Here is a 144,179-nt window from a genome sequence, read left to right as displayed (position 1 = left end):
AGAGCTTGGGGGTAACAGTGAGGCAGCGGGAGGTGGCAGGGAAGGAGCATCGCCCTGGAGCAGGAATGTTAGCCAGCCCGCGGTGGGGCAGCGCTGCCTCAGGGGCCCACCCGGGGCCCCCAGCTCAGTGGGCCTTCTAGCTTCCACAGGGCTGATGAAAAACACCTCAAGACTCCTTAGAAGAAAAGCAAAGAGTGAATATGGAGGAAGGACTGCAAAAGAAGGACCAGGATCAATAGTCCTGGGCGTGGAATTATTTAGTCCAGAAAAAAAAGTGGAGGGGAGGAGTGTGGGATTTGGTCAGATTGACCAATACTGTGAGCCAAGCCTATTTAGATGTGAGGGAACAAGGGGGAACACTCTGGGTCTCTGCCCACATGTGGGTCCCTCGAGGATGCAGGAGTGGCTCTAGACATCTGAATCTCATAGTCTAGAAGGGTCTACAACACAAAAGCAAAAGGTTGGGCACTGCCCTTCAGTTGCCAACTTGCTCTTTTTGTCAGGAAGACATTAAAACATCCAGACGCCCCTTCTCCACTCACCACCCTTTTAGAGAATAGGGATCTTTCCAGCACCCCGAAAGCTGGAAGGACCCACCCCGGAACGGAGGCTGGCGCTTCACACCGGACACGTTTTGCCCGGTAGCGGCACGTGCCTCTACTTCTTTTCTGTTTGCTTCAAACCAATGCAGACTTCGCCCCTGTGACAGATGCCTCAGCCCATGGTGACGTCGGCTCAGGGCTCCAGAGCCCCGCCTTCAATGGGGCAATTAACCCAAAGGCCCGATGCTCCTCACCTGTGAGCTCTGTCCCCCTGGAGAGCCCTGGCTTTCTAATTAATGGGGACAGGGACGCCTCTGTCCTGTGCTAACAAAGGGCCTGAGGTGATTGGAGTCAGGTGACTCCTGGACTTAATGTGATGTGATTTGTGACCTTTACTCCCTATTTTAAGCCAAAGAATGAACAACTGTAATTGTGTACTGTGTTATTTTTTCCTGTATTTAACCTTCGACATTAGCTCTAGGCGAATGACTGCTCTTCCCCGGTTCCCAGGAGAGGGCTCCTTGTTTACTCATTTAATTCTCAGTTGTTCCTTCCCTCCCCGAGCTGACATTTTCAGCTAGAATGGAAAAGGGAGAAAAGTGTAGGTAAATCTTTAAGGTTCTTCTATTTCCCAGAATCAGAGATGCCCGGCTAGAACTAATTCAGAATTCTGGCCCGTATCCTTCAAGCGAATGTTAGGGGTACGTTTGGGTTGCCTCTCCCAACCCTCCCCCACCGCCACACAGCAGCAAGCAGTGTCGGGGTCTGACTCAGATCGAAGCAAAGACCGCTGAGGCTGGAGTGTTTCTCTGGAAATTCCTGAGAAAGTCCTTCCCCACTCGTAGAGGGCCAGGATTTCTTTTTCCCTCTGAACAGAAACAAAGGAGTCTGTTGCTATGAATGCTACAGTCAGCTATCTTTCTTTTTTCTTTCTCAGTGAGAAGAGGTGAGATACAGAGACAGACACCCACATGCACCCCAACTGGGATCCTGGCGGCCCCCATCAGGGGCTGATGTTCTGCCCATCTGGGGCCGATGCTCATGATGGAGCCACTTTTAGTGTCTGAAGCAGAGGCTCCACAGAGCCATCTTCAGTTCCCTGGGGCTGATGTGCTGAAATCAACTGAGCCATGCCTGTGGGAGGGGAAGAGAGAGAGAGAGAGAGAGAGAGAGAGAGAGAAAGAGAAGGAGGGAGAAGCAGATGGTCACTTCTCCTGTGTGCCCTGACCGGGAAGCCAACCCAGGACACCTACATGCTGGGCTGAGGCTCTACCACTGTGCCAACCGGCCACAGCCTACAGTCAGCTGTCTTATTACCAGGACCAAACCAGCTGAGGATGAAGCTAACAATGCAGATGATAGCAACAGAGCAATGGGAGGACTCTGGATTTTGGTGTCCTGTGAGCCAATGATTTCCTTCAGTGTTTTGTTTCTTGCAGCCAAAACCTCCTAACTTTCCCACCTTTACTTTCCACACCCACCTTTACTTTCCCCCTTTATTTAACCTTAATAGGCATTCCTTTGCATCTCAAGAATTCCTCCTCACCCCTTCCTGCATTCCTTGGGGACTTGTGTGTTTGTGCCCAGGACCGCTGAAAAACTGATGAGTGAACTGTCCCTTCTCCTTCTTGTGTCTCCCAACTTCTTCCTCTCGCCTACTCGGGTTGTCTGAGCTCCATATTCTTCAAGACCTAGTTCAGATGTCATCTTCTCTGAGGAACCTTCCTGATTCCGTGTGTGTGGGGGTGCTCACCCCCTTCTATTTGCCTCCAGTGTACACTGATTAAGGGGGGGGGCAACCAGGCATCTTCTAAGCCTAGAATCTAAGGGATCATCAGCATTATTAGGATATGGTTTCACTTGTGTGTGACAAAGACCTAATACCAGTGGCTTAACCAAGACGGGCATCTAGCTCTCATTTATGTGAAACTGAGCAGGATATGGTTCTGCTCCATGTTCTCAGGGTACAAGCTCCTTCTTGTATCCTAGCTTACAGCTCCACAGTCTCTAGCGTGTGCCCGTGTTTGCCTGGCCCGAATGACTGGCCCATGTCCTCATTCTGACCAGCAGTAGGGGGCAAAGGGAAAGAGGAGGGACTGTCCCTTTCATTTAAGATAGGCTGACACTTCTGCTCAGATCCCATTGACTAGAATAAATTAAATAGCCTCAGCTAGCTGCAAAGGCATCTGGGAAATGTAGTTTGTATAGTCTCAGTGGTTGTGTGTCCATCGAAAAGTTTGATAAGATGGAGAGAGGAGGGACTAGGTATTTATTGGGGCAAAATACTGGTTTCTGCAAAAATATTTTTAACATCCATCCCAGACTGGTGCTAGTTAACGCAGGTTTCCACAGAGGACTTCTTACCCCCCAGCAGATACACAACTTGGTTCCATTCCCACCAAAGGAGAGAGGCAGTGCGGTGGGACATCCCTCGCCAGTGTCAGCCCACTGAGCATCCTGCCCCTGGCACCAGCAAGGCCTAGAGCAACCTCAGGCACACCCTCTGGCTTTAGACCCATCAGCAACAGTGCTCTGGGCCGGGCGGTCTCAGGACACCCACATTCTGAAAGCGAACCGGGGCACGGTGGAGTTCTATGCACCGTGATGGAGAGAGCTCTTTCCTTCTCTGCACCTTACGCAGCCTGAGGTGGACCCCACTGCCACGCAATTCTCTCCTGGTGTGACAAATCATGGAATGAAACAGAAATGAAAATACACATCCCAGCAACAGAAGAAGTGTCCTGTTGGCAGCCAGGCCTGAACGAGAACTCTCCAGTGCGTTGAGAGAGAGACCGTGTTGCTATCTTCAGGCAGATGGCTCCAACCTCGTCCCCACGAGGGGCTGACGCCCTGCAGTCCAGGGTCTTGTAGATCTGCTGAGGGTAAGACTGTGCCCCTCGGCTGTGGCATCATGCTCAGTACCTGCCTAAGCCGTTATGTCACTTATTTCAATCATTTAGAAAGGCCATGCCGTTCTTATTAATAGAAAGAGAATTTCTTCTATCCCTCTGTGAAACAAATATTTTATAATGTCCTGCTTTGAAGGAGGGGCCGAGTAATTAGCCTGCTCCCAGTTGAGCCATGCGTCTTTGCTGGATCCTGATAGACTCTATATTTTCATTACTTGTTAATAAGTCTCCCCTCCCATCTCCGAATTCTGAGATCCGTGGGGTCAAGAATGTGCTTAAAATCACAATTATCCCCAGATACTGGAAGCTGCTTGTGAACCCAGAGTTGGCAGAGCACGGGGCCAGGAGGGTCAGTGTTAGGGTCTAGATGACATTTTCAGTGGTCAAGTCAATTGGGGAATGGCTGCCCATGACCCTCAGCCTTTGGAAGTTCATAGCCTGCCTCTGAACTCGAGACCCCGAGAAGGACCGCTGTGAATAACTCAACCACACTTTGCTTACTGCAGGGTGCCCAAACTTATACAACTGCCCTTTTGGGGGATTATTGTTTGGTTTCCCTAAAAAAGTATTACTGCGATGTATTTTATTTCAAGGATGCAGACAGTAGAGAGGTGAGCGCAGTAAGTCCCCATGCCCTATCACCTTCTTCACCTCTTGTCAAATTATTTCAGATTTTTAAAACCTTCAGCATACTCACTGAGATTGTGAAGAGCGCATGGTGGGAAATGCTGGTCTACTAAGAGGCCTTGGCCATCAGACCTGGCCCCACAGTCACGCTCCACACTGCTGCTCATCAGCCCTCCCCAAGCATCGCCATGGCAACACCACCTTCCCTCTCAACACCTTCCCTGGTTCCCCGCTGCTCCCCGAGGAATGCCTCCAATTCTCTTTCACTCACCCGGGGTCCTCATGCTCTGACCTCAAGAGGGAACCAGGGGACCTCCTCACGACAGCACACGCTGCTGCTCAGAAGCACACGGTCCTCAGCACTCCCTTTGCCCCTCCCTGGCCCTTCCCTTGTGCCTCTGGGCAGCGTGCCCTCTAGCCAAGGTGCTGCTCAAATGCCACCTCCCTCATGACGCTTTTACCGATCATCTCAGCTCCTGTAGACACTTCTGGGTTTTGTCACAGCTGCATTCAGGCTCCTGGGGGGGGGGGCAGGGACTCTGTTTCCTACAATTTCATGTTCGTAGCTCTCGGCACAGGGGCAGCTTTGGGAGAGAGGGGCCAGTGCACGGATGGGTGAACGGGTGGTCACAATAGGCTCTGCCTTTGGATGCTCTAGGGCAGTGGTCCCCAACGTTTTTTGGGCCACGGACTGGTTTAATGTCAGAAAATATTTTCACAAACAGGCCTTTAGGGTGGGACGGATACATGTATCAAGTGACCGAGACAAGTGTCAAGAGTGAGTCTTATATGGATGTAACAGAGGGAATCTGGTTATTTTTAAAAAATAAAACATTGTTCAGACTTAAATATAAATAAAACGGAAATAATGTAAGTTATTTATTCTTTCTCTGCGGACTGGTACCAAATGGCCCACGGACCAGTACCAGTCCACAGCCTGGGGGTTGGGGACCACTGGTCTAGAGCACTGGGGTTTGGAGAACGAGGTGGAAAAAAAACCCGGCATGACCACAGAGGTGGTGTTTTAGTAAGACTTGGCTCTGCAAGGGTTTTTACCTAGGAAGCTGGAGGAATGGCGGCCCCCGCCTGCAAGGGGACCCCCGCCGGAGGGTGCAGGGCTGGGCACGGCAGCAAGGCACGCTCTGGGCCTGTCGGTCTGACGTGACAACGAGGTGGCCACCAGAAGTGGAGATGTCCACCACATCTACCAAGCCAGACCCAAGTGGCCAGATTAGGGCCTCAAAAGAGCCTCTCGGGGCTCTTCTAAAGTTCAGTGTAGAATTGCCGCAGGTCTCTGCAATTCCGCTCCTGAGTGTGTGCCCCAAAGAAATGAGAGGTTTCAGAGCAGCACTGTCACCACGGGCACAGGGCAGAAACAATTCAAACGCCCACTGCCGGATGACTAAAGAGCATGTTGTCTGTTCCTGTGATTTAACATTACTCCTCCCTAAGGACCAAAGCCCTGACCAGGGGACGTGGGTGGGCCTTGAACACACGACGCCAAGTGAGGGAGTCCAGACACCAAGACCCCTAGTGCGTGACCCACGCATATGAGATGTCCAGGACTGGTGAATCCATGGAGACAGGAAGCCCATTCCCGGTTGCTGGGGACGAGAGAGAGGGCGGGGGACGGGGGGCTGCTTATGGAGAATGGAGCCTCCTTTGGGGACGACGAGAGTGTTCCGGAACGGGGCAGCAGCGGTGGCCGCACAGCACTGGCAGTGTGCGAAATGCCACTGAACTGCACACTTCAAAGCGGTTCCTTTTGTGTTGTGTAAATCTCACCTAAATAAAAATAAATAAATTTAAAAGGGGCGAAGTTTGAAAAACCTGGCTTGGGGGTCACAATGATGACTCCCGTCAAGAGAACACTGAGGACAGACGTGACCAGGGATCTGGACGTGACAGGGGCTCCAGAATGGGAAGCCCAGATGGCCACAGGGAGTGGAAGACCCAGAGCTTCAGGCCAGGAGCTGGGGAGGGAGGCAGGAGAGAGAAGCGGGCGGCCCCCAGTGCTCAGCGTGGTGGGGCAGCTGGACAGACAGAAGCCGTGGAAGGGTCACTCGGTTTAATGACCCAACACGTCGCCACTGACCTCCCGATATGCTGGGCTCCACACTGCTTATAGGAATCTCAGTGTTTTTTTTGGGGGGGGGGGATGGCTCTAGTGGATTGCTGGGGAGGAAGCCGGGCCTTAGGGGCTTCAGGTGAGGGTGTGTGGAAAGGAAGTGTGTAGGCAGAGGGACAGGAGCTGGAGGCGGGACTCGACAGGGTCACAGGGTCGGTGTGAACGTCCAGGCGGAGGTGGTGGACTGAGACGATCACTGAAGACAAGGGGAAGGACTCCAAACAGAGGAGGGTGAGAAGGAGCCCGAGGGAGAAGGGTTCATTCCGAGGGGGCGCCTTGCAGGAGGTAACAAGCAGAGCTTCCGAGCCCACCCACTGGGGGCCAGTGGGCCCACCTTGGGTTTGCCTTGTGGGGGAGGGCAGTAGCTGGCAGCCATGGCTTCACTGACTTCTGGCCCACAGAGGAGGTGGCCCTGAAGGGTGTCTTGGGCATCGCATGCTGTCCACTGCTCTGAGCTCCTTGGGGCTGTCCCACTCCTGTCTGTCAATCATGTGTCCTCTCCCCAAATTATCCAAACCAAGGGGCACCCAGCAACTGGTAACCATGTCTATCAGATCGCTGAGACCCTAATTAAGCCCAAAGGTTTGAAGAATGTCACGACAGTTTTAATGTCTTCTGCCACCACACTGCTGGCCAGCAGGCACTGGCATATGCAACTCCATTCTGTCCCAAACTAATTCAGTGCTTATGAATCCGAGCACTTTCCAAAGACCATCTGTTTACTCTTCTGCTTAAGGAACTCCGCACTCCCTTGGCCTCCCAGGATCGAATTCAATAAATCCTGACACGGAGGGATGTTTTTTTGGCAGGACCAGAAATGGAATGTTTTCCAAATGGTACATTATTGATATTAAAACTGATTTGTGCACAGCCAGCCATCAAAGAAATGTACTAAATAATATCTCCAGAACTGAAAAGGAAATGGAAGAGCCTGTCTCCACGTATTTATCCGCAAAACATCGGCCTCGGCGGGAAAACCCAGCGAGAGAGGAATCTGGATCCCGTGCACAGACCAAAGCTTCTCCGGCACATTCAGACTTGAATCTCCCCAAATCCTCCTAGAAACACTTGCCATAAAGGGAGCTGTCCCCGGCAGCTCTGGCTGCTTTCCTGTCCCAGCGTGCAGCCACCCCAAGTGGAGGACCCAGGAGTGAGGGGGGCTGGGGCTGGAATCCTGATCACCCCCTCCCTCCTCCCCACACAGGAGATGTCTGTCAACCTACAGGAGTGACTCCCTCTCCAAAGCCTCTGTTCCCTCCTCAACACCCTTCTCACAAGATTGGGGCGAATCCTAAATGACATGCGGCACAGGGCAGGTCGGGACAGCTTCCTTTCCTGTCCTTATCTATCTCCTGCTCTGTAGCCCCCAGCACCTTGTGTGGGCACTGAGGAGCCAGCCAGTCAGAGCTGGAGCCTTCGCTGGGGTTCGCTCGCTTCCTGTCTGCAGCTTCAGGTAATGTGATTTCCTAACACAGAACACTAAACGGAGGAGTGGATAGTTAATCAACATTTGTTGAACGCACAAAGATCGCATACAATATAATTCAGTGAGTAACTTAAGTAAAGCAACGGCATAAATATTTCAGGACTCATTGAGGATGCAGCCGTAATCTGTATTGATCGCTGCTGTGCGCTCTACAGAACGTTATAAATTTCTGTACACATCTATCACAGAGAGGGCGGGTCTCCCCACGACCTGGAGGCAGGCACCATCTCCTCTGGTTGTGGAGATTGGAAGTCTATCAGCGGCCTTGCCACCAATGGGGGTCAGTCCATCCAGGGGCATTTGGTGGTTTTTTCAAGGGTGCATGACTACAGATTTCTCCTGAATCTTATCAAATCACTTAAATATCAGGACAGTAGTTTTCAAGCCTACATCACCAGTTGTCGGTTACATGTTTAACTAATTTTTACCTTAGAATATGTGAGTGACAAGTTTTTTAGGACTGACTGTAATTGAAAAACAAACAAACAAACCCATCGTGTCCATTAACTGTGTTCCGGTCCAATTTTAACCTGGTGGGGACAGCAGTTCGGTTACACAGGCTGATCCTGGAATGAGGCTCTCCATGTCATCCCTGTGCAGAGGCAGAAACGTCCGATAGATCACTTTCCATGGGAGAGCGGGACCTTAGAGCCCACTCAGTCTCTGGTAGTGTATTTTAAAAATCTTTCTCCCTCCTATAATTGCCTGGCTGAATATACCATTTATTTTAATTATCCATTTTAGAGGGTTTGGGAAGACATAAAAAACCCAAAAAACAAACTGGCATGCGCCAGGACATTAACAACCTATGGAGCAGTACTTGTCTGAAACTGAAGGCCCAGAGGACGAATTCATCAAGTTTATATCACAAGTATGATTTCTTGAACGTGTTTGTTTCTGCCCCATTTCAAGTATCCCCATTGTCAAAACTGATGGATTTTTTTTTATCTTAATCAGTCTTAAATTCCAGGAGACTGATCTTAATGTAGAAGAAGATGTTAGCCGTTGACCAATAACAGAGCGCGTGCCCAGCCTTGGCGGAGGCGAACCACAGAATCAATGGCCTCTGGAGATGTTGTTTTACCAAATCAAGGCCAATGAAACATCACGCTTTGGTCAGAAATAATAAAAGTCTCACACTTTCTTAAAAAGTGCTTTAAAAAAATTTTTTTAAACATGGAAAAGGATGCAAGTCAAATAAAAAAAATGAAAACAATGAGGGAAGACCAACCTTAACTTTCCACTTACAACGGACATCGGAATCCCAGCAAGTTATTTTGTGGCCAAGAACACACTGATTCTAAAGTTTACCCACGGGGCCAATGACCCACCACAGCCAACACAACCCTGAAGGGGAAAAGTCAGAGGGTGACACGACATAACTTCAAGACTCCCTCTAAAGCTACAGTAATCAAGACAGCGTGGTATTATCGGTGAAGGAACAGACAAATGGTGGAATAGAGTAGAGAGAGAGAAATAGTCAACTGATCTCTCACAAAGGAGCAAAGGCAACACAATGGAGGAAAGATGACCTTTTTAACAAATGGTGCTGGAGCAACTGGACATCTGCATGCAAAAAAAGAGAGAGAGAGAGAGAGAGAAGAAAATCTAGACGTTTGCAATGGACAGAACCAGTTCCTTAGATGTTAGGAGGGGAAATGCTGAATGCGCAGCCACAGCAGGGCCACCAGAGGGAAGAGGGCATCTTTCCTGAAAACCCTAAGAATAAGACATCCTGTCTAATTATGGACAGCCTGCTCGGTGGCTGGAACTCCACAGCACTGTCCAGCCTGTATCGAGACTGCTGCCTCTGCTGCCCTTTCTTTATCACGTCCATGGTGACGTAGAGCCATCAAAGGTGCCCAGTCTTGTTACAGCCACCCAGGGGCTCCCACTTCAAGCAAACAGGCGTGCAGAATAAGGACTCGTTGGCTTTGTCCAGCCTTATCTAAACAGGCTCTTTAATGGCCGCTTCCAAAGAAATATGTATCTCGCCTCTTTGAGGAGAGGAAAATCAATAATGATATTAGGTTGATGTGAGGGTCACTGGGTTCAGCACTTAGCTTCTCTGGTCCTCGGGTTGGAAAGGGAGCTCTGAAGGAGCATTATTTCTGACGGTCCTGCATGGGAAATATCTTGACTGAAATTCTTGGACATAATAAAAGATTTATGGTGAAAATTCTGCAAGTAATATCTTGTTAAAATAACTTCTGTGCAAACCTCAAGTGACAAGTGATTGCTCAGACTTGTTCCCGGGGCTCCTGGGCCTTCTCTTTAATCTTTTATTGGTTCTGTTCTCCAGACTTGAAGTACAAGGGATGACAATTGTTTTAGTCCATTATCTTTGATATGAGTGTCTCTTGGCTGTATTCTGAGATGTGTTTTCTTTTCTGAATTACAAATGAAGTAAATGTCACCATTTGATGGTAATGGATGGCATTTAAATACACACTGAATGCCACATTGCTTAAAAGTCAAGACCCTTGTAAACAATATTAAGTGATGGGCAGGGGGTGTTTCCTGGTATAGAGAAGACAGCGAGAAGAGTTCATAGCTCTGGTGGTGACAGTCAGCTCCTGTCCTTGACTCTCCAGGAAATCTGTTGTACCAGGATTCCATTGTTATAAAATGAAAATAAAAGTGCACGCACACGCACGCACACACGCGTGCACGTATGACTGGCTATCTCAGAGAGGAACGGAAGCCAGAATCATCTAAAATCTGGTGACTGTGGGCAGCTGATCTTGATTGTCTATGGTTATGGAAGGAGTTGTGCCCCCACCAAACCCCTATGTTGAAGCTCTAACCTCCAACGTGACCATATTTTGAGAGAAGGTTTTTTTTTTTTGGGGGGGGGGGTTGTTTTTGTTTTTGTTTTTTTACAGAGACAGAGTCAGAGAGAGGGATAGATAGGGACAGACAGACAGGAACGAAGAGAGATGAGAAGCTCAATCATTAGTTTTTCACTGCAACACCTTAGTTGTTCATTGATTGCTTTCTCATATGTGCCTTGACCGCGGGCCTTCAGCAGAGCGAGTAACCCCTTGATCGAGACAGCAACCTTGGGTCCAAGCTGGTAAGCTTTGCTCAAAGCAGATGAGCCTGCGCTCAAGCTGGCGACCTCGGGGTCTCGAACCTGGGTCCTCCACATCCCAGTCCGACGCTCTATCCACTGCGCCACCGCCTGGTCAGACAAGAGAGAAGGTTTTTGTGATAGGGTAATTAGGATTAAATGAGAGGACAGGGTCCTAATCCAATATGTGTGGCGTCCCTGTAAGAAGAAGAGGCGATACCAGGAGTGCGCATGCAGAGGAAAGGTCGTGTGAGGACACAGTGAGGTGGCCATCCGCCACCAGGAAGACAGCCTCATAGAAACCAACACTGCTGGCACCCTGATGTTGGACTTCCAGCCACTGGAGCTGTGAAAAAATAATTCTGTTGCTTAAGCCCCCAGGAGGTGGTATTTTGTTCTGGCTGCCCTAGCTGATGGACCTATGTCCTCATCTTAGATCCCAGCTGATCCTCTGCAGCCCAGGCACGGACATGTGACCCAATCCTAGCCCACAAGAGGTAAAGGGAAGCCTACTGGGGGCTTCTGGAAAAGCCCTTCCCCCCACTACGAGGTGGGGGGAGAGGGGCACCTTTCTTTTCTTGCTTTCCAATGTGAGGACGGAGACCTGGAGCTGCTCGCGGCATCTTAAGACCCTTTGGGGAAGGTCAAGAGAACTGCCAGGCAGTGGCCCAGAGCCCTGATGCTTTGGAGTCAGCAGACAACCCTGACACTGGTCGCTCCTGCACTCTTGGGTATGTGAGAAAAATAAACCCATATCTAAGCCACTTTTTCCTGAATATACCTGCTTGGGTTGATAATAGGATAAGTGATTAAATAGATTTAAAAAAACAAAGTCCATAGGATAGACTGTCATTATACTAAGTGAAATAAGTAAATCAGAAAAAGCTAAGAACTATGTGTTTTCACACATAGGTGGGATATAAAAATGAGACTCATGGATGTAGATAAAAATGAAGTGGTTACCAAGGGGGAGGCAGGAGGGGGGAGAGAAGTAAAGAGGGACAAATATATGGTGATGGAAAATGATTTGACTTTGAGTGATGGGCACACAATGCAATCAACAGTTCAAAGACTATAGAAATGTTTACCTATGCACCCTTTATTGATCAATGTCACCCCATTAAATTTAATTTCTAAATAAAAAAACAAGTTCTGCAGGGTTGCAGAATATAAGATTAATATACAGAAAAAAGCTGTATTTCTATATATGAGAACGAACAATCTGTAAATAAAAATGAAACAATTCCACTTACAACAGGACTAAAAGAAAATATAAAGTAAAAAAAAAAAAAAAAAAAAAAAAAAAGACTATCATTCCACATGACACCACACCAGATAGAGAAGTTGTCTCCTTCTGGATAATTCTAACGAACTCAGGCCATCGAAACATTGAATCTTCTCACTGCCAACATTATCTGTTGACGATGAGCAATTATGACTTTGTGCGATTCTGACATAATTGGGATGAACTGACACTCAATAGTCTCCAGTTGTACTGAAATATTCTCCCGGAAGATCATCGGAATTGGCCCCCTTTCCCTCATTTTTGCTATGAGCACCACAATCCATCATCCTGCTCCCGTGCAGTTCCCATGGCTTCTCTCCAGATGGATGTCCCTTACTCGTTTATCTTTCCCTTAAAAATTTTCAAATCAAAGTAACAGGCACTTGGTTAGAAAACAATGCTGTACAGAGGGATTCATAACGAGTCTCTTCCATCACCAGCCCCTGCCCACCCTGCTCCTCAGAGACAAGCACTTTAACCATTAAGTCATTACTTATTAACTTTACACTCCCCACTCACTCAAGTATCATTGTATCATTATTTTTAGTTTTCTAAAAAGTTTCTTTCTTTCTACACACACACACACACACACACACACACACACACACACGCACGCACACACACACACACATGCACGCACATTTAATAATCTGCCGTTTGGCAGTTTCTTAAGATGTTAACCATAAATTTATCATGTGTCCCGGTGGTTCACTCCTAGGTATCTACCCAAGAGAAGCAAGCACATGTGTCCACACAAGGACTCGCACGAGAATATTCTCAGCAGCATTATTCGCAGTCACCAAAAGGAGGAAACAGCGCACTTGTGTTTCATCTTATGAATGGATAAATAAAATGTGCTGGGTCCAAACAAAAAATGCTATTCACCAATAAAAAGGAGTGAGTTATAGATATACACTACCTCATGAATGTGCCTTGAAAACATTATGTCAGGTGAAAGAAGCCAAATCACACACAAAAGAAACACACACTGTATGATTCCATGTATGCAAAACATCCAGAAGAGGCAAATCTATAGAGACAGAAACATCAGTGGTTGCCAGGAGCCGAGAGTGAGCACCAGGAGTAACTGTAAATGGGCATGAAGGCTTTTACTGGGGTGGGAGAAATGTTGATTCCACTTTGTCAAGTTACTAATGACCATTGAATTATACACTGAAAGAGTGAACTTTATGGTATGTAAATTATACTTCAAGAAAGCCATTAATATATAAAAAACATAATTCTCCATCTTTTCTTCCATCAACTACAGACAGAACTGAGACCGTTAGTGTCCACCTCCGATTCCCTCCCCCCACTGTCCAATTTCTCGAGTTGTATTGTTCCTTTTGTTTTGCAAAGAATGCCAACATTTTATTCTGTTTATCCACAAATAAACAGTATTTATATTAACATGGTTATTGCAAATCTTTCCCACAAAAGAACCAAGTCTTGTCCTATGGTTGTATTTCCTTCTTTAAAGTTCCAATGTCTTTTTCCCCAGACCACTCAAAAAGGGACATCCAAATGGATTCTTCATGTTTGCATTCCATTGATTCCTTAAAGTCATGTCACATTTCATTTTTCTTCACATTTGGGCAATGCCTTTTGTACACATTTGCACTCTTGCCCTCTTGGATTTTAAAAAAAACCTTTCTGTTTTAGATTTACAGAAACATTGAGAAGATAATACAGAGAGTTTATATATCCTGTCCCCAGTTTCTGCTGTTATTAACATTTTATATTAGTTTAGTACATTTGTCACCATTAATGAACAACTAATGATACATTGCTATTAACTAATAACCATACTTTATTCAGATTTCCTTGGTTTTAATACGACGTCCTTTGTCTGATTTCATTCTGGAAACTACAAGAACTTGACTCATCATGTGCCCTCAGGCTCCTCTTGACTGTGACAGGTCTTCAGACTTTCTTTGTTTTTGATGACTTGGACTGTTTTTAGAAGGACTGGTCAGGTATTTTGTGGGGTGCCCCCCACTGGAATTTGATGGTTTTTCTCTGATGAGACTGGAATGATGGGTTTTTAGGAGGTAGTCATTCTACTTACATCATATCAAAGGTATATACTATCAATAAGACTTATCCCTGCTGATGTGAACCTTGACCACCTAGCTGAGTCATGGTGTCAGGTTTCTCCACTGTAATGTGACTTCCCCACTTCCCTGCTGTCCACGCTGGAAGGAAGTCACCATGGGCAACCCAAACTTAACCAGAGGCGGTTAGGCCCCACCTCAGTAAAAGTGGGTATCTACAGGAGTTATCTGGAATTCTTCTCATAGGAACTTTGTCTAAGCTCTTCCACTTACATATTTATTATTCAAGTATTCATTTTTATTCATATGGACCCATGAATACAGCATGGCTTTTCAGGTTCTTTAAATCTATGTAAAAATGGAAAGTAAACTATATAGCAAAATCTCAAATCCATGAACAATGCTTAAAACAAAAATAAGGAAGACTGTCTCTCTCTCTCTCTACCTACCCCACCCCCAAATAGTTGATGGGCAAAACAGCAAGCACCACAACGCTTTCATGCCATCAGCGTCTGCGCTGGAAGGAGGAGGAGGAGGAGAGGGAGTGGAACTGAATGAATCTAAGTCCAGGAGAACCCCAAACACCAGGAGACACTCGTTGGAAAGAGGTGGGAAACCGGGGAGCAGCGGGAGCCAGGAGGGGTTTGCCCTTTGTATATAAGAGACCCCTCGTAAAAACTGAAGGGATACCACGTGGAAGAGAACATGCTGAAACTATGATAAAATCTGACAAAGATAAGGACCAGGAAAGGAAGGAAAGAGAAGAACCAGGTCAACATGGGGCAGAGAAACAGAGGTAGGAAATCCCAGAAGACAAAACACAGTACTTTGGGGGCACCACAGAAACCACAGAAGAGGAGTTCTGTGAAGTCAGGAAAGCTTTCTGGAACCCTTACTCATTCTAAAAGTTCAGGAGAACTCACTTCCCATAAAAATGAGTAACAGAAAAGTACTATCAAGGCCAAATTTCATGCAGAATTATTACTTAAAGAGAAGAAAGAACAGAATAACAGACTGACCAATACCTACAAGAAAGGCATGACCATGCAACAGATCAAAACTGCAACCCAAGCAAAGAAAATGTGAGCCAAGTGTTTTATACCCAGAAAAACTAACTTTTTCAAGCACAAGGGTCACAAACAAACAGTATGATTGATTCCATGAGCCCTTCCTGAGGAACATACTAGAGAGCAAGCCTCAGACACCTCAAAAGACTAGACAGTAACCAACTGGTAAGCATAAAACATATAGTTATCCACAAAACAGACTAACTGAGGGGTAAGAGGGAACAGGTCTAGTGTGCAATGGCTACATACTTTGACAAGGAAGTAAAACTATCATTAGCAGGGAGGAGTGGAAGAACATAGAAAACTATATTTAATATTTTTAGTAAACATTGTGGTAGTATTAATATTATTCTGGGTTTGTTGTAGGTACAACATGAGATAAAACAAATGATTAATTTTAGGGCATTCTAATTCTATCCTCCCTTTTGACTTCGAAAACCAGCAATTTCAGTGAGGGAGAAAGGAGATAGAGAGGTAATAGAGAAGAGGAAGTAGGGATATAAATTCACAAGGTAGTTTCCTTTCATATGTGTGTGAGGCGTTTGCTTAATTATTTTCTAGCTCTGGCTGCTAAAAAGGCCAGGAACAATGATCAACTGTCTTAGTCTGCTAACAAAACATCACAGACTAGGTCAGGAGTCCCCAAATTATGGCCCGCAGGCCACATGCAGCCCCCTGAGGCCATTTATCCGGCCCTCGCAGCACTTCCAGAAGGAGCACTTCTTTCATTGGTGGTCAGTGAGAGGAGCATAGTTCCCATTGAAATACTGGTCAGTTTGTTGATTTAAATTTACTTGTTCTTTATTTTAAATATTGTATTTGTTCCCGTTTTGTTTTTTACTTTAAAATAAGATATGTGCAGTGTGCATAGGGATTTGTTCAGTTTTTTTTATAGTCCAGCCCTCCAACGGTCTGAGGGACAGTGAACTGGCCCCCTGTGTAAAAAGTTTGGGGACCCCTGGACTAGGTGGTTTAAACAAGAGAAATTTATTTTCTCACATAGAGTATAGAAGTTGAAGATCAAGGAGTTGAAAGGGTTGGATCCTCCTGCGGTCTCTCTCCCTGACTTGTAGTTAGCTGACTTCTCCTCCTGTGTCTTCACGTGATCTTTCCTCTCCTTGTATTCAAGTCTCTTCTTAGAAGGGCACAAGTTAGACTGGATTAGGGTCCACTCGTTATGACCTCATTTTAATTTAATTACCTCTTTAAAGACCTTATCTCCAAACACAGGTACATTTTGAGGTACTGGGGGTTAGACCTCAACATATGGCTTTTTGGGGTACATAATTCAGCCCATAACCCAAACCTAGTCCAATAGTAATGGGTTCCTCTACTGCCCAGTGTCTGGTGCTCTACACTAAAAGAAACAAGGGCCTGGCCCTAGTCAGTTGGTTCAGTGGTAAAGTGGCGGCCTGGTGTGGGGATGTCCTGGGTTTGATTCCTGGTCAGGGCACACAGGGGAAGCAACCATCTGCTTCTCAACCCTTCCTTCTCTCCTTTCTCTCTATTTCTCTCTTTGCCTCCTGCAGCCAAGGCTCCATTGGAGCAAAGTTGGTCCAGGCACTGAGGATGGCTCCCTGGCCTCCGCCTCAGGCACTAGAATGGCTCCAGTTGCAACAGAGCATCACTCCCTAGTGGGCATGCCAGGTGGATCCTGGTTGGGCATGCAAGAGTCTGTTTTTCTGCCTCCCTGCTTCTCACTTCAGGAAAATACAAAAGAAGGAAGGGAAGGGAAGAAAAAAAAGAGAAAGAAAAGAAAGAGAAAGAAAAGAAAGAGAAAGAGAAGAAAATAAGGGAGGGAGGATGGGACGGAGGGAGAGAAGGAAGGAAGAAAAGAAAGAAACAAGGCCCTTTGGAGAGGCTTTTGGGGTGGCAGCAAAGTTCTACTCCTTGACCTGGGTGGTGGTTACAAGGGTGCTTACGTTATAATAATTCACTAAATCACACATTTATTTTATGTGTTTCATTTTACAATAAGGCTATAGATTGACTTTTTTGTGTTCCCCAAAATTGATAAGGAGAAGTCTTAACCCTAAGGTAATGACAGTAGAAGGCAGGGCCTTTGAGAAGTGATTAGGTCATGAGGGTGAAGCCACCATGATTAATATGTGTGCCCTTGTAAAGAGTCCCTGAGAGCTCCCTCATCCTCTGCCCTGTGCAGACAGCGAGGTGATGCCGTCTTGGGTTCTGGAAGCAGAGCTTTGCCAGGTGCCTTGACCTGGAACTTGAACTTCCCAGACTCCAGACACATGGTTTGTAAATATTTTCTCCCATTCTGTAGGTTGCCTTTTCATTTGGCTGGTTTCCTTTGCTGTACAGAGCCTTTTAGTTTGATGTAATCCCACTTGTTATTTTTGCTTTTGTTGCTTATGTTTTTGGTATCATCCATGAAATCACTGCCAAGACCAATGTCAAGGGGCTTCCATGTTTTCTTCCAGGATTTTCTGATCTTACAGTTAAACAAGAGAGAGGAAGCGGGAAAGGAGAAAGAAATATGGATTTTCTGTTCCCCCTTTTACGTATTCATTGGTTGATTCTTGCATGTACCCTGACTAGGGATTGAACATGCAACCTTGACACATTGGGACGATGCTCTAACCAACTGAGCAACCCGGCCAGGGATGAATTCTTATCTTCTATGCTATTCAATAACATATCACAGCTTTATTACAGAACTAAACACAAGAAGCAAAACCTAGCAAACTCTATGTGTAATTTAGGACTGGGGAGACTTTTGTTATGGGGCTGACAATTCCAAAGCTTTAAAAGAAAAGATAGGCATATTTGAATCCATAAAAAGTAAAAGCCTTTGTATGCTGAATGGTATTGTAAACAGTTGACAAATAACAGATTTGAAAAGATGTTTAATAGAGATGACAAAGGTTATTCCTATCTATTATATACAAAGAGTTCTTATAAATTGACAATAAAAAGCTGAAAGAACCCAATAGAAAAATGGATTTAAAAAAACATGAGTAGGAAGTTCATGAAAAGTGCAAATTGGAAAGGCCAGCAAACATTGGAAAAGAATCCTAAAGCTACCAGTAGTGATGAAACGGCAAATTCAGATAACAATGTGATTTCAATGAAACCCATGGAAGTATGTCAAACAGTGTATGTGTATATGTGGAAACGTGAACATACCTACACACATGCACATCTGCATGTGAGTTTATGGGCGCGGAGAATTAAGAAAAGCTCCATTCTTGATTGCTAACATAGGTTCCTTGTGTTGGTGTTGGAGGATAGATACGAGGTGGGAAGGAAAAGTGAGTCAAATAAGAAAGGAAAACAAACAAAAAAGACTTAAAAAGCGTTGTTGCTATGAGTCTATTTACACATGTATGTAAATTATATATGTGAGTGTACACCTATGTAGACATTTTTACAAAGAAAACACTTCCCTCAGACTCTTGAAGTCACTCGTCTATTGCTACTTATCCCATTTTATTATGTTTAAAAACATATAAAAAATGGAAATAATATTGCAACAAACACCTGGCTTTTCTTTTCCCTAGACTCAGTGGTTGATAACAGGTTGATATACTTGCTTTATCTCTAGGCGTGTGTGCCTGTGCGTATCCATATTTACGCACACGTGTGTTTTCTGAACTACTGAAGGTAAGCTGCAGGCAGAGTGGCATGCTATTCCTAAATACTTCAGTACGTATCCCCTAAAAGTATGGACATTTTTTCCAAGTTAACCACGATGCCATTACTATGCCTAAGAAAGCTAACGCAAATTCCATCATGTCATCTAATATCCATTCCACATTCAGTTCTCCTCGTGGTTCCAATGTTGTCTCTTATATTATATATAGATGCCCATTGTTTTTTTTTATTTTTTGAACTAGGATCCAATCAAGTGTCATGCATTGCACGGTACTGTTACTTCTTTTCAGGTTCCAGATTTCCCCCGTGACACTGACCTGTGGTAGAGTCTTGGTTGGCTGTTTTACTTAATGCCTCTGTCCAGCATGGGTTAATTCTTCCTCCTGTCGTTCAACCACACATTTATCTCCAGAGCCGCCTGGAGCAGAACACTGACCCATGGTCAAAGCTACGGGCTGCACTCAATTCCCTGTTGTTGTTTTGTTTCTGTGCCTATTCTCTGTCCCTTTCTCCATCACACAGTGTTGCTTTTCTTGGGCACGGAGGGTCTGGGGCGGGGGGTAGACACCCTCCTCCCCCAGGGCTCTCACTACACCCCCCCGCTGAGCTCTCTGTGGCAGCTCTCTCAGCTGAGCCCCACCGTGCCATCTGTCCCCTCTCCTCTATAAAGTGTGTCCCAGTCTGGGCTACAAAGAGGCCCGGCCAATGAGCTAGCACTGTACTAGGAAGGGCAGTGCCAGGTACAGGATATGACACTGGGGAGGGGGTAGGGGAGGGGTGGGTCAACACACGACGCGTTGGCCATGAAGGGCAGCAGACTGCCAGTCTCATGGGATCGCATTGTGAGCAGACCGATGGCCCCCGTCTCCCGTTAGCCAAAGGGTTACCCCACGGGGAATTAACACCCGCACACTTCCAGGTTCCCCGGGGCTGGGAGCTGGGGGCCCTGCAGGATGTCATACCTCAGCGTCAGAAGGGAAACCAGACCAGGAGGCAAGACTTGGGCTGGCGCTGCCTGCGGAGAGCCGGTCACACTCCCGCAGCCCTGCAGCACCGGCCGGCACAGCTGTGGCTGCGACCATGGGCGAAGCTGGGTGGACAGGGGAGGGTCCCGTGCACAATTCCTGCTGACGGTCGGCCTTTCATCCTCTTTGTCGCTCATCGACATACACCGTTTCTTTTTGCTCACAGTGAATCAGAACGGTGACACGAGAGAGGCTCAGAGTCACACCGCTGAGCCTTCCCCGCGCATGGCCAGCGTCCCCTCCACTTGCATTACACGCTCCCTGTAATGTGAGGATGGTAACTGTGCAGTGTGCCAGGGAGCGCTGAACACCTGAATCTCTGGGACAGAGCCCTCCCTTGTGGCACTGGCTGATTTCTGTGGTGTAAATACCGCACCATGCCAGGTTCAGGGTCCCAGTGCAATGTCACCAAATGCAGAGTTGCGGAGAGACACATACATGGAGCACCTGTGAGCTGGTGGGAGCCGGCACCAGCACACCCCTGTGCAAGCTGAACAAGTAATGAGGCCAAAGGAAGTGTGGGAGGGCAGCTCCACGGCCACGCTGTGAGCAGCAGAAATAGTAACACACAAACAGGATCGCAAGAGCTGTCTTCCATTAGCGCACCCTTTGTAGACCACAAATAACCAACATGCAGATGAAATATTGGAGAACAGCTTGTTCCTAAGATGGGACATGCTTCTATGTCTCAGCTCTGCCTGACTTTCTCTGGGTTATTTCCAAATCCAAATAAAAGATCACTGACAGCAACAAAAACAATAACAAAATAGAGGTAGTTTGAGTCCCCAGGGTTCACAATCAAACAGACCGAGGACTGGATCTCCACTGCCATCCAAACGACCACAGGGATTCCAGAGGACCCGCCCTCCCAGGAACACCCGACGCAGTGTGCCCAGGCCCACGCACGCAATTCCCATAACCCACTTCACAGCAAGGGGATTTTCTTCCGTGAAACACCATCCCTCTTACCGGTTAAGCTTTGCCCAGTCCCTGTTCTAGACAAATTAAGTACAAATTTCCACGTGACTCAACTCTCTGCCCGGACTGGTGTACAAACACAAACTGATGTCATAGTCACGGAGGGGTCATGCCCCTTGGTGTGTCCTCAAGAGGCATCACTGCAAAACCAGAGCGCATCTGCCTAAGAAGCTGCTTCTAATGGGTTTGGTTGTCACTAGAAGCCCCTCGAGGAAATGGCTTTGAGGTTGATCCATGTCTCTATACACACAAGTCCTGAGTGTCCCTGAGTAGTGGCCTAAGGACCATGGGCCGGCACGGGCCCACCTGACTGCGGCTCCCGGAAGGTAGACGGGCGTGGGCCGGGTGCTCACAGAACAGCGGGCAGAGGAGCTCTGTACTCTTCTAAGTTCTGGCTGGATGGGAGTGGTCACATGTCCTGAGAGGTCTCCGGGACTCAGTGAGGCATGTCTCCAGGGCTCGGGCAGCCGCAAGCGCTCTGCCCGTTCACAGGCTGTGTTTGCCGCCTCAGTGTTTCCGGCCTCTTGCCCAAGTCCACCCTGACCTTATCAGTGACACTTTCCTTCATGGAGTTTGATCACATTGACTCTTGATTCTGGCCTTTCTAGACATCACAGAGGCCCACCACGAGCCCTGTCCTCCTTGGCTGCCCTGGCCGGCAGGAATCACTTCTGTGGCCCTTCTGCGGTGACCTACCGTATTTCCTCATGTAGAAGACGTACACTTTTCCGAAAAATTTAGCATCTAAAACCTGGGTGCATCTTATACAGTAGTTGTAGGTTTTTCTACTTGCATTTCTTGCTTGTTTTTGCGCTCATTGTTGAAGACAGCGATTCATCATCAGACACAGATGAGGACAAGCCCATGGAGGGGAGTTTTGACAGTGATGAAGAGTTGTATAAATTTTATGATGAATACAACTTGTGGTCAATAAGTTTATGTAATACATTTATTTTTCAAATTTTGGGCCCCCAAATTAAGGAGCGTCTTATACATGGGGAAACAGTAGTCTGGGTCCCAGAAGCAGAGCTTCGCAAATACGGCCAGTCTAATTTTGTTCCTAACGTCAATCGGGTGTGGCGAGTGTGAAGTAACAGAGAACCCTGCTAGGAGTGACTCAGACAAAAGGATACTCAGTGCCTCCTGTTTCAGGAATTCTGGAGGCAGGCTGGTTCAGGCTGGTTCAGAGAAGCAGCTCAGATATGACCAGGTGCCTGCGGCCCTTCCACTCTGTCCTCTGTCACAACCCTCACATTACCCACTGCTGCCAGGTTTGTCCTGGGACGTCACAGACAGGTGCTCTCCCCGCCCCCCACTCCTTGAATGGACGGACGCACTGACGTGATCAGCCAGTGTCTTTTCTTGTGTATTTCCTTTCATCAGCAAAGGAAGTCCGACACTGGAGCTTTCTACAAATCCCCCTAACACCTCCCGGGTGAGACTTTCATCCTATGCCCTGTGTCTGGCCAGTGGGAAAGAGAATGCATTTACCCTGAACGGGGTAGAGGGATGTTTGACCTCCTCAGCCGCCTGCCCGAAGCTCATTGCCAGAGCCATCTTATATCAAAGAGCGTGGGCGTTTGACAGCAAAGCGCATGGTGAGAAGTGGTTGTCAGGCAGGCAACCCAGCTGTGCAGTGGCCCCCACGTCCTGACCCCCGTTTCTGCTTGTGTCTGCTACCGACTCCGTGAAGTTTCCTGGGCGGATCTTCTAGGCCAGGCGTCAGCAGACCGCAGACCGCAGCCCACGGGCCGTATCTGGTCCATTGTATGGCTCATGAGTTACGAATGGATTTCACATTTTTTAAGTGGTGGAGAAAAACAGTATTTCAGGGAAGGTAAAAATGAAAAGGAATTCAGATTCCCATGTTCACTGATAAAATGTCATGGACGCACAGCCTTGCCCGCCCACTTACTGTTGTCTCTGGTTGCTTCAGGCTACAAGGGTGGAGTGTACAAGCTGTGACCGAGACGTGTGGCTCTCGGGATCTGACATGTTAAGTTCTCTTCAGAAAGGCGTAAGAGCCAGTTGTTCTAATTACAGCACTCGCTGTAATCTTTTCAATTTTAGTAATTTTGGTAGGTATGTGTTAGTAATCATTGTGATTTCAATCTATGTTTCCCTCAGAATGAATGAGTTTGGAAAAGTTTGGGCAAAGGTAGAAACAGGTGATCCATTGGGAGGTGAGGTGCCATGTTGCCACCTGTCACTTAAATAGGACAATGACACTAAAGGTGGTAATATGTGACCAGATTCTAGAAATGCATATTTATTTTCAATATGTTATAAGCATTTTTAAAAATTAAAAAAACTTAGCCTTTTTAAAGTAGTCTCGTCTCTTGAAAAATTGCTCACATTTCCCTGTTTCTTGGTATGTTGAGTAATTCTGGATTGTATTGTAAATGATACATTGTAGAGACACTGGGTTCCATTGTATTTTTTGAAGAGTGCTTTCACTTTTCCAACCTTTCTCTCTCATTTTCTATCAGATATCATTGCCTTGAACTCTCCCAGTTCTTCAAACCAGAAAGACTGACAATTTTCTATTAGGCTTTTAACTGCCCAGCATGGTGAACATGTGAGCCTTCCCTGGAATAACAGCCATCAAAAGTGGGAGGGTCACCCAGTGCCCTTCCCCTCCCTCCCGGGGTTCACAATCTGTCTGCTCTGGGTTGCTCTCCAGTTCCACAAACTTTATATCTTATATAAAAGTTTATATTTTATTATCTTCACAAGGATGTATTTGATTGGAATGTCTCAGCAATAACTATTACTGGATATAATTTGAAGTTAGAATATGGGGCTTGAGAGAAATTTGGTTTTCCTTTAAGGAGTTAACTGGAAATTAAAAAAAAAAAAGCGAGTTCCAGTTGAGTCAGGGAATTCTGGGGATGGTGCTGCATTTGGGGGGAAGATCAGAAGTTTGGTTCGGACATATGAGTGTGAGATGTTTGCTGAGTATATGTAAGTACTGAGCCCGAGAGATACAGCTGGGCTGGAAACGACACATTTTTGGAGTTGTCAGCACACACGTTTTATTGAAGTCATGAGCCCGGGTGAGGTTATTGAGTTACTGTGGACACTGAGGAGAAGAGCACGGACTGAGGCCTGGGTAAACCACACGCAGCTGGGAAAAGAACCAGCAGAAGGCCGAGAAGAAGGCATGAACTTGGGAGGGAACACACAGGAGAATGGCTTCCTGGCTGCCACATGAAGACAATGTGTTGAGGAGGAGAAAGGGCTGACAGTAGGTCAAGTAAGACGGGACCAAGGACATGGTTGGCAGCGTAGAGGTCACAGGTAATCCTGACGAGAACATTTTTAATGGAGTGCAGACTAGCAGATTAGAAGTGGGATTACGAGAGAATGGGGGTTAGAATTGGGGGCCTTGAGGGGTTTGTTTAGAAGTAGTTCACCAGCAAGCATGGTGTAAGGATAAGGATGAAGGTGTCATCAGATTGGTAGTTCATTGTCTATGATGCCTAGAATGATCAGGCGTGGAAGGGAAGCTGGGAAGACACCCATAGTAAAAGCTCAGTTGGCCCCAGAGCTCCTGACTCTTCAGGAACCGCTGAGATGGGGTGAAGGTGTGAGAAGGTCAGGAGCCTGCAAGGAGCTGACTGCGGTCAGAGAACGGTACCCTGGCGTCTGGCATTCCCGCACAGGAGCAGCTCAGCGAGAGGAAGCCCAGGACGCAGCCGTGGTGCAAAGGGCTACAAGAAGGGACGAGGCCCGGGCTGGATGGAGCGCCATGCAGCATGGTGGGGAAGTCTGAGGTGGAGAGAAAGCAGGGCCCACAAGTTCCAGGGGGCAGCGCTGGCTGAACGTGAGGAAGTCAGCGGGAGAGGAGAAGACAGCCAGGACACCAGGTAGAGGCTGGTCCAGCTGGGTCGTAACTGCCTCTGAGGGGGGGTGACTTGAAGGTAAAGGGGTGATGGTTTTGAAGTATCTCCTTCACCATCCTTGTCCCTGCGGGGTTGACACAGGGGAATGAACATTCCCGGGAGATCAGGGCTTTGGGAAGAGCAAAGCTTCCACTTTATTCCTCCTAAAAACATTAGGGGGATCACTTCTGCTCCACCATTCAAGCCTTCAATAAAAATGGTCAATATCAAATACTTGTCCGTCCCAGAGCTGTTACTGCTTGGCACTGTGCTCATAATGTAGTTGCACATTGATTGTTTAGTGTTTTGTGTTTTACTTAACATTACAGGGTGAGTGACAAGCCAGTGAACAGATGTGTTCCTGGCTTGTCACTTTGTTCCTCCACAACAAAGCCCTCTCCTGCTCCTTGGTTCCAAGCCTGACTACCTCCCCTCCTCCCTTGGCCCATCTCCCCTGGCACTCAGCTCCCCTGGGTCCTAAACCTGCCAGGGGTCAGGCCTCAGCCTAATGCCTAGATGACCCCACTCCCCTCCTTAACCTGCTCTTTGTTTCAGCACCCTCTTCTCTTCCTTCGTAGATCTTACTCCAATTCATCATTAATTGACTTATGTCTCCCCTTCGAACACTCCACTTCTCCTCCAACCTCACTGAGCAGCGTCGTCTGCCTTGTTGTCCTTCATGGGCCCAGTACCCACCATAGAGCCTGGCACATAGCGGGCATTTGACAGATATCTGCTAGGCAGGTGTTAGCACCCCCATTTGACAAATGACACAAAGGAAACTCAGAGAAAGTGGCGATGCCGGGACGCCAGCCCAGGGCAGCCAGCCTCTCCGTTTCCGTAATCCTTCTTGGAATTAGGGGACCATTTGTTCTCTCAGTCTCCACGGTGGATTAAAATGGCCACAAACTCCTTGTCACGTTCTCTGTTGGGAGGTGGTGAGAATTGCCCGTTTCTCAGCTCTGAGCAGGTCCCGAGACTGAACTGACCAAAGAGGACGCGGGATCGAACCTGTGTCAGCTCCAGGCTCGGCCTCGTAGGGGCCTGGGAGGATCCCCGAACTGCCCCCAGAGAGACCACAGGTGACACCCTGCGGAGAGGGAGAGTGGCCCGGCTGCCGCAGCGTCACAGGACCTCCACTCAGCGGCAACACGGGGTCCCAGGTGAGGCCGGTGGAGGCGCCCAGCTGAGACTGCAAACCCACAGCACCGTGAGGGACATTAGAATGTCTAGCTGAGGTCTGGCCACCGAGAGTCAACTGGGAGCCTGACGGGCCCCCTATCCGGGGGCCTGGGGAGAATGTCTGTGGCGGTTCCTTCTCCCAGCCTCTCCCCCCTCATGCAGGGATTGTGAACTTAGGGTCTCATAGCAGGCAGGTGCCATAAACACAGGTGCAGCAGAGGGCGAGCCTGTGACCAAGGAGGACCCCAGCTCCCTGTGAGGGGGACACGACGCAGCAGACGCTGTCTGTGGGAAACACAGGCCGTGTCCTGCGTGGTCAGGTCTTAACATGAGAAGAAGGACATCTGGATTTTCCCTTGAAATTGGCAGAAAAATGTGATGGAGGAAACAATACACGTCTGTGGCCGCCGTTGGGTGGACGGTAGGGGATGTGGGCGGTCCTGATGTCTTCTCACGGTCAAGGGCCACCGAAGCGAAGACTATACCCTTACACATCAGGTGGGTGCAAAGCTCTAAGAGCCAGACCTCCTTGAAGAAGTCCAGGGCCCAGAAGGATGCCGGGTCTGTCAGGAAGCCATCAGAGGGTCAGAAGGGAGCTCACGGTCTGGTTCATCTGTGGATGTGGAGCGACAGGTGATCTGCCCAAACATATCCAATCCAGGTGACTGCATGGCATCTGTACTTTCTCCTCTGTTCCTCTCCCTGAGCCAATGAAGTCGGCCCTCCCAGGGCAGGACTCCAAAGATGTTAAAGATCCCAGTCCATACAGAGTCACAGAATTTTAAATTGAAGGGTCCTTAGGAGAAAGAACAATTGGTGAAAGAGACTAACTACTCTGTGCTACCCCTTCTTCTGAGACCTTTGTCTCTCAGCTCACTTCCCTCGGTTCTCAGATTAAATTGGGCATTATTATGCCACTCTACCAAGGAGAGAATGAAGGCTCAGGTGAGGAAGAAAACTGCCCCAAGATCATACAACTTGTAAATTGTAGAGCCAGGACTCGAACACAGAATTGCCCGGCTCCCAAGTCGCCCTTCCTCCTGTGGGGAATCTAGTCTCCCAGTTCCCCCCCCTTCACTGGGGAGGGGAAAACGTGGCCCGTGGAGCTCAACAGCTTTGCCACGGTCAAGAGTGAGCATGTGGAGCAGCTGGGGCTGCCCCTGCCCGCGTGTTTTCTAAGTTGGGGTGTGGACAACTGGAGTCCTCTGGCGAGGCGTCCAACTCTGAGTGACACCGGGCTGGTGGAGGCCAGTCCCCAAGCCCCAGCCACAGAAACCCCTGTGGCACTGCTTCCTCTTCATGGTATCCTCAACCCCAAGAGTCACTTTGATATGCACCAAGGCATAGTCACCTTCCAAAAGAAGCCACCGGGATGGTCATCAAAGGCCACCTTGAATGTGATCTGACACAGGAGCTTGCAGGCAGCGGTCCCCATATAGAACAGAACCCTCTCCCTGCCCCGTGGCGCCTGGTCATGTCTCACCTGGAGTGCTGGCTCTCCCGTGACTAGCAGGCTTGTGCCCCAGGGACGTCACTCAGGGCCACACCAGGGCATCAGCGAGAGAGTGACCCAGTTCCTTGCTGCAGCTCTCCCACCTTCGCCATACACCGTGGCCTGTGCAGTTCTGGGAGCTTCCCAGTCCCCAGCAGCCAGCCGTCCTCGGACTCATTTCAGCCTGGTCAGTCCTCCTGCTGCTAAGCCCTGTATGCCAACACCTCCCACACCAGATGGCCGCCCCTCCCGCCCCTCCGTGGCAGTCCAGCCAAGCCCGGGCCCGGCATGGACAACAGAGGACCCGAGTGGCTGCGGCCAAGGTCAAAGTGTCCATCTGGACACAGGTATCCACAGAGCCGAGGCACTGCCATGGAAACGGCCTTGGCACGGTGTGGGGGTGGGGGAGTTCTCCCAGGCCCGGCTCTTTGTTCCCGACAGTCTTGCTTCAGTCGAAAGTGGGGCTCAGAGACACCACTGCTCTGGCAGGTGGGCAGGGGCTGCAGTCAGGGCGGCTTTGCTTCCTGTAACTCCCGAGGGCAAAGCACCCCATTTCTTTGCCAGAGAGAAGCCTGGCCACTTGGTCCGACTCTGCTTGTTCGGGGCCCACGGGGCCTGGAGCTCAAAGTCCACCCCCTCAGCGCCCTTCCTCCCAGGACAGTCTTGAACTCGGAACTTCTTCAGTGTCGACCCTCCTAGAGACTTCACTTCCTTTGTCGATCTGACCACACACTGTGATTCGGTCAAACGCGGGGCAATAGCGTTGTACCAGATTGTTTCCAAAACAGAAAACTGAAAAGGAAACGATGCTTGGTTTTCCAAGCAGGGAAAACCCAAACCGGCCCAGTTCTTCCCAGTTCTTCCCGCTGCTCTGATCCTCCCTCATGCGCATCAGAAGCCAGGGCAGGACGCTTGTTTCCAGTTTGAACCAGATCTCCCCTTCTTCCTCTTCTTTCTCTTCCTTCTTCTTATCCTCCTCCTCCTTCTTCTTTCTCCTTCCTCCTCCTCCTCCTCCTCCTCCTCCTTTTTCTTCATTTATTTGATTTTACAGAGAAGAAGGGAGAGAGCAGAAAGAGACAGGAACATCTGTTCCTGTATATGCTCTGACTGGGTATCGAACTGGCAACCTCTGTGCTTCAGGATGATGCTCCAAGCAACCTAGTCACCCGGCTAGGGCAGCCTGTCACTTATTCCAAGAGAGTGAATAAACATTTGTTTGTAGGACCAAGATGTCAGTGCTAAAGAAAGGCATTTTAGAAAGGAAAATGGAAACCCAACATCCAAGCTGGGGCTAGGATGACCCCACATGTGTACTGGTCATTGCAAAGTGTCCAGGCTTCTTCCTTACATTCTTTATATGTTTCCAAAGTGGAAGCATTAGGAAGGCATCTTTGTGGTCATTCCTGCATGGTCCACATTCAGTTCTGTTTCATGATGGCACCAGGAACATCTCGCTGCCCCAGTAGCTGGTATAATGGAACCCACAAGACCGACCACTTCTTTCTGGCGGGAGACAGGTTTGCGCTGGGCAGCCTTACTTCTCTTGAGCCAGGCTGGCCGTGGGAGGTGGGTTTGGCATAGTGAAGTCAATGCTGGACGTCGGTTTGTGGGGCTTTGGACACGTAGCGTTGTCCGCTGGACGCCGGTTTGCTGGCCCTCCTCAAGTCACTGCTGCTCTCTCAGCCTCCCTACTCCAGTAATCTTTCCTACCTGCTTCTTTCTGGATGGGCCCGTCACCTGACGGCAGCCTCCTGGGCGAGCTGGCCTCGCAGCTTTGCCATTCTCACCGGGCGGTCAGCTGACGCCATGGTGTGCAGACTCGTTAGCCTAGTACCAAAGCCAGGGCAGGGGTCAGATCTCACGTGAGCACCGTTTCCTCTGCTGCTTCACACACAGCAATGGGTGCATGGCTCTCTACACTGCATAAGTACTTAGCTGTCATGTCGACTCTTCCTAGCACCTACTATGACACACAGCCCACAGGCCACCCCCCACAGCACCAGAAAAACCTCTTTGTGGCCCTCATTCTCCGAAGGCTGTCAGAAACAGAAGGCTATGCAATGAACCAAGATGAGCAGAGGTTACAATAAAGTCGCCTCAGATTACCCAGTCTGTCTGGACTCTTTCATGTATTCTGAAAGTGTGTGCTGAGAAGGGCTGGGTGGGACGCGTCTTCTATCTTCCCATTTTGGGCTCCTCCAAATTAAATGTATCAATATTACTACTGCAGCACTTGGTGACATGAAGAAGCTTCCACAAACAAGTTGTGCTTACAAAGATGCCTGTATTCATTGCAGGTAGGCAGAACCACAATTCATGTAGTGTAACAGATGTGTCCAGCCCCACCCCCCCTCCCGCCCCCAGCACATAAATTGATCAGGTAGTTACTGGAATCCTCAAGGACAAGTCATTTCACCTGAATGAAGGTTCACCAGGAGAAATGAACAAAGTGCTGTGTCAGCAAAACCTTGCTTCCCACAAGTGGGGCCTGGGTCATTCATTTCGGTTAGATGATCCCAGGTGCGAATGACTTACTGTTGGTGTCCATGCAGTCAATGAGCATAAATGGGCCATTTTATAGGTGCAAAGAGCCTTATCTCTGTGTGTGTACAATTTTAGTCTGAATGATGTCTACGGTTGTTTCGGTGGGCTTTGTGGAGTGACTTGCCCTGCAGTATTGGAGCTTAGAGGCAGAGGCAAACTCAGGCAAGTTGAGAATGTGTATGGCAAATACCACAGACTTGGGGGTGAGGGGAGCTCAAACAACATTTATTTCTCTCAGTTCTGGAGGCTGAAAGTCCAATATGCGGGTGTTCGCGTGGCCTGGTTCTGGTGAGGGTCCTCAACCTTCTTGTATCCTGACATGGAAAGAGAGTTTATTTCTTTCCTACTCTTCTTATAAGGGCACTAATCCATCATAGGGGCTCTACCCTCATGACCTACTTACCTCCCAAAAGCTCTGTCTCAGATTTACTATCAGATTGAAAGTTATTGCTTCTGCCTACAAATTTGAGGGGGATTTGAACTGTCAGTCCATAGCAGAGTGATAACTATAGATGTCCTTTCATCAGGGAGGCCAAGATGACTGAGGACAGACCAGCAGGGACACGAGGAGTGTAGCCACTCCCATGGGCCTTGGGGGCGCAGAGCCAATGAGAAGTTTCTCCCATCTCATCCTGCAGCAATGAGGGGCCTTCTGAACGGCCCGCACACCGGGTCCCACCTTGCCAGTGTTATGCACTGTCACCACCATCCATCTCCAGATCTCTTTGCATCTCGCCATACTGCAACTCTCTACCCATTAAACAACTCCCCCTTCCCGCCTCCCTGTCACCATCATTCTACTTTCTGTCCCTACAAATGTGATGACTCTAGGGGTCACACAGTATTTATCATGCTGACTGCCTGATTTCACTTAGCACAATGTCCTTAAGATTGCTCCGTGTTTTAGCATGTCAGAATCTCCTTTTTTTTAAGACTGAATAATATTCCATTGTGTGTATGTCACACATGTTGTTTATCCATTCACCCATCCATGCCATCTGAGTGGTTTCCACCTTTTAGCTATTGTGAACAATGCTGCTCTGGATGTGGTTGTACAAATACTGTTGATTGTTAAGAGGGCTGCTGTGCAAGAGACCCTGGACACACAACCCCCAAATGGAAGTATCTGTGTGTGTTTCCCATTGCATTGGGATAAAATCATAATCATCATCACATTGTCACGTCCCCCACCTATTACCCCAGTGTACAGAGTTTACTCCACGTACTTCTTCTAGGTCCACGATCCTCCCCCATGCGGTGGCTTGAAGAGAGGTTAAGCTTAGAGAGACGGCAAGAGGAAAGACTCATAAAAAAAGCACAAGCTGCATAATCAGGAAACGAGATTCACGTGTGGCTCACGGGATAGGAAAAGAAGAAGAAAAGTATGAAGTGACAGGGAGCCAGATGACTGGAAACTCGCTACCTGCCCAAAAGACATTGTAGAACTATTTTGTTTTCATTGACTCTGCTGAGTGCTGACTAGGTAGACACAGCCCTAGAATGATTATCTCTAATTGAGTAACGTGAATGCAAATTCTCCTAACCGATGAGACAGGCTGACATTGTAAATTTCATGCTGGGGAGTGGAGGAGGAGAGAAATCTGTCTGAAGCTCTGGGGCTAAGATAAGACAGAATATCAGATAACGATTTCACTATTAAAATGATAGAGCTCATTTCCCTTTTTATTTGTCATGGAAGGGAACAAGGTAGATGTTGTTGGGTTGTTGGCACTTTATTTCTCCAGTGTATATATTACCCCTGAACATGAACATTAGGTTGTTTATTCATCTGTTAATGACAGCTGATTATCAAGCCATAAATATACATGTTCGGGCTAATGGTTTGTGAATGCTAAGCCTCAGACAGGAACATTTGCGTGTATTTAGAGAAGTCTATAGCTTCATCCCAATCACTATTTAGCCTGTCAGTTTGCTGTAGAATTATCTGATTCTCCGTGCTGTCAGCTGAATCGTGTATTAGGCAGAAAGCAGCTTTTCCCTCCATTATTGCTTTTTTTTTCTCTTCCTGTCAGTAAACAGATTTTTTTAAAAAAAGAAAAAAAGAAAAGAAAGAAAGAAACACAACTCTCTTGCGTAATTCAGGCTACAGAGATCATCATATTTTTTCTCTGTCTTTTGGAAAAGAGCAAATGTGATTCCTTAAGGCTTCTGATTTTCAAATCATTTCAGGAACGTTAGCGGGTATGTACGCATGCAGTATTTTCGTGCCATTCGGTGCAGAAAGCAGCAGCCATGAAGATGCTGAAGTTCAAATGGAAGGGCCTTCATCATCCAGCCCTCAAGCCCCTTGGTACTTATTTAAAATTTGAAAACAGTTGTCCACTAGCAGTTTGCTCCCTGAATGCCAAGACGCACTTTATTTTCTGAGCCAAACCAGAGTAGCCTGGCGTTTGAGCTTTGATAGCGTGCTGATGTGTGCCAGAGAAGGACACATAATTCCCCAGGGTGCAGCGGGAGCCCCGGAGAACTTCCCTCACACTGTCTTCAGTTCTTCCAGTCACCCAGAAAACGGTGATTAAGCACTGCCTAGTGCCAGGTCTGCACTCTCTCTGGGGAAACAGGAAGTGTCTCTGCCGGGAGTTCTCAAGGCCGGTGGAATGGAAGACAGCACGACTGAGCAGAAAGAGCCTGGTCCGAATCCCAGTGCTCCGACCTGTGGAGGGCGTGGCTCGCACCTCCCCAAGCCCTCCTCCTCGTCAGGGATGGAGGCACCTACTGCCCTTAGGAGTGGGGACCTACCCGGTGGACCTGTGGATGAGCAGCCCTGCAGCCCTCAGACAGCCCCGTTCATTTCCACTGCTTCTGCCTCCCTTGGCCCCTTCCTATTTGATTTCTTTTCCACACACTCTACCAACAATGCCTTCTTGTCTTCCTTCAATTTTCCTGCTGCGTTGGACCCTACGGGCCCTCACGCCCTTCCTCCCCTTTCCCTCTTCTCTCTCTAGATCAGCGTTTCTTAAATGCTAGGGAGCATCAGAAGCAGCTGGAGGATTTAAGACAGGTTTCTGGGCTCCACCATGGAGTTCCTACTTCAGCAGGTGCAGGTGGGCTGGAGAATTGCCTTTCTAACCAGTTCTCGGGTGCTGTGTGTGGGTGCCACTGAGCTAGACAGAGATCACTCCCTAAGAGCATCGGTGCATCTCCCTTGCCAGCAGAGATGTGCGATTAGTTCCCAGACCTGTTCATGTCAGCGGTACTAGCTATTGTGACCAGGTAACTTAATTAAATATTGAATGAACTGATGGACTCTGAGGGAGCAAGGGAAAGTAATTGTGTCTATACAATACAAGTTGAATGCTATTAAAAAGCCTCCCTACAGACGAGTCATTGACAAATTGGCTATAGAATGAGGGGTGGTCGAGACAAATGTAAAAAGTCACACTGGCTGAACATGGAGAAGCCACATTGATCTTGAAGATTATTGGTGAATGTCTTTGGGTTCTTTCTCCACTATAAAGTATCTCAAAAATAAAAATGGATGCCAATGTAATAATGAGGTAATAACCTATGTGAAAAGTACATCTGAAATGCCACACTCAAAAATAAGAGGTCGTGCACCTATACCAGAATATTGTTCAATGCAGACAAATACATTTGTTTTAATGTAAATATAAAGTTTAAGCTATTTATAATTTTTAAAAACTGATTCCCTGCTTGAACTACATATTTTGATCAGCTGACCTGATGTGATCCAACTGAATGAGAGAAGTTCTGTGGCCTCCACTACTGAACCTTTCCGTCCTGAAGGTTCAGTCAGAAACTAGGATGAAGTCAGAAACTAGGAGTTCCAATGAGGACCCCTCAATGTCCCAGATGGCATTTTGTTATTAAAGAATGTCAACTTAGTGTTTTAAATTGTACAAAATTATACATTTTATGCATCACTGCCCATGTGTTTGAATCATTACTCTGTCCCCAAGTATGCACAGAATAAAGTCTGAATCCTTGGTTGGCATTCAGGGCTCTCTCTGATCTGGTCACCGTCTGCCTCTCAGTCTCTGTCACGTCTCACTTCTTCCCTCATATACCTTGAACCACACATGAATTACCATTTTCTGATTATGCAGCTTATGCCTTTTTTATGAGTCTTTCCTCCGGTCATCCCTCTATAGAACTCCTATTTATCCTTCAAAGCCCATCCCAATGGTCCATCTCTGAGAAGCCTTCCCCAAGTCCCTCCTTCACTCTAACTGCTCCTTGTGCATGGTCTTTATGGTATGTGTCAGACTGCTCTGGATTCCTCCACCCCCTTTGGTTCAGTGGAACCTTTAGGATCTTAGCTTTCAAAGTAGAATCTTAGATTTTTCAACCTACTAAATTAGAAACTCTAGGGGTAGAGACCAAAGAGCATTTATAATATTTTACCACATTTGACTTTACTACCTGACCTGAGCTTTGCTGTAGTCCTGACTTGTAGGGGGCTCAGTAACATTGATGAAAATATATGAACAAAGGGACACTCGTGACCTCTTACATATTTAATCCTTCTTATTCAACCACCTGTAGATATTAAAACACACTGTTATTTAAATGACAGCTGAAGTACAATCTCTATTGTCTTGGATGGTTCCCATCACTCACCCTTTTGATGCTTAGCAATTTCTTTGCGGATTCATGAATAAAGCACGCCCTTGTTCTAAAAACACAGGTGCAAAGCTCAATGACTGAGTAGATACAGAGCTTTATTAAACACGACAGTTTCAGCCTTTTACAAAATCCATCAGTGAAAACTCCTCAACTGAGAGGACGTGAGGGTCCTCAGCTGCCAGGCGGGGCCACAGACGGACTGACATCTCGGAGGCACGGCACAGGGAGTATTCAGACAGACTGTGCACGGAACGATCTCGAGACAGCAGGGGCCCCGGACAGTAACTGCCTTCATGTAACTGTGGGCTTAACTGACTACACTTCGTTAAGTTGGGTTACAAATAGGAACCATATAGCTATGGAGACAGAGCTAACTAACCACATGCATTACTCCTAAGACCCAGCAATCTTTCTCCTAGGTATTCACCCCATAGAAAGATCACACAGGGGCACCAGGAGACAGGGCGAGATGTTGACAGCGCCAGTACCCATAGGAGTCCCAAACTGGAAACAAGCCAAACATCTGTGTTAGAATGGAAAAACACCGGTGTCACAGTCACATATGGGAACACCCCACAGTGACAGAACAAATGAAGAACTGAAACGTGACAGTTATGGCCGAACCTCCAGCACAACGCAAGAGAACAAGTCAGACGCAAAAGTCTGAGCAGTGCGTTCAACTGGCGTGGATGACAGCAAGCAGACTGACCTGCGGGCAGCCTGGGTGAGGGGCTCCCGCTCGGGCTGGACGCCGGGTTGGGCCGGGGGATGTGAAGGAGCTCTGGGATGCTTGCTGTGATGTTCTAGGTCTTGAGTCAGGGTGGTTATCCGAGGGGGGTTCACTTTGTAAAACTTCATAACGCTATTTACGATCTGTGTGCTTTTCTGTTTGGAGCTTCAATAAAAAGCTTAATTGAAACAGACAAAAGACAAAGCTGGCTGGGTGACTGGAAGGATGGAATTGATACACGTGACAGCAGGGAATTCCTGGTGTCTGAACGTGTCGCCGGGAAGCAGGTGAGAGATGGCACCGAGGACACGCCCTCCAGTCTCCAGAAACAGAACACTGACAGCCAGCGCTCGTTTCCTCCCTGAGTGAAACGGCAGAAAGGCCTGACACCTGGTGGGGCAGGAGAGGGGCCATCTGGAAGGACAACATACCGTGAGCACTGTGCGTCAGGACGGACCCTGAAGAAATCGAAGATGTGTGTATGTGTGAAACAGAAAACTGTAAGTTTCCTGCAAGAGAAAGGGGAGCATTCCTTCTCAGTCTCAGAGGGAAGGAGATCTTTTCCAATGGTGACACGAGAGTAGGACAACTCTGATAAGTGTGACTACACAATAAATAACAGAAGCCTCTTGTTGGCAAGACAAGCTGCACACAAAAAAAGACAGTAAACAAAATCCTATAAAACACGGCTAAAAGACCAAGGAAAACCAAACCAGCTACCCTGTACTTCATATCATAGTAAAAGGATGAAGTTTCCTAATATGTATAGAGCGCCTGCAAATTGATAACAAAACCGAATTTTAAAAATCGTCAATGACACGAATAACTTGTTTACAGAAAAGGAAATGCATATTGCTTTTGCGCATGTAAAAAGAGGGTGCGCCCCGCTCAGGATGCGATCAAGGCAGACAAATGTGGAATCTCTGTTTTTCACTTACTGGATTGGAAGAAAAGCATGCCCAATAACCCTCTGCTGGTGGCGCTATGGGGAAGCAGGCGTGTTTCGACACTGTTGTCAGTTGTGTGAATCCGTGCAACCCTTCTGGAGGCTGTGTAGCCGTATCCCTAATTCCAGTTCTGGAAATTTGTCCTACGATGTACTAGCCTCCATGTGAAAATGGTGTAGACACCGGGTTATTCATGGCAACACCGCTATGGGAAAAGCCTAGAGTCAGCCAACTCCATCAACAGATGGCTGGTTAAATGGACGGTGCATCCGCATGACTCTATTTAGATAACAATCTCCAAGACACAGACAGACACCATGATGGGGGGGGGGGGAAAGCAAGAAAGAACAGTGTGCATAATATGTTACCTTTTCCATAAAGGTGTGTGTGCGTGGTGGGTGGGGATGACAGAGAATCTATATTCATATTTGCTTGATTTGCGTAAAGAAGCTTGGAGGAATACATTAAGCATCTCGGAACAGTGGTTATTTACCTGAGTTGAGAGGGGAAGATGGATACAAATTGAGTGGGTAGCAGACTTTTCCCTTTCCTATTAAAAGATGTTTGATCTTTGTGACTGTGTTAGCTATTCAAACAATTTAAAACAAACGAATGATCACATCTTAGCCCGGCACTGGTAGAATGCCCTGCCCCCATCCTAAGCTGGTGATTTGGCAAAGTACGATTAGAAAGAGAGAGAGAGAGAGAGAGAGAGAGAGAGAAAGACAGAGAGAGAATTTGTGTTCTTTCGTGGTTTTAGCCTTTTCGTTAATAAAAGAGCAAGCAGGAGTCATGCACTGCTCCCGATTCCGTGTTCTTTCCATGGCTTTTAGTGAAATGAAGGGGCTTAAATGTGTTGCCCAACCTACTCTTCAGACTCCTCCTCAAGGACCACGAGTCGAGAGTCTGGGGCTGGGCAGAGAGGCACTGCCACCAAGGGAAGTGGTGTGGACTCACCCACAGGGAGCTTTGAAGGAAGAGACGAAGGTCGGACAAGCTGAGGTGGCTAGCTGCAGGGCTCTGTGAAAAATGTAGGGAACTCCAATTTTGCTCAATTTTCTGGCTATCTCAAAACAGAAGTAGCTTTTGGGTAAACATAATTCTGGACAAATTATTTTTTAAATTTTATTTTATGCAACTCAACAGAGATGTCGGGCTCCATGTCCACGGCCCATCCGTGTCTAAACTGTATAGGTTCTCTCTTTAGAGCAGGGGCGCTGTGTCTCTCTGGAGGTCAGTAATGGAATGAAACAGTTCGTTGTGTCTCTACCATTTGGGCAGACCTCGCCCCACACTGCCAGCAGGGCAGGAAGGGGATTAGCATGCACGGTGCCCGTGGCCGTGGGCCAGCGCTGTGAGTGGCTCTCCATTGATTAAAGGGAACGTGGGGTGAAGCTGGTGCCTGCAAGTTACAGACTTTGAGAAATTGTCTCAATAAAGGAGAACTTCATTTGGCCTTAGGTAAAAGCCAATCAATAAATGAGTTGGCCGAGGACAGAGACGTGAAGGGAGAAGGAATCAGGAGTGAGGCAGGCGGTCTGTGTACAAACAGGACGGCCAGTGAGGAGGCAACGGGGGGAGGGGCGCACAGAGATTTATAAAGGATAACAAAATAAAATGAAATGGAAAGCCGCCCCCAACCCTGCGTGCCCGTTTCCCTGTGATGTATAAACTAGCTGATCTTCGTTAGCATGGTTACCCTTGGCAGCCCGGTACAGGGTGAAGGGGGGCCGATGGTTACAGCCCGGCCCCCACCCCCAGTCATCCACTTCCCCAGTGTGATGGGCTCCATTAGGACCAAGGGGAGAGGCACCCTAAAGCCACATTACCGAGATGTCCTGAGCCATGTGATTCTGCTCAGAGCTGCTGCTAACATGGTTCTGAGGGGCTGAGGGTGGGGTGGGGGTGGGGAGGCACTGAGCCCAGGGGTGCTCTGTCACCTGGATTTTGGGGGGGGGTGATGCCATGGGCTCCTGACTGGCCTTGTAGAACTTGAGTTATGGTGACAGGATTCTTTACATCATGGCTCATGCTGCACCTTCCCAGCTACCTTAAGTTATTTAGCATCTTTCTGCCGTCTGTAAAGCACCTCACTGTCATTTGTTTGTTCTTTATCACTCTCCTGAGGTTCTCTGCTCTCCTTCTCTGCCCTGGGGCGGGGGCGGGTGTGTGTGGGGGGGTACAGAGAGAGAGAGAGGAAGGGAGAGAGAGAGGACTCTGCCCCAGGCTGCTGTTGGCAGCAGCTTCCTCACAGGGTCCCCTGTGCAGGTGCCTGGCTGCCCTCTGAAGGGCCCCCCTCTGTGGTAGCACCTGTCAGGTGAGCCCATCAGGGCTGCAAACAGGGGCCTGACACCCGTCCTCCTATCCCCATTGTTCCATTTCATGATGACAGGCAAATCTTTCTGTCTCTTTTATGTGTCCCAAGCTATAAAACAGACAAATTCTGGTGGCTCCTTCTTCCCCCCCCCAGTGATGCCATGCCGGATGTTTTGTTTCTCCCTAATGTAACAAGTCCAACAGACCAAATACAATCATCAAGAAGAAACTTCACCAAGTTCTGAAGAAAGGCAGGTCTCTACACTCTGCTGCTCACCTGCCTCCTCTGGGGAGGGGCCTCCTCTTTCTCCCCCCATCCACTTCTGAGTTCATTTCATGTCATGTCCCTCCTCTGTTCAAACCCCTCCCAATGGCCCCCGCTTGACTTGGAGTCAAAGTGGGTCCCCAGAGGAGCACTCCATGATTTGCTCTCTTCTTGTCCCTTATGGCTTGACCTCCTCTCCCAATCCTGCCCACCTGGCTCCAGCCACTCACACCTCCTTGCTGCCCTTCGGTACACACCTGCACAGGTGCCTCTGACTCTCAGCACCGCTAGTTCACAAAGCTGCACGGCTGGTCCTCCATCTCCTGGGCCCAGCACTGATGCCCCTTCCCATGGAGGGTTTCCCTGACCATCCTTGGCACCCCGCCTTATTCCCCAACATTTATCACCAGCCGACACGCTCGGCACTCTACCTGTGGGTTTGCTTGTGTCTGTCTTTCTAGACCAGACCACAAGCCCCTTGAGGGCAGGGGTTTTGCTGTTTTGTTTCCTTGTCTCTTCTGTAGCTTCATCTGGGCCTGGCACTGGGCAGACAATAAATATGTACTGTGCATGTAGCCCTCTAACATGGAACGAGATAGAACGGAACCCTGAAGACAATCAAAGACCTAGGGGTGAGAAGTAGAGAGGAAAGAGGGGAGGGTCCTCTAGAGTGGGTGTCATTTCCAAGAGACCCCAAAGGGAGACCATGGGAGGTGGCTGGAGAGCCCGGAGTGAAGGACCAGTGTCTGAACGGGAGCTGGAGGCCAGAGGAGTTGTAGACAGCCCCTTGCAAGCCCCAAACCTTGAGCAGAATGTAGCCTCCTGCCTCACTCTCCCTGTGCGGACCGGGCTGATGATGAAGATGTGTGCTGACAGGCTCTTCTACCCCTTCCCCCCAAGAGAACAGCAGTGCAAGTTTTCCCCCCCAAAAGATCAAAATAATTGGAAATAACCAGTGTTCAACAATGGGGACAGGTTTAATTTGCTCAGTAAAATATTATTGAGGCTCTAAAAATGATAATTATGAAGATAATGATGGACATGGGAAATGTTTGAGCACATCTACATGTTAAAATGAATAAAAACGGTCTCTACGTCATGCTTACAGCGACGTAAAATGAATGCCTGTTGATACAAACTAGAAGGAAGATGTAAATCACAAAACAAGGTTGGGGTTATGGTGATTGTATTAGTTAAGATAACACAGGTAACTAAAAAATAGAACTCCGAAATCTCAAATGGCTTAATATGCTAGAAGTGAATTTTTTGCTCACAGGAAGTCTAACACAGGTATTCAGGGCACCTTTGAGCTCATGGGGATCACCCCTTTAGGGCTGTGCAATAAAAAGCCATGTCCTAACTCACTTTGGCCTGGAGGGGGCAGTGTGGTCTCATAGTTAATTGGCCCACGGGAGTCACATGGCTCCCTCTGGATACAAGGAGTGCTGGAAAACGCAGTCCCAGCTGGGCTGCTGCTTTCCAATCACAAGTCCACATTATGGAAGCGAGCACAACACTTCTGTACACTTTAAATACTTTGGTACTCTACATACTTGAATATGTTAGTATTTAGTCATCTGCATCTGCCCCTGTGATACTCTTTTTTAAAAGTTTTTATTTTTAGTTTAATTAAATGTGCTTATTTAAAATAAAGACAATTAAAAGACTCCTGTGTTTTCTACTTTAATTGTTTCTATGTGTAAGCACATAGTAGGTGCTTACACAACTACACAACTGTTGAATTCACTGTGTTTTCTACTTTAGGAAAGTGAAATAAGGGCACATAAACTCAAGGTGGCAGAAACCAGTAGACAGCACAAAAAGCAGAAATTAAAGTGCACATCAGTATTCTTTCTTATTTCCAAACTTTTGATGAAATATTGCCTTTTATGGGCTGAACTGTGTCCTCCCCAAAATTCAAATGTTGAAGCGTTTACTCTCAATGTGACCATATTTGAAGACAGAGACTTTAAAGATGTAACTAAGGTTAAGTGAGGTCATAGGGACAGGACATTAATCCAAAAGGACTGGTATCCCTTTAAGAAGAATGTTGTTAAAAAAAAAAGGAGGAGGAGGAGGAGGAAGAAGAAGAAGAATGTTGTAATTATGAGAAAGAACCAAAAAGAAATTCTGGATTCAAATAAAAAAAAAATTTGCTAGAGGGGCTCAATCACAGATTTGAGTAGGCAGAGAAAAAAAAATTAGAAAACTTGAAGTTAGGTCAATCAAGATCTGACAATCTGGGAACAAAAAGAAATAAGGAAGAAAAATGAACAGAGATCTATGAGACTCCATGAAACATACCTACACACACCTACTGGGAGTCCCAAAAAGAGAAGAGAGACAGAGAACGGGGCAGAATGAATATTTAAAGAAATAATGATCAAAATCTCAACGAATTTCAAACAGAATAAACTCAGAGAATCACTCCTTCACCAAAGTGTTGAAAGAGAAATTTAAAGAGAGAATCTTAAAAGCAGCAAGAAAGAAGCAACTCATTGTGTACAGGGGATACCAAATAAGATTGACCCTTGAATTCTCACCAGAAACTATGGCGGCCAGAAGAGAGGGGGTGACACATTCTCAGTGCCAACGGAGAAGGACGGTCCAACAAGAATTCAATCCAGGAAATTATCCTTTGAAGTTTACTTTACTTTCTCCTCTTTTCTCTTCATAAATTTCTTATGCTTCTGGTATAATTTTTACAAAGATTATTATTACTCATATTGTTATGAACTATATACTTTTTCTTCTAAACTAGCTTATTAACTCCAGAGGAGGGGCTTATTTTTGACCATCTTTATGCTTACTACAAGGTCATGTGCATAGCAGTTGTGTAGATTTGCTTTTATTTATGTATTTATTTTTTTTGAGAGAGAGAGAGGAAGGGAGAGAGATGAGAAGCATCAATTCATAGTTGTGGCACTTTAATTGTTCATTGATTGCTTCTCATATGTGCCTTGACCAAGGGACTCCAGTTGAGCCAGTGACCCCCTGCTCAAGCCAGCAACCTTGGGCTTCAAGCCAGTGACCTTTGGGCTCAACCCAGTGACTATGGATCATGTTGATGATCCCACGTTCAAGCCAGCAACCCTGTGCTCAAACTGGGGAGCCTGTGCTCAGGCTGGATGAGTCCACGTGTAAGCCGGCCACCTCGGGGTTTTGAACCTGGGACTTCAGTGTCCCAGCTTAATGCTCTATCCACTGTGCCACCACTGGTCACGCTCGATTTGCTTTTTAAAAATATGTGGTTAGGACATATTAGAACTGGTAAGCTAAATGAAACAATGTGCTTTTGCGTTTATTTGTGAAGTCATTTAGAAATGTAATAATCTAGCAACAATGCATTAGATACAATGTTTGCCACCGTGGACACATCTTGGGCACTGCAGAATACAGTAACATCTAGCAACATAGCACCAAGCACATAGTAGGTGCTTACACAACTACACAACTGTTGAATTCACTGAATGATGGCTGAAATACAGGCTCATTGTTATTGATGAGAGAACAAAGAAAAACACAGAACCTGTTTAAGACATGAAATATGTTAGTGTCAGATAAGTGATGAATTCTTACCTGTACCAAATGTGCAAAACAGATGTTGGAAACAAAAACGAAAGGTTATTTTGGAGGCAATCAATTTTGTTTCATTTTAACACATTTGTGCCAAGTGATTAGCATTTTCTCATAAGCTTAGCAACTGTAATATGGCTAAAATATTTGGCAAAATGCTGATTTTAGGAGTCAGATGTTGTACTAACCTTGCTAAATGATCTAGATATGATTTTTAAGCCACCCAACCACTTCCTGATTGTTTAAATGGTCCATAATAGCTTTTCATCAACAGAACGATCTTTTGCTTGATGGAAAGGAAGATATTTCAAATACTGAGATAATGTTGGCTTTTCGAGAAAAGGGAACACATCGGGGATGTTTGAAAGGTAGAGATATTGGATGCTAACGAGAAATCACTCCCTGGAGGAATCTGTCACTGTGGTTTTCACCAGGTGAAGAACAACAGGAAGGTCCCGGGGTGCTGCTCGCCTTTTGGGGCCATGCTCTGCGGAGGTGCAGGGAAAAGGATGTCTGCGCTGCCTACCCTGAAATGCACTTGTATTTCTGACTTTGCCTTTTCATGTCAATTAGAGAGCCTTTGTTAAAATGATTATATACTTTTTGCAGAACCGTGTTACTGCAGGCTGGAGGACGGAAAGCCTCTTAAATGTGACTAATGTGCTCACACGTTCCTGCTCAGAGCATCGTTTCTGATGGGGCCTTCCGCAGCCCATTCTTTTAAAGCAGAACAGGCAGAGACTGTACATGCCCGAGAGACACAGGGAGGCTTACAGTTGAGCTGGGGATAAACTCCTTGTTCAAACAGCCGACCGAGGTGGCAGGGACTAAAGCGTCCTTTGCTTTGGGACTCATCTCCACGCTCGGTCCCTGCCTTGTGATAAGGTGATGTTGAACGAGGCTGGCATCCTTCAAGGTTACTGTTCCAGAAAATATTTGCAAATAATTTGACGTGCTGTCAGCTAGCAGGCTGCAGTGAATTCTTATAATTCACACACTAATGTGGGTTTTTTTTAAATGCCTTAAGCCGTAAGTTGGATATGCAAACGTTTCTATAATGTTTATTTAAGAACATTAAAAAAAATAAATCTTGAACATTCCATGGGGCTCCAATGGGAATCTTCCACGCTGACGGTTGTCTGTGACCTCAGGCAGTTTCTTCCTTCGTCTCATCTAGTATCACTAAAGAGACACGCCGCTCCTCTTCTCAGGCTTTTGGACAGAGCTCTGATGCTTCTGCCTACACGCTCCCCATCTAAGTCTCTGCCTGTTACACGACTGAACTCAATTCCAGTTGAATAATCCCAGCAGGAAGGCATATCCACAGACGCAGGGCCTTGGGCTGGGGCCACAGAAAGATGCGGTGGGCACCCCCAGACCTGTACCCCTGGTTCATAAAAGACCGATATCACAAGACCACAGGCCCTTGACTTTAAGAGAATGCATATGGCTCAGTTTGTGGAGGAGGTGGCCCAAGTGAGACCTGCGAAGATGGACATAAGATTATACCAGACAGAGGCGCAGAAGCCAGGTTGCAGGCAGAACCAGGTACAAGCACAAAGGTAGAGGAGCAGAAAGAATGGGACTCATTAAAGGAAGACAAATGGAACAGCAATTTTTCTACTGCTAAGTTTCTAGAATGAGATCATTCAAACCATAGATCATCCAGCATGTATCTGCATATACACACCCCGCCCCGGGTGTGCCTTGCAGCGGACCTCTAGGAACTTCGTGAAGCTGGGTGTCATCAAGGGCGCCAGGGTAGGTATTAGCAGATGACAGGATCCTGGGGGATTGAAAGGCATCTGTCTGAGTGGGGGAGCCCGACTGAGAGCCTGTGGCTACGCGCCCTTCTCCTGGGGTTGCTGTCACTGGTCCTAAGTGAGCCTGGCACTGATCATGAGAGGCAACTAATGCGTGATCATGCCTAACCAACACGGGCATGTCCTGCACGCCCAACGCTCCTGTGAGGCTGGGGTGGGGGCTGCAGAGTGGCAGGACCGGGGGTGGGGGGCAACAATTTGGTGGCTTCACGTTGTCCCCAGAGCTGTTCCTAGAGCCGGGCAAGCCCTGCCTTTGGGAAATTTAGCTAAGCACACAGAAGTGGCCAGTGCTCAGGGGACAGCTAGGGAAGTCCCCATGTCTAGTTTGAAAAAAATTTTATTGAAATATAATTCACATACTGCACAATTTGCCCATTTAAAACATACCATTCAATGGGTTTGAATTCCCAGAGTTGTGTATCTACAACCATAATCAATCTTAGAACATTTTCATTACCCTCCAAAGAAACTCCATACCAGTCATTCCACCCCCCCATCTCTTCCACCCCCCCCCCCCCCCCGGCCTAGGCAGCCACTAACCTACTTTCTGTCTTCATAGATTTGCTTATTCTGGACGCTTCATATGCATGCAGTCCTAACACGTGGTCCTTCATGCTGGCTTCTTTCACTTAGCGTGATGTTTCCTCGGTTTGTCTGTGTTATGGCTGGACTGTAAACTCCTCTAAGTAGCTAGCACACAGTAGGTACTAAAATACAGGTGCTGAATGAAATGACAGGTGAATTACAGCAGCTGTGGGGGGCCATGGCCCTGGACTTGCCATCTGAAGACCCGGGTTCCTTCCCTGCCCAGCGCAGCCATATGCTGCCCTGTGGCCCCGGCCCCTTTCCTGCTGCCCTCCGTTCTCAGTTCTCATCCGTACCGCCAGGAAAACGGTCTCTGGTTCGTGGATACTTGAACAACCCAGAGATCGTAAACAAGTTTTGTCAATCTTAATGTGGTATCTACATTTAAGGAGATACTATAAGCAGAGCCGTCTAAGAACACAAAACTTTCAGCCTCTGGGGTAGAGCAAGCTCGACAATCACCAAGATCTCAGTGGAACAGGTAACGATTTTCTGAAGACTTGTTTTCCCCTCCCTCCCCTCTCCCACAATAAAAATACACAGGTAAAGCAAAGGTTAAGTCAGGCTTGCAAATACTTTTGTTGCCTCTCAAGCGTACAAAATTTGGGGGGAAAGAATTTAATTATCACAGTTATACTCTATCAAGCAGAAATATATCTGCGCCTAAGATTTCTTTTATATTTTAAATAAGTAGACTAGCTTTCCCTCCACCTCCCCCCTCAAAGCCATAATTGTATTTATTTTAAATTTATATCCTGTCTGCTTCAAAAAGGAATTTGAGGCAGCCAGGAAAATCATAAGCTATAAAATGAGCCAGCTCCATTTTGCACTAATAAAATAAAAGTTAGGATCTCATCAGCGAAACAACTTCTCTTTGTGCTGTGCTGTGTGCAAATATTTGGATTACTAAAGTGAATTTATGAAGCAATTACTTTTAATGCTATAAGAGGAAATTAAGTACTCATTGATTCTTGATTTATACGCTAGAGCTAAAGATCATGAAAAAGCAAATATAACTTAATTAAATGTCCCTTGGCTTTGCTACCATTGAGGTCTTCACTCATAAAGTTCGTATAACAGACCATTCTTAGAACATAAATGTATATTGGTTCTTCCAGTTGGGAAGGCAAATAATTTACTGGTTAAATATATTTAGCAAAGTTAACCCAAGTGAGAGATTTTTCCCACTGTCCTCTGGGGCTTAAAGAGATAAAAGCTTTTGTTGTGGTTTTAAGAAAATCAGTGTCCTGGGAATGATAGGTACTAAAAGGGAGTAAACAAAAGGGTATCTCTCTCCTTTTTTTTCCTATTAGAAAATATATTTTAATATGCTCACAAAATAGACTACAGATCTGTGAAAGAAATAGAGCTTTATAGCCTATTCATTGGCTATTCACTTGTGATTATTCATTGCTGACAGTGAGCACATTAACCTGGGCTAATTTAATTGAATCTCCTAGTAATGTTGCTATTTTTCTACTCTGAAGTGCAAATGATTTTTAAAAATTGGGTTTTAAAACGTAACACTTCAAGGGATGTACACAGCAAATCAGGGAGCCAGTGGAAGTCTCCTTTTGTGCTCCATGAGTTATTGATTAGAAAAGGAAGAATAAAGAAAGGAGAGAGGAAGGCAAGGAGAAACACAGCAGCGAAGCGTGCCACCGTAAGTAAGACGCACAGGACCCGAGTGCTCGCCTGGAGAGCACCCCTCCGCCCGCCTCCGCCACCCCTGCAGGGTCGGCCTTTGTGGAGGTGGATGGGGTCATGACTGCGTTCCTCACCCAGACTGGTAAAGGGAGGGTTTATTCACGGACATTCAGAGTTTCCAAGTTCCTCAGGGGAAATAGAGGTTTTGAGAAATTCTCCTCTCCGCCATTGGGAGAGACTGGCATAGCGTCCTCACAGCACATAAGCCCATTTGAGGAGGGAGGCAGCAAGAGACTGGGCCTTTCAGATCAGCCAGGAAGTGTTAGGGGCACAGTGATCGTAGCGGGACACACTGACTTCAGGACAGCGGAACCCCCATCAGCAGGGCTTGGACCGCAAGGGTATGTTTTTTAGGAAGGACTGATGGGCGAGCGGACTTCCTCTTGGCTTGGCCTTGTGGTTAGGCAGACAGTTTTGTCTGGTGGCTGCTTGGAGTGAGCGGAGTTCTGCAGGGATGGAGATGTGTTGTCCCCCCCTGCTTTCCACACTATGACTGAGTCCATGGCCTTGGCCTCATTGGCAATAAATTCTAATCGCAGGTACTAAGTGGTCCTATCTGCATACAGGGTATACTGAGTACGCTAAGGACATATAAGAAAGTCAGGGTGAAAAGGTGTAATAGTTTGCTAGGGTTGCCATACCAAATACCGTAGACTGGTGGCTTGAACAACTGGAATTTATTTCTCACAGGTCTGGAGGCTGGAAGTCAGTGGTCAAGGTGTCAGCAGGGTTGGGTTCTTCAGAAACTTCTGTCCTCAACTTGTAGATGGCTGTCGTCTCCCTGTGTCGTCACCTGGTCTTCACATGTGTGTCTGTGTCTCAATTTTCTTTTCTTATAAGGACACCAGTGATAATGGATTAGGTCCCACCTCAATGACCTCATTTGAACTTAATCACCTCTTTAAAGACCGTGTCCAAATATGGTCACCTTGTGAAATACAGAGGTTAGGATTACAATGTATGAATTTTTGTGGGGATACGACTCAGCCCGAGCAGAAGAGAAAGCTGAGGCAGATGTACACAGTTGAGTCAATAGCAAAGGAACCAAATGAGCAAGACTTGTCTTTCTTGCTGTCTGTTTTTCATCCATTTCTATCAGCAATGTGTTGCTGAATGTTGGCCAACCAGCTACCCACACTGTTGCGTTTGCTGATTCCCCTGGTGTAAATGTGCCCAGCATGGCCTACTTCAACCTCCCCGTGAGACTTCACGGAATGTGTGTGTGGGGGGACCTGCACAACCCGCTGCAGGCGCAGGTGTGAGCTGGCTTGGGGACGCCACTGGTTCCAACCATCAAGGCAGGAAAGTGGGGGGGGGGGGGGGCTGAAGCTCCGTTTTGGTCATTTTAAAGCTATGCCTGCAAGACTTGATAATGGAAGGAGGTTCAAAACTGTCGATTACAATAAATAATCTATAATTTTGTCATTTTGCTCCTATTAAAAGTAAGAACTTAACAGAAGTATAGAGAATAAGGACTGGGTGAGAAGAGATCATGATGTAAAAAAATACTAGAAGAGCTAACATTCCCAGTCATGTGGCAGACTGGGAACTCTGACACACACACGCACACACACACACACTCACATGCTTTACCAGTGTTGCTGAGCTAGTAAGTTAGTAAGAAATACTCACAAGCCAACTCTAAGACAGAGCAGAAATCCAGACAAGAACTGGAGCACTGAGGGAGGCTGGTTTCCCTGCGAGCAGGTGATGAACAGGATGCCCCTGAACTCTGGGTTTCACAGCTCCGTGGGAACAGGAGACAAAGCTCAAATTCTAGAGAGGAGAGAGGACGGAGCCTAACAGAAGAGCTCCTGCTGGCGCCCCAAAGCAGTTCTTTTTTAACTACGGGGTGGGATTTTGCCTACCCTGCCACATGGGGCAATGTCTAGAGGCATTTTTGAGTGTCATGACTAGAGAGTTGCTCCTGGCAGCTACTGGATAGAGGCCAGGGTTTCTACTAAACACCCTGAAATGCTCAGGACAAACCTCTCACAGCAAAGAATTATCTGGCCCAAAATGTCAATAATAGTGATGATGTGGAAAAACCCTACTCCAAACAGTTGCAACAACAGTATAAGAGTGAACTAAAAATCAGACCATTTTTTCCCCATTCCCTAAAATGTAAGCAAAATTGTGTTTGAACCATGGTGGTGGGGGTGAGGAATGTCCCTCCAATAGAATTCAAAAGCACAAGCACCTCAGATTCATTCTAACTGAGGTGAACTGAGCTCCTTAATCTCAGGCTCTTTTTAAGTGGTTCCAGGCCCGCTGTCATCCTAGCTGCTCGCAGAAGCAAGTCACCTTTCTACTCTGGGAAAATTCACCTTTAACCCGGGTCTCAAATAATCCACACATACAGACTTCCTAGAAACACACACATAGTAAATGTCACAAGAAAATAATGTATCAAGAATGGAAGCCAGCAGAGAGGAGAATCAAATCCCCACATACTCCAGCTATAAAATGAACACATAGAGGATACAAAATAAGGAGAGTTAAATGTTTAAAGAAGCAAAATGATTGAATAAAAATATGATGGAAGAATACAAGATTAGAATTTATGACTGAGCAGATTTGAAAAACAAACAAAATAGAACTTTAACCCTTTGAGTAGTGAGTTTTTTCATGCTCACTGCCCCCCAGGAGTTAGTTTTTTTTTCAAAAAATAAAATTAGTTACAGTTACAGTTTTATTAACTTAAAATCATGTTTGTCTGATAACCAATTTATGGAAACAAGAGGAACATACATTCGCTTTTTAACAAGTGAACTTGACTCGAAGAAACAGCTGAGCTAAAGCCAGCTGGCATTTGCCTTTTTTTAACATTGCCTTACACATTTTTAAAATAAATTGATAGTCCTCTGGATAGTCAGGAGGCACGAGGACATACATGAACATCTGTACTACTCAGAGGGTTAAAAATGAAAAACAGGATGGTTAATATTAAAGACTCAGTGGAAATCAACTAGACACAGAGAGTGAGAGTTAGTAAACTCAAAAGGTCTGAAAATGTTCCTACAATGAAGCACAGAGAAATTAAGATGTGGAGAAGAGGAAAGAGGGACGACGAGTTGGGGAGGATAGACCACGAAGGTCCAACATAGAGCTCGTCAGAGTTTCTGAACAAGAAGAGAGAGAAGCTGTGCGGAGGCAGTATCTGGAGAGGGAGAGAATCCCAGTCATTTCCAACAACTCGTGAAACATGCCAATTCACAGACTGAGAAACCCCAGTGCTCCCAAGCAAGACGGGTAAATAAGAGCAAGTCCTACACATGCACCCATCACAGTGAAATGAAAGACCTCAGGAACAGAGACAATCTAAAGAAAAAAAAAAGGGAGTTAAATTACCTTCAAAAGACGGACAATTAGACTGACCACTGACTGTTCCATAAGAACAACAGAAGCCCAAGCACAGTGAAATGGTGTCTTCATCATCCTACAAGAAAGTAACTATCAACCTAGAGTAACGTATCCAATAAAAAGTCTTTCCAGAAAACCGAGACTTTGCTATCAGGAGACCGCTGAGTAAAGGAAATTCTGAGAGATAGACTTTGGGCAGAAGGAATGAGATCCAGACGGAAGGATGGAGCTGCTAGAAGCGTGTGCAGCTAAACCAACACGGACTGAATAGAACAACGCGGACAGTCCCCTGGGCTGATGAAAGATAAATGAGGACATGCACTAGCACTCATGTCTGGAGATGAGGACGGGAATTCATGCTGTATGGTCTTGTTGTCTGGAAGGAGAGTCAAGATAGTCGTTAGTTACACATTTTTGGTAAATTAAGTGTGTGTGTTAAAATCTCTAGGGTAACTATTAAAATAATGAGAATCAGATGCACAATTTCTAAAGTAATGGAGGGGAAAGAGAAGGACCTGTGTATAAAAACTTTAAAAAACAAAGTAAACTAGAATATACATTGTTTAGGGATACGAACACATGGTGACATGATAAAGAAAAACAAGAATGATAAACAGAATTCAGGATGGTGGTAACTCGGCAGGGAGTGGAAGGAATCCTGAGATCAGGGAGGGACACAGAGGGCATTGACTTCAAATATGTTTGAAAAAAATGTTTTCTTAAACCAGGGCATGGGGACATGATTGTTGAATTGCCATTATTCACACCTTAAATGTAATTCACTATCTTTTGTATCTCCTCAACATTTGATTACCAAAATAACCAAGTCTCAAAAGGAAAGGGAAAGAAGTATTCCCATCAAACACTTTCCATTTCCTGTAAAGCCGGAAGTCAGAGAGATTTATGCAAATGGCTCAACTCCCTCTCCTTCAAAGCCCTCTGTGGGCTGACACTATGCTTGCCCATCCTGTCTCTATCTGCACCTCACCCAGCACTTTGGACAGAGGCGTTCAACACACGCTGGGGTGTTTAACTGACTGTAAAAAAGAAGGTGGGACAGTCTCAGTGGGACAACTGTCCTTAGAAATGAAAGAAACATTTTTCATTATTCATCAAATAATTTAAACAAAGTGGTTTTTATTATGGCAAAGCTTTAAATAGTGCCTTTCATCTTGCTAGAGGGCTGTCCTGATTTGGATTCCCCTGGAAGTAGATCCTTAGATGAGGACTTGGGAAGAAGCAGATTATTTGGGTGGTGATCCCAGGAAACACCGGCAGAGCTGTGGGGAAGGGAGACAGGAAGGGAAGCAAGCCAGAATTATGGAGCCAGTCACTGGGGCAGGCTCAGCCCCTCGGGGGTCTCTAACGGAAAGTGAGGAGCATGCCTCAGAGTTGACTCAACCACAGTGAATATCTGTCCCCATGTCCCCTGGCATTGGTGAACAGCCCCCTGGGCATTTCCTTCAAACTGTCTGGCTTGCCCTGTGCCCAGCCCAGCCCTCCTCCGGGCTGGAGATGAAGCCCACGAGTGGAAGTCCACGTGTGGAAGTCCATGAGTGGAAGTCTACGGGTGGAGAGTCGCAGTGTTTGCATCGCTGCCCTCAGCTTGTAGAGGTGAGAACTGGGGCGCTGGGGGAGAGCCCGTGCCGGGCACCCACAGCACCTGCGGGAGCACTGGGCGCCTCCGGGGTGGACAGCTGAGATACGTGAGCACGGGCCAGCCAGGTGGAATTGAGCGTTGAGGGGATGAGTGAGAAAAGGGGGATTTGAGGTCGTAAAAGGGGTTGGAAACAGAAGGGCAACTGCAGTGAGTATAGTGGTCTCAGTGGCAGTAAGTGGTCAGAGCTGCATGGACACACAGACAGGACAGTGACAGCTGTGACAGTCATTGGGGCTTGTCTGAACATGGAGGTGCAGACTTCGGGGCATTAGAAATGCAAGCATTCTACATAGGGCAAGGGGAAAAAGACAACAGTGAGTGGGGTAGTTAGCATGGAAAATGGTTTGCTTTTCATGCAGGGCGGCTGTGTAGAGAGAGTTTAGACACATCTTTCCTTAAGGGTGAGTGAGTGGATGGGGTTTCATTTCTAATGGAAATAAATAGATAAATATGTTGAATCACTTAGTAAGTTATATAATGTCCAACTACTGAGTTATACACCTGAAACTAATATGGTCTTGTATGTCATCTGTAATTGAAACACAAAAAAATTATTTAAAAAGAAACATACTATAGAGAATAGGCAAAGGTATGGCAAGCTGAATGGACAAAAATAAAGCAAGTCACAGTATGAAAATCAAATATAGAAAAATTCAAGGGAAAAGGCATTAAATGGAGCAAATATTACGAAGGTAGTGAATGGACATTTGTTGGTTGTGTTTCCAGAACCTATTCCCCCAGTATTATTCTGACTCCCTCTTGAGGAATTTACCATTTTCCCATTAGCTCTGTGTCTTAATGTGGTAATGACCCACTTTCAGCTTTGGGATGGGTACCAAAATAATACGGATACCCCAAAAGACAGAGTGAAAAGAGGGAGAGAAACCAAGATCTCAGTGGCATCTGCCAGGGTTCCTGGATCACCCAAGACTTGTTTGTTAGTTACAAGAACCAGCGCATTCCATCTATTGTTTCACCTAGTTTGAGCTGGGCTTTCTATTGCTTGTGAGGTAAGGAGTTTTTACTAATACAAAGGTACCTAGTTTATTAATTAAATAAAATGTATCATTGAGACACATAAAGAAAAACTCAAGAAATGCAGAAGAAAATATATAGAAATAAAATTGTAATGGAAAACTTTAAAACTTCCTCAGGGGCCAAACAGGAAACAAAAGTGACATGGGGAAATCTGAATAATATAATTAACAAGGTGGATCTAATGGATTCATCAACTTTGCACAGTACAACTTTCCAAGTGCCAGCTGATACACTGACACAATTTCACAATTAAACTGCAACCAAAACTTGATGTGCTCCCTGAAGAAAGAAAAGTACTACAATCTCTGTGGAATATTCTAGGCGCTAATAACAAAGGAGAACAAGACACAAACCCCCAAAGCTCCAAACCAAACAAAAACCTTTCTTTCTAACCCACTTTTTGAGTCAAAAAGGAAATAAAACATAATTATAAATAGAATATCTAGAAAATAACTACAATAAAAATACAACTTTAAAACCTTTGAGATACTGCTGAAGTTGGACTCTAAGGGCATTTTCTATTAAGCACTTTATTAAAAAACACAAAAAAACTACATAACTCAAATTCCAATTCAAGTAATAATAAAAAAATAACTGTACTTTTTTGCTCAATTTTGCTGTCAACTTGAAACTGCTCCAAAAAAAATAAAGTCTTTAAAAAAAAGTGTTCACAAATCTTAGAAAAACAGAAGGAAAAAAACAGACACAAAATTAAATATTAATAAATGAGAAAGTGGTATAACATACATAAACACAAGAGATAGATTATTCTTTGGAGGACGGGTGGAAATCAATGCACTGTATTAATTTACTAACTAGCTAAGTCAAGAATTAAGAGAGGAAGCCAAAATATACAAAACTAGGATTCACACAGGGAAACTAAGCATGGACACTGATACAATTTGAAGGATTCTAAGATAGCACTTAGCTTCATTTTATACTAATTAACTTCAATAGAAAATTGAAATAAATGATTTCCAAGGAAAATACCCAAGACCATGTCAATGTAAAAATAACTAGAGAATCTAAATGACGATTGGAAAGGGCCAAGGAAGTGGCTTAAGAAGTCTTAGCCTGCAGGGTCCAGACCCAGAGGGTTTCAGGGGCAATTCATTCAAATCTTCAAGGAGTAGATAATTCCTATGCTTCGTTAGCACCTTCAGAATCCAGGGAAACAAGAAGAGCCTCTGAAAACCCTGTTAGAGAGCCAGAATTTGTAAGCGAGAGCATGCAACACCCCCACCAGCCTCCTGAGAAACAGGATCATCTCACTCAATGCCCAGGTAAAAATTGGAATCCTCTGTTGAAATATAGTCTAGTGCAGGCGTGGCCAACAGTTTTTGGCCCCGGGGAAAGAAAACTTTTTTCACAGGCTGGATGAAATATTAAAATTTAAAAATGTTAAATACAAAAATGATTCGTTTAAGTAAACAAAATTTTTTTATGTAATTTGTTTATGACTAAATGTAAGTAATTTAGTACAACAAATAAACAAAAAAACTAATGTGACGTGTTGAGGCACTTTGCATCGCCTATTATTTTTTTAATATCTGGCTCTACACTTGTAGTAGCTATTCTTAACACAGCCTCCAAATGTAAATCATTCGATCTTGATCTTGTTGTACTTTTATTTAGATTCATTAAAGAAAAAGTTTGTTTACAAATATATATAAGTTGAGCTGAAGATTACTAAATATTCCTTGGCAAGTTTTTTAAAATTTCCATATTTTCCATTATTCAATTGCTTATAAAAATTGCACAGACGAGTACAAAAGTTGTAAATCTTTATAATGGTATTTTTTTTAAAAATCAAGAAGTATTGCAAATCTGTTCGACCAATTATTGGAAATTAACCTTAGATTAGTCACACATGGAATTCTTTTCCACATATCACTATCTTCTTAAATATCTCGATTTCCAATAATCAAAGACGCTTCCACTTCTGAGTAGCTGAGATTTTAACTTTCATTGTTGTACAATGGTTAGATATTGTAGTTTATGTATAACGATTTAAAAGTACCACTTATTTCATTTCCACAGTGTGTCATGCGGAGAATATTAAAAATTTAATCGAGGGCTGCATAAACTCATTACATGGGCCAGATCCGGCCTGCGGGCCGTATGTTGGCCATGGCTGGTCTAGGGGATGGTAAAGGAATTATGACCAAGAGGAGTTCTTAGGACAGGTAAAGATGATTTAATGTTAAGAAATCTATTAATATATTTCACCATCTACCATTAATAGATACCAAATTCATTAAATAAGTTTCAATATTCTAGTTTTTAAAAAGTCCATTTTAGGCCCTGGCCGGTTGGCTCAGCGGTAGAGCGTCGGCCTGGCGTGCAGGGGACCCGGGTTCGATTCCCGGCCAGGGTACATAGGGGAAGCGCCCATTTGCTTCTCCACCACCCCCCTCCTTCCTCTCTGTCTCTCTCTTCCCCTCCCGCAGCCAAGGCTCCATTGGAGCAAAGATGGCCCGGGCGCTGGGGATGGCTCCTTGGCCTCTGCCCCAGGCGCTAGAGTGGTTCTGGTCGCGGCAGAGTGACGCCCCAGAGGGGCAGAGCATCGCCCCCTGGTGGGCAGAGCGTCGCCCCTGGTGGGCGTGCCAGGTGGATCCCGGTCGGGCGCATGCGGGAGTCTGTCTGACTGTCTCTCCCTGTTTCCAGCTTCAGAAAAATACAAAAAAAAAAAAAAGTCCATTTTATTAATAAAATGGATACTGTCCAGGTATAATTTTATACATGTATGTTGTTATGTATGTGTAATTTATCACATAAAACAATAGCCATTGTCATGCTAAATAACAAAACACTAGAAGTAATGTCCATTTAAGTCAATAAAAGAGTACTGGTTATTATTACTACTTAGTATAATTTGATAGTTATCACCGAATTCCCATGCAAGAAGGTTTCATCGGATTATACTTACACCAACTGAATATGAACATGCCTGTTAACCGACACTTGTGTCTATACTTTGTATTATCACCCTTTTATATCTCTGTCAACTTGATATAGAAGATATTTTACAGTTGTTTTAATTATCAGTTCCTAAAGTGTTAGTGAGCCAAATTTTTACCTGTTTAAAGCCATTTGTACTTTCGTGAATAATCTATTTAAGCCCTTTGCTCAATTTCCTGTAGGACAGTCTTTGATGTGTTGTATTTGTACATTAATGATATTAACTCTCTGTCATATAGCTCATGCATATTTTTCTCATATTGTCTTTACTCTTGCTGATGGCATCTCTCAACATGAAGAAAAAGTTTAAGTGTTTTTATATAATAAAATATTCAGGCCCAGGCCGATTGGCTCAGTATTAGAGCGTCGGTCCGGCGTGTGGAAGTCCTGGGTTTGATTCTAGTCAGGGCACACGAGAAGCGCCCATCTGCTTCTCCACCCCTTTCCCTCTCCCTTCTCTCTCTTTCTCTCTTCTCCTCCCGCAGCGAAGGTTTCACTGGAGCAAAGTTGGCCCTGGTACTGAGGATGGCTCCATGGCCTCTGCCTCAGGTGCTAGAATGGCTCCAGTTGCAATGGAGCAACACCCCAGATGGGTAGAGCATCGACCCCTGGTGGGCATGCCGAGTAGATCCTGGTTGGGTGCATGTGGGAGTCTGTCTGACTGCTTCCCTGATTCCAACTTCGGAGAAATATAATAAAAAGAAAAATTTATATATATATTTTCAATCGTATCTCTCAAGGTTTCTGGCTGAGGTGTTTATATCTCAATAGGGCTCTATTCCAAGAGTTTAAAAATATCCCCCACTGTTTCATTCCAGCAGTTTTGTATTTATAGTTATAGTTACAGCTTTCTTTGAACCCCCGGATGCACCTATAATTTCTTTTGCTGTGAGGACTGAGGGATACAAGTCACCATCCAGCTTTCCAGTGTCCCTTTGCCAAGTAATCCCTCTTTCCCTAATGGATTCCAGCACCCTCTGCAAACACTGTTTCCTTCTATAACCTCAGTACACTCTGCTCCATTTCGCTGGTTTGATTACTGCAGTGCTGGTCACATTGTTTTAAAAACCTGCATTATCAGGTCTAACATTTGCCAGGGCAAGTGCTTCATTATTCTTCTATTTCAGGTCTCTTCTTATTATTCTTACAGGTTAGTTCTTCCACATGAGCTCTAGAATTATTCTGTCAAGTTTCCAAAAAAAATTCTCTTGGTGTTACGGTTGTGACTCTACTGAATTCTAGTTCAATTTAGAAAGAAATACTGAGTATTTCTATCTGAGAATAAAACACGTTTCGCTCTCTTAAAAATCATTTTTTATGTCTCTCGGTGGAGTTCTGTAATTTTATTCTTGTGCATCCCATGCATTATTCACTAACTTTATTTTTAGGTGTGTTATATTTTTGGCACTACTATACATTTTTCATTATAGTCTTCAAATCATATTTTGAAACTGGTGACTGACTATATTCTAAAAGCTATCTGTATATTAATTTTAATCGATCACCTATATGGCAGTATAAATAACAATAGTATAAAAAATAACTATGTTCTAAAATGATTCCAGTAAATAGAGTGGTATTGTTTTACACATCTCTTTAATGTCTGGGTTAATGTAAGATAGCTTGATTCCCTTATCTGCTTCTGTATTTAATCTACTGTATTATCACATATCATGTAGCTTCTGGAAAACTGTTCTATATGCTAAGGAAAGAATGATAGTGGGGAAAAAATCAAATATATGTTTATATTTTCATAATATTCTCAAGGACCTCCAGGGATTCCCAACACACACTTTGACAACCACTGATCATACCACTATTATTAACATTATTTAAACAGGCTATAAAATAAAACAATTAAAAAAAGAACTCTGCTCCCTGACTGGTTGTGGCGCAGTGGATAGAGCATTGACCTGCGACCCTGAGGTCTCAGGTTTGAATCCCTGAGGTTGCCAGCTTGAGCATGGGATCATCAACATGAACTCAAGGTCACTGGCTTGATCCCCAGGTGGCTGGCTTGAGCAAGGGGTCACTGGCTCAGCTTGAGCCCCCTACACCATCAAGGCACATGAGAAGCAATCAATGCACAACTAAAGTGATGTAAATATGAATTGATGGGTTTCATCTCTCTCCCTTCCTGTCCCTTTCTCTCTCTCTCTCTCTCTGCAAAAAGAAAAAACTTTACTGTTTATTGAATGCCTACTCTGTGCTGGATCCTCCATTTAAGTCTTCAGAACAACACCTCAGCGTAAGCACTGTTACCTCCTGCCTCCCCTCCCTCCTCCCGGGTTAGAGAAGAGCACACTGAGACAGGGAGACTCGACCACTCCCCCAAAGTCACCCCCTGGATAATGGCACAGAATTCAAACTCAACTGTATCTAACATCAAAGCTCAAACTCTTTCCATTATCCTTGCCTCTCAACATTTTTCATTACAAACACTCTACGAAGGTGAGTTAACTGATAGCAATTTCTCTGACCTCCTTACTGAGTGCGCTGTTTAAATGCATCGTGCCATTAGGGTCCTTTGTGTGACCAGCCTACACTGACCTAAGCCCTTGCCTGGCCACTGTCTGTGCAGGACACCCAACGTTCCTCCACCTGCTAGGGTGCCATTAATCCTGATGAATGGCTCAGACCACGCTTTTAACATATTGCATCAGACACTTTGGTGTAAGGATGGTTATCCTGCAATAAATGAAGGGCTCTCACATCCTCTCACGAAGAATAGGCAGAAATGTAGATCAATTTTTAAAAAAGACTTTCCTCTTTATTACTGTCAAGGGGTTAGATCTAGGATTGTGTAGCATACAGATAATAAAGGTGAAATACAGGATACTTTGCAGATAACTACTATCCACTTTCTTTATTCTGACAGTTATGGAGGGAAAGGAAAACCACAGATGTCTGATAAGAACCAGAGACATCCTCTCAGTAAGTGTCTTAAGAGATAGGAACAAGTGAGAGTAGCAAGGAAAGAGGTATAAGAAAAAATTAATAGGGTAAAGAAAAAAAACCTCTGAAAAGTCCTGGATTATATGGGTGGTTTGTGATGCATGCACATCTGTGGAGAATATTTGAGATTTATTTCTTCTCTCTGGGGATTCCTAGCAGGGCTGACGTTGATGTCTGGAGCTATGTATGGCTTCTGTGCAAGGACCCCTTGGCAAATCAATTCCATGTTTTTTGTCTTCATTCATAATGCCTCTCTGCAAATAATCACTGGAATTCAGAGTAGGAAGCAACAGTACAGTTCTCACTATGGGTCTAAACAAAATTAGAGCATCTGCCTATTCATCCCTGACCCCTTTCTCTTCAACATGAGACTACTCTTTTCCCATCGAAATGCTTCTTCCTCTCTGGTGGATTAGCAACAATAAAGACGGAAAACAAAGGTACTATAGCACAATTTCTCAGAAGAAGTCTTTTTTGCTAACATTGTCCATATAAAAGTAGGGGGAAAATCACCATAAAAATTTTAAAGAAAAGCAGAAAAAAACCCCAAATAACAAAACTACTCTGCACTCTGCACTCCCTGCCCACACTGGTCCAGCCCTGAGAACACAGTACTAGTCCTTTATAAGTGACTGCCAAGTAACTGAGGACAGATTCAACTTTTTGACAAAAATATTTCAAGGTTGAACCGTAAGGTTCTATAAACACAGTTCCAAATCTCAAAGCACTCCAAAAGACCTTCTCCCCGGTCAAGCAGGAGAACTAAGACATCCTTCATTGCACTCACTAAGACAGAGAAGTCCACTGTGCTAAAATAACGAAGGTTCAAGCTGGTCATGATGGATGAACCACCTAGCTTCGGTCAGTTTGAAGATCTGGGAATTATCTAGACTCACTTTAAGTTCAGGTAAAAATTTGCTATTTTTCTGTGTTTATTTGTAAAAGATCAGTATACTGTTTGAAAGAAAGATGATAGTATAGATTACAAATGAATTATAAGACAGAGCACATGAAAATAAATATATGTAAATATAACCAATAAATATTATTCCCTCCTAAAAAACAAGTGTTTAGAGTTATACATTTTCCTCTAACTATACTGCTTTAACTCCGACCCCCAAAGTTCAACATGTTGTAGCTTCATTATTCTTCAGTCTGAAATACTTTCTAATTCCTCCTGTGGTTATTTTTTGTTTCAAGTCATGTTTAATTTCAAACTATTTAAACATTTTAAAGGTATTAATTATATTGGTTTTTAATATCATTCAATAAAGGTCAGAGAATTATGTGTAATTTCAAATTCAGAAAGACTTGTTTTGGTGAAATGTCCCATGTCCACTTGTATTTTGAAGTTGTTGAATGAAGTTTGTCATAAATATTCATTAAGTTCATTAACACTATTCCCTATATGTATAACTTTTTATCTATTGGTCCATCAATTACTGAAAGTGTAATCTTTTTTTAAAATTATTTATTTGGAGAAAGAGAGATAGAAACATTAACTTGTCCACTTATTTATGCATTCATTGGCTGATTCTCGTTTGTGCCCTGACAGGAGATCGAACCTGCAACCTTGGCATACTGGGCTGATGCTCCAACCAACTGAGCTATCCAGCCAGGGCGGGAATCTTAAAATCATTAACTATACTTTTCCCCTTAATGTCTGACTATAGTTACTTTATATTTTAATGCTGTGATGGCGAACCTTTTTAGAAAAACCGCCCACTTTTGCAGTGCTGGTCAACCTGGTCCCTCCCGCCCACTAATGGGCATTCCAGCTTTCATGGTGGGCCAATCGCGGTGCCGTTTGGTTGCTCCACTACTGCCCAACATGGAATACCCATTAGTGGGCGGGAGGGACCAGGTTGACCAGCACTGCAAAAGTGGGCGGTTTTTCTAAAAAGGTTCGCCATCACGGTTTTAATGTGTTCTTACGCTCTGTGACTGGGTATAAATACATTTAGGATTGCTTTGTCCTCTTGGCTAGTGGCCTCTTTTATCATTAAAAACCTCCGTCTTGACCTCCTGTAGTCCCTCCTTGTCTTTACCTCTATGTCTGACATTAACAGAGCCGCAGTAGTGTTCACGTAATCTGTAATATATATACTACTAGTTAAGATTGGTATATCTTCTTCCATCCTTTGAGTTTTAATCCACCAATGCCTGTAGAGGGTTAATGTCCAAGGTAAAACTCTTGTGAAGAGTCAACAGTTAGGTCTTGCTGTTGTTGCTGCTGTTTTAATCCAGTGGAATTAGGCTAAAAAAGAGAATCAACTCAGCGTAGAAAACACATTACACCAAGATGGGCTCGGGAAACTGGTACAAAAGTGGGAATTGTTTTAGTAACCTAGAAGGAAGGACATTTAGTCCCCAATTGGAAGGAAAACCATTTTAAATCCAATTACCCAGATGGCTTAAATTTACTAAGCTGTTACTTGACCTCCAGCCCTACCATTTCTTGACAGTCCTGATTCAAGAATATATTACAGGCCCTGGCCACTTGGCTCAGTGGTAGTGCGTCGGCCTGGCGTGCAGAAGTCCCGGGTTCGATTCCCGGCCAGGGCACACAGGAGAAGCGCCCATCTGCTTCTCCACCTTTCCCCCTCTCCTTCCTCTCTGTCTCTCTCTTCCCCTCCCGCAGCGAGGCTCCATTGGAGCAAAGATGGCCGGGCGCTGGGGATGGCTCCTTGGCCTCTGCCCCAGGCGCTGGAGTGGCTCTGGTTGCAACAGAGCCACGCCCCGGAGGGGCAGAGTGTCGCCCCCTGGTGGGCATGCCGGGTGGATCCCGGTCGGGCGCATGCAGGAGTCTGTCTGACTGTCTCTCCCCGTTTCCAGCTTCAGAAAAATACAAAAAAAAAAAAGAATATATTACACAAGGAGGAAGGTACTTAATTTCAACTTCTTGTGTCTGTGGGGGGGAGGGGGCAATTAAAAAATCAAACCAGAAATTTTTGATTGTTCCTTTTTAGAACGCTGTCCATTACTGAAGATGTGCTCACTGGGTAATCAAGGACCCTGGTGATAATCAGGGGTATCCAATACTGGAATGGGAAAGGTGAGATTCCATTATTTTCCAATAACCTGTAGTCTTTAGGCTGTGGCGCTCCTCAGATCAATATTTTAATCTCTGCGAGGACAGAGTGCATTCAGGTTGTTACACATCTTGTGTTTCCAAAGAGGCTGTTGTTCACACAAACAGAGTTGGCCAGATACTGTTACTGTAATGCATTCTCCTCCAAGAGGCATAAAGTATTTGGAAAATTGCAAACTCCTGTTTGCAACCAGCATAATCTCCAGCAGTTATAATAAATGTTTTCTTTTTAAAAGCAAAAAACCTCACCCTGAAGACAGTTATGTTTATCATTCTCTTGCAAAACAGTAGAGACCTGAGTACTCTTTGGATAATCAATTTCCATGAATAACTAATGGCAGTTGCATGTGTCCAGTCTCAACAGCTCAACAGTTGTGTGTAAACTATAATTTGCATTTAAAATAGGCACCTCATGACACGAATCCTAACACCATACTACCTGCTAACTCTTGTGCAAGAGCTATGATTTGACATACTGTATACAATGTGTGCTATCCTATAAAGAACATAATTGAACCAGTAAGCCTGTCACAGAATTCTTATACATCAAACATTTTAATTTAACCTGGAAATTTAGTTTCTCAGCTCTCAATCTCATGTGGAAATCATGTGTTGTGTTTTTTTTTTAATTTTTGTGGTGGTAACTTAGGCCAGGAGATCGACCTTTTTGAAGGAGTTTGCTAAATGACTAGAAGAATACACATTTTAAAACTCAGGCTTCAAGAAACATATTGGGTCATAAATTGAAGTGCTGTTTACAAAAGTCCCTGAACGATGTTAAGGTTTTCTGCATGAAATAGGTTCTCGGCCATGATTTCTTTGAAATGTGGAAGAGGAAGATATAATGGTTGTTTTGTTGTCTTCTAAGGACATGTTTCTACTCCCCTGACTGCTGTTCACTCCGCTCTGTGAATGTGAGCGAGGGAAGGCATATTCATGTGACACCTATAGGATGCTGGCCGAGGTCCCTCTTGGTAGCTGAAAATCTGGATCGTGAATCTTGATGGAGAAAGATGTGCTTCCATAAACATGGGAGATGTCCTCAAGCTGCAAGCTCCATCCTGCTGTCCTTACTTGTCTGTCAGGTGCTGTGAAGCAAAGCCTTTCTCCTGAGACTCTGGGGGTCCCAGCCTCGGCCCCCTCTGGACAGAAGGTTTCCGCAGGAAGTCGGCCCTAGGACTGTTCTCTTTCTGGTTGTGCAGCCAAAAGAACATCCAGCAAAAATGAAAGCAAAGAGACACGGTTCCACTTGTACTGAGGGACCCCAGCCACAGGTACCACCTGCAACCCTAGTCTCTTCAATGGGGCAGACCAAGAAGCCTGAGTAGGAAGTAGGTGTAGATCGGTGTTTGGTTCAGGAGCAAATCACACTTTATTTCTACTCTGTAAAATTTCACAGCTTGCTCTTAGATAGGAGTACAAGTCAGGGGCAGAGCTGGAAGTGGGGGCTCAGAATAATTTCTCCGCTGGTCCAATGGAATGCCTGCCTCTCAAACATTTAAGCACTTTGAGAGAACATGCACAAAATGTGCGCACAAAGGTTTAAAGCACACCTTCCCTAGGAAAATGATCGCGCATTGTACTAAGTAACTACTATTTATGGTTCTCTGGGAAAACAGGAGGAATCAGATTATTCATGAAGTCAGATTTCACATGGTTATCAACGGGCTGTCACAGACCTACTGATAAGTAAAAATGGTACTGCCAAGATAATGCATCCTTAAGTTTCCTTATACAAACTCTGGACACACTGCCTTTGAGTCTGTCTTGTAAACTCTAAACAGAAAGGAATTTTCAGTGTCCACAGCTTAGTAAAACGTAGGGAAATGATATTCTTTGCCACAATTTGCTTTCGTGAATGTGTAGGAGAATATTTATCAGGGAGATGGAGATGGGCTAAAGGGAACCTCCTGGAAAAATAAATTATAGAGAAAAAAAGTATATAGTTACACACACACACACACACACACACACACACACACACAGGCAAATCAGTCATCTATATTCTGAAGAAAAATCTCTATTTTGCTTTTCATTAATAAATGTTGGCCATAACACTTGTTGTCCAGATAAATCTTCAACCAGTTCTTTTGTTGTTGGTTAACGTCAAGGTCCTAGAACTTTAGTGCAGAAGCTGTGAAGCTCAATACTCCCCCCTCCCAAGGCAGCAGCGACTCCCACAAGCAGTCCTGCAGGTGCCATGCGAACCTTCGGGGAGGGGGACCAGCCCCTCTTGCCCTCAGAGGCAGCCTGCACGACTCTCCCTGGTAGGAAACTCTTCCTTGTTGGGAAAGTAAGCGCCATCTCAGGGACAGACATTCCTCGACCTGACCATATCCTCTTAACGACAGAGAGCAGCTTTTAAGGGATGACCCTTCAGTTCTGCAAGAGTTCATGGGATGACCCGTCAGCCTTGGGAGGGGAAAGGTCAGAGCCTTCACGCCCCCTTTCTCCAAGATGAGGAGTGCTTCGCACCCTTCCCTTCGTATTCCAAAGTGAGCCAAAGGGTTCTTAACCTTCTCTGGGTCATTGTCCCCTTGGAAAACGAGATGCAAACCAGCTATCCATTTTCCTTCTTGCAGAGAACAGAGATTTGCAGGATGTGGCTTGAGAACTGCTGGGTCTCATGGGCACTCCTGTCCTCGGGGGCACAGCAGAGGCCGAAGACCAGCACTGGGCACGGAGATGTAAGAGGGAGTGAGCAGCGGAGGGAGCCCTGGGCACAGGGAGTCATGGGGACCTTGGTTTTCATTTTGATTTTTTCCAGTGAAGTAATTGACACCAGTGTGCTCGTTTGAAAAGCCAGATGCAAACGAGTTCTGGTCAGCTAGGGGCTGTGGGTGTGCCGGGGTCTGCATTGTGGGATCATGTTCATGCCAGTGTCCCACTGTCCTGGAGAACAAGCACACGGCCAACATCACACGTTAACCTGGCAGGAGACCCCAACAACGGCAGCTCTCTCCTTCCCGTAACCACCTGTCACACAGTCATCTCCATCAGAATGATCAGCTACCCATCTCTCAATGTGCCATCTTAAACATTAGAATAAACTGTAATGGTGTTGGAGAATCCCAATAATTAGTGAAAGAGCAACTTCATTTTTATTTTATAGTTGGGGAAACCAAGACTCAGAAAATTAATGACTTATTCAGGGTCACAGGGATGGCTGTGTCCAGGACCCAGCTGTGCACTCCCTGTTAGCCTACTTCCTAAGCCAGTGGCCTGAGCAGTAATCTCACTAAAATGAAAGAAGAGTCAGTCACATCGCAGGCTTCCCTAATGCTCCTTGTTTTTTCTTTGTATTTTTCCGAAGCTGGAAATGGGGAGAGAAAGTCAGACAGACTCCCGCATGCACCCGACCGGGATCCACCCGGCACGCCCACCAGGGGGCGACGCTCTGCCCACCAGGGGGCGATGCTCTGCTCCTCCGGGGCATCGCTCTGTCGCGACCAGAGCCACTCTAGCGCCTGGGGCAGAGGCCAAGGAGCCATCCCCAGTGCCCGGGCCATCTTTGCTCCAATGGAGCCTCGGCTGCGGGAGGGGAAGAGAGAGACAGAGAGGAAGGAGAGGGGGAGGGGTGGAGAAACAGATGGGCGCTTCCCCTATGTGCCCTGGCCGGGAATCGAACCCAGGACCCCTTGCACGCCAGGCCAACGCTCTACCACTGAGCCAAACGGCCAGGGCCAAAAGTACCCCATCTTTAACTCACAGCATATACAAGAATTAACATAAAATAGATCATATATGTAAATGTCCTTTGTATTTCCGTGTGAATTTTAGAATCAGTTTTCAATTTCAACTTGTCTCTCTGCGTGACGATGGGCCCAGGTGTTGCTGGCTTCCTCGGGCACCTTGGAAAAAGGGTCTGCACACCCCCTGCCGCATACAACAAGGGGCAGGGAAGACATCGCGTGTCTTTCTGTCTCTCTCTTTCCCTGCCCCCCTCAATATCTTTGGTTATTCAAGGAATGCTTCTGGCAATTACAATTCTTGCTCTATAGTCGTAGTCTACGCCAAGCGTGTCTTCACATTCGACTCTCTCTCTCTGGGAGCCAGCAGCCAGGCTTGGCAGTGCGGGCGAAGACGCAGAGCACTCCTGCAGGCATCCCCAAACTACGGCCCGTGGGCCGCATGAGGCCCCCTGAGGCCATTTATCCGGCCCCCCGCTGCACTTCCGGAAGGGGCACCTCTTTCATTGGTGGTCAGTGAGAGGAGCACTGTATGTGGCGGCCCTCCAACGGTCTGAGGGACAGTGAACTGGCCCTCTGTGTAAAAAGTTTGGGGACCCCTGATTAGAGACCCCTGGGTGCTCGGAGTAAACTGCTACAGTTATGTGGAGCTGGACTAACGTCTGTTTTACCAATAAGACCCAGATGGTAGCACGTTGTCTGCAAAGAATAACAACAGCAGAGGATCCATGACACCCCGGCTGTGTTAGGCAGTGGTGTTGTCCTTACTATTTAATCTTTTCCTCTGAGGTATAGGGAAAGGACATTATATGACTGGGTCCAAGAGAGCCTTGTCTCATAGCTTAGAGCAGCTAAACGTGGAAGCCAACCTGACTGCCCAGACGGGACCCAGGGCTGGGTCTAGGGTCACAATGTGAGGTGTCTAAAACACAAAATTTAACAGCTAGTGGACCTCCCTGGGCATGACTGTCACATGAAGGCTTCACCCTGGGCACCTCACTCTCCTCACCCTGTCCTGACCCTGCAGGACTGGGAATGTTTTGAAACCTGCAATGCACCTTTGTCAAGGAGGACTCTCATGTTCAGGCTAGTGGTATGAATTTCCTATTCTGCCCCCATTTCCCAGAAAAGAAAATCAAGGCTTACAGAGGCTAGGATACTTGGCTGAGGTCTGACAGCAAATTAAGTGTAAAAGCCAGGACTGGAACTCAGGCAGTGGGAGCCCAAACATTAGCAGAAAATTTCTTTTGTTTGTTAAACGGACTCAGGTTAAACGTTGAGTGCAACTGTGTCATCTCTTTTTATTTGAAATGTTTCAAGACTTCAGTTTGTGCTGGAAAGGGGAGTTCCATGCGCCTGTACTTTCCATTCTGAAGAACGCCGGCATTGAGCGTCGTAAAGCTTCAGTTCTCCCGCGGGGATGTGGTCAGGGCCCCAGCACTGCCCTCCAGCCCTCACTGGTACTCACGGAGCTAAACAAGACTTCACCCACCACAGTAACCCCCACCAGTCATCTGTGCTGCGGCATAAACAACGGGACTGTTACTATGCACTCAGAACCCACGAAGCCATTGCCATGGGAACTCTGTTTTCATGTCATATCTTTAATGAACAGGTAATGAAAGAACGCTGCATTTACAACTTCATTGTTCATGTTAAAAGAAACAACTAAAAGCACTCTCTCTCTCTCTCTCTCTCTCTCTCTCACACACACACACACACACACACACACACACATACATACACACACACACACATACCCAGCCATAAACTTGAATTACAGTCGCCGTCTCGTTTTAGAACGTGGTTCACCTGAACATCACAGAGGAACCTGCCCAGGCTGTCATTTTGGATTGAATGAATGGAGGGAAGAAAAAAAAATCACCAAACCCTAGTACCATGCCAACAACTTGGAGTATCAGTCTCTCTGCGTATCTCGTGTGATTTTAATAATTCTGGCACCAACGGCCTCCCCACCCTTAGAAACAGCATGTCTGGGAGCAGAGAACTCCTCTTCTCCTTCAGGGAACCCCCAGGCGACCTGCCTCTTTTGTTGAGAAGCCATGTTAATGAATGGTTGTTGGTTAAATTGAATTTTCTGAAGTAAAAAAAAATGATTGTTTTCTTCAAGACTTTCTTATCACGAGAAGGTTGACGAGATAGGGGTCTGGTGAGCTGCTGTTAAAAGATTGCTTTGAGGCAACAAAGACAGTGTCTCGTCAAGGCCTCTAATCCCTGAGGGGAATTAATTCTGCAGCATCAGGGCAAGAATCTGAGAAAGGACTTTCACACAAATTATTAACAGAGAACCATGGAGCCTCCGTCCTGATGATCCGATCAAAGCAAAGGAACAGGTCTGAAGGGACGGCGACAGAATCACAGAGCAACAGGGAAGAGGAAGGCGCTGTGACCCCCCCTCCCGCCTACAGAATGTCCCCCTGCAAACAAGCGGACTGGTCACTCCCTGCCAGGGAAGGACTGTACAGAGCGGGTCAAGAATCTTGGTGGCCGTTCGATGGGCAGAGAACACTGTTTAAAACCACATTCCTGTTCCATCAGTCCGTCCTGACTCCCACCCTCACCCAGGTTAAGTGTCCGCCTGCATAGTAACGTCCCTGTGCCCCTGTGCAGTGACTTCCAGCCTGATCCTGGGGCAGCAGATATGCACCCTGTGATAGTCTGAAGGAAAACTGGGCTTGAAGCTCACCTTTGTCCCTTCCTGGGGAGGCTGGGCTAAGGAGATCCTCAGGGAAAAAACAGGATCAGAGAAGATGGTAGATTACTTTCAAGTGCCTTGGGGGAAAAAGGTCCATTTGTCTATCTAGGAAACATAACTTAACTATTCAGAACATTCTTTCTCTAAGAGCTTTGGACGGGCAATATTTTTTTTTCCAGTACAACTCTTAAGTACTTAAAAATACATAATAGAACTCCATTTCCTTAATAATATGCTATTGATGAGAGGCATCATGCTACAATAGAGGAAACCATTGTCTGGGGTCCTTACTAACTTGCTGTGTGGCCTTGGGGAATTCCTTTCTCTGGGACTTGGTTTCCTTCTTCAGACTCAAAATGAGTCAAGATGACCTCGGGGACGTCTTCCAGCTACTTGGTGAATTCACACACTTTCCACCAAACCCCAGCCTGATCCCCACCCCATTCTCTGTAGGAGTGATATTTCCGCTGGGGTCTGACCTGCAAGATCAAGATGGGAACAACCATGAGCCTGTCTATGGGGAGAGCACTCCTGGCAAAGGAAAGAGACAGTGCAAAGGCCCTGAGGTGGAACAAGACTGGCGTGTTTGAAGAGTAGATAGGCATACAGTGGGCTGAGGGCACAGTAATGAGAGAAGGTTGGAAAGAAAATCATAGTCAGGCTCTGAGGCCTGCTAAAGAAGAAAACTTGGCCAGGAGGCTGAGAGGAGGACAGAAGACGGACCCTGGCGAGTGTGACGCATAGGGACCCAGGTGGGGGGGGGGGCACTCAGCCAGGCGTGCAGCAGGGCGCCAGGAAGCCGAGCTTTAGTAAGAGTAGAAAAAACATGTATAGTTTCTTTTTTTCAAAGAACTATGGAAGCAAAGGTGAGAGTGGTCACCCCTCCCTGCATGTCAGATGGTGTCACCTACCAGGGCTTCTCCGTGACATTCTGGCAAACAAGTCAAGTGAGCTGACGAGCATCTCCCATTAGCTTTATTAAAATTAACTTTTTATTTGGGGTTGTCTAAGATTTAAGAAAAAGTTGCAAAGAGAGTACAGCATTTCCTGAGTGAAGGACACACTCAGATTCTGAGAATGGACATCTCATATAACCACGTTACATTCGTCAAAATTAAGAAGTTATCACTGCCTTCCTAGAAACCGAGTCACAGACTGTAATTGGATTTCACAAACATCCTTATTTTCTCCCCCTTTCAGGATCTAATCTGAAATACCACACTGCTTTTTTAGCTAATTAGCTTTAAAAGATTCCCTGGGCAATGTACAAAAATTGTTTATTTTATCTATCTCAGAGGGTCACTGTGAGAATTAACTGAGAAAAACCTGTAGGAAAAAAGCTTTAGAAACTGATGGGTACTACAGGATATTGGGTGGTAATGGTGATGGTGGTGGTGATGGTGATGATGATGATGATGGTGATGGTGGTGGTGGTGGTGATGGCGATGATGGTGGTGATGGTGGTGGTGATGGTGATGATGATGGTGATGGTGATGGTGGTGGTGATGGTGATGATGGTGGTGGTGGTGGTGATGGTGATGGTGGTGGTGGTGATGGTGGTGATGGTGATGGTGATGGTGGTGATGGTGGTGATGGTGATGGTGATGGTGGTGATGATGGTAGTGATGGTGGTGATGGTGGTGATGGTGGTAGTGATGGTGGTGATGGTGGTGATGGTGGTGATGGTGATGATGGTGGTGGTGATGGTGATGATGGTGGTGGTGATGGTGGTGGTGATGGTGATGGTGGTGGTGGTGATACAAACTTCACACTGGGGCAGACCCATGGCTGAAACAGAAGGAGAAAATGACAACAGAAACGTGTGTTTGTGTCCCGTCTTGTACTTCTGTACCTGACTGGGAGTCTCATCTGCTGATCAAAAGCTACAATGTATTGTTTATTACACCTGCCAAGCACTGTGGTTACTAGGGCTGCTGTAGCAAGGGTCACACTGGATGGCTTAAAAAACAACAGGAATGTATCATCTCACAGTTCTGAAGGCAGGCAGTCCAAAATGAGGGAGTCGGCAGGGCTGCCCCTCGGAGGCTGAGGAAGGACCTGTGTCATGACCCTCTCCTAGCATCCTAGTCCTTGGCATCACTTGGATTATAGACATGCTCCTCCACTCACTGCCACTGTCATCACAGGCCCCACTCTCTCTAAAGTTCCTACTTCTTCTAAGGTTACCAGGCATTGGAATAGGGTCTGCCATAATCCAGGGTGACCTCATCATAACTCAATTATGTCAGCCAAGACCTGATTTCCAAACAGGCTCTCATTCACAGGTCTGGGTAGTACTGCATGATGGGGGAACGGGGAACACTAGTCAACCCACTAGGAAACTCTACTTGTTAACTTATTCCCAATGACTCATCACTGGCCTGAGGAGGCAGGCACTTTAATCCCAATTTACAGTCAGAAAAAGTGAGGCTTAAAGAAGTAAATGACTTGCCCAACAGCTTTAGTGGCTGTGCTCACACCCGGTCTCTCAAACTCCATACCCCTCACCACTATACTAGTATTTCGCTAACTGGGGTTCAAGGTCATATTCTTGGGATGCCTGTAAGTCTTAACAATGATTTTTAAAATTCTGTTCTTTTATTCTGATAATACTCTTCTAAAAATCCACGTCAGCATATTCTGGAACCTTGCCGTGTCACCAGGTACTGCCGCCGTGCCCGCCCAGTGGCCACCCTTGTAACTCTAGCTAGGACAAAGTTGGGGTCAAGGCCAACTATGAGCAAACACAGAGGACTGCATGTATAGAGAATGCCTTTCACCACGCAGAGCCCACATGACATCACGGCATGCCGGACAAATGCTGGACTCCTGGGGGGTGAGCTGAGAAATGTTCCCAAGGCAGAGAAACATGAGGACGTCGTCATCGTGGGAAGTCCAGACTCTCGGCATGCTCCAGACTCAGGCGGGTGGGGAGTCACATTCGAGAAGTGATTTCATTCTGTCACAACCACATCATCGTCTGTCACTAAATATCCATGCTTTTAATTGGACGTTTATAGGTTTTATGGCTTTGCATGTTATTTGATCTTTAAATTTGTTTCAGCTTTTACAGATGTATGAGAGCTACGTACACAAGGAAATTATACCTACTTTATGTTTGCACATATTTGGCTGGTACTACAATGAGAGTGAAGGTCAACCCCGAGGAGTTCATGAGACTTTGCTCTAGCGGGAGGACCACCCGTGCTCTCCGTGGCTCTCATCTTCTCTCCTGCCGCCAGGTGCAGCGTGGGGTATGCCCTCACTGAGCTTTAGGGGGCAGGAAACCTGTTCTTGGGGAAGGCAGGTAACTTCCTAAGTGGTGTCACATGGGTGATTTGTGGGACAGCTGAGAGGGTCCCACCAATCCAGCAGGACTCCAGGCTCCAAGGGGCAAACCTCCCTTTTGCTCATTCTCAGTCCGAGAAACCTAGGTGTAACCCTGCCTTCGATGTGCTATGGAAAAGGTCATTTCAGAAGATGGGGCGGGGGGGGGGGGGGCTTTTGAATTGTTTGGAAATTTTTGAGTTGTGAGTCCTCAACATAGACAAATGCTACAAATCATATCAAACAAGCAAGAAGTGCTCAGAATTGTTTGCCTCCAGGCAAACATACGTGCTTATAAACAATTAGATTCAGCAGAACGGCAGAAATGATACTTTGCTCCATTCTGTTGAATACAGCAACAATGAAGTTTGGTGGGATAGAGAAGTCCTTGCTCCATAAATATATATATATAAATACAAAAACTCAGTGTACCATAGCAATATGTTTTCTTAACACAATTCCTGGAATTTGTATTGTTTACAGTAAGAACATACTACTCTCGGTTCATTTATAAAGTCAGCTAACCAGTGGCCATGAGAAAAATAATAGCACATGCATAGTTCCAAGACTGAATTTCTTTTGTGGAAGCTATTATATGTGGGTGTTTCTGAATACCAGAGACCCACACCAGCAGACGAGCTGATCAAAGCTCCATAGCACAGAGCTAGTACGTACCCAAGGAGTTTGGATTAGGCGGTGAAACCTGTAGGATCTCTCTGGCCAATCTCTTCCTCTCACCTGGCCTTCTTAATCTCTGTGGGCCATTGGAGCGGCATGCATTTTGCTACAGGCAGTGTAAAAACAAAAGTGACTACAAATTAGAGTCTTTCCGACAGAGATAAGACTATGCAGGGTCCAGCGATTTTTAAGCCATCAGGTGGAAACATGAGCTCTTTTCTGATCCGAGGGCAGGCACGTTTATTTACATAAATTTCGTAGGGTTGATTTAGAACTGGAAAGGCCTGGCTTTGCAAAGGGGAATCTGAGGGCCAGTGCGGCAGGTCTCCGCAAGTCGCCTGGGCTCAGAGGCAGAAAGGAGGCTTGATGGGAGGTCTCCCAAGGCAGGTTCAGGATTCACTCGAGGGCAGAACTGGGACTTGGCAGAGCAACGGGAAGTTTAGGAGACCACAAAGAGGAAGAATCCCAAATCCGGGTATACACTGTATCTACATTTGTGGCCGTTTGCTGACCTACACAAGTATGTTCCTTTAACACTTGGAAGGGGTGCACAAGAGCACCAGGCACTGCAGTAGCTGATGCCTGCTGTCGCTGACTTAGTGGCTCACTTTGTTGCTGGACAGGTAGCTGCCAGGTGTGCAGCATCTTCGCTTTTCCAGGTCCTTCAGCTTCACTGATGTCTGGTGCAAGCCCATCAGGAGATTCAGGAATAGCACACAGACATAAACTGTCTGATGAGCACCCAGAATTATGCAAAGTCAAATCTCCATCATTCTTAATCAATGTCATTTCTAAATCACGCCCTGACCGATACACCATCCAAACAGAAATGATAAAAAAGCTGGAGTGACTAGATTAATATCAGATGAAAATAAATGTTAAGTCAAGGAGAATTACTAGGTAGAGAAGCCATAATTCAACAGGGTTATTGCAGCAGGAAGATAACAATTATAAATGTAGGTTCATGTCATAACAGAGTTGCAAAATACATGTAGCAAAATGGACAGAATTAAAAGAAGAAATAGACTAGTCCACAATTATAGTTGGAGATTTCCATGCTCCATTTCAGTATTGATTTAAAATAATTAGTAGATATAGATGACTTGATCAACACTGCCAACCAACTGGACCTAGCTGACATTTATTCCATCCAATAAGAGCAGAATGCACTTTTCCCCCAAGGGCATATGGAATGTTTATTAAGAGACCCATGTGCTGGGCCATAAAACAAGTCTTAATATATTTAAAAAGATAAAAACAATATGTATTATGCTTTCTAATAACAGAATTAAACTAGCAATAAATAACAGAATGATCTCTGAAATATCCCCACATATTCAGAAATTCCACAAACATTTCTAAATAATTCATGGATCAAGGAAAAAATTTTAAGAGAAATTAGAAAATATTTTGAACTGAATTAAAGTAAAAACACAACTTATTAAAACTAGTGAGATGTAGTTAAGGCAGCACTTAAAGGAAAATTAATATCTTGTAAGAGCTTATGTTAGAAAAACAAAATGTTCTTATATTAATAATCTAAGCTTCCACTTTAAAAAAGCTAGAAAGAGATGAACAAATTAAAACCAAAGTAAGCAGAAAACAGGAAATAACAAACAGTGGAAATCATTAAAATAGAAAATAAAAACTCAGACTAAATAATTGAAACCAAAAGCATATCTTTTGAAAATATCAATAAATTTAATAAACCTCTACCTAGACCAATCAAAGAGAGAGGGAAGATAAAATGTACCAGTATCATGATGAATGAGAGAAGATAGATAGATAGATAACTAAAAATTTACAAGTATTAAAAACAATAGAGGTATTATGAACAACTTTATGCCAATGAATGTGACAACGCAGATGAAATGTATGAGTTCCTTGAAGGACATAGACTACTAAAATGAAGAAGAAATGAAAAAACATGAATAAAGAAACTGGATTCTCAATTTAAATCAGTCCTGCAAAGAAGATTTTAGACACCCATGACTTTACTGGTGAATTCCATCGAATATTTAAGGAAGAAATAATACCAATCCTAGGGAAAGTCTTTCAGAAAATACAGGAAAAGGTAACACTGACAACTTATTTTATGAAGCCATATTATTTTGATGCCAATGCCAGACAAAAGACAGAAAAAATGGATTTTATGAGCCAATATCTTCAGTAAACACAGAAATAAAAATCCTAAACAAATATTAGGAAACCAAATCCAGTTAAGAAAAAAATACATACACTTACCAGGAATGCAAGGTTGATTTATTGTTAGAAAATTAATCACTGTAAATCATGATACTAACAGAATAGGGAGAAGACTATCCTTTCATCTCAATAGAATCAGAAAAGGAAACTCTCTGCCAACCAGCAATAGATTGAAACTTCCTCAAACCGATGAAGAGAATTTACCAAAAACCTATAGCTAATATCATATTCGATGTTGTAATAACACTTTCCTCCCTGAGATCAGGAATGGTCAAAGGATATCCATTCTCACCACTTCCATTTAATATTATACTGGAAACACTAGCAAGTGCGACCACATACACACACACACACACACACACACACACACACACAGACTGGAAAAGAGTATGAACAACTATACGCCAACAAATTGAACAATCTGGACGAAATGGATAAATTCCTGGAAACATACAATCTTCCAAAACTGAATCAGAAAGAACCAGAGAATCTGAACAGACAGATTATAGTGAGTGAAACTGAAGCAGTAATAAAAAAAAAAACTCCCAACAAACAAAAGTCCTGGACTGGATGGCTTCGCCAATGAATTTTACCAAGCATTCAGAGAAGAATGAACGATTCAAAAAAATTTAAGTTTGGAAAAGAGGAAGTAAAACCATTTTTATTTTCAGAACACACAGTTGTTCCAAAAATAACCAATGACTTTGTAAGATTCTTAATAATAAAGTCAACATAATAATCACTGACATTTTTTTTTTCAGAGACAGAGAGAGAGTCAGAGAGAGGGATAGATAGGGACAGACAGACAGGAACGGAATGATGAGAAGCATCAATCATTAGTTTTTCGTTGCACATTGCGGCACCTTAGTTGTTCATTGATTGCTTTCTTATATGTGCCTTGACCACGGGCCTTCAGCAGACCGAATAACCCCTTTCTGGAGCCAGTGACCTTGGGTCCAAGCTGGTGAGCCTTGCTCAAACCAGATGAGCCCGCGCTCAAGCTGGCGACCTCAGGGTCTCGAACCTGGGTCCTCGGCATCCCATTCTGACGCTTTATCCACTGCGCCACTGCCTGGTCAGGCAATCACTGACATTTTTACGTACTAGCAATGGACAACCGAAAAGTAAAAATTTTACATATCACTTATAGTAGTATAAAAATATAAATTATTTAGGGATAAATTTAACAAAATATGTGGAAGACATGTACGCAACAAAATATTGCTGAGATAAATTTTAAATCATAAAGGAAAGGCAAGATCTAATATGTGCATGGATTGGAAGGTTCAATTATGAAGGATGTCAGTTCCTCAAACTGATCTACAGAATCAACAGAATTCTGATCAAGATCTTTATCAGGTCTTTCTTGGAGAAACTGACAAGATAAGTCTAAAATCTATATGGACATTTAAAGGACCTAACACAGCCAAAATAATTAGTTAAAAAACACCCAAGTTGGAGGACTCAGGAGCACCTGGTCCCCAGTTCAGTGTGAGCAGCACGGTAGTCAAGGCAGTCGGGGACTGGCATAGGGTTGACATACAGACCAGGACTCTTAGTTACATGCTCCATTGCTTTTGGTTTTGTTTTTTTTCAATATCAGTAGCTGGTTTCTTTTTCATTGCTGAGTAATATACCACTGAACAGATAAGCCAAAACATGGATAAATTTCAGAAACCTCATCCAGTCAGACATAGAAGACTACAGGGTACACTACTCCATTTATATGGAATTCTAGAAAAGGCAAAACTGTAGAGACAAAAAGTAGGTTGCCAGGGGCCAGGGTTGGGAAGCGGGTTGACGAGAGAACTTCTGGAGAGATGAGAATGTTCAGTCACGATTGTGGTAGAGGTTATATGACTGTACATTTGCCCAAACTCATCCAATTGCACATTTAACAGAGGTAAATTTTACCGTGTGTAAATTATACTCCCCACATGTGTCATCCCCAAAAGAGCAAGAATAATTTCTAGACCTTGGTCGGGGAAGCAAGGGGCTTTTCCATGGGTCTCCCGCACCTCTGTGCAGTGATAGTGGCTGTCTTTTCCCTCTCTCCTCCAAACGTCAAAGACCTTGGCTTAGAATGAGTTATACACCTACATCCTTCTCCTCTTGTCTAGCAAGATGCTTTCAGGCAGAACCACCCCGATGAGACCCTGTTATCTCAGCAGCTTCCCATGTTATCCGATGTCACTGCAATTCCTCCTTATCTGCTCCAAGTCCCCAATGCCTCCATTTTCTCTCATTTCCTTCCGTTTCTTCCCTGAAAACTAATGAAGCACAGCTCATCACTCTTAGGTTTCATCTCTTTAACCCTGCCGGTAAGTCTGTTTCAGGGCTTGCAGCAAATGACCAACTGCAAAGGAATGTCTGACGTCACAAGCCGAAAAGTCCTGGCAAAGTTCCATAAAAGACCCTCCTTGGTCCAGCAGCCAATGGGCTAATGCCCCATGACCCGTCTCACTCCCCTTCCCAAAAACCCTTAAAACCCAGTCCCAGGCTGTGCCTGGTGCGTGACTCTTCCTTGCGAGTCAGCCAGGAAGGGCTCCTCTTTTCCTTTCAATAAAGCCTGTTTCTCTGGTCTTTTAGGATTCCCATGGATTCTAACAATCACCATCTTCTGTAAAATAACTTTTAATACCCTGGAGGAGAACCACTCAATCACCATCCATCCTTGCACAGAGATGAATACTCCTGATGTTCAGACTTTTCAAATTTCCCTATTTTTTTTTCCCCAGAGAAAAAGGCGGTCTGGTCTTCCGGCTGAGCGAGCATTATGGGAAAATTCATTGATTTCCAGGACCCCAGGAGCCAGTGTTCCAGGATGTGGGGAATGGATCTGCTACTAAGTTCACTATCTATCTACCTTTGGGCCAAGTGGCCTCTCTGAGCCTCAGTCTCTTCATCTACTGATCAGGCATCATAACACCTATGAGACGTGCTGATGGTGAGCAGATGCTCACCTCGCCTCCTCCACCCTTGCTCTCCAATCCAGAAACCTGCTAACTACCCTCGTCCCTTGGAAAGAGTCCCTCAGAAAGTGCCGAGACTGAACTCTAACTTACCTAGGTAGATTAAGATATTGCTTAGACACTGTAGTTTTGAAAATTAATGATGCAAGACAATCATACCTCATACTGATATAGTCTTTGGTCTGTTATCTTAATTATGCTTTATGAAGCTACTACAAAACTGTTAAATAAGATTACTGCAAATTAATTAATATTTATGATACCCCTGGAAGCAGAAGAGAGCTTTTCTTTCTTTTTTTTTTTTTTTTTGTATTTTTTCTGAAGCTGGAAACGGGGAGGCAGTCAGACAGACTCCCACATGCGCCCGACCGGGATCCACCCGGCACGCCCACCAGGGGGCGATGCTCTGCCCATCCTGGGCGTCACTCTGTTGCGACCAGAGCCACTCTAGCGCCTGGGGCAGAGGCCATGGAGCCATCCCCAGCGCCCGGGCCATCATTTGCTCCAATGGAGCCTCAAGCTGCGGGAGGGGAAGAGAGAGACAGAGAGGAAGGAGAGGGGGAGGGGTGGAGAAGCAGATGGGCGCCTCTCCTTTGTGCCCTGGCCAGGAGAGAGCTTTTCTAAATCAGGGACAGTGAACTAAAGACAGTTCTTCCTGAATTTGCCGGGTCCAGTGCCACTGATGCTTTTGATTTGCAGCCAAATTAACCCTCAATTTCCAGCCAACACAGATGCAATCAGCAGGGACCCTCAGGCATGAGAACCTGGTGTGAACTAAGAACTAAGAGGAAGTAAGAAGTCACCGAGGACCTGAGCCAACCGAAAAGTACAGTGCTTTGAGATAATGCCTGAAAAATGACAAGAACCGTCCCTTTTTTGTTTTATTCCCTTCCTTCCCTTTTAGTCTTGCCACCGTCTTTCTAACTTGTTGTCTGCCCATTAGTGCATAGCCATTCTTTCAGAGGAAGGGAGAGGAGGGGTGGCCACTGAGAGAGAGGGAATGAGGGATGTGGGGAGTATTGGATGAGAAAGAGCAACTGACTTGTCAATCAAACTGTGATTCTGCGTGGCAGCAACGTTCCATTTACCTGTCCGTGCTCTATATACTACATGACTGGTGGTAACCATAATTTGGTGACTTGATAAATGAATTAGAAATACTTGGTATCTGTACTTTCTGTCGTTAGCATGGTCTTACAGATGATTCCATAAAACATAAACATACTTCCTAGGGGTTCCCTGTAATGTATCATCACAAGTTTTCATTCAAGTTTGTTTTGGAATTGGCTTACATTTAATTACATAATATAATAATTGTGACCAAATTGAGGAGAGAGAGGGTTGGTTACCTTACATCTAAACGCCTAACCCTGAGCCTAGAATAGGCATGTGTGTGTGTACTTATGAGCACGTGTAGTCATATGTAAATATTTACATAGTACCATATGTAAAAACCATATTTCTAGTATTTGTTTAGATGTTGGGATTTGCCTACAGTGTGGTTCAAGGGAAAGAAGGTGACATTTAGTAAAACACCCTGAGAGCAGATCCCGGCTCTCATACTTACTAGCGATGTCACATTGGGAACTGACGGTCTCGGTTTTCTCATCTCTAAAATGAGAACAATAACAACACAATGACAATAATAATAATTCCACCTCCAATCTCATATCTTATTATGTTTTCTGGGCACTCAAACCATGTATTTGAAAGTGCTTTGTAAACTGTGAAATTCTGCCCAAGGCAAGTTATAGCTCCCAGATTTTCCAGGAACATAGATATCCATACTCTTGAACTGGATTTCAGTCTGGTACCGACAGAATAAAAATATCCTCCCATGATTTTAAAAGACATCAATTCCATGCTTTTCCACAACGAGTTTCCACTTGACACCCATTAGGTTGGCTATTGTGTGTGTGTGTGTGTGTGTGTGTGTGTGTGTGTATGCGTGATTTTAAAAAAAACCAACAAAGAATTACTGTAAGATGCACCGATTTCAATCCTGGGTCTACACCCAAAAGAATTGAAAGCAAGGACTTGAACAGATATTTGTACACTCATGATCATAGCAGCATTATCTACCACAGCCAAAAGGTGAAAGCAACCCAAGTGTCCAGCAGTGAGTAATCCAATGTGGTAGATACACACAATGGGTATTATTCAGCTTTAAAAAGGCGGGACTTCCTGACACCTGCCCCAGCATGAATGAACCTTGAAGACCTCGTGCAAAGTAAAATAAACCAGATACAAAGGGGCCAATATTTCATTATTCTACTTACAGGAAGTACCTGGGAGTCAAATTCATAGAGACAGAATACAGAATAAAGGTACCAGGAACTGGGAGGAGGGGGTAATTGTTTAATGGGTAGAAGTTTTCAGTTTGGGTTGCTGACAAAGTCCTGGAGATGGACGAAGGTGATGGTAGCTCAACAATAGGAACAGACTTAGGCCACTGAACTGCACACTACAAATCCTCATCAATGGTAAATTCTATGTTATGTATACTTTACCACAATAAAAATAAATAAATATTCCCCATATTTTTCCCCCTAATTTAGCTAACTTTGATTTAACTACCGGTAGTTTACATATCAGATTTCAAAGTCACGGGGCTCAAAAGGCTCAGCAGAAAACTGGTTGGCAAACTAACTACGAGGGTGCGACCTTGGCCATGTCACCTCAGCCCTTCCCTAGGTGTGAAATGCTGTCGCTCAGCTGTGGTAGCTTTTCCTTGAAAGTATAACCATGGCTCGAGTTTATAGGGACATGTCCCCTCTGCAATGTCATCTGCACCCTAGTCCAGTGGTCGGCAAACTCATTAGTCAACAGAGCCAAATATCAACAATACAACGACTGAAATTTCTTTTGAGAGCCAAATATTTTAAACTTGAACTATATAGGTAGGTACATGCCTTATCAAGGCAGCGCCACACATGGTATTTTGTGGAAGAGCCACACTCAAGGGGCCAAAGAGCTGAGTGTGGCTTGCGAGCCTCGGTTTGCTGACCACTGCCCTAGTCCATCCCTTTTTCCAGAAGGGTTCATTTGATTTTGGTTTCTGTTGGTTCAGTTTTGCTGGGGCCACGGCTGTGTTTTCATCACAATGCATCCTTTCTCCGCCGGAGAAGAAATACAGCACGGCAAGTTCACGGCTGGAATTTGGGCCACCATCCTTTTCTACCCTTGACTTGCCCGACTCCTGGAGCATCTGGGGTAATTTATTGTGCCTTGGTTAAACACAACCCTCACCTGCGCCGCATTTTGAGATGATCTCAGACCTGTCTGGTTGCCTTCCAACTCACCAGCCGCCACGCCTCAGTGCCCTATGTCACACCCGTCCTGCCAGCGACCCACCCTTTCCCACCGTGAGTCCCTATTCGCTCCTGGTCATGGGACATTCCCTCCCTTCTCAGTATATTTTCCTCCATTTCCAACTCTGCCCTGAACAACGTGCTTTTCCAACACCATTTGTGCGGATCAGACACAGCCCGACAGACAATGTGTGTCAGATCACCCCCTTTTCTGTCTCTCCCTTGTCGGGGTGTTTCCCAGACACAAATCCTGCCTCTTCTCAAGTCCATTTTCCTCTCCCTTTGCTGGGACCAACCCTTCACCTCATGTTTCTATGTAGGAAATTGAAAAGTTAGGAATTTATTATTTTTTGTTTGTTTGTATTTTTCTGAAGTTGGAAACAGGAGGCAGTCAGACTCCCGCATGCGCCCGACTGGGATCCACCCGGCATGCCCACCAGGGGGCGATGCTCTGCCCATCTGGGGCGTTGCTCTGTTGCAACCAGAGCCATTCTAGCGCCTGAGGCAGAGGCCACAGAGCCATCCCCAGCGCCCAGGCCAACTTTGCTCCAATGGAGCCTTGGCTGCGGGAGGGGAAGAGAGAGACAGAGAGGAAGGAGAGGGAGAGGGGTGGAAAAGCAGATGGGCGCTTCTCCTGTGTGCCCTGGCCGGGAATCGAACCCGGGACTCCTGCACGCCAGGCTAACGCTCTACCACTGAGCCAACCGGCCAGGGCCAGGAATGTTTTCTATGTTCCTTTTTACCTCCCCCCTCCCCAAATGATATTGTAGCATGGAAAATATCTGATTCCAAAGATAACTTCTGAACTGGATGATGGTTCTCTTCCCCGGTTGAGTTACAGTCACTGTCTTTCTGCCACATCGGCGTTGAACGGCGTTAGCCTTATTCTGGGAGACAGTGTCCATCTCTGCCTTGCCCTCTGTTGGCTCTGGCCTTCCACAGCCTTCGTGGGGCTGGATTTGAACGTGGTGGTCTGCCACGCTCCGGCCAGGGAAGCAGCTACAACATGGCTCCGTGTAGACATGATGGTTGGGACCCTACCTCCACCGCCTCCTTACTGAACTGTGGTTAGCTTTGTGAACTCAGGCCAGCAACTCGGCCTCCGTGGGCCCCTGTCTCCTTGCCCGTAGCATGCAGGGTCCTTACAGTGTCTACCTTTCAGTGGGAACTCATGTGCTAACATACATGAAGTTGTCACCACAGTGGATAGTCTTTCAACGCTTGGACCACACACTCCAACTGGACAGGACCTTGCCTCCCTGGCCTTGTCCCTGGGCCCACACTCTGCCTGGCTGGTCACGTGGAACGTGAAGGGGCAGGTGGGGGGAGGCAGACAGGTGATGCTCTCTGGTGCCCTGCACATCCTAGGAGATCACAATGCTGGCGCTCCGGGCCTTGTCTTCACAGTGCTGCGCTCCTCATTCCTGCGCCCCCACTACAGCCACGCTCGCTCCTGCGCCCCTACCATGGACATGCCCGCTCCTGCGCCCGCATCACGGACACGCCCGCTCCTGCGCCCCCACCACAGACACGCCCGCTCCTGCGCCCCCACCACGGACACGCCCGCTCCTGCGTCCCCACCACGGACACGCCCGCTCCTGAGCCCACACCACGGACACGCCCGCTGCTGCGCCCCCACCACGGACAGGCTCGTTCCTGCGTCCACACCACGGACACGCCTGCTCCTGCGCCCCCACCACGGACACGCCCGCTCCTGCGTCCCCACCACGGACATGCCTGCTCCTGCGTCCCCACCACGGACACGCCCGCTCCTGAGCCCGCACCACGGAGACACCCGTTCCTGAGCCCGCACCACGGACACGCTCGCTCCTGCGCCCCTACCACGGACACGCCCGCTCCTGAGCCTGCACCACGGACACATCCGTTCCTGAGCCCGCACCACGGACACGCCCGCTCCTGAGCCCGCACCACTGACACGCCCGCTCCTGAGCTCGCACCATGGACACGCTCGCTCCTGCGCCCGCACCACGGACACGCCCGCTCCTGAGCCCGCACCACGGACACGCCCGCTCCTGAGCCCGCACCATGGACACGCCCGCGCCTGAGCCCGCACCATGGACACCTGCACCCCAGGCTCTTCCCTCCCATCTCGGCACACTCCATATTCAGGCTCCTCACGCTTCTTCTCAGCTTGGAGGTCCCCATCCTTTCCTATATTTCTCACGGAGACGGTGTCCCTTCTGCGCAGTCCCGTCCCAGTCCAGCTCACCAATGGCTTAATTCTTCTTTCACCTTTTCTCTACCTCTCCTGCACCCCGCTGTCTCTCTCCAGGGAAGAAAACTTGGGGTCTGCCTGCCTTCACTTGCATAGCTTAGGAATCACATCAGCCTTTCTAATGAAAGCCCTGTACACTGTTATAACCTGATTTTTCTTCTAGACTTGGAGGGAAGCCTTTTCCCTTCTTAAAACATGTGTTTAGCCAAGGCCCTTCTTGCTAAAGTCACATCAGAGTACAGGCTCTGTCACCAGGCAGCTTGGAGTTGAATTCAGCTCTCCCTACTTTCTAGGGACCCTGGGCAAGTTACTTAAGCTCTCTGGGCCTCAATCTGTATACTAAGGACAATGATCGCTTCTACATTTCACAGTCATTGTGAGGGTGACACGAGACAATGCCTGTGACAGGCTTCATGTTTAGAACACAGTCATGCTTCCAGTAGGCATTTTTATTAGACTCCTACCAGAAGGAGCAAGTCTTTCCATGTTGTCCTGCTTCTGCTTTTTGCTTGGGCTGAGCCAGCCCGATCTCCCCAGAAGACACCGTGTGGGACAGAACTCCCTTCCAGTCCCCGCCCTGGTCAGCATGCACATTCCTCCTCCCCATCCCAACCTTTGCTCTCCTGGGCAACCTTACAGGTGCTAGAAGCACCGGCCTCTTTCTCGGGGGGGTAGAACCTGCCTGGGTGTCACACCTCCTAGGTGAGCAGAAGACCTTCATAAATGAGACAAAGCCAGGGGCCACATGAACCCGCTCAGTTCCTTTTCTCTTCTCACCAGCATGATGCATCTCCTCCCCTCCCTCCCCTCCCGCCCCATCCCTGCCCACCATGCGGGAGTGACTTCTGTCTGGGAGCCTGATGGCGGGAGAGGTGGCCCTGCAACGCTGTGACCCACCGTCACCCGCTGTGGGGAGCATAGGGCTCACCCCTCTGTACAAGCTCTCTCTGGGAATTCCTGCCTGCTCCTCCTGACCCTGGCTCCCAGAACCTTGACTGCAGGGGTCCATGGCTATGGGTCAGGGGCAGACATGCATATATAATGCCTCTTGGGCTACTTTAAGAGTCAGAACTTTATAAGGAAAACCGAAGGATACACTGAGATACCTCAAAGGCACCTCAAACCCAGGGTCCTTCTCCATGACCAGTCGTCTCCCAGAGTGGCATGTTTCATTTGTTACACCAGCTGAGCACATGGCGGCCATCCTGGACATTTCCTGTCCCCGTACGTCCATTACCAGGTCCTGCCCAGCCTCCCCCTGAATGTCTTTCCTATCCTTCCATATCTTTCCCTCTACCTGCCAGACCCCAAGTCCATACTTCCAGCATTTCCTTCCTTGAACTCCTAAGAGAGCCTCCTAGCTAGGCAGCCCACATGCCACCAGCACCTTCCCCTGCCCATCGTCCAGGGTGATTGTTTTCAAAGTGGAAATCTGGTCATGTCCCCACCATCGATTCCCTCTCCGCTGCCTTGTGCTCCTGGGAAGAAGAGCCAGGTTCTCACCAGCCCCGATGAGGTTTGTGTGGTCCCAGCCTCTGGTCTCCACTGGCTCCCAACCACACCTTTCTCCGTCCCCCTTCCCCGGTCCCCTTGGGACTCTGCGCATCTTCTATCTGGAGGTTCTGCACCCCCCTTCCACTATGATGCATCCTTCAGAACTCGGCTCACGTGGAATTCCCTCACAAAGCCCTTCCCTGCCACTCCAGGTCACCCCAGGCTCCTAGTCACGTGTACCCAGCGCTCCCTGTCCCTGTCTAGCCCTGACCATGGTTTGTTATGCCTTAGACTCTAATCCTTGCGATCATTCTGTCTCTTCTGCCAGCCTGCTGGTTTGCTGAGGAGGGTGTGAGTTCCCTGCAGTCTCCCCGGGGCCTAGGACAGTAGGAAGAGACACACAACACACATTAATGAATTCCTCATTATTAATTTAGAGGCCATCAAGCAGGGCCCGTACCCATAAGCAATGGGCTCCTTAACTAAGGAATCAATGCCAAATTCCTATGTCATTTTAAACAGCCCTTTCCCTAAAACATGGGGAGAAATGTCATCACGAGAGCTCCCATGGCTGGGTACAGTTTGCTATTTGTAGAAGTGGAGATGTGTGTGAAATGAAATTCTCTGGAAGGAATTCCCAAACTATTAATAGTAACCCAAGATTAAAAGTCATTTCCTCCTCGAGCTACACTGAACAGCAGCCCGTGAGGCTGTGGCATCATCTCGGAGATCTCTGAGCTTTCTGTAACTTGGGGAAGGAGAAGACAGAAGACAGTCAATGTGTCTGCAGCAACGGCTCCAACAAATTCATTTGCGGTTATGAGACAGCGCAACGCAGCCGCGGAATTCGTGGTATCTGTCATTAGGGTGTTAATGAGAAACCGTCACACACACCCCATCACCTGGAAGCGGCAGATGGAAGAATCACTATCGCTGGAAGAAGCTAGACACAGAGTCATCAACATCAACAACATCTATCATGTCCAGGTTGCGAAACCGGGGGAGTCAGAATGAAACCTGTTTACATTTGTCAGCAAAACGATCACATTTTACACTATTAACATTTGGCAAGACGGAGCCCTTGCCATTAGCTAATCTGCAGGTGCCCAACCAGGGACTTGGGCAAACAAAGAGCAGCTTGGTGCGACAGGCACAGGCTGCACCAGGGTGACAACTTGGGTAAGGCAAAGAAGCCTGGTGGGCAGAAGGGAAGGGTTCATCACAACAACCCAGGATCTGGTGACTGCGCGGCATCATTAAGGGAAGCATTAAGTGTCAGGAGGTACTCAGGCAGGGGCCACTGGCACATTCAGATGTGCACGGGGTGGTTATAAAAGGCTTGGGACACAGCAGTGAATAGAATAAACACCCTCATTAACTTACATCCCAAGGATGGTGAGTGGGTGCTGTGTGCTGGGCTCTCATATCCACATCCTTGCTTGAGTGCAGATGCCGAAACTGGGACTCCTCCCCTTCCTCCGCCTTGGCTTTCTCTGAGGATATGTCTTGGCTATGTCCTCTAGTTTTCATCCTTCTTGGCAAAACCTAACAAATGGCTTTCCCAGCTTAACCTGCCCCATTCCCAGCCATCCTTCTTGGCTCAACACTCACTGGTCAGCTGAGAACTGTGGTGCACAGGCACCTCCTACCCCCTGGCGACTGGACACTCTCCCCAGGGAGAGAAGCACCCACAGATACTGCAAAACAGCCCCAGCCTGGGATGGGGACAGGCGTGTTTGCAGGATGAACAGCGACACCCTAAGCCCAGAGGGTACTGCAGCTAATGACTTGCAGGAAATCATCCAATGGACCCACATTTTCCTTGGTGAGTGGATTTGTGGCGTTTTACAGAAATGAAGTTGAGCAGCTAGTCTGAAATGCAAACACTATACGATTTGAGAAGAGAGAGCCATAATTCAGAACTTGTGCTGACACATAATGGTGGCTCTAATATTCACCGACGAATGAATGAATGAATGAAGAAAACAGACTCTGAGGACAGACGTGCCACCGTGGGGTAAAGCAGAAGCATTCCATCTAAATACTCAAGCTGTCCTTCTGAGCAGAACTATGACAAATGCCAGTCCACACGAAGCAAATAAACACGGTACTCTGGGGGCTAAGCTGGGAGGAGTATTTGTTTCATGTATAACGATGAGTGCTTGTGGAAACTGAGATTGTAACAAGTGTAAACAGCTGTTTGTCATGCACTACTAGGACACTACTAGGGCCATTTGACATGCACTACTAGGACAGCTTACCATGGTCCCAGTTGGGCTCACCTCCAAGCTGGTGTACTTTTCCAGTGTGACCCCTCCTGCCATGGTAAAAGCCGGATTAATCGGAGCTCTGCAGTGGCAATGCCGGTCTGCACTTGTGCAGTGCTTCGAACACGCACTTCTATCTGGTACTTTGTGTCCGGGTGGAGACCGGGGCCGAGGCTGTCCTCTGTTATAAAGCTGGGAAACAGAGCTCCAGGCAAGCCCCAACTTGCCCTCAGAGGCTTGGGGGTCAAGGGCGAGGGGGACAGAGGCCCCAAATGCCTCCTCTCAGCTCCTTCAGAAGCTAGGGGGACACCAGATTCCTCCCTACTCGGGCCCCTTGTCCACAGGCTGCTGCTGCTCACTGGACTCCGCAGGTGGACAGTACGTTCTACTTGACACATCAGCTTAAACAAACCCTTCAGAAGGCCTCCCCAGGCCCCCTATCCAAATGTGTCCCAGTAGTCATGTCCTTCTCAGAACTTATCAAAATTTGTAACGACATATTTATCTCTGTGCACAATTATTTTTTAATGTCTACCTGCCTCAGTGGCCCTGTATCTGTTAATAACCTCTGTCTCTAAGACCCAAGACCAGCCTCTGTTCTTGGCTCTGTCTCTGAAAATGCCAGCTCACCTAGGCAGCTGGTCCCCAGAGTGGGTGCAGTTGGCCGGAGAAGGGGGCCGGACTGGCTCCCTCTTTGCTGGCTCCTCCGACCCGTCTGCAGGGATTCCTTTCTATTTCCACTAGAAGTGCTTATCATGCCCACTTAGCCACACCCCAGCTCAGAGCTCTGGGCTCTCCACCAAGGATCCCAGTTTTTAAGTAATAAAACACAGAACCACCTCTGTGTTCCCCCAGCCCCAGAGGGGTGGTGACTGCAGTTCCTGTCTGTGTCACCCCACAGTCCCCGTTCACCCCTGTCTGCCAATGCTTCCTTAACCAACCGCTTCCCTAGAAGTCTGTGACAATCATCACAATCATTCTCATGGTGGTTAACCTTTACTGACTGCTTATTACACACCAAACACTGTTCCAAGTGTTTGATAGGAATTCACCTAATTCTCCCGACCCTGCAGGTAAGTACCACGACCCCCTTGAAACTTACAAAAGGAAGTGGTGGAACAGAGAGATACGGCACACTGAGGAGGATTTCAGAGCCAGGGAGAGCCAGGCACTGCTGAGTGAGTGAATGAGCTGCCCGATCAAGGACACACGCTTTGGACTAGCATCAGAGGCGCTGGCCCTGCGGTGGGCTGACCCTGGGTCTACTTCGCTGGCTCAGAGGCCCTTTGGTTGGGACTAGTCTCCAGTGTGAACAGTTCTGTGTGCCACTTCTCAGCTCATCCTCAGAGATGGGCCCGGACCAGAAGGGAAAAACTCCCTTCTCGAACTTTCTGCCAGCCTCTATTTCAGCCGCAGTGAGCACGGGGTGGGCGATGGGAACTCGGCCAGGGGCGACCTGGGGTGATACCCGCAGGGTGCCACTGTCCATCACACAACCTCTGTGCTCAGAAGTGGATTTAACGGGGCGCGCCCTGGGCCCTGACTTCTGAAGGGCCCTGCAAAAGCCCAACCTTACACTTTTTTCTAATGACACCAAGTTTGGTTTCATATGTGCAATTTTAACATGAATAGTGCATAATATTTTTTATTTAAAAATATGGTTAATGTGTATTTTTATTTTCCCTGTCCCTTTCTTTTTTAAGGGGTCCAATATTTTCTTCTGCACCTAGGGCCTCAATAGATCTTACTCCGCCTCCTGCCTGTGCTGCTGCTTCTCCTGCCTCGCAGGACCCCGAGGAACCACCAGGAAAGGCAGATTGCTTACTGGAGGGAAGAGTGTAGAGCTTGGATCATCTTGTGGCGGATACCTAACACTCTTGGGGGTCCTGCTTCTGGAGTGACGGTCCTACCAGCTACCTGCCGTGCGGGGTTGAGGATGCTCTGGAACACAAGAGCCTTTCCTCCACACTGCAGATAACTATTTCAACTTCCCTCACTCGCACAGTTGTTTAATGTTGTAACACTGCTATTGGAACCAGGAAAAAAAAATCCCCCCAGAGCCCATTATTAACATCCTGGAAATGGAAAGTATGATCTCAGAACAAATAGCTAAAATAATGTTTTGCCTGCGTTTTACTTTCACGTTGCAAAGGAGGGGACACTAAGCAGTGGCGCTCTCTCTCCTTTTGCTTGAGGAGATTGGCGTGTGAGGATAAAAGCGCCTTAGCAACAAAGAAAACCAAACCAAAAGGGGTGAGAAAAGCGAGGAGGCTTCATCCTCCCCATCACCTTTGAGTTCAGTCATCGTGTCCTTCGTAAGGAGGGGACAGCAGACAGGTGCAGAGGAGATGCCTGTTCTCCGAGGAGGCCCCAGTCTGCTGCACCTTGCCTTAGGTGCTCCTATGTGCTGGGCTGGCCCCTGGACACCCCCCCCCCCCACACACACCCATCCATTCTGCCTCATGCAAGCCCAGCCTTCGGCATCTCTCAGTCACCCCCTCAAATAACCAACTACACTTCTAATGCACTGCACTGTCACCCACAGCTTGGCTGAATGTTCTACTCACACTGTCCCTTTCTCTGGACCGCTGGGATGGCAAATGGTTCGGGACCCAGTTTCTTGGCACCCAGACCAAGAGCTTGGATCATCTTTACCCCAGGGCCAGGGGCGGCTTGATCCACACACCACCCTGCAAACAGAGGCAATGCCCATGGCTTTTCTCTTGCCAGTTTACTTGCTATCCGCATCAGCTGCTGCCAGCAGGCCCCCGCTCACTGATTCCTGGTCACCATGGACTTGGTGTTGGGCTCCCTAGTCCTGCCTTTGACCTAGGAGCCTGCTGTCCTGTAGCCATAGCCCCTCAGTGCAGGACAAGGGTGCCTGACACATCGCTGATCTGAAGCCACGGTGGCTTGGCAGTCATCTTGAAGTAATGCATTTATTACTAGTCAAGGAAGCGCTCACTCTGAGACTGGTTCAGAAGCTCGTTTTAAAGCTATACTCCAGAAACAGAATTTCAACTTCAAATAAATACACTGAATGCACGAAATAGTGCAGTTTGAACAAGGCCACGAGGTGGAGCACCCAGGAGTCGATGCTGACGTCCACCTAGGTATTCCAGCCTTCTCCGTCCCCAGGTCCCTAGACTGTGGGCTGGGTGCAGGATCTTTCCAGGGATGCAGAAAGTGGGGTGCAGAGACCACCCTGGGGTGCTGAGGCCAAGGGGAAGAGCTGAATGGACTGTGGTCCGGGAACAAGCCCACTGGGGTAGATGTTTGCTTTAATTCTGTCTTGTGTGTTATAGACATCATCTGTTAGCTGCCGAGTGAAACAGTCCCCTCCGGAGAAACGCCCCTCCTTCCTGGCCACCTCCCCGCCCTCCCACTCTCCATCCCCAAAGTCCCCTCCACACATGCTTCAAGCTTTATTTCACCCACTTAATGCACTCCGCTCTGTGCTCAGACACTTAAAGCCCCCGTTACTACCACTCGGCCTCTTTTACAGTCTCTTTTATGTGCTCTATCATTTCACAGTCCAGTTGTTCCTTTCGGTCAGGTGGACTATAAAATACTCTGATAACAAGTTCAGTCGGAGCCGATGGCGGGCTCAATCCATAACGACCGCAGACTCTTCTGTTACAACTGGGTCCCAAATCAACACTTCCAAAGAGCCGCAGCCTCCTCCTCCTCCTCCTCCTCCTGCCAAGGAGCTGAATTCTCTTACTCTTCTGTGGGCTGCTCTGAGGATAGCTCCGTTCAGGGGCACAGTGTTTCTTTTAAATCAGCAGTTCTCAACCTGTGGGTCGCGACCCCGGCGGGGGTGGAACGACCAAAACACAGGGGTCGCCTAAAGCCATTGGGCCGTGACCCACAGGTTGAGAACCGCTGTTTTAAATAGTCCAGACTTCCCACCCTTGCTCCTTCATTTAAATCTCTCTTCGCTAAAGGTGCTGAAATCTATTGCCATGCATGGAATAGTGTCTCTCTCTACGTTGGTGCTCATAAACAGGAAATAAAAATCAACGAGGCCACTCATCTCTGCAGCATGTCTTCATGGTCTGTATCTGCAGGCACACCTGCACAGGTTCGATGCTCAGGGGAGGAGGGACCTTGTAAGGGCCTCATCGCCTCTGGGGTCAAACTGCCTGTGGGTCTACTTTAGACAACCTGTTCTATGACCTTGAGATTCTCTGAGTCTCAGTTTTCCGTTTTATCTGTAAAATGGAATAATAATCGTTCCTCCCCTTGGGGTGATGCTGAGGGCATGAGATTACTCATGTGAGAACATGGGTCTTATCACCACGGGCTAGAATGGGCATTTCCCTCCCCAAGGGCATATCTCAGAGAAAAAAAACAGTCTTTGCTGGACCTGTTCCAACCTCCATCTCAACCAAGACTGGTCCAAGCAACATTCAAAACCCACTATGGCCGCTGACCAGGTCAAAGCCAAACCTGTGTCAGTCAAACACACTCAGTCCAGCGTCATCATCTTCTGCGTAGGGCAGTGTGGGCACTCGGTCACTAGTTCAGGTCCAAGGTTACTTTTAGGTTTGTGACACTTCACTTCATTAACCCATATTTTCTTTAAAGTTTGTTTTCTAAACACACCTCCAATGTTTATAATATCAATAGAAATCTGGAATCAACCAGGCCAAATTCAAGAGTATTTCTTTTTAATTGAGAGGCGGGGAGGCAGACAGACAGGCTCCTGCATGCACTACAATTGGGATCCACCCAACAAGCCCCCGACTAGGCAGTGTTCTGACCATTTGGGGCTGCTACTCTGCAAGCAAGCTATTTTAGTGCCTGAGGCGAGGCCATGGAGCCATCCTCAGTGCCCGGAGCAAACTTGTTCAAATGGAACCATTTGAGCCATGGCTGCAGGAGAGGAGGGAAGGGGGGCAGGGGGTAGAAGCAGATGGGCGCTTCTCCTGTGTGCCCTGACTGGGAATCGAACCCGGGACCTCCACACGCTGGGCTGATGCTCTACCACTGAGCCAACTAGCTATGGCCTCAAGAGTATTTTTTATTCCCATCTTTCTTTTCACATTTTGAAATTACATTATTAATCATACATCAGGTTCTGGGCAAGATGCAGAGCAAGTAAGTATCCTTAGCTTGTAAAACCCCGTGAGATGGGTGTCCCTGTCACCCATTCTACAGATAATAAAACTGAGGCTAAAAGTCTTTGCAAGGTCACGGAGCTGGAAGGCAAGCGGCGGATGGGATGCAAGCTCTAGCATGCCGGACCCTCCCAAATCTGCCACCTGGGAGAGGGCTGCGTCTCTTCGGCCCCACTTGACCCAAGGTAGACTCACACAGCCTGGCCCCTCACTCCCCATGGCCACCTGCAGTCCGATACCGTGGGTCCAGCACAGCTACGCTACAAAGAAAGGATGGGGAATTTATCATCTGTAATCATTCTTCACACTGAGCTCCTGCCACACTGATTGCCGGCTTGGACAGAACGCGGCTCTGTCTAATGACAGCAGTACATTCATATCACATAAATCTCATTTTGCATAAAATTTGGGAACTTTTTCTTTCTCGACGCAGCCAACTAAAAATAATAACCTATAATTGAGATGCTTCTCTTCTTTTTTTCCCCATCTTATTTTTCTCCCACGCCTTTATCCTTCTCTGCAGAGAAAGTACCTTGAAAATAAGATGAATGGATTAATTTAGCAGTAGGATGTGAAATCTACTTATTACCCCCAGATAACTATATTTATAAATGTACCCACATCCATTTCTAAAAATCTGAGGTGACACATGGTAACACAAATTCTGATGCCCAGATATTTAAGACAAGTAAAGAAAACAACTCAAGACTACATATATGGAGAGAAGCCTGGTCTTCAGCCAAGCGAGAGCCTCCCTCACACATGTGATGTCCAGTGGAGATGAACTGTAACAGTATCAGTCATTACATCTGCCGTTTGTTAGCATGTCCTCGGCTCCAGTTGCTTTACATGCACGACGGCGTTAAAGCCTCCCAACCAGCCTGCAGGTAGGTGTTATGTTCGAGATGCAGGGACGGGCCAGGGACTATGGTGACCTGCCCAGAATTCTCCATGTGCTTGCGGGAGTGGCTGACCGAGGCTGCACAGAACTCTACCCTGCAGCCTGCCTGCCCCTCCCATCCCAGGAAACCTTGGATCCCTTGCTCCCTTGGATGCGGTGCCGGTGCTCTGCTGCTAATCCATCCCACAGATCTCTGGCTCCTCTTCTGTCCACTCTGGTCACGCCGTGTTTCGGTCTGCTTACAGTTCTGGCTCAGCCAGGTTCAAGAAGTGAGCGCGGATTTCTCTGGCCACAGGGTAGATCCACCCAACCCCTTCTACCTTTCCCCTGAGCAGTGCTGTCTGCCAGCACTCAGACCACTCTCCTCAGTTAGTCCTCAATTGCCTTGAGTGGGCCTTGATCTAATTATTAACCCCCTGCCAAGCCAGAGCCTGATCTTAGGGACTAAATGTGCCCCACCCCCAAATCCATACACTGAAATGTGATGGTATTAGGAGGATGGGTCTTTGGGAGGTGAGTAGGTCATGAGGGTGGAGCCCTCATGAGTGGGATTAGTGTCCTTATAAAAGGGACCCAGAGGGCTTCCTTTCCCTCTCTGCCACATGTGGATACGGTGGGAAAGTGGCTGTCTGCAGCCTGGAAGAGGGCCCTCGCCAGACCCGACTGTGCTGGCATCCTGACCTTGGACTTCCCGCCCCCAGAGCTGTTGGGAAGTTACCCAGTCTGTGGTATTTTGTTACTGCAGCCTGAACTGACTGATACACCTGCCAACCCACCCTCCCTTCCTTGGGGCCACCAGCTCTCCACAGTTGCCTCTGGGTGACTTGTTACTTGGGAGGGCCCAGTGAACATGTACTGAACAACTGAATAGATCACGAGATGATGGGGAGAGGAACAGGTGGCCGGCAGAAGCCGCACACTCTGCCTGGTCTGCACAGCAGACACCCGAGGTCACATCTACGGATCTAAACCCAAGGGTGCCCCCTTGGGTGCCGTCTCTGAGGCGTGGCCTCTTGTGCTCTGCGCCCTGGCCTCCTCAGCAAGCCCTGCCTTCTTGGGCTGTACACAAACGTGCTGAAACTCTGAGCGTACTGCAAGGCCCCGGACCCCGTCCACCCCGACTCCATGGCAGGTGCCTCCTGGCATCACACAATGCAGCAGCTCTGCGCTGCCTTCACCACCGTCACACGTCAAAGGCTCCCTGACAGCAGGAAAGTTTAACCACCGTGATTCCAAAAGGGCTAGATGCACCCCGCTGCCCTGATTCCTACAACAAGGACCTGTCTTGCTAAGGTACTACCAGCCGGTGCCCTAGGGAAGGCCACAGGGCTTGGAGCAGGGCCCACCTTGACTGTCCCCACAAGTTTCCGCAGCTCTCTGCCCTGGAAAGTCACAATGGAACATTCCATGAGAGTCACACTTGGCTTCCTTATCATGCCCACTCAATACATTGTTTTGATGGAAACATCACAAATCCATTTTGTGAAAAGCCAATGATATCTGCACCCAAGAATTCAATAATAGGACATGAAACTCGGGGAAAGAAATAATCCAATTGTCCATCCAGAGTGGAGTTAAAATTGTCATAAACATTGATCCCTTCATGCTTGGGATCAGAACAGAAATAATAAACAGTTGCTGAAATTGCATGGCTACAGAGACTTCATTCTCTAATTGTCAAAAAGCATTAAACATCAACTATTTATTTTGCAGAGGGAGCAAAAACAGACTTCAGTGCATTCCTTCGCCAGAGGTTGTCCCTAATTGTCATGCATAGATTGCAACAGAGGTTACTGAGAAAAATTGTTTGCATTTATTAATCAAAAGGAGTCAAAGGCACACAAGATATCATCAAGGCTCCCTTGTGCTGGGGGTAGGCTGACAACTAACATTCCTGATGAAGTGTTTGCAGAGTGTTTGCAATCTGTTCAGAGCCCTTTTTTTCCTTTGCAGGTGCAACCCTTTCTGTCTGAAACATCAGAGACAGAATCGAAAATTAAACACAGTAAACATCGCGATACAGGTTTCAATCTTCCATTTTTTTAAGACAATGGGAGAGGTATAATTAATTTCAAAGCAATATTTGTGTTCTTTCAAAATTCATTTGCGCACATTAGCATTTCATTAGTCGCTATAAAGCATGGAGGCCCCCTCCCCTCTCCCCCTCTCCTCTGCCTCCTTTTGTTTGTTTGTTTTTTAAATTGAAAAGTAGAACTACTCTGAGATGTCTTTTACTTTCAAGCATTCATGCATAGATAATTATCTTGCTCAGTCTGTTTGATCAGTAGAATAAGTCAGAACTGTGTAGGTAAAGTCGGGCAGAAGAAAATAGATAAACGGAGAGAAAGAATTCCTTTCGGCTGATGGTAAAAATTTGAGAAACACATACAGCCTCGCTAGATCTTGCTGCTGAATAGAGCGTCTCATATACTCATTGAAGGTACCTCTTAATATGCTGCTGACTTTCTTTAATTGCTTGCCCTATCTCCCACTCCATTTAGTTTTAAACTCTCATCTCCACGAAAGACTACTTAAGTGGAAATACAACCAGCATATATATACTATTTTGTGGGACATCTTCCATTTTTCTGATATTTTGTTTTCAGCCAATACTTGACCCTTGGACATTATATTCAACTGGTGATATTTCCTGCATCATCTGAGTTAAATACTAATCACCTTTTTTTTTTAAGGTCTATTAATTTTACACATCCTGGACAAAGTCACTCATGGTAACAAACATATCACCCTCTTTTGTGCTCTACAACATGACACCACTTAACATGAATTCTGTGGTTATTCATTTTCTTGGATTTTTTTTTTTTTTAGTAAAGAATAATGCTGAAGATTCTGATTGAAAATATTAAGAAATAGCAGTTGTTCATTACTCTTTCCATTACTCCAGTATAATACTTCTAATTATTCTATTTGTATTGAAAATCCTAACTTGGGACGTAGGGTGGGAACTAAAGAAAGTTCAGCAGAGGAGACCAATGGGGCCTTAACCCTTCGTTAAGGTTGGTTAAGGTTACCCTTAACCCTGGTGGCTTCCTGCAGCATCCCCCCCACCCAGAGCTGTATCTGATGCTTACTCTGTGCCTGTCAGGTGCAGCTGGACAGGCTGTAGCCTGCTGTCTAATCAGTGTTAATTCCACAAGTGTCTACTGAACTTCTATTCTGTGTCCAGCAAGCTGTGCTACCATGGCACCCTAGAGCACTGAAACGTGCTCATATCATGGCCCCCCCATGCCAGCACCCCTTTCCAAAAGTAAGGCTGGGTGAGCAATCATTTATTTTTACATTGCCCATGACCATTAAAGGGTGCTTTTGAGGAGCCATCACTGGAAAGCCATAAATATTTTATTTGGGTGATTCTACAGCAATGATACAGGACTGCTGTCATAGCCTATCTACTCCGGGCTGGAAATGGCAGGGGATTGTAGGTGGGGGATGATACAGCAAAATACTCTCCAAACTGGTTTCTCACGAAGAGCCATCAAAGCAACCTGACCGGCAGTCCAGCCCTGGAGACCACAGTTTCAGCCAGGTGGTTCCTGGGCTTCGTTGGCGGGCTTGGGGGGAGCTGTGGTCCCTGCAGTGGTGCCCCTCTGCTGGGCTCCAGCCACAGAGGTCCATGACGACAGGGTCAGCTCGCAGTCCAGCAGGCTGGCCATGAGCCTCCCACTCAAGGGAAGGAGAAGAGAAGGAAGGCTCAAGTAGCGACCAGTCCGGCTTGTCCTTGTTTTAAATCTCCATTTCTTCCGGTTCAGAATACCAATGAAATCGAAAAGGGGAAGAAACAGGAAGGTGTTCTGGTCATTACGACGGGATGAGAAGTTTTGGGCTTCTCTACTCTACTGAGACAGGCAATGACTTGGAGGATTTTTTTTTTTGTATTTTTCTGAAGTTGGAAACGGGGAGGCAGTCAGACAGACTCCTGCATGCGCCCGACCGGGATCCGCCCGGCACGCCCACCAGGGGGCGATCTGGGGCGTCGCTCTGTCGCAACCAGAGCCATTCTAGCACCTGAGACGAGGTCATGGAGCCATCCTCAGTGCCGGGGCCATCTTTGCTCCAATGGAGCCTTGGCTGCGGAAGGGGAAGAGAGAGACAGAGAGGAAGGAGAGGGGGAGGGGTGGAGAAGAAGATGGGTACTTCTCCTGTGTGCCCTGGCCGGGAATCAAACCCGGGACTCCTGCATACCAGGCCGACGCTCTACCACTGAGCCAACCAGCTTTTTTTTTTAACAACAAAAACCAGGCTTGAGTTTTCCCAAGGAGCGGGTAAAAATGCCCCATGCCCTCCCTGGCGAGCTAGTTTTGCTGATTAGAGCATCACCCTCATAAGCAAAAGTGTCCATGTCCTTGCATCGTCCACTCTCCCTGTCCTGACCTCTCCCGCCAAGCCCCACATTGTCCAAACAGCATTAGGGAAGCAGAAAGAATCATTTTTCTTTCTTTCTAAAAAAAGCTCACTTTATTCCTGTATTGTAACTTCTGACCATGCGCAACATTAACCCTTCAGATGTGGGAGAGAAAGCCAGGGTCCTACGAAATCGCAGACAAAGCTTAAAGAAAAAAAATCTCCAAAGGAGTCATTTCCCGTGCCGTGGGGGCTCCCCTCCAGGTATGTGTCACCTCCTCCGTCACCGCAGGATGTCCTAGGTGCTCCTCACGCTTGCTCGGTGGCTCCTGGGACTCGGGTGGCTCACGTCTTCATCATCCACTGTATCACGCTGTATCACACTGAAACAGCTGACAGGATCACTTGGACATGTGTTGGTTCCAAACTGTCAGCCTCTCTCAAGCAAGCAGTTGTTGAAGAACACACTGGAGTTTCCCAGTAATATACTTGTTCGAGACATGCTGGAGGCTGCCTGGTGCCAGAGACAGGCAGGGGGTGGGGTGGGGTGCACAGCCCACCACGGGCTCGCAGCTGGAAGGGCACTGACATCCCCCAAGGCTTCCCAGACAACAGCTTGGGCAGGCATCGTGCGCCCAGTAAGGAAGGTTAAGTCTGAGGTCGCTCTGTTTATTTGCTAGGTCAATAATTTCAGCGACTTCTTTTCAAAGACTTCCCTCAGAGAGGAGAGAAGGGCTTCTGCTCCTGTGCAGAGTTAAGGCATCTTCAGTGAGACGTCCTGTGTTTTTGTTTTGAGAGCCTCAGGCCCCACACAGATCGAGAAACACAACAATTCCATTTTATACGGGGCACGGTGATTTGAACTGCGATACAGACACAATGTGCAGAGCTTCCAAGAAGCTTATATGCCTCCTTGAGACTTGGAAGCTATTACACTCCGAAAAGAACAAAATGTTCTATTTAGGTAAACTAAGAGGACACAAAATTGTTATTCCTTTTCCCATGGTCCCAAAATGGCTGGCTGTGTGACCAAAGCAGGTGTTCATTTCACAGGTCATAGTTACTGAGTACCTGCTACGTGACAAGTTCTGCATTCGTTAATTCCTATGCTGTGAAGATGAAAACCCAAGGTGCTTCTTCTTAAGGGGTGTGTGTTTCGGTGGGAGCTGAGAATCAGGGAGACCATTCATTTACAACAAGTATCAGTTGAGCTTCAGTCAATGTCCCCATCACGGTAGGCCCTGGGGGACTGGGGGGGACATCTGTCCTCATGGGGCACAAGTGTCCCTCATGAGACACAGGCATGAAACAAGTTATTCCAGTTATGCACCAGGGCACTGGACCTCATGAGAGGAGCCAGGGCTGCTTTGTGAGGAAGTAACACAACTGCCAGCAAAAAAGGGCCACCGTTTTTTCTTTTTTTAAGAATCATATATTGGGGGGGGGGGGATCAAAGCATCCAAAGCCATTGTGTAAAAAAAGCAGAGCTTCATTGAATGGGCATGGTTGATGAACACTTAATCCCATCCAAAACATCCATGGAGACATTTGATCCATGATTTGTTAAGTAAGGTTACTACTGGGCCCTGGCTGGTTTGCTCACTGGTAAAGCACTGGCGCAATGTGTGGATGTCCCAGTTTTGATTCCCGGTCAGGGCACACAAGAGAAGCTCCCATCTGCTTCTCCACCCCTCCCCCTCTCACTTCTCTCTCTCTCTCTCTCTCTCTTTCTCTCTCTCTCTCTCTTCTCCTCCTGCAGCCATGGCTCGATTGGAGTGAGTTGGCCCTGGGTGCTGAGGATGGCTCCACGGCCTTCACCTCAGGCACTAAGAAGAGCTCAGTTGCTGAGCAACAGAGCAACACCCCAGATGGGCAGAGCATCACCCCCCAGGGGGCTTGCCAGGTAGATCCTGGTTGGGGTACATGTGGGAGTCTATCTCTGCCTCCCCTCCTCTCACTGAATAAAAAATAAATAAAAATAAATAAAAAGAAAGGTTACTATTGGCAATATACAAACAGCATAATTATTGGACCAACACAACACAATCATATTTTTTTATGTATTAGTCCTATATATCAAAAGTACTATAAACAAACCATTTGCATGCAGGGACATTTTCTAAGTGTGGATGTTTTTGAAGGGACTAAATTTTAAGGACATTTTGGCTTGGATCAAATGTCTGGGCAGGACCAAGTATCCTGCGAGGAATGGCATTGCATTTAGTATTATCTCCGTGGTCCGCTGCATTTTGCAGACAGGCGCCATCCCCCTCATACACTTGAAGCTTCTGTGAAAGTCTCACTCTGGTTTGGACTGCTTCTGGGCTGGGACCTGTTTAAGGATTCTGAGCATTGCTCTGGGAGCAAGGGAGTTCTAGGCAACTGAGCAGTGTGGTCAGACTTGCATTTTTTAAGGCAACCCCTTGCCCTCCACCCCTTCTGGGTGTTTCAGGGGATGGGAGAGGAGAGGAACTGCAAGGGGACTGGGGAAGAGTCTCCACACGAAATAATAATTCGCTACTATTTACTGAACACTTCCTCTAGACATGGTCCAGTGGGAGCAAGGAATGCTCTATGCTGGCCGGAAAGGGGCCAGGGGGTGGGCACAGGCAAGACGCCACTCAGTTTGAAGGATAAGTAATTAATTACTTTGTAAGCAGAGAGTCGGGGGCATGGTGCACCAGCTGGAGGAAGAAGGGTGTGACCCTAACATACTGTGGGGACAGGAGGTGACTCAAGGATACCTGAGGGGATGCACGGAGGGAACTGAGGCTGACCAGGTTACAATAAACGCAAAGGAGAGCAAAGGCGGCGATGTGAGAGTCAGGTGTAGGGAGGGTGTTTGGATCATTAGAAACCTCACACTGGTGGTAATGAGAAGGAGATCGGGAGGTGGACAGGACTGGGCTGGTCCATCAGTCCTGCTAGGAGACCACTTCAGTCAGTAACAAGAGCTATGGTCGTGGGGCTGGAACCAATGACCTTTATAATTTTACCATCACAAACAACTCCAATAGTAGGAAGTGGCAATATGATTTTAACATATAGGACTAAGGTCTGGTTACAAAGTGGGGACAAGTTGCCTTCAATAATGGACCCCGCTTCCTCAGTCCTCCCTCAGTAGCCTCTAAGCCTCTTGAAAGAGACATGTTGTGCTCACTGCTATATCCCCAAAACCTAGTGTAAGGTCAGCCATATAATTTTTATTTAAGAAAATAAAGTTCGGTTCTACTGATGGGCAGACTGGAACGTTCCTAACAAAACACAAGCAATGTTTTCAAGTGATGACAACACGACATAAAGGCTGTTTCTCTCCGTGGCCACATTTCAGTCCGGAAAAGACTTACGCATGATGGGTCTGGGGGACCGTTGCTTTTTCACTAGTGACAGCCCCCACCCCACTTTGGTCCTCTCATCGCTGAACATGAGATACCAGCTGCTGACCTGTCCCACATCTTGACGATATCCAAATAGAGCTGCCCCCTCTTTTCCCCAATCCCACCCAACAGAAACTCATCTTCCCCTGTTGAGATATTCCACAGTTCCTTGGGGAGACACTCCCCCTACTGCATCCGTTTTAAAACTCCAAGTTACAAGTTGATGAAATCTAACACCACTACACCCCGTGACTTCCACTACGACCCATGAAGCCTCCATCGCCAGACCCTGACTAAGCCAGGTGAAAAGGGGCTTTGAAGAGGTTGTTGTCACTCAAACTCCCACATGTGTCTGTGGACATAAGGCCAAGAAGCACTTGGTTAGGAAGTTCGAAGGATGTACTTAATGCAATTTGTAACTCAAGCCCTTAATGGGCTATTATATCCAAAAATGCTTTTACATTGCCACGTTTTTTAATAGAGAGATGAAAACAGAGATATTTTATTAAATATTTATCTCATTAATAAGCACAAGATAATCACTGCTTTTTATTCTGAATTAACTTTTCCATTTGGGTTCAGTGCACATTCCACAGACATCTTCCTTCTTGATGTAATTATAGACGCGTAACTGGACTTCCACTCTGCATGAAGATGAAGCAAATAAAATTGCTCCCTCCACACACGCGCACAGGCACACACACACACACACACACACACACACACACACACAGGTTGTTGCTACGAAGAAACACAGTTGACTATGACAGTCCTCTGCTACTCACTGTGTTTGGACGGGGCTTGGGGATTATATGCAATTATACAATAGTAAATTACCCATGAACATTCATGTACAAGGACTTATTTTAAAAAGAAAAGAAAAGCCTAAGTAGAGAATAAAGTGAACCATGAGGCTGAGTGTCCCCTGTGACATTGGCATGACAGACAGCGGTGTAGCTGCGTGTCGGGAACCGGCAGAAGGAGAAAGCACAGCAGAGAGTGAACGAACCTGCCAACCCCGTCTGCTGGGAACCCCTCTCTGTGCCCAGACGTCCACCCCTCTCTCTGTGTTCTTCCTCCCTCACAGTGTGGCCAGCTAAGACCGAGTGGAAGAAGAGCGAATATGGCGTCTGGCAGCCTGGCGCTGAGCAGTGCCCGTGCGTGGCTGGGCGTTGCGGGGGCCTGCTGTGCTCCCCCCGACCTGGATCCTGGCAGTCAGGGCTGCTGGTGGCCTCCGTCAGCAAGAACCGCGGCCCAGCGACGCGGCTTAGAGCCAGGCAGGCTGTGCACTGCACAACGATGGGGGGGGGGGGGGCAAAATTCACACAGGCTGCGGTGCGAATGGGGCCTGTGGAGTTGTGCAACATGGTGGCACACCCCACTCTCCAAGGCCCCCCGAGGCCTCGGGACATGGCCTTGCCCCTTTCTCTCCACCGACCCCAGTGGCACTGAGGGTCCTTTATAGCACGCAGCCCGAGTCCTTTGCGACTGGATCTGTGTAGCCCCTGAGCCATGGCACGCCTTCTCCTGGTACTCTGGTTGGCTCAGGGGCCCTGCACAGACTTCTGACTCAGTCTCCATTCTTGGTGCCAGCTGGCTGACCTGCCCCATGGTCCAGTCCCTCCCTCCGGGGTGGAAGCTGGCACACCTGCCTTAGCTATCTCTTGCTAAACTCCTTCCACAGGGGCTGCACCCTGCCCTAATCCTGCCCTGGAGCTCATGAACAGCTTTTCTGGGACAGTGACCACTGCCTGCTAGACTTCTGACGTGTCTCTGCTAGACCCCATCATTCAGGCCGGATCCCCAAAGATTCCGAAATCAGGGATGGGCCGGAATAACTGCCCCTAAGGCACGCTGTTTGGGGTCCTCTTTGCAGATCTCTCTGCACCCACACCCTGGCCCCTGGGAATGGGTTCTCTGACTTGGCCCCAGCTCTTTCTGGAAGAGGGTGGGCACGGGTCTCCAGCCAGCCAGGTAAGCTGCCCCATCTCTGACAAGCATGTCTCCTGAAGAAATAACTCGGGGAAAGAATTTTATCTGATCACTACAGGCAAAGATCAAAGAAAACTAATTCTGCTGCGTTTGTTACAACATCAGTGAAAGAAGTCAAGAAGACAGTCTCAGAAGGAGCATATAGCACGCAATAAACAGCCACTACATAATTAATGAGCATCCCGTCTCTCACACAGTGCTCTTCGAACTGAGCACGCAAGGTGTAATTATTCCTCCCATCATCATAAAGTAGGGAGTGGGCAGATGCTCGATGCCTCTTAAAAGAAGGGAAAAAAAAACAACAGGAGAGAAGCCAGTTTTTCCAAAGGAAACCACCACTCAAACGTATAACGAAGACCAACACGCTTGAAACCTGGTTGTGATTCACTTCAAATGTCAGCATAAATCTCCATCTCCAGTTCCCACTGAGCTAAAGCCATCACTCGGTGTATCTGTTTCACGGTCTCTGCTGTCGGGAACCCCAGCACGATAGCACATTGGAGCCCGTTGACACGTCACTCAAGGAAACCAGTCTCATTACGTACAGATGGCCCGACAATCAGTGCCATGCTGTTTCTGCCCCTCTCCCCACTTCTCCCACTACTCACCCAGCTCTTGTGTGAGGATGACTTCAGTAGAAAGTGAACAAGGCCTTGGTTAATAGACGCGTTTGGCATATGGTGAGCACTGCAGACGCAGCAACTCTTCCTATGGCATCATATTCACTTTCACTTTGACCCCCAAATGGAATGACTTCCTCATCTTGATCACCCTCGTGATTTACCACATTTGATGAATACAAAGCCATTCCTATTATCGTTCCCATTTTACAGATCAGGAAACTGAGCAGGGGGCTAAGATGCCTGGCCGAGGGGACACAGCTGGTAGATGCAGACTTAGATAAGAACTGAGCTCCGGTCCCCAGCTTCCCCTACATGTTGCGCGCACGCAAAGGGATTTGCCGTGAACACAGTAGCACTCCTGCAAGTCCTGTGCAGACTCCTTGTACCCCAGACTCAGGCACTTCCTCAAATCTGAGTTTTTGGACACATATCATAAGACAAGGGCAGGCTAAGTGAGTATAGGTATCTATTTTTCCTCCTGTCTGCAAGCCCTAGATATAACAGGAAAAGATTTTTTTCTATAACATGGAGAAGAAAAAGCAATGTGAGTGGTTTCCTGGCTAAATGGAAGCAGATGGGGTAGAATTTATGGAGAAATGAGAGTGGAGGAAAATCATGGCCACAGGAGACCTTTCTCAAAAATCCACAAATCACAGCGAGGCCATGGGATATTGGAAGAGCACAATTTATACGCTTGATCTAATAGCTATATAGAATTTTCTAAACTGATACAGAGAATAAACATTCGCTTCAAATATCCATAAAGCATTCACAAAGACTCAGCCTGAATTATGCCGAAAATGAAATCTTAGAGGCTCCCTTTGCTGCCTGTACTGCGTTAAAGCCTGAAACTAGTAATAAAGAGTGGAAAACACACACACAGAGACACACACACCTCTGTAACTGGGAGGAAAAACAATCCTCTTCATTTGTTCTATCGAATTCACAATTATTATTTAGGAATGAGGAACAAGGGCCATACCTATAAATATACAGCTCACAAAAATTAGGGAATATTTCAAAATGAATATGAAGCTATAAAATATCCCCTAATCTCTGTGAGCAGTGTAGTAGCAAAGATGAGAGTGAGGGCAATTTTGAGGTTGTAGTAGATGGACATGGGGTGAACTGACTGGACCGAGGAGCTAGTCAGAAGTGAACTGGCAGATCTCAAAACAGATGGATGGCCCCCGCCAGCCCCTCACTGTCTGGGGTCCAGCCGAGCTCTGCCTGAGCTAAAAGCTTGTCCAGCTTTCTCAACACTGGATACCAGGACCTCCCACAGACCCAGCCTCAAGCCAAGGGATTCACATATTTTTGGTGAAAATTTTCATTTAGGTCTGCCCGCTCAGCACATAATAAGCCCACCCAATGGGGCCACTGAGACTTAGTTGCAATCCTCTCCCATCTCCAGTAAATAGCATGCCTGGCCAAGCTATGAGAGACACCTACCCTGCGCCTGACGAAACTCTTCAAGGTAGGTTTTCTGGTCAGATCCTTAAAACAAGGTGACTCTTCCCATTTTCAGATGCTGAAACCGAAGTCTGGCTTGTCCAACGTCACCCCTGGCAAGTGGCAGCACGAAGATTTAGACTCAGCTACCCTAAATGAACAGGGAAGAGACTGAGAAAATAAGTAAATAGACTCACACTTACTGATCCATTGAGTGCCTACTATGTGGTAAACATGGTGCTGGTGATTTAAAAAAAATTATTACCTTATTTTGTCCCCACAAGGACTTTGCGAGGTATTTATAATCGACATCCATTTTCTGTACCACTGAGGAAACCAGATAGGAACCCGCCCAAGGTCACAAGAAGAGGAGTCAGAATTTGAACCCAGGTCATGGGTCCCAGGCTCAGGCTCTTTTTCAAAAGAGCACACTGCCCCTCATCCATGCCTTTGTCCCTTAGCAACCTAACCATCATCCGGTCATGGACAAGCGAACATTTCAAAGCAGTGCAATTCTGGTCTGGCTCTTTTCTCAAGGAGGACACCGCTTTTGTGATATGAAAGGGATGCTTTTAAAAAAGAAAGCCCAGGAACCATTTGAGAAAGCAAAATGCTATTGATTACCTAATAGCTACAGCATAAATCACCCTGGACACAAATCGTCTATTACTCTTTAAGGAGCAGGAACCCAATATCTGGGAGAAGCCGGACAAATGATGGTGCAATGCATATTAGAGCCACACTAAAGGTGGTTGTTAAATATTTCATAGGCTCCGTAGTGATTAGTCCTATAGTTCCAGTTTTCATAACCATCACAACCAGCTATTTCCAGGAGACTCTCTGGAGGAGAACCTTACACTCTGACAGGTAACTACAGCAATATTACAAAAGCACAGATCACCTGGATTAATTTTATGTGAACTATAGTCTAAAAGATATCAATTTATTGATTTCAGAAATAGGGTTGGAGACAAAAGCAATTCTCAGATACTTTCATACAGCAAAATGAATAGCTCTAATTACTGAGTGTGACACCCACTTTGTGTTTGCTACAAATCTGAGAACCATCCATTGTAAAAGCTACTTCGTGCCCCGTTTTAAAAGTGCTGTGAAGTTTGGATCAATGTCCAGTCACACCAGAATATTGTCCTGAAAGAATACACTGTACCTTCACATTTTTTTCCCAGAGGGAAATGAAAATATTGAGAATTTATGTTAGGACATATAACAGATAATTGAACTCATTTATTCATTCTTTCACTCATTCATAATTTCAAGGAGTCTTTTTTAGGGATAGCTAGTAGGTACCTTAAGTTAATTGTTTTTGGGCAAGAGATAAGTTGTACGTAAGCTGGAAATATCTAGTATACTTCATTGATTAGTATCCCTTTAAAAAAACTTTATTGAGATATAACTGACAACGAGCTGCATGTTTAAATGCACAATGTGATAAACTGTGACACATATACACCTGTTGCTCTTTGTGTTCTTCTTCAGGGAGGTGTGCTGAGGTCTTTACCCAACCATTCAGAAGTCTGACACCATCTTGCTGTTGCTCTTGGGTTTGTCCTATCAGTTCTCGGTTCTCTTTTTCCTCTTTGTACGCCTTCTTTTGGATTTATTTGTTGTCTTTTAAGATTCCATTTTATCTACTTTATTGGTTTATTAGCTGCCACTCTTTATTGTGTTATTTTAGCATTTGCTTAAGCCTTAAGAGTTCATATTATCCGTATTTAACTTATCACCATCTACCTTCTGTGACATTATACCCGCATGTCACAGGCACTTTACAATAATGTACTGGCATTTCTGTTCTCCTGGCCTTTTTGCTATTGTCATATATTCCTCTTCTTCATGTTTTTTTTTTGTGTGTGTGTGTGTTTTGTATTTTTTTTTTTGTATTTTTCTGAAGTTGGAAACGGGGAGGCAGTCAGACTCCCACATGCACCCGACTGGGATCCACCTGGCACACCCACCAGGGGGCGATGATCTGCCCATCTGGGGCATCACTCTGTTGCAACCAGAGCCATTCTAGCGCCTGAGGCAGAGGCCATGAAGCCATCCTCAGTGCCCAGGCCAACTTTGCTCCAATGGAGCCTTGGCTGAGGGAGGGGAAGAGAGAGACAGAGAGGAAGGAGAGGGGGAGAGGTGGAGAAGCAGATGGGCGCTTCTCCTGTGTGCCCTGGCCAGGAATTGAATCCGGGACTCCCACACGCCAGGCCGATGCTCTACTACTGAGCTAACCGGCCAGGGCCCTCTTCTGCATGTTTTATAAACCCCATAGTAATTTGTTACTTTCAATTTAAATAGATTATCTTTTAAATAAATTAAACTAATAAAAAAAGCATATTGATCTTTTTGTCTACCTACATAGTTACCATTTCCAGGATTCTTTATTTCTTTGTGTAGAGCCATATTTTCATCTTGTATCATCTCTCCTCTGCCTGAAGGACTTCCTTTAACATTGTTGTTGAGATCTACTGGTGACAAACTACTTCAGCTTTTGTATTTACTGTATGTACTGTTTTTATTCTGAAAGCTATTTTTGCGGCATAGAGAATTCTAGGTTGAGGTTTTTTTCTTTCTCACCCCTCCCCAGTACTTGAAAGATGCTGCTCCACTGGCTTACAATCTGCATTGTTTCTGTCAAGAAATCTGCTGTTAATTGTATCTTTGTTCCTCTGCATGTGATGTCTCTTTTTCTGTTTCTTATTAAGACTTCTCTCTCACTGGTTGCTTTAAATTATTTGATTACAATGTGTGTTCGTGTAGTTTTGTGTTTCTCGAGCTTGGGTTTGTTGAGGGTCTTCCATCTGTGGGCTTATGGTATCCATCAAATTTGGAAAGATTCTGGTCATTATAGCTTCAAATCTCTTTCCTTCCCTGCTGCTTCCTCTGTTAGAGCCTCCAATTACAAGTAAATTAAACCACTTAAGTGTGTCCCACAACTCACTTATGTTCTGTTCATTTTTCTGTCAGTTTTCCCCACTCTGTGTATTTAATTCTGAATAGTTCTTGTTGCTGTTTTCAACCTTTTACTAACCTTTTCTTTTGATGTCTATTAATCCCATCTAGTGTGTATTTTAGTTTTTTGACATTATAGTTTTCAACTACAATAGTTGGAGCCCCAAAGGTTGACTTCTGTGTTTTTCTATGTCTCCCATGTTTCTATTTAACATGTTCAATCATTCTTCCACCCTGTTCATAAGAAATACAGCATATAGTCACAATAATTACATTATTGTGCTTGTCTACTAGTCTACTAGTTCTATCATTGCTGTCGTTTCTCAGTCAGTTTCAATGAACTGGTTCTTCTCTTCATTATGGCTTGTCTCTTTCAGCATCTCTGTATACCTGGTAATTTTTTTTATTATTTTTTATTATTACTTATTCATTCCTAGTAATAGTCTTGAGTTGTGATGTGGGATCCAATTAAATTATCTGGAAACAGTTTGATCTTTTCAAATCTTCCTTTTAAGGTTTGTTAGGTGGAACCAGAGATATTTTTAGTCTAGGGCTGACAATTCCACCACTGAGGCAAGACCTTTCATCACTCTGAGGGATACTCCATGAGTTATGAGGTTTTCCACTCCAGTTGCTGGGAACAGGCACTGCTGTTTTCCCTCAATGAACTTCAGGCACTAGCTCTCTGACCTTTTCAGGTGATACTTCTCGTGACCCTGAGTTGTTTCCTCCTATGGATGCACTGATTAGTTCTCTAATGAACATGCAAGTGGGGTCCTGCAGATCTCCAGAACTCTCTTTTTGAGAGAGCTCTTTTACAAAAGGAAACTCAAGCTCTCTCTCCTTTAAAAAGATGGTTTTCAACCTTTTCATACTTGGGCACTGGTGATAATAGAAGAATTATTTCGAGGCCACTAAGGTAGACATCACCCTGAGCATAAGCGAATTCAACTAAGATAATTGGGTCTATAATCTTCATATAACATCCAGGTAAGGAACTCCTCTGTGGACCAGCACAACATTTCTAGTGGACCAATCCGCGACCATTAGTTGAAAAACACTGCTCTACAATATACCTCCTGTCTTTTAGCTGCCTTGGCATCCCAGGACTGTGGGCTCTGTCTCTCCAACTTAGTCCACTGCAGTCTGCCTGGATGTCCCCTTCCTGTGCTGTGTGCTGTGGCCGGGAAACTTTCTCCAGGCAGAAAGCTGGGACAATCACAGGACTCACCTCATTAGTTCCCAATCTCTTTCCTTCACTGACTGGTGTCCACTGTGTCGAGAGCCATTGTTTCTGATAGTCTGTGCTGCCTTTTTAGTTGTTTCTGGTAGAACACTGAATCTGTCAACCCGTTACTTCGCCTTGGCCAGAGGCAAGAGTCTGATTCATATGCTGTAGAAAGAGGTTTTGTCATGACTTTTTACTCAGTGTCCACACGGGTGAGGCAGTGTGCCTACTGTGTGCATGGTCCTGTGTAGCAGTTTGTTGTTTGGAGGAGGGGCGGTTGGGAAGGGAGGCAGGATGCAGAAGTGGTCAGACAGGACCACCCCCTCAAGGACCTCACCGGCTAGGTGGGAAGACAAGGCGTAGTCACCGAGGAGAGACAGCTAGCACTACTGAGGAGAGGAGGACCCTGGGATCATTTTATTCAATAGATCCACTTCAAGAGTCTACTCAAGTTTCTGTGAAGCGGCACAGAGAGCCAGGCAGGCCAGCCCCACTTGAAGCTTACCTTGCAGTGGGGAAGAAGGTAACAATAAATGACTGTAACAAAAGCAATGAAGGAAGATTACACAGAGAATGACAGAGGTGCTTGTTTACAAAAGGAAAGCCTTTCTGAGGCAGGGCCACTGGAGTAGAGACCTGAATTCAAGGAAGCAAGCGGTAAGAACAAGTGATCCCCAGAGTCAATGGAGGAGATTCTCTTCCAAGCAGGAAAACTCATGAAGATTACACTTAAATGTCCCCAGAGTTTTCATAAAGAATGACCCATCACTGGTGGGGACAATGGTAAGACAGGGAAGGCATTTCTGTAAGACTGAGGATAAAGACGCTTCCCCAGAGCTGAGGACTCCAGGAAGCGGGTAAACGAGAAGAGGGGTGAATCTTAGGGCCCAGCTGCAAAAAGCCTGCATGGACAGGCTGGAGAGCTTGATCTCTGTCTCACTGAAATTGTTCAGGGAGCAAGGCAACTGAATTGTCGGAAAACCACTCAAATCTCCATGGACACAGAATAGATTAGAAGGATGGCACTACAGAGTAAGATGGTCATAGAGTTTTTCCACAATGAAAGACCCATTTTAAAATATCAGACGATTGATTTTAAACTAGTTTTCAGCTGTGCCTTTTCTTAATCTACTGATAGAAGGACAGTGATGCCAACCAGCTCTTAGGCGAAAACAGACTTGATTTCCAAGTGAACAACTCAAATCCAGCATCTTTAAAAAGTGAAACTCTTTCACTTTCTCTGACAACTAAAGGCACTGCATAAAAAAAAAGCCACCATCTGACCTGTGGTGACACAGTAAATAGAGCGTCAGCCTGGGACACCAAGGACCCAGGTTCAAAGTCCCGAGGTCGCTGGCTTGAGTGCAGCCTCCTCCGCCTTGAGTGTGGGGTTGCCAGCTTGAACACGGGATCATAGCCATGACCCCATGGTCTCTGGTTTGAGCCCAAAGGTCACTGGTTTGAAGTGCAAGGTCTCTGGCTTGAACAAGGAGTCACCGTTTGCTTGAGCCACCCTGCCCCCCATCAAGGCACATATGAGAAGCAATCAATGAACAACTAAGGTGACGTAACTGTGAATTGATGCTTCTCATTGCCCTCCCTTCCTGTCTCTCTTCTCTCAAAAATAAATAAATAAGTAAGTAAGTAAATAAATAAAAACTCACCATTTTCAGAAAGTCTTTTTAGTTTCCCAATCAGGACAAATATTTTTGAAAAGACAGAGACAAGCAAGCTTCTTTAGATATCCCATAAAGCAAACTACGCTCATGGGACAATTACAAATGAACTAAGAAGCTGCAGCCAAATGAAATGAGACAAACAACTGTCATATTCCAAATGGTCAATCAAACACTGGAATGACTTGAATGTAACAGAAGTCTATTATGATAAAAATAATGATCTCAGGACAAGGGACAGGTAATGATTTGCAGACTTAAGTACAAAATAAATATTCATCCATGTCCAACTGGTAACTCTCGCGTTCTCACCATTTTGTGTGGCTGAGAGTGTTACCTGGAACCGGGGGGTTGGACATTCTTTTGAAGTGAGAGGAGAAACAAATGATTCATTTTCATTTCAATTTCAATCCAATTGCACAATGCGGAGGCGCACAAGGAACATGAATGGTACACCAAGGGGTATCTTCTTTTACATTCCAGAGGATCTCACTGTTTGGGCAGAATGGTTCTCTTACTGGAATTGTTCACAAAGCAACCTATTATATGGTGAGAGGTACCCTCTGGGCACCATTGAAATTATTATGAAAGGAACCATCAAGAATGCCAAGCACAGCGCACAAAACGCAGGTAGGTGGTAGAAGGCAGATAAGCAGCCTAGGAGGTTTAAGTTGTGGAATCCGAAGCGGCAGAACGATGTTTTGTACAATTTACATTACAACCAGTCACGGCTGCAGAATGGGCAATGAACAGCTCATATAGTTCAATATTGAGTCCATAAAACACACACACACACACACACACACACACACACACACACACAGCTTTGCAGCACAAGGGAACTAAATGATGGGTAAACAGACAAAGAAGATAATCAGAGCGTGGGAGGAGAAGGCTGGACTCACTTTCACAAAATCCCTCTGGGTTTGGCAACTTCAACTGCACAAACCCATGCAACGCTGTCTCTGCTAGTTCAAAGGAGGGTTTCTCAGCCTTGGGGCCAGAAGACTTTGCTGTAGACACTGTCCAGAGCATCTCAGGGTGTTTGGCGACCTCCTGGCCTCCACCCCCTGGGTACCAGTAACACCCGCTCTGCCAGTTGTACAACCCAAACTTTCTCCTGGGTAGGGACAGGGGTGTGGACATCACCCCCCTTGAGAACCACTGCCTTGAAGGAAAATAACGATATAAACAACACCTGTGGATTATTTTCCCCTTGTAATCATATGCACTTCACCCCTTTAAAGAGTGCCCCCCCCTTTTTAATGCTAACTTTGGTCACAAAAAGTTCTTATTGCACACCAGATTAATCTGGAGCGTAACCTCATCATGGGCTCACATAACCAATTTACATGAGCACGACAAATCTCTGCAGATTTCTCCTCCAATCTATCTTAGGACAACTGGCAAAAGTGTTCAGCTAATTGTCCATTCATAGAGTAAGTGCTACTTCCTTTGTGACAAATTAAAACCACCAACTGGCACTCTCCTAAGATACAGTGGCAAAATAGTAGCTAAAAATTTTTTCCACTTGACAATCTGTTAAAAAAAATAAGGTGTATTTTGTAAGGGAGAGAGATTTACATTTACTAGGAGACCTAGAAGCAATCAGAATGGTCTCATGGTCATTAGGCTGTAAGACGTATGAAGGGGCCGTTTTAATTTTATTATTTTCTAGCAATTTACTCTTTAAAATTGCATGTTGGCTGCATGGTTATTGCCTTAAGCTAAACTAGTTTCCACTGTGACTTTTCCTAACCTGGAAACAGGGCTAGATTATTAACTCCATGAGGGTAGGAACAATATCTTATGTGCCTTTTCACCATTGAATCTGTAGCACCTAGCCCGTGCCTGGCCTACAGCAAGCAGCCAACCAGATGGGAATGGGAATGAATGAAAGAATAAATGAGGAAAGAAATGTTAACTTTCAAGGAAATAGATTAGGACGTCAGCTCCTCAAGAACCCTGTGGTTGGCCATTGGCACATAGCAGGTGGTCAATGCACGTTTGTGGAACTCATCTACATGTGAGGTCTCTGCCGGTATTTACAGCCCATCGGACTGAGGCCAAGGGCAGTGTGCTGCCTGAATCTGGTGACCATCCTTGTCTGTTCGGCTGTGTCCAAATACCAGACAGGTTCCACCCTAAAGACCCAAGTTAAGACATCCTATGTGGAACAATTTCAATATATGCTTTGCAAAAGGACACTGTCATTGCCTTGGACAGCAGAGGAAGCAAATTCTGCCCTTCAATGTTATGATCCTGTTACTAAAGAATTTCTGAAGCCACAAAAGCCACCCGTGTGCAGGACGTAGTGGGGACTGGCCATTCTGCAGTCTAGGAAAAGGTGTGGGAGCAGCCTGCACAAATTAAATGATCACAGGCTTCGAGGAGTGTGTCCTCACCTTAGGTGGCATCATGGCTCAGGTTGAAACTTGAACAACTCATCCAACACAAACTATCAAAAGTGGGCCAAAAAACCGGAACTGCGGGAGGAATAACGACATGGCTCTCATGGGGGGAGGCACAGAGGTTCTCCTCCAAGAACAGAGGGCCCAGCAAGGGGCACATGGGGACACACACTAGGCTACTGTGGATAGCAATGACAAGCAATAAAATACCCCTTTAAAGTCCAGCGTTAAAGACAAGAGATTGGAGCACTGCTTCAATAACCACCCATCTGCAGATTCGCACAGACGTGGTGAAAAAGCACACACACACACAACTAAAAATGATTCGGTCATGTCAGATGCTGACAAGGAACCCAGGCCAAGAAAGCAGTGCAAGTCAGCAGAAGCAAGGTGTGTTTATATCACTCGGTAGTTCAAAAATCATCAAGACGTGCACTGCAAAAATATTTCAAGGATTGTTTTTTAATCTCCAGTTTAAGGGAGAAAGAAAAATGAATGAAACCTTCATTAATATGAAGAAAGAACATATTTCTTCTCTATTCTCACTCCACCCCCTCAACTGGTGTTACTAGGAGATGTTATTCTGTGTGAGGACTGCAGGATGAGGTCGCAAGAAGTAACACACATCTAGGCAATGTGTCTTAAGGTTGGTTATACAACATATGTGGCAGAACTCTTGAATTAATTGCATGCAGTGTTTTCCATTATTGAAAGAAGATTCATGACTCATAGAGGCCATAAATGAAATATGGCACACAGGTAGTAATTACTCAAATTGTATCCTTGAATCTTTGAAGATAAATTAACCAACAATGAGAATTTGATAGCTAATGTTGCAATTAGTTACAGATCTATTGCAGTGACCTATATCACTTACTATTTTTTGAGAAATCTAAAATTTACACAGGTTAATAGCATAAAAGATCCTTCACTGTTACTTATGACAGAAATGAAGTTCTAAAAATGGACTAGCATGGTCCTCTTATAATAATTGCTTAACTTGTCATATAGAAGTAGAATTACTGATGTTAATTTTTTGAATAGAAAAGGCTCAGATTAAACTAACATTCTCCAGCCACTACTGTGTGCTAGGCACTCAAGACAAATAGTATCTATCTCATTCTACCTCCACTGTCCCACATGGTTAGATACCCTCCCACTCCACAAAGGAGGGAATGCTTTCCCACAGCCACATGTAGCTGCCCTTGATGCCCCTCTCATCACTGGGCTACCATCGGGTTGTCATTATGAGATGCCTATCAAAGCACTCGTGCTGAGTCCCAAGTTAGGACTGGTCTACATTTTTCCTGCCAAGCACTCTTCTTCTGAGATGCTAGCTCTCCCTCAATCCCTAATAATCTTGCTGGGTCTATGGGGTCTGAACGGAGTTGACCCCCCTGAATCTTAGTTCAAGAAGAAACACGTGAGCCAGGCTGGCCACACAGAGCACAGGATGAGGCGGGGTCAACTGGGGAACCTATCTGCACGGGCCTGAGCTACAGTGTTCTCATTGCTCTGCCTGAGAAGCAGCCAACACAGGGACAGGAGAGACAGAGAGAGACACAATATGACCAACATCATGCTAACTGGACCCTGAAGCTTTCAGCTGTTGTTAACGCCACTCTCTAGTATTGAGGAGTTCGGGTATTTTGTGGTATGTCCATCCATTTTGATTTGTCTGATGGGTAGACTCCTGGTTAGACTGGGGTTAGGGTTTGGGGGGGGGGGAAGACCTCAGAGGTTAAGCATCATTGTCATCACAGCACATCAAGGGTGCATGATTTGTCGCTGATGGCTGTGTGAATAAGGCCAACCAGAACGGGCAGTTAAACGCGTTAGGTGTCGAACTACCTGCAGGGAGGGAGAACACGTACCACGGGGCCTGCGGCTCTCTCAGCAGGAGGGTGTTAGAAAGAACCTATTACAGGCTTTTGGCTTTGGCTGAATGATTTGGAGGCAGGTCTAATATATCAGGGGTTTCCTCTAAATTGCATGCTGTCCAAAAGCAGAGCCGTCTTATAGTTGATCTCTCAATAAATCTCATCGATAGGGACAGGAGAGGAACTCAAGTTCCCCCAACCCTTTCATTACAAATTTATTGAAAAACTAATACCACCTGACCAGGCGGTGGCGCAGTGGATAGAGCATCGACCTGGGGTGCTGAGGACCCAGGTTTGAGTCCCGAGGTTGCCAGCTTGAGCGTGGGCCCATTTGGCTTGAGCACAGGCTCACCAACTTGAGTGCAGGGCCGCCGGCTTGAGCATGGGATCATAGACACGACCCCGTGGTCCCTGGCTTGAGCCCAAAAGTCACTGGCTTGAGCCTAAGGTCACTGGTTTGAGCAGTTTGACCTAAGGGTCCCCTGGCTTGGGTAGAGTCCCCTGGTCAATGCACATATGAGAAGCAATTAATGAGCAACTAAAGTGCGGCAACTATGAATTGATGCTTCTCATCTCTCTCTCTTCCTGTCTGTCTGTCTGTCTGTGTCTATATCTCTCTCTTTGTATGTCTCTCTGTGTCTGTCTCTCTCACTAAAAACAAACAAAAAACTGATATCAAAATAGGAGATCATGAAGATATAACATGTATACCTTACAAAATGCAACATAATTACCTTATCTGCTTAGACTAACTGGAATTACGAAAGGACTCTCACCAAGTCGGGAAGGCGTGTGGACGACCGGGCTGCATTCTTCTCAGTGACCTCCTCTGCTGAGCCTGCTCTTCCCCTGTGGGTCGCCACAGCCCTGTCATCCCCCTGCACAAAGAGCCCGGTCTGAGTGTGGCTGGGAACCGTGGCACACTTGCAGCAGCCTGGACATTTGACATCCATAAACTCAGAATTTGGATTGTGAACTAGCTATTTCTTTATATTTTATTTTTGTTGTTATTGTTTCCTTTTCTAAGGAAATCTCTAGACAAGGCATGGTGATCCTCACGGACTTTACCTCCCTGCACAGAGACAGATATGGCTTCGCCTCATCTACGGGGAGGCAAGGCGAGCTCCGGAGAAAAGGCTACCATGGTAAAGAGGTGTAGTCTCCACTGTGGCAGAGCGAGGCAGTGTCTGGTGCTTTGTGGTGGCAGAGTGGCCTCGGTTTTTGTCTGTGCTGAGACAGCATAAAGTGATCTCGCTTTGTCTCATTTCATCAGAGCCTCAGAATAACTCTGGGCTTGGTATTGTGTGAGACTGTGCCGATTCAGAAAATAACCTGGTCTAGCTGTGACAGCCAGACCAACTTCTGAATGTCAGCAGTGCTTCCGTCTTCCTTCATGCTGACCATGGTCATCCAGGTTTGCCAAGTCCCTCCACTGTCCAGTTACTTCGCTGCCTCTTTCCACACTGTCCTCTTTGAAAGGAAGTCTCAGCATGGGGTGGTAGTGACGCTCCACCTCCATGAGAGGGTGTCATCAAACTTACAAATCTTTTTCACTAGGCTGGTTTGAGCTGGGTACAAAGGAACCACAAACAGTTCTAGTGAGTGTTCTCAGGCCTCAGAGTCTTTCTTGGCTAGGACAGTTGTGCTAATTCCAGGCCCTCTTATTAATGAAACCTTTATAACAAAGTCACCAAGGAGATTTCTTGAAAACAGATTAAAGGCAATATGTCTAGACCAATACATTGGGCTCTGGGTTTTTCCAGGCATCCTGTTGCGGGGGGTGGGGGTCCCACGAATCAACTAAGAACCACATGTATTCCTGGGAGCCCGGAGTAGCTACCATACCCCAAACTGGAACATAGTCTACCATTCGACCTGAACAGAAAACCAGGTGCTTAGTCAACACACCTGTCTCGAAACAATAAAACACCACACTAGTAAGAGAAGGTTTCTAACAGATGAATGCAGCCACACACTCTGGCCCTGAGCTGTGATGATCTCAAGAAAACAAGTTGCTCTTTTTTTTTTTAAAGGAGCTTTTTGTTCTGCACCAGAAAAGATAGAGTTCTTTTGCTCCAGCAGTCCGTTCCTATTCACCACAGCATTCTCCTGTGTAGAAAAATCAATAAAGACAATAAATAAATGGCGATCCCATTGAGAGCTGCTTACTAAGTGATTAAATGCTCCAAACCCCAAATACTTACCTGCTTCAGGGATACAAATCTGAATGAACATATGTAAATGAAATTAATGCTCAAATAATTTTCTAGTTACTTAGCACAAATGTGCCATTATTAATACCGCCATAATTTATGTTTGAATATTTATCCTCGTTCTCCTAAGCATAAAACCTTTAATCTACTTTTCTGACATGATTTGAAAAGAGACGTGGGAAATGTTTTTAATCATCTTATGCTTTTTGTGGAGGGAGACAGGAAAAATAAACAAATAAAAGGGCTTGCAGGACTGCTTGTTCTATGGGTGGGATAGTTTCTGATGCTGTCTGCACTGTCCTCACCGGATGGGGAAGCCAGCAGTCTCCCAAATCCATGATGATTCCGGGACTGGGTGATCAGTGTATACCTCACTCTGTTTCAAGGCCTCTGGCTGTGCAGAGGAAGGTTTTTACAAGTTATTTATTTATAAGGAAGGTCCCTTGAGTTATAGTGTGGTGCCTGGAAGAGGGCTGTGGCAAAACATGTATTTGGGACTTCTGACACATGCAGATGGAGAGGAATGCTCACACCTGAGGCACCAAGCCATTTTCTGTCTGCCCTTGAATCCCTCCTTAGTGAGCGCAGGACGACCCTCACCGTCAGTCCACATTCTGCTCCGCTCCCGCAGGGGTCCTTGTCCTGTCTGTCCCTTCCAGCCTGCAGCCGCACAGCCACAACTTGAAAATTGTGCTCTCCAAGAGTTTCCTAAACTTCACAGCAGGACAGAAAAGGCCCTGTGGCCACCTTCCTCACCGATTCCGCCCTCCCTGCCATCCACACCGGAAGGCAAACCACTGGACACCAGAAAGATGGAGAAGACAGGAAAACAGGCTCTCGTGTCTGCAACCTTTGTCTGTCTGAGAGGGAAGGCTTGGGTCTGAGTTCCAGTTCTGCCCCTCTGCGCTGGGAGATCCTGCAACCCCTATTTCATCATCTGTTAAAGAAGGAAGGAGGGGAGGGTGGGCAGAAGGACAGAAGACGGGAAGGGGAAGGAGAGAAAGAAAGAAGAAAGAGAGGAGGGAAGGAGAGGGGAGCAGTAAACTGGACAGTCTCTAAGATTTCCTTCTGAACTTGGAGAGTCTGAGGTTTGAAATTCCCAAATCCTCGTTTGCTGTGCCTTCTGCTCATCTCCTATGTCCTGCCTGCCTCCCTCTCCTTTCTCCTAACTGCATGGTGACCACAGTCCTGCTCTCTGGGAAGCCCCACAAGTTCATATCAGTATCCAGAATTTTCACTGTCTCCAAGCCTCCAAATGCCCAGGAGCCTACTAATCGGAGGTAGTGAGAGGGGTTTGAATACCAATGAGATAAATGTATTCCTAGTTTAATGAAAATAAAACTATATGGTATCAGTGAACTGTGTTGACATCAATTTTAATCATAATGGAGAACCAAACGAGAAGAAAAAAAAAACTATACAAAGTTGGTTTGGTTACAAACAGTAAATGATATAATCATTTATGGCCAACCCTAACTTCTATCTCATTGCTACACAGAATCTTGTTATTCCTGAAATATATGAAGTTAAGTGGTTTAAATTTTTTAAAATATGTATTTATTTCCCTGGTCAGGTAGATCAGTTGGTTAGAGTTGTCCTGACATGCTGAGGTTGTGGGTTCGATTCCCATCAGGGTATATATAAGAATCAACAAGGGATGGCATGAACGAGTGGAACAAAAGGTCTGTGCTTATCTCTCTCCTCTCTCCCCCTCTAAAAAAATAAAATAAAATAAGTCAATAAACAGAAAAACTTAAAAATACATGTATTTATTATTTATTTTTAATTAGGCATTTCATTCACTCTGAAAACCAGTTTCAAAGTGTATACAATGAAAAATCTTCCTCTTACACTGCCCCTCAGGCATGCAGGTCCCCTCTCCAGAGGCAAACGTGACTGGTTTCTTAGTATTCGTGTTTATAAAAGCACATATACAAGTCATTCTTCCTCCCCTGTACACAAACAATGACCTGTCACAGGTCGAGTATGTTTTATATCATTTTAAAAAAAAGATTGAGAGGTCACATGGGGTCAGCCCTCATAACTGTCAGCTTGTTAACTTTGAAAACCTTGGGTATATTTTGATTGTCACCACCTGTGTTTGTTTATTTATATAATACATACATGTACTGAGCTTACAACAGGCCAAGTGCTTTGTCAAGTCTTTGTAAGTATGAACTCACTTGACGCTCCGCTATCCTGTGGTTTATTAACAATATCCTAGAGAAAGACTCAGTTTATTGAGTCAGTAGTTCTCAAGGGGGTTGTACCACCCCCTAGGGGGCAGTTTGGAAATTTGCAGTGATATGTTTCAGGGTTTTTTGGTGATTGATGGGCACCACTAGTAGTCGTAGGTATTTGGTTAAGAGGTCCTGTAACAGATAGGACAGATTCCCATGACAAAACATTATCCTATCTTCAGTATGACTTTCAAATGTCCCATTGCATATTCAGGTAAGTAAGCATCCTGTTTATTATTCAATCTTAGGACCTAACTCTGTTCAGCATATAGCACAAAATACTTTTTGCATGGTTTTCACATACACTGACATTTCCAGGAATACAGCGATGATGTTCATTGAGGGAAGACTGTATTTTGCTTAGTGGACACTGCGTCACGAATTCTTCACTATTTTGGAAATCCTACTGCGGACAGCAGTCTCTCCTGTGGGGTCTGAGTCATCAATGCAACACACCTACATCAGAGCAGACCCTGCCTTGCTACCTCCTCAGTCTACATCACCAAGAGGCGCACGCTCACTGTTTCTCTGTAACCGAGATTTGAAATCAAGAGATGAAGAGACGAGTGTCAGGATATGTTTTCAAACACCTGTGAAACTCCTTCAGTCAATGGACAACGACCCATATAAAAAATGAGAGTCATCGGAGGACTGTGGAATGTGTATGGCTGCTATCTTAGGACTCACGGTGTATCTTGCACTGTCCCTAAGAGTGCCTTACCCTTGGGCAAGTGGGCGCCTGGGACTTGGTACAGGCAAGACTTCTAAAGGCCAAGGTATAGACGTGGGCAGGGCTGGTTAAGTCTATACCCCTGGCAAGAGCTGGCCCAGGAAGAAAGGAAGGGCCCTAATGACCAGAGCAGGTGGAGTGGGAAAAGAGGGAACAGGGACCTGAAAAGGGACTTGGGGAAAGCGAGGGCAGGGACCCTCGCCATCACCTGAAGGGGGCACAGGGAACAAGAGGGAGCTGAGGGGCCCTGGCGTGGTTTCCGCCCATGACCAGCCTGGGATGTGAGCCTACCACAGGGGTGCACAGGACCCTCTGTGCTGTTGGGAGCCGATCAACGACTGCTGGCTGGCAAGGTCACAGCAGGAGAAGACCCACAACTGCTGGCTGACAAGGTCACAGCAGGAGAAGACCCACAACTGCTGGCTGACAAGGTCACAGCAGAAGAAGATCAAAAACTGCTGATTGACAAAGTCACAGCAGAGAAGACCAATGGCTGCGGGGTGACAAAGTCACTGCAGTGAAGACCAATGGCTGCGGGGTGACAAAGTCACTGCAGTGAAGACCAATGGCTGCGGGGTGACAAAGTCACCTCAAAGGAAAGGCACAATGATACTTCCCCCTTTGACCTTTTTGAATTAATCTGGCCTTATATCTCCCCTTTTCTGGGTGTGTGCTATTATTTATGGCACAGGGATAATAGTACCATGTTTTCCCTGTAGATTTGAATTTCTCTGGAAATGAGACAGAAGGTGTAAGTTCCACAGAAAAGCCTGTAAGCCCCTTGAACTGGGTTCATAAACATAAGAGGCTGGCCATGATATCCCTCCTAAAGGGTTAAGTTTGTAGGAGAATTTCTTCTTATTAATCATGTTAGAAAGAATAAAGTTAGAACTTAACTAGTGTATGAATATAGTAAATGAATAAAGTTTAACTAGACATTAGAATCTTAGGTAAAGTGGAGTGGAGTGGCCTGTTGCGTGGCCTTAGATAGGAGCGCAGCTGGCAAGTAAAGAATGTTTTGTTAAAAGACTTATTTTGTCACTGAAGGCAGTTGCTGGGCTTTTCTCAGTAAAACATTCTCATGAGATTTTTGTATTTTCCAAGAATAAGGAGAGGAATGTGGTGGGATTCATAGCAGCAGTAGCAACTAATGCCTTCTGATATTATGTTGCTACTAGCTATCTTGCAAATGTGCTCTATGTATCTTTAAGTAAAAGTTACTCTTAATACTATGTCAGTTTCTTAAATAGCAAGCCTTTTGTAGTCTCGTGGGAAAAGAATTAGGACACTGCATGAACTCAAGGCCATTTGCCTGAGCAAGCGGTGGTCCTTTTGCTAGTCCTTGATGATTTCGTCTATCTCTTTCTGCGCCCTCGACTCACAACAACAGTAAAATAGAGTTATTAATTAGTACTAATCTTTTAGAAGTTTGTACCAATATTGTTATTACTATTCAAGTTATTGTATAACTGTACTTTGAATAACTTACCACCTGATTTGTAGTTTATAGATATGAATTAACTGTTATCTGGAAATATGTAACCACAGTGAAACTAAAACAATGATGTATTCAAAATACCATGTGATTTTAATTTAGTGTGTGTGCATAAAAAGGAAGCTAGACCAGCATTTAGCAGAGATGCCTGGTAGTAAATGCTAACTAGAGAATAAAGAGAAAGAAAAGAATTCGGCTCTCTCACTCGATTTTCGCCGACGCCGTCTCCTCCTGTGGGACCCCTGGATCCCCCCCGGGGCTGGACCCCGGCACCGTGCAGCTAAAGCCAGGGTAGGAGACTCCCCAAGCTGGTTTCGCAGGGGAATGGTGACCTAATTGTCTTCCCTACCTGAACAATACACTGCTTGAACTGGACCACGCAATGGAGATAAAGGAAGCAAACTGAACATAAAAAGACTTAGACAACATGTTGATTGACTCTCTAGGGAGTTAAATGTAGGATGAGCCAGTTAGCCCCTACTTTGTGTACATTTTCAGTAAATTTAACCCCAAAACAGCGGACTATTTTCCTTTAGTGTAAAACTGCAGGTAAGGCTCGCTTCCCTTTTTTGTGACTCGAGTGGGATGAGCAGGAGCTATGGAGACCCCGTGGGATGGAGGATTCTGTAGAGCCAAACATGTCAGGGGCAGTTCTGCGGCAGCCTTGTGCACTTAATGTTTTGCGTAATAATGAAACTTATGGTAGATTGTGCACCCTGGTATTGTTCACAATCAGTGTTTGCTTTCAAGACAACTGGAAAATTCTTTCAGCTGAATAGATCCCGCCAGCTCCCCGCCCAGCTTTCCACCTTCCCCTTCCTCTGGCTCAGTGTCTCCGGTTCTGCGACTGGAACCACCGGCCGTGTTCTCTACCTCGTTGCCTCTGTCTGACTTAGTGCGAAGTCCCCAAACACCTTCCTCTGAGTCTGCTCAACTTCTTCCTTTCCTAATGTCCTCACTGCTGCCTTTCCAATGTAGAGCCTGACTGATCTTTCTCCTTCCTTGTCTCCCAGCCCGAACACTGGTGACAGGTTCATCTTCCCCCAGCAGTGTTCACTGGCTGCTCTGACATTCCAATACGTCCCCGTCTGCTCTGTCAAGACTGTCGTCCTGCTTCTTCTCAACCTCTTCTAAAATCTCCTTCTACATATTCCCCTCCTCACGCGTGCTTCCATCCTTTATTCCCATATCAGTCCATTACCGAGTTCTACTGGTGCTACCACTAAACCCCCTTCCAAATCCGTCCACTCCTGTCTGTTCCATCCGCCATAGCTTCGGACTGCGCCACCAGAACCCCTCAGCCGGGCCTGCATCCCAGCGGGTACTATCACTTTCTTACTTTCCCCTCCAATCCATCCTCCGCTTCTCCGGGGTAAATTATTAAGAATGTCCTTAGGTCATGTCCCTTGCTTAAACCATTCAACGGTTTCCTATTGAACTTGAAAATAAAACAAAACTTAATTCCTTAACATACCAGTTCGCACCATCTGTCCCCTACTTACCCCTCAAACCTGAAATTATAGCATTCTTCCCCCCACTCGCCATTTTCCTGTTATATAAGCAGCCGTCCCCTCCACGCACATGATCCACAAACAGCCCGAGCTTTCTTCCACCTGTGCCTTCACTCCGGCTCTTCCCTTGGCTTTGAACTGTCTTTTAAGCTCCCCACCTTTCACCTGACGGGAACCTTCTTAGCCTGTCGGGTCTCAGCTTAAATGACGGCATCGGGAGTACAAACATTCTCAAGGGCATTAACTGAAATTAACGGAATTCCCCATGAAACCCGTGATTGACAGTGAGATGATTAAACACAGGAATAATATGAAAACGGAGCTGGAAAATTGAAGAATGAAACAGAGGGCAAAACAAATCCCATTGTAGAACGAATCCATTCATTACAGGCGATTTAGAAGAGAAGCTGGCATTGTCGAAAACTGAGGCACGGGAGAGATTTCGGAAAGTCAAACAGAATGCAGAAAGAAACAAAGACTAAAAGATAAGAGGTACGGTGACAGGCATGGACACGAGAGGGCAGAGGTCCATTTACAAATTGCCAAGATCCTGGAACAGAGAATATATAAGAAGGCACAGAAAATATAAACTCAAAGGCTAACAGGAGAAAAAAAGAACTTTCCTGAAGTGAAAACACAGAATCTGCCTCTATTAGTGCCTTCAGAGAAACAAAAGAAATTCACATAGGTACAGCTACACAGATGTATCGGAGACTTATTGTAGGAAATGATTCACGCATTTACGGAGGCTGAGAAGTCCCATGAGCTGCTGTTTGCAATCTGGAGACCCAGGAAAGCTGGTGGGGTACACTCGACCTCTGAACAACCCAGGGTTTGGGGCGCCAACTTCCCCCACCCCTTGCTATAAAAAGTCTGTATATCACTTTGCCAAAACTTAACTATTTATAGCCTACTGTTAAGGGGAAGCCTTACTGATAACATAAACAGTCAATTAACACATATTTTGTGTACTATATGTTGTAGTCTTATACTAAAGTAAGCTAGAGAAAAGAAAATCACAAGGAACAAAAAATACACTTGCAATATTTGCTGAAAAATATCCACATACAAGTTCAAGCCCATGATGGTTGTTTAAGAGTCAACTAATTCAGTCTGAATCCAAAGACCTGAACATCAGGATGGGTAGTATCAGTCCTGGTCTGAGTCAGAAGGCCCAAGAGCTGGGAGCGCTGATGTCCAAGGGCAGGAGGGGTGGAGCAAAGAGAGCAAATTTGCCTTTCTTCCACCTTTTGTTCTATTCAAGCCCTTCACAGATTGGATGATGCCCACTGGCACTGATATGGGCAACCTTCTTTACTCAGTCTCCTTACTTACTCAAATGCTAATCTCTTCCAGAGACACACACAGACATAATGTTCACCAGCTATCTGGGCATCCTCAGCTCAGTTGATACATAAATAACTATCATAGTTAAGTAATTAAAAACAATGCAAATGTATATGCAAAAAAAAAACCCTTCAAAAACTTGTTATTACAAATAGACTATAAATGTTTTGTGCAAAACAAAAACATGATGATAACAGACTAATTAAAAATATAAACCAATGAAATGTTTTAGAATATGCCAATTAAAATTAGGAAGAAAAGGAGTAGAGTAAGCAAAAGAGATGTGATTCCTTAAAATGTTCTGTTTAATTACCATGTTTAATTTCCTGGCTTGACTAACGGAGCAAGTATTGAAAAGATTATTGAAGGATGTTAAGGTAGCAACTAGATAGAAATTAAAAGACTATGTCTCTCTCATATGCCTCCCAAAGCAATGAACAATCAAAATAAGCCAAAATGCACGGTGAAAGAAAAGAACACAAAGAAAAAAAGGTTAAGAAATACAAAAAAGCCTGACCAGGTGGTGGCACAGTGGATAGAGTGTCAGACTGGGATGTGGAGGACCCAGGTTCGAGACCCCGAGGTCACCAGCTTGAGTGCGGGCTCATCTGGTTTGAGCAAAGCTGAGCCCAAGGTCACTGGCTTGAGCAAAGAGCCATTCGGTCTGCTGTAGCCCCCCAGTCAAGGCACATAAGAGAAATCAATCAATGAACAACTAAGAAACCACAACGAAGAAGTGATGTTTCTCATCTCTCTCCCTTCCTGTCTGTCTGTCCTTATCTGTCCCTCTCTCTGACTCTCTCTCTGCCACCAAAAAACAAAAACAAAAACAAAAAAACCCAAAAAACTCAGAAAACATTAAATAGGGTTACAAAATTGATACATAGCTATTATAAAAAATCAATGCAAATGGGATCAAAAACTAAAGCCATCTCTCTGCTCTTAGGGACAAATGTGAAAGTAAAAGGAATGGCCAAAGATACATCAGGCAGATGAACATGAAAAGACAGCAGAGTTTGCAATATTAATTTGCAAACCAAGACAGAGTTGAATTCAAGGAGAAAAGCATTATAAGGCTGAGGGATAAAATTCATCATGAAAATGTATGTTTCATTCATCTTCACACACCAAACAATATAGCATCAAAACAGATAATGTAAAAATTGCAGGAAATGATAAGGTGAACTTTTTGAAACAAAATGTAAGGGGAGACTTTAACACTTTCTTTAGCCACTAATAACATTCATAAACTATTTATTTATTTATATCTCTTAAGTGAGAGGAGGGGAGGCAGAGAGACAGACTCCTGCATGAACCCCAATTGGGATCCACCCCGCAAGCCCCTTACCAGGCTCTGCCCACATGGGGCTGCTGCTCCACTGCTTGGCAACCGAGCTATTTTAGCACCTGAGGTGAGGCTATAGAGCCATCCTCAGTGCCCGGGGCCAACTTGCTCCAACTGAGCCATGGCTGTGGGAGGAGAAGAGAGAGATAGAGAGAGGAAAAGGGAGAGGGGGAGGGGTGGAGAAGCAGATGGTCACTTCTCCTATGTGCCCTGACTGGGAATCAAACATGGGATATCCACACACCGGGCCAATGCTCTACCACTGAGCCAACTGGCCAGAGCCAACTTTCATAAACTAAAAATAAGTAAATAAACAGAGAAAAAAAATCCCACTACATCTAACATAATTAGTCGTAATTTCAAGTGTTCACATATTTTGAAAAAATTGAGTAACAAACAAAAACCTCAGTATATTTTAAGAAAATATGAGTGGCACAGGTGTTTTTTAATCACAATTGAATAAAAATTAAACTTAAATACCAATGGATTTCCACTACCTTAAATGTACAAACATCTCCTAAACTAGTCTTACACCGAAGAATACCAAAAATGTAAAGTAGCTGAAAATGAGAACAAAAACCATGTATATTAAATCCTCAGATGAAAACATCAATTTTAAATTCTTTCAATACAAATCATTAAAAAGTGAAAATGAATTAGGCATCCAAATCAAATATTTAGAAAAGTAACAACAAAAATAAACACAAACAGCAACAGTAAGGAGGCAGTAAAGATAAATGCAGATATGCATGAGTTAGCAAACAAAACTGACAGAATTGATACATAAAATCAAAAGCTGTTTAAGAGAAAAGGAAAAACACCCAGAGTAAAATAAAGTACTTGCTAGACTAATCAAGGAAAACATAAGAAAGGTCAAACATGCAAAATTAGAAATGAGAATAGAAAAATAATATATAAACGCAATGGGAGTTTAAAGAATTTAAAACAATATTTTGCACAACTCTAGCAAATACAATTGAAAACCTGGATGAGAAGTCGCTCATTATATTTCTGTCCCCTCCCCCCACCTGTTTCAAGCCTCCCTTGCCCAGGGGCTGTCTGCTGGGGGGCTTTCGGGAAAGTGCAATCCAACTAAGGAACAAACATGGATGTGCTGGCCCCTCCTCTACGGCAAACAGAGATGTTCTCCCAACACTGCTGCTGTCTCCTTGAAACCTTGAGAGAAAAGCTTGGAGACTCATACAGCCTGGTTGAGCCACGGAATAAGCTAATACACTTTACCCCCAGCCTTCTTGTTATTGGAAAAAAATAAGCTTTTTGTTTGCATCTCTATTACTATAGGTTTTTTTTTTTATTTGCAATAAAATGTATTTCTGACTGCAGCATATACTTTGTTACCATGACACAATCAATGCTGTGCATTCATTTTAAAAGCAGGCACAAAGCAAAGATGCCTCTGTTGCTACTTTCATTTATCATTATGCTAGAAGTCTACATCAATGCAGTGAGAAAAGTGAACCAAATAAGGACAAACAATAAAAAGGAGAAAGCAAATGATTGTTTTGTAAATGCCATGGCTGATAGACTACCCAAATGAATGAAGTAAAGCTAATATTAAAAACATAATTTCATAAGATGGCTGGCAACAAAATTCATATACAAAACAAACGGCTCTATTATGCAAACACAACCACTAATTGGTGAATATAATAGAAGAAAAGGTCCCATTTATAATAGCAACAAACTGATTAAATAATGAGGCACACACATTTGGAAAAATAAGACTTCAAACTGTAAAAATTTACTTGTTCTTAAACAGGAATGCTTAATATTTTATGTAAATGAAATACAATCTTTAGCTAGAGAAAACTACAGTAGCAATACTAACGCAAACCAAAATGAAAGTCATGAAGAAAAGTATTAAATGGACCAGTTACTGAGATGTTGCCAAAATACTATGAAAAGGAAAATGCATTGCCTTAGATAACGACCAAAATAATACACGATGAAGCATTCAACTCAAAAAGTTAGAAAAAGAGCAACATAAAAGACACATTTATAGCTCTCCTACAGAATAAAGTTAGAAGTTACTGAAATATTGATAGAAAGCAACAAGATAAACTTACTCAACATAATCAATAGCTGATTCCTCCAAATAGCTGATAAAACAGACCAATCTCAGGCAATTCCAACTACAAAAAAAAAAAGAGAAAATATACATAAAATATTAGAAAAGAAATATGACAAGTAATCAAAGTCATGAGAAAAATTTTAATAAGGGAATACTTGCCTATTGTCCCCTCTTCTAAAAAGATGCCTTAATGAATCTAATAGCCCAGACTGGCGGTTCAGCAGATAAAAGTGCTGGCCTGGCAAGTGGATGTCCCAGGTTTCATCCCCAGTCAGGGCACACAGGAGAAGTGACCATCTACTTCTCCCCCCTTCCCCTTTTCTCTGTCTTCCCCTCCCGCAGCCAGGGGCTCGCTTGGATTGGTTCAAGCGTGGCCCTGGGCGCTGAGGATAGCTCAGTTGGTCCAAGTGCATCAATCTCAGGCACTAAAAATAGCTCGGTTGATCTGGACATCGGCCTATGGGGTTGCCAGGTGGGATCCCAGCTGGGGCACATGCAGGAACCTTTCTCCCCTCCTCTCGCTTAAAAATAAATAAATAAATAATAAATAAATAAATAAATAATATCTTAGAAATTACATGAAAAGAAACATAAAGCTGCCAGGCAGCTGCCATTGCTCCCACGTGACGGGGCTCAGAGTTGCTCAGAAGCTCTCTCTGCCTTCCCTTTTCACCTTCGCGGAGTTATCTTTCACCCGCAAACACACACACACACACACGCACGCACGCACGCACGCACGCACTTACTTGGCTTTGACACAGCGGTTTCCCGTTGCGGGAGGGGACCATCTCCACACACACACATACACACACACACACACACACACACACACACACACACACACACCATCTCCACACACACACACACACACACACGCACGCACGCACTTGGCTTTGACACAGCGGTTTCCCGTTGCGGGAGGGGACCATCTCCACACACACACACACACACACACACCATCTCCACACACACACCATCTCCACACACACACACACACACACACGCACGCACGCACTTGGCTTTGACACAGCGGTTTCCCGTTGCGGGACGGGACCCTCTCCACGATGCCCAGGAGGTGCCGGGACCTTCCGAGACCACGGAACCCCTGGAGGTACGGGTGCCTTTCCCTACCCAGCCATTCCTAGGGTGACTTTCGGTTTGTAAATTCAGCACATGAAGAGATGAAGAAGAATAACTGGTAATAAAATAAAGCAATTCTAACTCTATATGGTGACAGAAGTTATGGGATTGTGGTCTCTCTCTCTTTCTCTCTCAATATCATATTATTCTCGTCCTCACCGTTTCACCGAGAGGAAGCACTTCCCGGCTTCTCTGTGGCGCCCCCGCCCCATCACCAGCCTCACTCCTCTCGTACTTGGGGGACTCTATGAAGTTAAATAAGGGGGGACTTGAACACAAGCGCGGTGACTGGAGACAGCGAGGCGAGACCCAAGATGGCTGCCGAGCGACAAAGGAGCGTGAGCTTCCGCGGCGGGGAGACGCCGGCTGGGGGCGGGAGGACGGCTCAAAACAACGCGAGATTTCAGCACGCCACTCAGAGCTGCGGGCAGGTGCGAGCTCATCCGTCGTTTATTTCCGGTGGTTCCCATGTCCTATTTCCAGGCCTCGGTTGACTGCGGGGACTGAGACCATGGAAAGTGTGGCGTAGATAAGGGGAAGTTGCCTTACGTTTATTTAGACCCCTTGAAGCCCCATAAAACGTCTTCAGAACTGACCCCACACTCTACTGAAACACTGTAGGGCGCGGGCCCCGCGTTCAGTGACAGCTCCCCGGAAAAGCAAAGGTCCCCCCCCCCCACCCAAGCCGTAGAGACTGGAAGCCACGTGGGGTGGACCTGCCTTCTTTCTTAGGAGGATCCTGTGATTTCCACGGCTGAGGCCAGGCATCCAGGTCCATGCTGGCTGGATTCGGGCAGACGGTAGAAAAACTGCGGAGCTGGAAAGCGTTGAGCCATTCCCGTTTAATAAAGTTTTGCAGCCGCGGACGAGCAAACAGGCAGAGGGTAGCCAGCGAAGGGCCCCTCCCGGTGGTGGGCAGGCAACCCGCCATCCGCCCTGAGGGCAAGCTCCTGGTAGCCTTACATAGACGACACACGTGTGGCGCTGCCACGTACGTGCTCACGTACTGATGGAGCCAAGTGCTTGCTGCAGCCGGTAAACCAGCACGCAAGCCTAACAGCTGTCTTCTCAACAGGTTCACTGGATGGTTAGGTAGCTCTAGCTATGAAAATAACATAGTGGACATAACCGAAGGTAGACATCTAATTAAATCAAGACTGGAAAAGAAACAAAGCCCCAATAGCGGCAAACATTCTACAAAGAAAATGCCCCAATGACTCCATTCTCCAACGAAAGCAACTAGGAGTATTTGGAGAGATCCTAGGGGTGGGGCAGGAAATAGGCAAGAGGAGCCTGGAGCATCTTGTGGGGCCAGAAGGTAGCCTCGTGCTAAAACACAACACCCCAGCAGGATGAAGCTATGTCCAAGGGACAGAGGACCCCCCTGGAAGGATTCCCAAAGGCTGCCGATGGAGTAATCCAAACAACAAAATAACAAAGTATTGGATTATAATCCGATGTACAAAATAACTATCCACGAGTCCATACTGACGGAATAGATTAATAAACAGAGGAAAACAGACAAATCTCCCCGCAGAAAAATCCCATATAACTCATGTAGATTCTCTGCTCTCCAGGAGGTGAAGCAGAATGCCTTGCTCCTTCGGTGGCAAGCTAAGTATAGTAACGTCCATCCGAAATATACAGGATGTTAAGTGGGGAAGGGGGCGGGTAGCTCCAGAGCAAAGAAACCTCAGGAGCAGTCCTTCAGCCTGTGATCAAGGGCAACATCACAGTCATAGCTCCTGTGAATAAGTACGCTTTCTTGATGGGATGGGATAAAAAATAAAAAAAAAAGCACTTTAGAGTCATCCTTCCAGTATCTCATGACCCTACGCTAAGCATGAAAAAAAATCAGACGGATATCAGTAGAGCGGTAGCCTACAAAATTCTGAGTAACACTTCTCAAAATTGTCAAGGTCACCAGAAACAAAGGAAAGTCTGAGGACCTGGCTCAGCCAAGAGGAGCCTGAGGAGATACGTGGTATCTGTTATGTCATGTCCCTTAATAGAAAAAAAAAAAAAAAAAGACATTTAGGTAAAACTAAAGGAACCTAAATAAAAATAATCTTTACTAAGAATGTATCAATATTAGTTCATGAATTGTCACGAAAGTACCATGCTAATGGACAGCGTTAATAATAGTGGAAACTGGGTGCCAAGTCCATGGGAAATATCAACCTTTCTGAAAAATCTACAACTGAGATAAAAAAAATAAGGTCTATTGAAAGGAAAATGCCTGCTAATCGGGGAAAGCTAGGATGTGGACAATGCTGACTGACTCCACAGCCCATGCTGCCAACAAATAATTTTTCTAGAAAAATAAAAATTAAAAATTATCACAATTTTCTTAACAAATGGAATAAAAGAACTAAATGGAAAATTAGTCTGGAGAATGCAACAGGTTATCAAAATTGTATACCTTCACCTCCCCTCCCCCCAAAGGGAATAGGCCTAGATAATTTAATAAACAAGTTTTTCCAAAGGAACCAATGATCCCTATATCATTTAGACTATTCTGGAGAAGAGGAAGAAAGGAAATAAGGAAGGAAGAAAGGGAGGGAAACAAAAAAAGGACAGAAGGTTTCCCAATGTATTCTATAGAGCTAGTACTAATCCTTGACACCAAACAGGACAAGAAAAGGGCATACACACACACACACACACACAAAATAAGTCAATGCTATTTGTGAACACACAAGCAAAATTGAATGTAATAATGTACATAGGTTCTGGCTGTTGACCAGCTAGTATGGAACCAGTTTAGTATCTAATAGCTTTCCTGACACTCTCAGGCTGACTGTCAGCTCAGCATAAGCCCCTTTATGTTACATGTCTGAGCATATGTGTTGTCAGGTCTGTAAATACACAGGTGTAAAGCCAGTAGCCACGGATACCATCACAGCCGGCTGGCCCATGCAAGTTCGCATTGGATTTGGACAGACGGTAATGAAACAATGGAGCCAAGAACTGGTGGGCCATCATCTTTAATCCTAGCTTGCACCCAACGGGCAAGTAAAAACATACAATGGGCTCCAAAACCCACTCATTCAGTGCTCACAAAGCTACTGACTTATCCGAGTTTCCTAGAATCAGAGGTTTCCAACCTCACCAGTCTTATTCACCTCTGTTCCCCATCTCCTTCTCTCTACACAAACTCTGCACAAACTGGCTTCTCCTTCAGCACCCTGCCATCTTGGCTGCTGCTCCTGGCCTCCTCCAGGTGGCCTTTCTCTGCTCTCCTCTTTGCTCTCTCCTCTGATGCTAATCTCAGGAACCAAGAGAGAGTAAGCTCCCGGTCTGCCCCACTTTATAGTGTAGAAACCAAAACCTTTAATCCAATATACAAATAAGGAAGTCTCTGATACAAAGTCACTTCTCTGAGGCATAATGGAATTCCTCATGAGAGTGCACCACCCACATCAAAAAGAGTGGGAAAGGCTTAGTCCTAAAACCAAGCCCCAGGCTACAAGGATCCTACCTGTCCACAGCCTGCCCCTAAAACACATTAATAAATTATGCCCATCCCAAGAAGAAGGGCAACTAATATCACTTGGGCAATGGGCTTCCACATGGGCAGCACCATCTTTAACAAAGTGAGCATAATATATTTTATCTGCCCAACAACAAGTCAGGGTCTGGAAGGACACAGAGCAAACTGCGAACAGAGATGAGAGGACTGGAGCCAGAGCCATGGCTGGTAAAAAAAAGAGGGGGGGACTTTTGCTTTTTCTCAATAATTTTGTTATTTAACTTTTTTTTATGGTTCACATAAGACACATATATTCAAGCCAATCCAATCATCAAAAAGACTTTATGTGATATTATAGGATGATATGATTAAAATCCGTCAAAAACTCACCTGTGAAAATAAGTATGCGGAGATGGGCGATGAAGAAGTCAGGGAGCACGAGACCTGCGCTAGTGGATACTGGAATGTACTATAAACCACAGCATTTAAACAGTGTCATACTGACTCGGGAATAGAGAAGAATGTCGACAGATCTGAGTACAGTGTCCAGAAGTAGACTCAAGCACATGTAGAAACTTAATGGATGACAAAAGCAACATTTCAAATCAATGGGGGACATGATGGATGACTCAGATGCCTCACCATTTGGAAAACATAAAGTTAAAGCTCTATCGTGCTGTTTACACTGCAATGGATTAGATGCTTTGAAGGTTTACATGTAAAAAAATAAAAATCTAAACCTGGCCAGTTGGCTCAGTGGTAGAGCGTCAGCCTGGCGTATAGGAGTCCCGGGTTCGATTCCCAGCCAGGGCACACAGGAGAAGCATCCATCTGTTTCTCCATCCTCCCCCTCTCCTTCCTCTCTGTCTCTCTCTTCCCCTCCCGCAGCCAAGGCTCCATTGGAGCAAAGTTGGCCTGGGCACTGAGGATGGCTTCATGGCCTCTGCCTCAGGCACTAGAATGGCTCTGGTTGCAACAGAGTGACGCCCCAGATGGGCAGATCATCGCCCCCTGGTGGGTGTGCCAGGTGGATCCGGTCGGGCGCATGCAGGAATTTGTCTGACTGCCTCCCCGTTTCCAACTTCAGAAAAAAATCTAAAACCATGAAGGTCCTAGAAGAAGACAGGGATGATGTGTGTGACCTTGGTGTGGGGAGAACTTTCCTGATATGACAAAGAAACAAGGACTCACACAAAACTGGACAGTTAGGCTCCCTGACAATTAAAACAGTTTTGCACAAGGAAGAATACCATAAACAAAATGCAAGATATGCTGGGAGGGGGGGGGGGTGTTCACCACACATACGGAATGAAAACCCGTAACCTTTGTGAAAAATAAGAAAACGTGAGAAAAATCCCAAGACACGCCGGAGAAAGGAAGAGAAGGAAGGGGAAAGGCACACCCTCACAGAGCGTGGTCAGCAGTTCTTCCTCGCCTGTGAAAACGTGCCTGCTCTTTGGCCCAGACATTCCACTTCCCGGAACTGATTCTCTAGACACACTTACAAAAATTGTAACCTTGTTTGTAAGAAGAAAAAAAAATCTGGAAAAATCCCATGTACACTAATAGAGCATCGATTCAATAAAATGTGATATATCCATACCATGGAATACTCCACAACCATCAAAATTAGGAAGGCAAATCTATGCGTTCCAACGTAAAACTTTCCAAGGTAATTATTTAAGTGGCAAAAAGTTGCACAGCAAAGGATCACATTTTTGTACAGTAATTAGAATATGTACATTTGCATAATCAAAGAAAGGGATCTGGGAAGAATATCTAGCGATCTGTTACCAGGATGAGTTCTGGGAAGTGGGGGAAGAAGCGGAGTGGAGACCTCTCTATTCTGTGTCAGGCAGCATTTTCAAAACACTGGTCCCTGTCATTCTTTCTTAGTACTTGGCTCTTTCTTGCTAACTTTTCAACGCGCTTTTGAAGCTACTGCAAATGTCCCTAGGTTTAAAGAACATTAAATCAGCATTTGGCTACAAGACGGGAAAAAACCCAAAGAATATAAAAGTTGCTCTACCCTTAAATAAAATGATAATCTACATATACTGTGCATAATCTGTGGTGTATTATTTTTTGAGGGGAAGATAAAGAACTTTTTCTGAAATTCTTTGATGAAATATGCACTTGAGTCACACACACACACTCAGTGACAAAGAAATACTTTGCATACTGAGTTGTGACCATGGTTATGTAAGAGTGTAACCATTTCCATTTAAACAAAGAAATAGGCAGTTAGAAAACACTTAAAAAACAAACAAACAAAAAACCATAGTCTCTTTGAAAGAAGAGAGGAATTTGCACTCTTCCTTGTTCATTAAAGTTAGAAACCACCATCCCTTTAACAGGTAGCCTGCCAGTGGAGGAAGTGTCTTGAATTGCTGTATTCCGGGGAGTGCTTGGCACCATCCCTGAGACATAATATGGGGGTGACATGGTGTAGGGTTTTTCTCCCCCAGCGACTAGGAAGTGATCAAAGATAACACTGCCCGAAAAAGAATTAAAATAGTCTAACATTGCATCAAATTGTAGCCAACGCCAATCATTACATGGATGAGTGAATCAGATCCTTTAAATAATGGTACAGACCGGGCTGTGGCACGTACAATACAATGACCACCTTCAGTGGGGTTCAGATAAAAATGCAGAAGCACGTGCCCACTCATCTGGCCAGAATGGTAAAGGATAAGCATGCATGCCCCTTTTAGATAGATCTGTATGCCGTATTCCTTCATTTACATCACCTGTAAAACACTGGACTCTACAAAGTAAATTAATTCAAAGAGGCTGCCTCAGGAATTTATCTCGGCAAAGGGAAATGCTATTTCCTAGTCACCTCTCTGCCAGGAGACTAGAAAAATTAGAGAGGCACAATCAGAAAAAAAACAACAACAACAAATAAAGCAAAATGATTCCTACAATTATGGTGTGGTCACCATTCCCTCTGTGAAACGACAGGGGAGGAAAGGGAAACACAGGAACTGCATTCATCATTGTGTGGATGAGAGTTCCTGGCATATAATGCCAGACAGAGCTATTTACTAGAAAAAGTGTTGGTTTATTTACATGCTAAACAGCACCACCTTCTAGTTCTGTCCCCTGACAGATAACAGCACAGCAAGGAGGAGAAAGAAAAGGCAATCTTCCCCGTTCCAGTGAGAATGGGAATGGGGGCACGCAGATGTCACAAATTCAAACGGCTTGACCCCATCGTTGTAAAATGGAATGCCCAGCGTCTCCAAACACATCCAAAGAGATGATCTTTGCTTTTTCAGTGAGAAGAATCCTAGTGAGAAAATTTGACTCTGCATTTAGAAGGAGGGTTGGGGGTTTCCGGAGGGTGGGGGGATCAATATTCACCTTAATCTAGGAAATCTCCATAGCACAACTGTTTCAAAAGATGGGAAGAGTAAAATGCAATCTTTGTCAGAGGACTCACGAACGAGGCTAAACGCACCCTTGTGCACTTGACTAAATAAAACAAAGGAAAAAGATATATCTATCTATCTATCTGATTTGATGAGCCAAGACTAGCCGACGGATGGAATGAATCGTTTTAATTCAGGAGATCTCAATAGGGAGGTCAAGGAGGCCAGAGGGCATGGCGTGCCCACGGTGCCAGTTGCTCCCTGGGCAGTGACAGGAGTGAAATGGAAGAGCTTGCTCAGAGGACCCGGCCATTGCTGCTCATCTCGTTGGCGATGCTAAACAACCCCCCCTCTGAAAGTTTCCCGTTCTTGGTTTAGACAGCAAGGCTTGAACTCACAGTTGGCATGTATAAGCTCTGACAGGCATCCATCCAGAGGGGAAAGGAGGTCTCCCTCAGCATGAGAAAAACAAAAGCAAGTGACTGTTGTCCTTCTCGTGCCCCTTCCTCGCAGTGCAGGCTAGGGCTGATTACTTCATTTCCGTGCACGACCATTTCTGAGTTTTGCATGTTTATCTTATCCGAAATATTTGCATCCCACGAGAAGCCACACTGCCAAAACAAATACAACAACCACAAAAAAATAACTCATTCCCTCCACGCCCCCTCCCCCGCCCAAACACAAATAAGACTGGGTAGAGAGAGAATTCATGTAAAGAAGCTACATTTGACAGGATAGTCCCAATTTATATTCTCAATAGACATTTAGTTTACTGAGTGGGATAAAGTCTACGAAGAGGTTACTTGTGCACCATTCACTTATAATATTGTGAAATGTGCTTCAAAGACCACTGTTATTCGGACAGGGATGAGCAATAACATTGTCCCCACGATTCTGCTTGCATTTCCGTCGAGGGGGCCCCAGGACGAGGACACGCTCCCAGCAAGGTGACGCTGAGGACGGTGGTGGAGCGCATGCTGGGAAAAGGGAGGTCGTTGGCCGCCATATCTTCCGCATGGAACCGCGTCTGTCCACGGGGGCTTTCCGGAGGTGTGCACTCACTGAGGGGGGCACCCCAGCAGGAAACAGGCCCCACGTGGCTGTCTTGCCACTGAACCCAGCAGCCATTGCCCACCTGCTACTGCCTGGTGGCCATCGCTACCTGTTGTTACCTGGCACCCTTAACAGGAGGCTGTGGCCCACTGCCAGCATCCAGCATCCAGCAGCTGTCACCTGTGCGTCACCAGAGAACCGGCAGACCCTCGAACTACCATGTCCAAGCTGCACCCCTGCAGGAGGCACAGGCTGCAGGTCTCTCTTTCTGACCCAGGAGTCCTTTCGTATGGGAGGGCCCAGCCTGAGGGTCCCGGCCAGGTTCCCCTGCTCCGGGAGACAGTTATACCACACCACAAGGCCAGTCAGGCCCCAGCAGGGGGTTTGCGCCGAGGACCCGGGACCTGGGGGGCGGGGGTCTCCTTGGGAGGGAGAGGGATGTCCCATGGCGCCCGAATCAGAGGTGAGGGGAGCGTGAGTGACCACAGGGTCAGCTGGCCAGGGCAACAGCCGGGACTTGGCCCGAGGACATTCTGGAGTCCTTCTGGAGTTCTAAAGTGATTCAGAGATTATTGTTTTATTTACCATGCTGCACCTTACTTGGGGGTTGGAGGACTTTTTTGAGATGCTGATTTGGGGAAGATTCCTTGCCTAAGGGGGTGGACTAACTACATCGTTCTGCTCTGCCCACATGGGTGTGCCCGGAAGCCTGCCAATCCTCATGACTGGGCTGGCATCCCTCTGCCCTCCCTCTGCCCACCCCTTCGCCTCCACAGTAGCCTGCCTCACCTACTAGTAAACGCAAGACAGACATTCCCAGGATTGTGCTCCGAAGTGGATGAAGAGGATCTGTGGGTTTATCAACAGGGTCATGTCCCTCACCCTTTCCCCTAGCCAGAGCTTTCTCACCTTGGTGTCGGTGGGGCCCAGCCCAGGGCACCTTGACATCAGAGCGTGGGCCCCTGAGAGCAGGGGGCAGGGCTGCCCCCAGCAGAGGAGGGCTCAGTGGGCAGCTGGACAGGAAGGGGAGGAACACAGGGACTTTCTAACTCCCAGGGGGGCAGACTGAGAGGAGTCTGCTTGTGACTGTGTTGTGGCTCCTCTGTCCTCAGGCTGTGTGGCCTGGGAAACTGCAGGACTGGCCCTGTGGTGTAACCTCAGACCCTGGATGTTTGCCAGACACATGCTGGCAGGGAGAGGCGGGCTTTGGGCATCCCTCTGTAAACAGGCTCCTGCTGTGAAAAGTGTTTGCAGAAGATCTGAACATTCAGCCTCCTGGGAGAGATGGGTGATGGGTTTCAGGACCCTGGACCAACCCAAAGCACCACACCCCACAAATTCCCAAGACGGAGGTCTCTGGGCGAGCTGAAGCAGGAGAGAGACTTTTGCAAAGAAAGCAACCAGAAACCAAATTCGTTCCTATTAATGAAACGTCACAATCCACGCCAGACCTAAGTACAAACCTGGAGCTGGAACGGTGTCCTAGGATGGCACAGAAGGAGGAAAGCTTTGGGCTGAAAATATGGCACCTCCATCTTGGAGACAGAATTCCACCTTGGAAGCTTGACGTCCTGAGCTTTCAATGGGAAAGTTACGAGCTTAGAATTACATTTCCAGCACTGACTGATTATGTGGTGATTGAGCAGTTCATTTTGGAAAGCTAATATTTTCCATCATTTATACACCTTGGTTAACATCCAATTTTTTCTTTCTTTCTTTCTTTTTTTTTTTTTTTTTACATTTTTAGAAGGCATTTATGATGAAAATATAATTCACTAGGAGAACTCCATAAACTCTAGCTCCAAGAAGACTAATCTGTGGGCTGTAACTTTATTATTATTTTTTAATTAAATTTACTGAGGTGACATTGCTTAGTAAGATTTATATATAGGTTTTGAGGGTACAATTCTGATACACCATCTGCCTGTTGCATTGTGTGCCCACCACCCAAAGTCACGTCTTCTGTCACCATATATTTGACCCTCTTTACCCTTTGATACCGACTCACATTCCTTCCCTCGGTGGCCACCATACTGGTGTCTGTGTCTGTGAGGTTTTGTTTGTCTGATGATGTTACCTTAGGTTTGTAGACATCGAGTTCTTAACACTCTGTTCCTAAAATTGGTGATCTCCAAACAGGAAGAATGAGAGAGAAAAATAGGAAGGCTGCATGTTAGAATTTCCAGGGTCAACTCCATAGGATAGTAAAGAAATACCATTCTGCAGACTTATTATTTTCATAAGAATTAAAGAAGTTTATGCCTGACACATCTTTTTGGTTAGTGGGGGGGGGAGGGGCGGTATGCAAAAGTTAAAGAGGAAAATCTAATTAAAGTAAGTTAATTAAAATAAAAAAATATTGAGAAACTGTTTTAATATTAAGCTGGCCTGAAGAACTTAACTACTCAGAAGGAACTTAGGTACAGAAAATAATCACACAAAAGCGTGAGGTGCGGTATAGACGGATGGAAACTCTGATATCTGAAGTAAAAATCAATCGACCTGGTATTCGAAAACCTCTGCCAGAGCTGATGAATGATAAGACTATAGATTTCTAAAATTAAGGGCCTGAGATAATGGAATTCACCTACTCATCCCTATTTTTAGGCCCAAATACACTCAGATTTAAATTTGAAAGCAGACAAGTATTCAGATCCTTCATACTGTGGTTTTATTCTGAATAATTACCTTTTATTTTCAGTGCCTATTGTGTCTTCACTGTACCTCATGTCACAATTTAATCTCTCCTTAAACTTAATTTAATGCCCAATTTAATCTCAATATAACAGCTAATAATTAAGAGAGCTCACGTTGTGTAGCGTAATGTTTGGTTGTGGTGGCCATGTATCTGTGTCATGTAGGATATTGTTTCATACCATGCAATTTAAGGAACCACACCACTTGGTATGTTTATTTAGGATGAACGAAAATCTGAGCCACCATCTTTTGGGGGCCAAAGCACAGGTTTTAACGGTGATGCCGTGAACAGCACAAGATTTCACACGCCACGGAAGCCTACGTTTTTCATGATGTGCACAGCTATATAGATCACGTGTATTGCACATGTGCAAATCGGAACATTCTATGCACAGACCTGAAGTGACCATTTCCTAATTATGGTAATTAAGTGCATTAATCATCTGTATCAGTGGTTTGCAAACTTCTTCCCCTCTTCATTGTCACTGAAGCCTTCCGGAGGCATTCTTACTTAGAAACGCTGTTTAGGAACAGACAAAGGTGGCTCCACTCTTATCAAAGTGTCTGTGGGAATCATTCTCAGTGGCCCCCAGGCCCTTTCTGGGGCCCCTAGAATTTCTGAAACATGGTTTGAAAATCACTGTTATAATAGCATGCCTTACATTCCTAGTGGAGAGTATATATATATATTCATGTACATATACACACATTTCATTCTCATCACATTGTTCAAGGTCATTCCACTTTCCAGATGAGCAAACAGGGACCCAGATCAACTCATTTGCCCACTGCCGCATAACCTGTATTTCCCCCATTTCATCCTGTCTGTGACAACAGAAGACATTCCTGGAGCCCCCTCCCCTCCCCTCCCAAGTAGGCTGAGGTAGAGTGTGTGTAAGGCAGAGTATTTCTTCCCGCTGTCCCTCAGCCCACATGCCTGGGGACGGTCCCCTGGATCACCCAGGTGACCGACTGCAGAGGGCTGTGAGATTGACGTGACCCCTGGCCTGTAACCCGGGCCCCACCCCTCCCACTCGAGAAGGCAGACTGAAGCACAAGGCGTGGGCGTGATGCTGTTTCCTGAATCGATGTTTATTTACGAACAGGCGAAGAGTGCACCGATTTCAGTACTCCATTTAAGTGGAGACTGTTGCGTTTCATCGTCTTGGTTGAGAGACAGTCGATTTGCGGAAGTACAATAGAATTAGCGGTCGGCACCTTGAGAGACGCAGGGGCGGGCAAGAGTAGGTTATAGGTTAATAACGATAACACTACAATAATAAATGAACAGCAATAACACGAGAGTAGACTGTTTGTTCCGTGAAGTCACAACTGTAAACCTACCACTGCCCACCCCTGTATCATCAGAACATAATATTAGATTCAAACGTTACCTCGGTGGGAGAAGAGACTCAACAGGAGCCAACCAATACAGGAAAATGACAAGCTGCCTGGCGTCAGACAGGAAGTGTTTGGTGAGACTGGATCAACGCAGCCGTCAGAATTAGAACACTCAGCAGCTGTTGGCAGGAGAGCACTTGACCGTACATGTGACAGATACACCCAGTCATGGTCAGATGGTCACTGCAGGCGTGTTCTCCGTCCTGCCCTGCTTTCCTTCTCAGGAGCTACAAGGATCCTGGCGTGGAGGAAGACAGAGACGCAGCTATCAGGGAAGTGCAAATCGAAACCGCAATGTGCTGTCACCTCGCACCTGTTGGGGTGGCTGTCAGCAGAAAGACGAGAGATAATGGGCTGGCCAGGGTGCGGAGAAACGGGAACCCTCATGCACTGCTGGTGGGAGTGTAAATGGGAGCCGTGGCCACTGTGGAAAACGGAGTGGCATTTGCTCAGAAAATTAAAAACAGAACGGCCGTACAATCCAGTAATCCCACTTCTGGGTGTTTGACAGAAGAAAACAAAACCACAAACTCAAAAATATACGGGCACCCCTTATGTACATCACAGCATTCTTTACAATAGACACGGCGTGGAAGCAGCCTACACATCCACCCACGGATGCTCGGAGAAGGAAGGTGCGGGGCATACATACAGATAATGGAATAGGGCTTGGCCATAAAAAAGAATGTAATCTTATCATCCCAGACGTGGGTGGGTCTTGAGGGCATTATGCTAAGTGCAATAAATCAGGCACAGACACATAAATGCTGGATGATCTCGATTATATGTGGAATCTAAACAAAGCAAAACGAAAAAAAGGAACTTACAGATATAAAGAATAGATTGATGTTTGCCAGAAACCAGAGGGAGGTGGGGCAAACCTGGGTGATGGGAGTCAAAAGGCACAGACTCCCAGTTAAAAAAAAAAAAAAGTCCTGGGGATGAAATCACAGCATGGCAGTTATAGTTAGTAACACTGTATAGTATGTTTGCAGGTTGCTGAAAGGGCAGATCTTAAAAGTTCCCATCACAAGAAGAAACTATTTTAACTACGTGTGGTGACGGATGGTGACTAGACTCACCATGGTGATCGCTTACCAGTAGATACAGCTACTGAGTCGTGATGCCCTGTCTCTGAAACTAATATGATACATCAATTATATATCAATAACAAAAAAAGGTCATCGTTACTTAAGATCTTCAAGGAAAAAAAAACAAAAAAAACTGGGAATGATGTGAGAGTGGGAGAGAGAAAGCTGAGGTTTAAATCGAACCATTTTGAGGAGAGAAACGACTAATGAATATGGAACCATCTTGTCTCAGCTGCTTAAAGGGCAGGGCAAGACATTTATAGGAGACACATTATTATATTTTTCTTTTTTGACACGAGGATGTTGCCAGGGTGGCAGGCAAAGTGAGATGGGAGGGCAGGTGACGCTGAGAAGCTCATTAAACACAGGAAAATGTCTCGCTTATCTAAACAATTGGAGTTCTTGAAGGCAAAGGTATGGACCAATAATCTGCTTCGGATCTCTGAATATAAGCTTTAGGACTCCTATGGCCAACAGAATTTTTAACAAGAGAATTTTTTTTTTTTTAGCAGAGGAATTGACTTGCAGTGGTAGCTGTGTCCAATGACGTGTTCATAGACGCTCCAGGAAAATTTATTCTGTGTTCAAACCATCTCGGAAAGTACATACGAGGCTTACCAAAGGTTTCCAGGGGTCTTCAGAGTAAAGACTTCTCAGGGCCCTTCCTCGTCTACGAACGTGCACGGCTCCGAGCACCAGAGAGCTGCAGGTATTTTACCGACTTGGTTAAATAAAGAACTGTCCCCTCCCTCCCCACCCCCCACAGAACACCAGCGTCCTGGGGAACACGATTTGGAAAATACAGATGTCCGGTGACATCCTTCCTGAGTATGGAGAGTTGGAAAATCGGCAGATACCTCCTGATTAACAGGAAAACTCTGTATGTCTGGGAGCAAACTTGGTCATTTGGGACCAGCGTTTCCTTATCCTGCATCACTCAGCACAAGCACTGCCTACAAAGTCCCCCCTTCCTTTCCTGTTTAATGGGCAGGTGGAATGTCAGTGCTGAGCCCCTGTGAGACACAGGGCCATTGGCAGGAGAGGGGGCGGGAATCAGAGATCCTGGCCCGCACGCAGCCTCTGACCTGAGGACTCCCCGGTGTCCCCTGACCTGAGGACTCCCCGGTGTCCCCTGGCCTGAGGACTCCCCTGACCTGAGGACTCCCCGGTGTCCCCTGGCCTGAGGACTCCCCGGTGTCCCCTGACCTGAGGACTCCCCGGTGTCTTCTGACCTGAGGACTCCCTGGTGTCCCCTGACCTGAGGACTCCCTGGTGTCTTCTGACCTGAGGACTCTCTGGTGTCCCCTGCCCTGATGCTTCCCAACCTGGAGATGTTGTTTCCACCTCTCTTAGAACTCTTGCCATACATATTTTGCTATGTCTGATAGTTATTTTAAATTTGATATCTACCAAGCACGTAAACCGTGCCAAGCACCGGGCCCGGGCACAGGAAAGAACTCTTCTTGCCGTCACAGAAGTTAGGATCGCTACCATCAAGTTAACACATCCATTACGTCACATAATCATCTTTTTTCTTTTTTAAAAAAGGAATCGCTTCATGAATTTGCTTGACATCCTTGGGAAAAGGCCATACCGATTGCTGTATCATCCTAATTTCAGTACTACATGAGCTGCTGATGACAGCATTAGTCATCAGATGCGGACACTGGTCTTAAAGCCCCTGACTTATGAGAAAATATAAAAATTGCCCATCAGTTTTAGACACATGAGTATCCAGATGCACCCTGCCATAGGCTATACTTCCCTGTGCCACACCCCATCCAGCATCCCGGCCTATGCTCTTTCCTTACTCAGTCTCCAGTTCCTGTCTCTTTGCACGCAGAAACGTGACCATGTCTCGGGTGCCCTGAACCTAAGTTTACATCAAGTGATTTTGAAGGACAGGCAGGAATTTAATATTAATGTTACCCGTCTGTTCTTTTCTCTTCCTTTACTGTGTCTCTTGGGCTGACCCTTTATTCCTTAATTGTTTTCTCCTTCCATATTGATTTTTTTCTACTTAGACCTAATCGCAGAATAAAATGAAAGTGGAAATATTAAAAAGAAAATAATTATCAATATTACCCCTTAGAATTTTTGCTTTATGAAAATGTTTTTTGAGCCATTACTCATGTTGAAGCCCACACATTCATTAATGTATGTATTTTGTGCAAAATCAGCAAACTCCACCGTCCCAGCTTGGCTGTTAGACACATACACTAATACACTAATGAATGTACTTTAATGAACTTGATTAATATGCAGCAGTTTAAGATGCATTTTTACATTATTAGCACAGCAATGTTCCTCATTGAAGGCTGCTGAATCAGAAAGCTGTGTTTGCCTGGGAAGCCTGTTTCTCTCTCTCTCTCTCTCTCTCTCTCTCACACACACACACACACACACACACACACACACACACACACACTTCACAAATAATGGAAAGCAAAGATTTTCGTAATTATCCTAATTCACTCATTAAGGAATTAGCAAACTGTCACAACCGTAAGAGATTCTCTGTACATGGCATCTTCTGTCTTCTGCCCGCACTCAAGACGTCCAGGCAGTGCCCGTGCGT

Source organism: Saccopteryx leptura, chromosome 13 (genome assembly GCF_036850995.1).
Source record: "Saccopteryx leptura isolate mSacLep1 chromosome 13, mSacLep1_pri_phased_curated, whole genome shotgun sequence".
NCBI lineage: Eukaryota > Metazoa > Chordata > Mammalia > Chiroptera > Emballonuridae > Saccopteryx > Saccopteryx leptura.
This window is presented reverse-complemented; position numbering follows the sequence as displayed.